Source organism: Phodopus roborovskii, unplaced genomic scaffold (genome assembly GCF_943737965.1).
Source record: "Phodopus roborovskii unplaced genomic scaffold, PHOROB, whole genome shotgun sequence".
NCBI lineage: Eukaryota > Metazoa > Chordata > Mammalia > Rodentia > Cricetidae > Phodopus > Phodopus roborovskii.
The window spans coordinates 17,109,133-17,226,341 of NW_026126448.1; the positions used below are offsets into that span (position 1 = coordinate 17,109,133).

The 117,209-nt window shown below is 48.5% G+C and overlaps 4 protein-coding genes and 1 long non-coding RNA gene across 8 annotated transcripts; 4 read left to right on the forward strand and 1 right to left on the reverse strand.

Moving 5' to 3' along the window:
• The first annotated feature begins 38,634 nt into the window (after positions 1–38,634).
• Rnf19b (ring finger protein 19B) lies at positions 38,635–64,045 on the forward strand. Of its 4 annotated transcripts, none has more exons than XM_051188868.1 (10): positions 38,635–39,409; positions 51,176–51,381; positions 52,901–53,045; positions 55,049–55,211; positions 55,654–55,768; positions 57,920–58,060; positions 59,260–59,467; positions 61,912–62,043; positions 62,724–63,218; positions 63,946–64,045. In XM_051188868.1, the coding sequence occupies exons 1-9, from the start codon at positions 38,793–38,795 to the stop codon at positions 63,187–63,189; spliced, it is 2,193 nt and encodes a 730-aa protein (XP_051044825.1). In that variant the 5' UTR covers positions 38,635–38,792; the 3' UTR covers positions 63,190–63,218; positions 63,946–64,045. The 4 variants fall into 4 exon arrangements, with proteins under 4 accessions (XP_051044825.1, XP_051044826.1, XP_051044824.1 ...); XM_051188869.1 differs by having other exon boundaries at positions 63,925–64,017; XM_051188867.1 differs by lacking the exon at positions 63,946–64,045 and having other exon boundaries at positions 62,724–63,531.
• Positions 64,046–64,569: 524 nt separating this feature from the next.
• Positions 64,570–66,916, forward strand: LOC127225047 (uncharacterized). The gene is made up of 2 exons (XR_007834764.1): positions 64,570–64,680; positions 66,642–66,916. It is a non-coding gene; the product is annotated as an uncharacterized LOC127225047 (long non-coding RNA).
• A 16,386-nt stretch (positions 66,917–83,302) lies between these two features.
• Tmem54 (transmembrane protein 54) lies at positions 83,303–89,442 on the forward strand. The gene is made up of 6 exons (XM_051188872.1): positions 83,303–83,473; positions 86,005–86,198; positions 88,208–88,267; positions 88,367–88,555; positions 88,647–88,781; positions 89,147–89,442. The coding sequence occupies exons 1-6, from the start codon at positions 83,458–83,460 to the stop codon at positions 89,219–89,221; spliced, it is 669 nt and encodes a 222-aa protein (XP_051044829.1). The 5' UTR covers positions 83,303–83,457; the 3' UTR covers positions 89,222–89,442.
• Positions 89,443–89,910: 468 nt separating this feature from the next.
• Positions 89,911–98,933, reverse strand: Hpca (hippocalcin). Its single transcript, XM_051188873.1, has 5 exons — positions 98,690–98,933; positions 98,315–98,400; positions 95,631–96,029; positions 90,455–90,560; positions 89,911–90,344 (listed from the first exon to the last, which is right to left on the reverse strand). Exons 1-5 carry the CDS (start codon positions 98,907–98,909, stop codon positions 90,247–90,249), a joined length of 909 nt encoding a protein of 302 aa, XP_051044830.1. The 5' UTR covers positions 98,910–98,933; the 3' UTR covers positions 89,911–90,246.
• Positions 98,934–111,648: 12,715 nt separating this feature from the next.
• Fndc5 (fibronectin type III domain containing 5) lies at positions 111,649–116,754 on the forward strand. The gene is made up of 6 exons (XM_051188874.1): positions 111,649–112,130; positions 113,576–113,691; positions 114,288–114,486; positions 114,807–114,896; positions 116,099–116,232; positions 116,577–116,754. Exons 1-6 carry the CDS (start codon positions 111,950–111,952, stop codon positions 116,580–116,582), a joined length of 726 nt encoding a protein of 241 aa, XP_051044831.1. The 5' UTR covers positions 111,649–111,949; the 3' UTR covers positions 116,583–116,754.
• The last annotated feature ends 455 nt before the right edge of the window (positions 116,755–117,209 follow it).

Consider the following 117,209-nt stretch of genomic DNA (forward strand, 5'->3'; position numbering starts at 1 on the left):
GTGTTTCAAGACAGGGTTTCTCTGTGTAGCCCTGGCTGTCCTGGAACTCACTATGAAGACTAAACTGGCCTCGAACTCAGAGATCCACCTGCCCCTGCCTCCCAAGTGCTGAGATTAAAGGCATGCACCACCATCTCAGTGCATCCCACTAAGTAAGGATCGGGGATTTAAAGTTACCCTCAGCTATTGAGTTTGAGACCAGCCTGAGTAACATAAGATCTAACCTAAAAATAAATAAAGGTTTAAAAAGGTCAGACACTTACTGATCATCATAAAGGTTTTAAAAGCAATTCTCCAGATTAAAGAGATAGCTCAGCGAATGCCTTTGTGGGATCTGTAAGGCCCCGCCCAAGTCCTATCTCCAGGGCCCAGGTTAAAAAGCTGGGCTTGGTGATATGCCGTTGTAACCCCAGTGCTGGGAGGAGAAAAGGACAAGTTGCTGGGGCTGGAGAGCCACGCTGCCTTGCTGCATTGGTGAGGTGTGAGGCCCAGGTCCCAGAGAGACACTGTTTCACACAAGGGGAGGGAGCTGGACAGGGTACTCTTGGCCGTTCTTGCAGCTTTTGCAGAGGACTCAAATTTGGTGTCTAGCACCTACTTCCGGTGGCTCAGAACTGCCTGGAACTCCCCCTCTGGGGCCTCCAACATTCTCATGTACCTACCCACACAGACACAGCACATGTACTTTAAAATTGTTTTTAAAAAGGTGTCCCTGGGAAGACGCACCTGTGGCTAACCCTTAACCTCCACAGGCATGTGCACACACGTGCACACAACACAAACTAAACAAAAATCTTTGTTATGTAATTTACCATCTGTCGCAGACAAGCAGGTTTATACTCTCTGTGGAGAGACAGAGTGCTTTATGCTAAGAAATCTTAGCTAGCCAGACAGAGGCAGGCAGATCTCTGAGTTCGAGGCCAGCCTAGTCCACAGAGCGAGTTCCAGGACAGCCAAGACTGCATAGTAAGGCCCTGTGTCAAATAAATAAACAAATTTGGCTAAGTGTTTGACACTGTGGGTCCTAGAGCTTCTCTGGCATTTCAGAGTTAATCATCGTTTTCATGTCTATAATTGTCAAGGCTGAGGTGTTGGTGCCATTTTGAATAATATATGGTACAATGTGACAGAAGTATTTAGGACCATTTCAGAAACTACTGAAAATTCTTTAGCATGAGGCTGTCAAAATGCCTCAGTGAGCAGAGAAACTTAAAGCATCCCTGACAACCTGAGTCTGAACCATGGATCGATCCCACAGGGCAGCAGGAGAGAACAAATTCATGTCGCTGGCCTCCACTCACTGACCTGCTCTCACACCAGATCAATGTAAAGATGTTTAAAGGAAAACGTCCAGCACAATATAATCCAAAAATAAACTAATCTGATATTTACATGCCAAGGACCAAGGAGTGACAATAGGAAAATACTGTCTTTGTTTTCTGTAGTTAACCCAGTATATTAATGTGAGAACAGAAAGACATCCAGTAAACCCAGCAGTTTGTCACATGCCATAGCCTGGGATCTGAGCTGAGGTGTCTAGGATTGAGTCACATGGCTTAGTGGATTGTGCCAGCTAAGTGCACACATTCAGAAACAGGCTGTAGTGACAGGTGGCGTAACCCAGGTGGACACTGCCAGAAACACCACACCAGAGCCATTAACCTTGCGGTCATTTAGAAACTTCTTCCTCGCCTCATTTTGCATAAACCCCACACTCAGTTTTGCTTTTCTCGCAATTGAAGATGCTGTGCCTCTAAAGACTTGGGCTTAGAGCTAGGAAGTCTTCGTGTTCCTTGACTCTGGTTCCCATTCCAACAAATGAGAAACACTTTGTTTCCTGTTTCCTTTTTTTTTTTTTTTTTTTTTTTTTTTTTTTTTTTTTGCCCTGCTTGTGAACTAACTCTGAGTGAAGCAAAGCTGCCATGCTTTACTCTGCCAGCCAGGGTTACCCCATTCTGGTCTCAGTGTGCATTTGTGGGGCCAGAGGAAATCTGCCTTGAGTCCATTTTAGAAGAAAAGCCAAACATATAAGGAAAGGCTAATTGTGAGGTGTGGGATGTAAGAGGCTCCATGCAGAAGAGTGGAGATTACAGCAGAGGGCACGGTAGAGGAAGTACAGGGATGTTCTGATCTAGTGTGTCAAAGCTAGAGTTTGGGGGAAATCTGTACATGATTGGAAATAGTATTTTTTTTCAAAGAAGATACAAGGAAACAAAAGTTTCCACCTCATGAATAATGCAGAAGATGGCAGTTGATGAGATGACCCCTGAGTTCTTACCATGGGCCTTTCTAACTCCCCCAAAATTTCAGTTTGTGCTTTGACCCTGAATCATCCAGTCTTTGCTCTGGGACTGGAGTCTTATTAGCTGTGTTCCATGCCCAGAAAGTTTCTATCTTGGGGAAGACAGCCTCTAAAGTTCAGGGAATTCACTATGCAGCGGGGACCATGGTGCCCATCGTGATAGCATTGATATAAATTAAAGAGTAGTAGCTACCAGTCAGTGGTCCCTTCTCCGACCTGGGGGCATTCACCAAGGGGGTATTCCATCATTTCATTTCCCTACTGCATTCTCCACCTTTTATGGAAAACCACTAAACTTCTGGATTCTCCTGGACTGCTAGCTGTGCCCCTGGGTGGATGGGGATCCATTCCATTCCTGGGGATGCTGACTTGAATCTAGTGGCAAGAAGAATGTGGACCTGACATGGCGGCCAGCCAGATAGGGATAGCTTTGACAGGAGAGCCAGACATGCATTAGTTGATGAGAGAACCAGAGCTGATGCTAAAAGTATCGCTCAGGCTGGCTGCACCTGCTCATATATCACAAACCCACTGCCGGGGCTGCCTGTCCGACTGCCCTGCTTGAAGCCACTCGAGCTAAGACAGAAAACTAGGGAGGGGCTGCACTAGGCAAGAAAAATCCCTTGAGAGAACTGGCTGCCTCCTATCTGAGAATCTTTGAAAATTGCCCTGTAATAGGGGAGGTGATTGAGGGGATCCAGCGCCTGTATTCTAAGGAAATAAGTGAGTTTGTGCCAAAAGCTCGTCTAGCAGGATAAGGAGGGGAAACAACCTAAGTTTCCAACAGCAGGGGAGAATGGCTGATTCATTGTGGGACAGGATGGTATATTATTATGAAATAATTCCTTCAGAACAGAAAAATCTCGTGATAAGCTACTGGACAAGTAAACAAGTTCTAAAACAATGCAGAGTGGGATTTGGGGTCCCCACCCCCTTCGGTGTTTAGTTAGTTGCTCATAGTCTAAGCTGACTTGAACTCAATACAAAGCTGAAAATGACCTTGAATTCTTGGTCCTCTTGGCTCCACCTTTCAAATGCTGAGCTCGTATTCGTGCCTCACCATGCCCATCATGGGGTTATTTTTAAAACTGAACTTTCTGGACTGCATCTTAACGTTTACAGAAAAGCTCCAAAGATAGTGTGGAGTTTCTGTCTACTGTGTTTCCGCTAATGTCAACTATGGCATCCTTTCCCCGGTTTCCACTGATGGATGGCCTTTTTGCTGTTCTGGCATTCAACTTTTTTTCCCACATTACATCATTACATTTAACTTTTTAGTGAATGATGCCCGTAGTGTGTGTGTGTGTGTGTGTGTGTGTGTGTCCTTCCACTGTTTGTTCCAGGGATCAAAATCAGGTTGCTCGTCTTGACTGGCGACAGTGCTTTTAAAGATTGAGAGACGGAGCCATTTCATAGCCCAACATTTTTGTTTTTTTTTTTTTTTTTTCAAGTTTGTGTATCAGGCTGTGGATGCTCCTAAGTTGACATCAAGTCCTAGATTGAATACCTAGCCCCATATAAACTGGTGTGTTTATATGTGAAGGAAAGGCAGGGGGCTCAGAACACCAAGGTCATCCTCCACTGTGTTGTGGGGTAGAGGCCAGCCTGAGCTATATGAGATCCTGTCTCAAAAGAAAAAGAAAGTTTGCATAGAAAAGTATTTGGAATGGTTGAAAATAATTAACTATATAATCAGAGCTGTATAATGGTACTAACGATGTTTAATTTTTAAATTTTTTGTGTGTTCTAATTTTTCTGTTTATCATGTCACATACTTTAAAATGATGACAAAAAAAAGTCTTCAAACTAGTTAGTGCCCTCTGATTGTCTCTTGTGTGCCTGTGCTGTGATCATTTGTTCCTTTGTCCTTAAGACAGAGCTCAAGAAGACGGACCGTGTCTGGTCCATCCCTGTCTGGATCACCCACCACAGGACCAGACACAGAGGAAGTACTTGGTCTCGGAACTCTTCTTCTGTGAGGAAACTGCAGGCTTGTGCTTCCTGTTCAGTGACCCAAGAAAAAAATGGGAGTCTAGTCCCAGGACTAACCCGTGCCTGTCACTGAATGGATGACACTAAGTAGCTGGGATGGGAATTGTGTTAGTTGGCTAGGTTGACTGACCGGGCCTTTAGGTGGTTTCCCAAAGAGAAGTCAGGGTCCTGCCATCCAGAGAAGGGGAGCTGATGGTAAGCAGGTCAAACAGCATCAGAGACTGCCCCGAGGTCCCTAGCATCTGCATAGAACCTGGCGTATCGTGGGGACCCAGTTATTTAAGCAAACAAATGCTCATGCTAGTAAGTGAGACAAGTCCTTTTCCAGGTAGTACTTGAGTCAGGACACTTTGTACTGCAAATGATAGAAAAAGTGGCCAACACAAAAACATGTTTGTTGGTTCCAGGCTAGTAGAGCCTGGGAGTCAGACATGATTTGGTCAGCATTCTATTTCTGTAGCTTTTGTGGTGCCACGGAAGTTCCAAGCATCCCATCTACACTTCACACCATCTAAAGTCTAAAAGGGAGTAGACCGGAATCCTAGAATTCCCAGCAAAAGCTCTAAGATTCGGTGAGGACTGGGTAAGACCACATCTCTCCCTCTAAGTCTGCCAGTAGAGGCAGGGGTTGTTTGTTGGATTCGTCTAGATCCTATGTTTCATCTTTAGACCTGGAGGTGAGAGGAGAGCCAGCTTCCCTCAAACTGTTTGGGTTCCTGTAAGGGACTCTTGAGTCTGAGAAAGGGAGAAGACAGTGTGTGGCCTGGGAAACAGGAATCTGGCTCAATTGAAACCAGAATTGTGCTAGGCAGTGGTGGTGCACATCTTTAGTCCCAGCACACAGGAGGCAGAGGTAGGTGGATCTGTGAATTCAAGGCCAGCCTGGTCTACAGAGTGAGTTCCCGGACAGCCAAAGCTACAGAGAAACCCTGTCTCAGAAAAAAACCAAACCAAACAATTGTATGGTGTAGACGTGGGCTGCAGGATTGAGAGCAGTGCTGAGGGGAGCTGCAGGGAGGAGGAGAGACTGCTAAAATCTGTCAGGGGGTGTGGGCAGCAGAGCAGAGCGGAGAGGGGTGGAAAGCAGGGAAGAGCATCCCTCCATGAGGTGCCAGCAGCACATAGAACTCTGTGAAGTACCCCAGTTGGTGCTTACACCTGCGAGGTGTGTGTCCCCATCCTCCTCCTCTACAGAAACAACTCAGGGTGCTTGAAGGCTGAACTTAGACCTTGGTTCAAGCTTGTCTAGCACTGAAACCTGCATCAAGCCAGGGTGTGGTGAGTGAGGTATGTAGTAATGTGTGCGCTAGAGAAGTGAGCGCCTCAGACGGTAGAGGTGGTGAAGAATGTGTGTTAAATGATTTAATTCTCTCTATGAGACAAGCATTACTCCCATCTTACAGACAATAGAGGCATACACAAGTAACTCACAGAGCTAGTGAGTGATGGCACTGAATTTTTTGCCCCCACGCAGCCCCCCCTTGTCCCTACTGTGCTGTGTGAGCTGTCATCATCACATGTTCCATCCAGGGCTTCTTTCGTGTGTTTTTGAGACTGCTGCCTGAGCTTAATCAGGCTCTAATCGAGTTATGCTTGGGAGGCCAGCCCTAGAGCTCTTAGTCCAGAGATGCTGTCCCAGGCCCTGCATCTGAGCTGCCCCCATGGGGAAGTGGCCTGGCTGCTTCTCCAGAATGCTGACAGAACAACCTTTGACAGGGTCAGGCAGAGCCTCATGCTGCTGTTGGCTGAGCGCCCAGCCAGAGGGACTGAGCCAGCATGGAGTGAGCAGCTGCAGGGCCTGGGCCCCTGGGGCTTCCAAGCACCCTTCCTTAATGCCTGGATGCTGTTCACTGCTGTCACAGCCAAAGCCATGGATCAAGCATCAGGACCCTTTGGTTCCAGACTTGGTTGGTACCTGAGGTACTGTATGGTCTGAGGTAATCTGTGTGTCCTTCAGTGGGTACTAGTCTCCTGGACATTAAGAGAATATTACCATAATCAGTTGGCCATGGAAGGCACCACAGGATAGTTGCCCCTCCTAGAAACCCAGACACCAGTCTTGTTTAGAATCACTTCTGGTGCCAGGTGCTGCTGGGCATTGGAGAGGCTGAGTTGATTTCTGCCTTCAGGTAGCTCCTGATGTAGGTAGAGGAGAGTTAGCCCAGGATGGTTAAGTTTGGTACCACACAGAAGATGTTCCAGGCTGCAGGACTCAGGGAGGGAGGACACCCGAGCTGAAGAACATGGAGCCGTCTGTATGTTGCATTTTCCAGGCACAGAAGGGATATGTATGCATTGTTGGTGGAACAGCCTTTGCAAAGGCCTGAGGACAGGAAAGACTAAGTCTTGAGGAAAGGGTGGGCACCAAGCATCAGATAGCAAGGCTCAGGGGGCAGCGAGGCGTGAGTTGAGCTGTAACTGAGGCCTCCAGGGCTAGAAAGATGAGGAAGGAGGACTCTGGAGTCTCAGCTGGGCCCACACACATCTTCCTCTCTTCCCTGCAGGCCAGAGGCTGAGCTCTGCCATCTTACTCAGGGCACTGCACCTATAATCACATGTGATGATCTTCACAGAGCAGCCTGTTCATCCTAACCCTCACCTACCATCTTCTGGGGTTCCCAGGCACATAAGAAAGAAGCAGCCAGGATACAAGGAGCCCATCGGGTGGAAGAGAAATATTAAGTGTGTGTTGGTCTCTGAGTCATGAGTGCCGCTGGGAGCCTGAGTCTGGCTGGGGGACAGGCTAACACATGACTGTTCCAGTAAAGTTTACAATTAATTTTTGATCAAAGCAGCAAGGCCTGGAGTGTTATCGAGTGCAAGTTAAATTCTCTGAGGTCATCTGATCTGCAAGGGAGACCTGAGGCCAACACTCTGGCCTTTCTTGCCTTTACCTCAGGCCTGGTGCCTGCCAGGGCCCTTCCATTGGAATCTCCCATCATTCAAGTTCAAAATTCAAGTAATTTTCCCCTTTGGTCTTGTACCCCAGAGAGGTGGGGTCCACTCCATATTTCCAGGCCAACTGAAACCTGGCAAATATGAGTGATGTGTCATGTACACAGTCATGACTGAGACAAGAACCCATGTCTCATAGCCTGCTGAGGTCATGGAAGAGAATTACTCTTCCCAGTCTTGCCTGGACCATCACACAAACCCAAGGAGCTTTCCTAGAAAACAGTCTTCCCAGGGAGCTATGAAAATTCCCGAACTAAGTTTGACTTGGGGACCATCCTGTCCTGAGTCTGAGAGTGCCCACACAGGCCCTTCTGCTGTGCACTCTGCCTTCTTCCTGCAGCCCAGACAGACACTCAGACCGTGGTTCTTCTTGCCCTGACTAAAGTGGAGCAGTGTAAGCCCCACACTACACAGGACCTGCCTCTCCTTTGATCACCCTGGGGGCAGGCGGGTGCCATCCTCAGAGCCCCGAAGCAGTGGGTGACTTCAAGTCCTTGCCTCTGGACTCCCATGCTCTGAAGTGGGAAATGCTGTGTTTGTGCCCTAAGGGGTTCAGTCCCACGTAAGGACGAGACACTGGGAAAGAAGCACCCGACCACGGGTCTGGCAAGAAAGGCTTACAGAAGACCCAAGGGAGGATGTTCCCACACTAGCATTACTGTTCAGCAGGACAGTCAAGTCAAAGCCCTTGGGTATCTCCGGGGATACTTTTGCAGTGTCCACATAGTGTCCTCAGCCCCTCTCATTCTCAGATCACTCATCCCTCAATTATCTTGTATGTCCCACATTGACCCAGGGCTACCTATTGAAACTGCCCGAGGCCACACTGAGAGGGACACATCTGGAACCATATCTGTCCCCTTGTGCCCGCCCCAGACCTGACCCTTTTCTGCACCTTCGTCAGTCTGCCCTTGCCCTACGCCAGGCCAGCGGTCCCAACCTGTAGCAGCTCAGGCTGAACCAGCCCAGTGCGGTCCCAGAGGGTGGCTTTCTGAAAGGGGTGTATCCAGGGATGTAGAGCTAACTGAACCCTTTTATCCTGCCTCTGCTTCCTTCAAGTGGCTGAATTTGAAACTATGGATCTCAAAATGCTTCTCTTTAAAAAAAAAAATTGTTTTTTGAATCTAGGCAGTGGTGGCACATGCCTTTAATCCCAGCACTTGGTAGGTAGAGGCAGACAGGTTTCTATGAATTCGAGGCCATCCAGGTCTACACAGCAAGGTTTAGAACAGGCTCCAAAGTTAAACAGAAACCCTGCCTTGAAAAACAAAATAAAAAACAGACAAAAAAATTTTGAGCCAGGTGGTGGTGGCACGGGCCCTTGATCCCAGCACTTGGGAGCAAAGCAGGTGGATCTCTGTGAATTTGAGGACAGCCTGGTCTACAGAGTGAGTTCCAGGACAGTCAGGGCTATGCAGAGAAACCCTGTCTTGGAAAAAAATTTGAGATTTATTTTTATGTGCTTTGCCTGTGTTTCAGTGCAGAATGTGCAGTACCTGTAGGAGCCAGAAGAGGGAGTCAGATCCCCTTGGAACTGGAGTTACATGTGGTTGTGACCATCATGTGGGTGTTGGGAATCAAACCTGAGTCCTCTAGAAGAACAGTTGGTGCTCTTAACCACTGAGTTATCATTCCAGTCCTGAAACTGCTTCTTTTTGAAGATTTTTTTTTTCAAGACAGGATTTCTCTGTGTAGCTTTAACTGCCCTGGAACTCAATTTATATAGACCAGCCTAACCCTGAACTCAGAGAGCCATCTGCCTCTGCCCTCTCCCCTTTCCCCTTTCCCCTCTGCCCTCTGCCCTCTACCTCTGCCTCCCCAGTGCTGGGATTAAAGGTGTGCGCCACCACTGCCTGACTCTTACCTTTATTTTTAATTGTGTGTATGTTTGTCTGTGCATATGTGCACATGAGTTCAGGTATCTTGGGCCTCAAACCACCCTGGGTCTAGAATTGCAGGTGCTGGGAACTGAAGTACACACTCCTAAAGCTGAGCTGTCTCTCCAGCTCCTAAACACTTCTTAAGGTGAAAAAAAAATGTTTATCCACCAGCACAAGGAAGGAGAGTTGTACTCAAGGGGTACATACAAGCATGGGTGCTTTGGAGCCAGGATTTTGAAGGGCTTACAGGTTTGTGGGAAGTAAATACACAGCCCCACAAAGATCAATGTGGCATGAATAATACAACAGCCAATAGGTGCATTAGGAATTCTGAAGGTCAGGCAGCTCATGAGGAGTCAGGGAGAATCCTAAGAGGAACATACAATGGAGACTGGCCCTGAGGGATGCAGAGAGCTCACCAACCAGCCAGAAGGGAACAGGTGCATTTCAAGATAGTAAACTAAAAAACAAAACGAGCCCCATGCCTTTAGTCCCAGCTCTCAGGAGGCAGAGGTAGGTAGATCTCTGTGAATTTGAGGCCAGCCTGATCTACAGTAATTCCAGGACAGCAAAGACTATTACATAGAAAAATCCTATTCCCCAAAAACAAACAAACAAAACAACAACAAAAATCCCACAAAACAAGTGTATACAACTATATCCTGCTGTTAAATGTTAGTTTTTGAAAAGAGTCTCACAATGTGTCCCTGGCTGGCCTGGAACTCACTACGTAGATCAGGCTGGTCTCAAACTCACAGAAATCCCCCTGCCTCTGCCTCCTGAGTGCTGGGATTAGATGCACTTACCACCATGCCCAGCCACATTCAGCTTTACAAAAGGGGTGTGATATGTTTTATTTTGTAAAGAAGGGGCATGTTTGTGCCACAGGGTATGTGTGGAAACAGAGGACAGCTTATAGGAATTGGTTCTCTCCTTTCAAGTAGGTTCCAGGGACTGAACTCAGGTCAAGTTTGGTGGTGAGGGCCTTCACTCATGAAGCCATCTCTGCGGCCCAGAAATAGTTTATACAGAGGGAGTGGTGTGATGGGTCAATGACTCTTGCTTGGCAAAGCTGACCAGCAGGGCAGAGAAGACCACGAAGTGCTTGCAAAAATGATTTGGGGACAGGCAAGATGACTCAGCAGGTTAAGGCACTAGAGACAAGCCTGAGAGCCTGAGTTCCACCCCTGGGACCCACATAGTCGAAGCGACTACTGACTTCTGCAGGGTGTACTCTGACCCACACATGCATGCGTATACACAGGCACACAGAATAAACTAGAATATAACTTAGAATATTTTGTATGACTTGGAATTTACTAAGTAATAGGAATCTTAAAGCAGAAAGGTGCACTTATACTAGTAATTATTTCTGTTTTAAACAAATTCAAAGTAGAGGCCCGGAGGCTGAAGGCGTAGCCCAGCCGTAGAGCATTTGCCTTGTGTGCACAAGGCTCTACATTCACTCCTCAGCACCACCAAAAACAAAGCAAAACAGAGGCTCGGATGAGCAAGCACATTGTCCCAAGTCTCCATAAATGTCTGGGGGACAGAACCAATAGCATCTCTCTGTAATCACAGGCCATGGAGGACCTAAGACCAGCAAGCTGAGTGGGGAAGCTGGAGAGACCCAGGAAAGCCAATGCAGTTGGAGTCTGCAGTTACCTGGACACCCAGTGGTTGACATGTGACACTGCCAAGTGGCTGAAACTCACCCTCACAGCCCACATCTACAAAGTAGCAGAGCTGGACATTAAACCCCGGCTGCCCTTCGCTGGGGTGGAAGGTCCTCCTTTCTGCCCCCAACTCCAGGGCTGAGCCAGCTAGAGAGAAGCAGTCAGTCACCAGCCAGTGTGGGCTGTGGGCCAGTCAGATAACTCTGGAAGGCTCAGGCAAAGAGGAGGTCCCCCGCAGCCTTTCTGCTTTAGGCAAGAGTCCACAAAAGACTTAGCACCCTGATGGGAGGAGAGACAAGGAGACACCCCCCCATACACACCTGGCCCTTGGCAGGAATGGAGCTCCCTCATCAGTCAGGAATCCTCCTTGCCTCTGTCTTCCTTCCCTACTAATACCTGGTCCGGCTCTCCTCTGCCTCATTAATAGTCCTTACTATAAAAGACCTACTCTCTAATGTATACATGGAGTGAAAAGGCAAGTTGGCCTACTTTGAGTTCTGTTGCTATGATGGGACACTGACCAAGAGCATTAACGGGGACAGGAGTTTGTCTTATGAGTTATAGCCCACCATCAAGGGAAGCCAGGGTAGGAACCTGCAGGCAAGAACTGAAGCAACAACTGTGGTGGGACCCAGCGTTGGTGGCGCATGCCTTTAATCCCAGCACTGGGGAGGCAGAGGCAGAGGCAGACAGAGACAGGAGTTCGAGTCCAGTCTGGTCTACAGAGTAAGGTCCAGGACAGCCAGGGCTACACAGAGAAACCCTATCTCAAAAAAAACAAAAAGAAAAGAAATAATTTTCCCTTTCCAGATGACTCTAACTTATGTCAAGTTGACAAAAAAAAAAAAAAAAAAACAAAAAAAACAAAAACCCTCACCAACTTCACACCTAACTCATTATTACTAAACAATAATCTTCACTTTCTTGTTTGTTTCTAGGATGTCGTGGTAATACCACAATATAAAACATGTTATAACTTTAAAAGTCCCACAGTATTTAAAAATTTCAACCCTTTAAAAGTTCACTGTCAGTTTAAATGTGTTATATGTGTGTCTGCCTGTCTCCTGAGACCGGGTTTCATCTCATTACGTAACCCTAGTATTCACTATGTAGACCAGGCTGACCTCTAACTCACAGAGATCCACCTGCCTCTACTTCCTGAGTACTGGGACTAAAGGTGTGCCCCACCGCACCTGGCTAAATCCAAAGCCCCTTTACTGAGAGCTCCGGTAAATTCCAAAAGAAGTCACATACTTGCTTATTTCCAAAGGGAAGAACCAAGGCACAGTTGCCATCACAGCACAGCAAAACCAAAAGTCAACACTATAAAAAGCTCAGTGTCTGAAGTCTCAGACTCACTCATAATCTTCTGGGCTCCAAAATGGCTTGCTAGCCTAGTTCCACCCCTACTACCCACAGCACACAGCTGATCTTTCAGGGAGGACTGTGGTGTCATTCGGCATCTCGAGCTGGAAAAGCCCCCGATTGCTCAGAGATTAATGGGCTCAAGCTAATTCTACTTCACACCTGCTCCTGTCCTTGGTGGTTCCTGCCTGGTCCCGTTATCTGCGATATGCTGTGGTCTCCACTGCGACAGAAGCTGAACTCTCACTGGTGGCCTCTCCTGGGCCCTCACAGGGTCAGTCTCAGCTCTTCTCCAGGACCCAAGACCCACCGCTCCCATGCTGACAACTAGTACCACATTGTGGATTTTTACTCATTATCAAGTTTAGCTATCAGCATGAGACACAGCCTTGGGCCCCTCTGGACCACATCCTTTTGGATAGACACAGCCTTGGGCCCCTCTGGACCACATCCTTTTGGATACTGAGCCTAAGGAAATAATTCCTAGAAGATTTTTGTTTCAATGATGCTGGTCTTTTGGTAATCACAGCTGTTTTCTTCAGCCCCAGCTAACCAGCATCCATTGCCACAGCAAAGCAAAGGTTTCACTTCAATAGAGCTGGCCTCTTGTTAATCATGCCTTTTTTTTTTTTTTTTTCAGCCCCAGATGATCAGAAACTACTGATTCTTAACTCAAAACATCACATGAATAGATAGATGATGGTAAGAGTGTTTAAGGGACCCTGAGGCTTCACAAAGCAGACCTCCATCTGCTTTGCCCTCAGCTTTCCTGTCATCCAAGCTCCCACTAAGCAGCCCAGTAAACTCCAAGCACTCACTGACTTTTCCAACTCAAGATTCCAAATGCTACCACAATTGTCCCTAACACACCGTCAGGTCTGTCACAGCAGCACCACATGATCTTGGTCCCAGTCTTCATTCTGGTTGGCTTTCTGTTGCTGTGATAAAGACTGTCACCCAAAGCAAGTTGGGGAAAGAAAGAGATTGCTTAGCTTACAGGTTACAGCCCATCCCCAAGGGTAACCCACGACAGGAACTGAATGGAGTCCATGGAGGAATGATGCTTACTGGCTTGCTCCCCGTGGATCACTCAGCTGGTTCTTTTAATACAACACCTTCCCAGGGCTGGCACTGCCCCTGCTGGCCCTCCCACTCCAATCATTAATCAAGAAAATTGCTCCACAGACTCGCCTACCGGCCAGTCTGATGGAGGCATTTTCTCCATTAAGGTTCCTCTTTTCAGATGACTCCAGCTTGTGTCAAATTGACCATAAGTAAGTAAATAAATAGCAGCACACAGGTTCAGATCTGTGGTTATTTCACCCATTCCCTACCAACCTGAGACCCCTAAGAACAAAGATGCCCACTTGTGTGTCTCCATTGTGGGCACAGGGCTGAGCACAGAGGCGTGTGACCAGTGAATCATGTCCTGAGGTGTCCCTCAAAGCCTGAGGTACATGAGAGGGACGCCAAGGGCTTCTCAGAGATCCGTATGTTCGTGGCTTGGGGTTTGTGGACATGTGGGTAGAGAGAGAAGTTGCTGAAGACCCTCCAAGTTACACTCTGGTTCCTTGTATGTGATCTCATGAACGAAGGTCTGGAGACAAGAGCGGCAGTGAGTCTGAGGAAGGTTCTTGGCAGGCTTAGCGGGAAGAACTGAACAGAAGTGGAAGCTGAGTGGAACTGGGTGGCTTTTGATCCTGTGGGACAATAGAGAACCACTGAAGGCGTCGTCACCGGCCCTCTGGGAGAGAACTTTTACAGCCTCTTCCAGTAGCATCTTGGAAGCCATCTACATCCCTGGGTTCTTGCTGTGTGGGGAGACATGGGGTTAACCCATGCATTGGTGTCCGCTTTATTTCTCCCCCCACTTTTTTCTTTTTACAAGGTTTATGTTTGTAGTCCAAGTTAGACTCCCTGTCATCCTCCTGCCTCAGCCTCCCAAGTGCTGGGGTCTCAGGCCTGGATCCTCACGTCTGGCTATGTCTACTTTCCTGTTCAAAATACTTTTATGCTTATCACCCATTTAAAATCTACTGACCCCAAGAGTAGGAAGGGGTGAGTCACCTATTGGACAATCAGAGACAGGAAGACCAGAGAGATGAATGGCTTGCCATGGTCACATCTCAAAAGCTGATCGGAGGGCCTGAGGCCCTTGGTGCACACACTTTCACAGAGAGGAGGAAAGGGGCCCAAATGGGAACGGCCCTACTTAGCTGATGAGGAAGTACACACAGAAGGTCCTCTAAGCCTCAGTGAGCATCCACAGTGCTTTTCCATCTCCAAGCAGGACTGTCCAGCAGCCCAGCATTTACAAAATAGCTTGCCTTAGCCACAGTATCTTGGGCTCAAGACTATGCCACTTCTGAGCACCTGCCACTCTCCAGAAAGGGAAGGACTTCCCATGACACCCAGCAAACCAGGAGCTAACTGCCAAAGGCCATTTCCCCCTGATCATACCTCGGAGCAGCAGAGCAGAGGCTTGCCTGATAGCGCCAGTCTCCGAATGCAAAGCTGCTCTGGGAGGGGCAGGTTCTGTGGCCAAACATGGCAAGTGGCTGGTGTGAGGCTTCACCAGATCAGATGTGTCATTGCTCCCTAAGTGAAACCCAGGGTGAACACCAGGTACTTTCTCATGGGGGTGGGGTGGCTGCAGTGTCTGCCTCCACACCCCACTGTGAGAGCACAGCAGGAGTTAGGGGTTTTCCACCAAGGTCCTAGCAGAGTTGCTCCATCATTCTGTCTGACCACAACCACTTCCCTTTCCTGAAAACTCCCTCCTGCAAGCCTTGACACCAACCAGGCTTTCAGCCTAGGAGAGTCCCCTTGCACTGGCTTGTTAGCAGTGGCCAAGCCAGGCTCCAGAATGTCACAGAAGGTCCTCCCATCTGGCTACAAGCTGCAGGATGGAGGGTGGAGGAAAGGGCTGGGTCTGAAGCCACTAGCCTCTCCTAGGGTGAAAACTCCTTGTTCCCATCCTGTAACACAGCTCCTAAGCAGAGACCTTAGTCCCCAGGGGATGGGAGCAGTTGTCATCCCTGGTCATTTTATAGATAAGGAAGCTGAAGACAGATGGAGCCCAACTTAGGGGAACCCCATTTTCCTCACTAAGCTCCTGGTTTCTCTGAAGAGCTTACTCGGTTAGCTTAAAATAGTCCTGAGCATTGAGTTGTTTTGCTTTTGCTTTTGGAGATTTTTTTAGAGGTTGCCTGGGAGAAAGCAAAGATGCTATCTAAGCAATCAAAAAGAGGAAGAGACGCCTCCTCCACCCCTGAGTGTTTCCAGGTCCAGAAACAGAAGAGACCACACAGAAAGCCAGCAAGACAAACGTCTGGGTCGGAGCCTGCAGAAAGCGCCTGTCAGACTTGGACCCACTCAGGCTGCAGCCTCTCATCCCCAAGGCCTCTCAGTTTTCAGGCTAGCTGAGCTAGGGCCCTACCAGAGGTCACAAGTAGGGCTACAGACCATGAGAACTGCCTTCCAAAGTACCAGTCCACAACTGATTCAGTCAGCTGTCAGGCTTGAGGGGGATTGGGGGGGGGCTGCCCCGCAAACTCCGGCTGTTTCCACTCACCCAGACCCATTTTGCCCCACCTGCCCCCTATGTGCTATTCTTCCCAGGCTTTGGGAGGCCAAGTCTCCAGGCACCCTGGCCAGGAAGAGCTAGGTCTACCCATCTCCGTTATCAGAGAGCCTGGTCTGCACACTTGACAAAGCCTGCAGTGGGCGGTGGATCCCTCTTTCCTAGTAGTGGATCTAGTGAGTGGCACCTACTGGTCCTGACCCAGCCAGCCATTCACACATTCAGTCTCCCGAGCGTTATTCCTTTCTTCAACAACTCCTTCTCCAATGCTCACAGCACACTCTCAGGTCACACACTCCCTGCTAGACACTGGAGGCATAGCAATAGACAAGGTGGGGTGTGGTCCCTGTCCCGGGCGAGCTTAAAGTAGCCAGGCAAAGAGCAGTTAGGGACCGATGATGTTTAGCACACAGACAGACAACGGCAGCTGCAAGACAGAGGGAGTGAGAAGAGCCAGGGTAGCAAGATCCAGAACAGGACCCAGGAGGTGACCTCCCACCTGATTAGAAAGAGAGCAGCAGTTGGCCAGGTGACAAGTTCTTAAGAGAAACAGCCCCACACTGAGCTCTCTACAGACCTTTACTGGAATTAAGCCACAAGCTTTATTTCTATCTTTACCACAGTTCTGGGAAATATCGATTGTCACACCCATTACACAGATGACCAAACTGAGGTTCCAAGACACTAAATGGATTGTGATGTAACCGGTAAGTGGAGAAGTCAGAATTAAAGCCACATTTGCAGAAACGGGAAGAGGGGGGTGGGGTGAGTCTCCATTGATATACGGGTGTACATTTGAATTATATCCACAGACATTAGAATTTGAAATTATTCTTATATTACACTGGTTTTATGTTCTCCCACAAAAAGCAAAAAGAAAAATTTCAAAGGTCAGTTTTGTTTGAGGAGTTTTTGCTTTTAAATCAGAAAAAAAACAATTTTAGTGTCTGTTGCTAGTTAGATTTTCCTTTGTGTTTTCCTAGCTTACTGTAATAAGCAGAGGGGTTTTTTGTTTGTTTGTTTTTTCTTTGTTTATTTGTTTTGTTGTTGCTGTTGCTTTTGGTATTTTTGAGACAAGGCCCAGGCTAATCTCAAACCCAATACCTTCCTGCCTCCCTTTCCTGAATGCCCAGGTTCTAGGTGAACCTCACTGTACCTCGCAGCACAGATCAGTTTTATAATTGGAAAGTGGTGTTATTTTTAAGAAGTAAGTCCTGCACGTCACAGAAGGACAGGGTGACCCAATCCCCCAGAGCAGCTGCAGTTCCTGAGAAAAAGGCCCTGGGTTTTGGTTGACCGGAGTGAGTCAGCGGGGTGAAGCGTTGCCAAAATACCGGGGCAAACAGATGCGGTTCCTCAGAGGGGCCACCTCCCTGCAGCTGGGACTGGCCAGACTTCACTTCAGTTTCAGTGTGCAGGGAAGCAGCTGCCTTAGGGCTGAGCAGAACTCAGCACAGCTGAGAGGCTGGGACTAGAGACCTCAGGGAGAGCTGTATAGTTGGGATGCAGGTATGACCAGCTTTACCTGGAATTTAACCTACCCAGGTCCCTATTGCTAGGACTATGCAAGGAGAGGCTGGTTCAGTAAAAGGCAGCTATGTGGGCAACTGCTTCTATTAGCAATCTGAACGTTAGAGTATTTGCAAGACATGGAGAGGAAGGGACTCACTGAACTCACTCAACTCCACAGAAAGTGTACTAAAATGATAGCAGCAAACACCCGTGGTAGCAGGGCGATTCTTCTGTCTCCTCGTTATTGTGTACCAGCCTCTATGCTCAGCACAGGGCCAGAGTTCTCTGGAAGGTGTGTTGTAACAGGGATTGCAGAGCTGCATGCCCAGCCTCTGATTCAGGGCGTCGGGGTGGGGCGAATTCCCAGATGACGTTAATACTGTAGTCCTGGACCAAGCTTGGAAAAGCACCATCTACTTTATCTTTGCATTTATCACGACCACGTTATGACAAGTTCCGCTAGCATCCCCACTTCACAGGTGAGCAAACAGAACACAGCCATCCGCCGAGGCCCTTCATAGCGGGCAAATTACTGTTTACAGCTACCAAGTTGGTACCCAGGTCTTCCTGACTCTGAGTTAAACCTTAACAAAAACAGTCCCTCCCCCCATTTGTTGGCAAATAGAAATTAAAATTGTTTAGTAACAACAAAGCTATAAGTTTCCTCTCTAAAATATAAGATAAGAATAAACAGTGTGATACTTGGAAGAGGTTGAGAAGGAATTACCAGCACAGGGACCAGATCATAATCCCCAGTGCCTGCAAAGGCTGCCTTAGACTGCAAAGGAGGTTTTATAGACACAATAAAGAATGTTAAAATGAGGTGACCATCTTGAATCATTATGTGAGCAAGCCTTAAGTCCTTTGAGACAAGGTCAGAGGATGCTATTGCTGACTTTGAAGATGGACAAGAGGACCACAAGCCAAAGAAAACATCATTGCATGCTGGAAAAGTCCAAGAAAGGGACTCTCCCCTGGAGACTCCAGGAGCCATGAGCCCTGCCACACCTTTATTCTAAACACTGGAGTGCAAGATCCGTTTCACCCTTCGGAACTGAGGGACAAAGGAAGGACTTTGGATAGAGAGGGACAGGTGGGACACATAGGAAAGTCGCAGTTTATAAAAGTAAAAGGGGAAACCCTGTAGCATCCGTGCTACCATCTGCGCCAGGACTTCAACACTTTGATAACTGGACCTTGGTAGTCAACCTCAGGAGAAGGAAGTATCCAGATAAGGGAATGGACTTTGGCGGGTAGCTTTAGGAACGTACTCTAATGGTGTTTTAGCAAGGCAGAGGGATTCGGGGAGATGGGCAAGGCCTGCCAGAGACACAAGCTTGAGTAGGCTAGTGTCCCTTCAGTGGGGGTAGGGGTGGGATCGCAGGGAGGTGAGCCATGGATTGCAGGTAAGGACAGTGTGCAGAGTCTTTCACCTGTGTGGTTCTGGTCAGTGAGGTGAAAAGACCATTGTCATTCTAGATGGCAGAAAGACCTCCAGAGGTGTAGCTCAGTGGTAGCATCTCCTTGGCACTCAAAGGTCGTGGGTATGACCCCCAGTAACCACCACACCACACCCCCCAAAGAAAGGAAAGATACTGTTAGCACTGCAGTGTTTTTGTTTTTGTTTTCCAAGGCACTATTTCTCTGTGTAACAGCGCTGGCTGTCCTGGAACTCACCATGTAGACCAGACTGGCTTGGAACTCACAGAGATCCTCCTGCCTCTGCCTCCCGAGTGCTGGATCAAAGGCATGCACCACAACTGCTTGGCTCTGTTTTTGTTTATGACATGCTCAAATCTAAGAAGCAATGAAGGGGCTGAAAAATAAATAAATAAATAAATAAATAAATAAATAAATAAATAAATAAATAAAAGGCTGTCCCATATTATCTGGACACGGAAATCTTTCTTCAAAAAAGAGAAGTCACTCTAGAGGATAAGAACACTGGCTGCTCTTCCAGAGGACCTGGGTTCAATTCCCAGCACCCACATGGCAGCTCTCTCTCTCTCTCTCTCTCTCTCTTCTCAGGTTTTGCTTGTGGGTGTCTATTCATCCTGTGAGACTTTTGCTGAGGAGACATAAACAGAAAAGTCTATTTAACCCAGTTAGGGCACCAATGCCAAATCAAAGTACTTGTTCTCAACATTCCCAATACTTGGGGCCCTTTAATACAGTTCCTCATTTTGTAACCCCCCAACCATAAAATTATTTTGTTGCTACTTCATAACTGTAGTTTTGTTACTGTCTGATATGCAGGATATCTGATATGCAACCTCCAAAAGAGTTGTGAGCCAAGTTTAAGAACCACTGGACCAACAGATTATCCCATCCAAGCCTAGTCTAGTGAATCAGTGCCCAGCATCATACCTGACATCACTGCAAAGCCCAGTCCTCCATGAGTGATAGTTCAGAGAAGGGCGAAGCCCTGTGGCTCTCTGCTTCTGGCACAAACCTCCCAAGTGCTGAGATTACCGGAGTACAGAAGCTTGCTTGGTTTATGTGGTTCTGGGAATGAAACCCAGACATCACACATGCTTGGCAAGCACTCTAGCAGTGTAACTGCAACCCCAGCCCTGTTTTATAATCTTGAGTAGCAACTTTGTGAGTCCTGTAGACTTCAGGAACTTCCCAAACCACAGTAAGTTTCCTTTACTTCCTAAGCCTTGAGTCTCCTTCCTCAACTCCTGGAGAGAAAGTTTAGATTTGAAGGAGAGAGCTACACAGCAGTTTCATTGTTTTTCTTTTGTTTTATTTATTTATTTATTTATTTATTTATTTATTTATTTATTTTTAGATAACCCACACTGTCCTGGAACTTTGTAGATCAGACTGGCCTCAAACACACAGAGATCTGCCTTCCAAGTGCTGGGATTAAAGGCATGTGCTATCACCATCACCACCATCCAGCTTATTTGTTTAAGACAGAATCTAGATATGTAGCTTAGGCTGGTCTTGAACTCACTCTGTAGCATAGGCTGGCCTGGATTTTGTGATCTTCCTGCTTTAGCCTTTCAAATGCTGGTGTGACAGTCATCCATCACCATTCCTGGCCTCCAATCAGCTTTTCTACAAAGTATCCGTCATTTTAACAAACATAGGAAGATTAGTTGGAGGTCAGCAGGGTGAAGTTAAAGTCTAACCCCACTGTGTGGGTCTCTGATGTGAGTGTGTTACAGGCAAGAAAGAGCCAGAGCCATGAGAATCAATGGTGGGGAAACCTGGATGCTCACAGAGGCCTTCCCGGAGTAAATGGTATGGGACTTCCATGGAGACAGGTGGCCATTAGCCAACCAAGACAACTGACGGAGAGAACGTTCTGGGCATACATGTCAACCCAGCCCAGTAGTTGTTGGTAAGTCCAATAAAGTGACAACCCCCCCCCCAGCCGCCTTGCTGCCTAGAGGGATGCTGGGATTCTGTCCAAAACCTGGGGACCTCTGGGAGATTATTGTACATCCTTTACATCATCTGGTTTCCTAAGAATTTCTCAGGATGAGACTTCTTATTCACCCAGCACCTGGGACACTTTCTGTTTTCTGGAACTGTGTGAGGAGGCTGTGGAGAGTGGGCCTAGAATTTTTCTGGAATTGGTTTGCTGTGTGACAGTGGACCAGTCACCTCTCTCTAGGCCTTGATTTGTCCCTCTGAAAAGTAACAGCTGAGGACAAGTTGAGTCATTCCAGGACCTTGGGGAGGCAGCACCTTATAGCACCCTGATTGTGAGTTCAAATCCTACCCCCAGCATTGACAGGAGCATGGGCCATCATTTCTCTGGTCTCAGGCTCTCCTTACTCATGGGTGGCCTCTGCCTCGTATGGAGATTAAGTGAGATCATAGACATAAAGCACTTGGTGCTGTGCCAGACCCAGCAAATGGCAGCTGCTGTCATTCTATTTTGTAATGGACGTGACATGGAATGTGCCAGTGCTGCTGACTCAGGGTTTGCAGTGAGTGCAAGCTCTGCGAACAGCAAAGGAAGGTCCCGATGGGAATCCAGGGGCACACCCAAGGCTGGGAGCCTCTGTCTTGGCAGAAGCCAAGGAAACTCTCTGGGAAGCCTGCTTGGTGGATGGCAGCTGTAGGTATAAAGACAATCCCCAGATGCTGTCCTACAAAAGTGGGCCTGGAGTGGCTAGAACTAGTTCGGGGTGACCAAAGAAATATCCTTCACCCTCAGCTGGTGGAATCAGAGTGATCATCGGAGCAAAATAAAGGGGACAACATAGTCTATTCCCATATCAATCTAATTTTAAGCACCTGGTGTCTATTCATTGCACAGCTTATGTAGTCGGGAGATGTGAAGCTGTGGCCCAGAGAGAGGCAGGAACTAGCTGGAGATCACACAGCAGGTCAGAATGTAGGTCTCCCAGGCACAGACCCACTGATCTGTCAGAATGAGGCAGCCTCTTTTAATTGCATCAAGTCAGTGAATGGGACATCATTCCCAGGCTGCCACAGATGTTTCCTATTGCAGCATTTCATGGGAATCTGGCCACCCAGTAATATTGGGCTCAATGCTTCCAGGGAAAATGACTCCAGTTCAAGGGAGGAGTGTTGGTTGCACTGGAGTAAATGATGCAAGGAAGGTATGGTCAGGTCCTCTGGGGCCTACAACCCCTCCAGGCAGCCAGAGCCAGCTCTTTCTGGCTTAGAGACCGGACTCACACAGTCCCTCCACAGGTAGGACTGGCTTCATCACAGACAACAGCAAGAAGTGAGAGAACTCTCCCAGGCCTGTTTGGTTACCACTGGGAGAGCAATTGGGAGTCACCTGGGCCTGAGCCCTCATTCATTGGCTGTGTGACCTTGGTCATGTCCCTCTGCCTCTTAGCTGGTTTCCTCGTCTATAAAATAAAAAGTTATCTACTTCTCAGGTCTGCATAGAATTGTTGAGATAATAAATTGCAAACTACCAGACACAGAAATAAACACTTGATTTTCTTACCTTATTCTTTTTTGAGTATGGGTATTTTGTCTGCATGTATAGCTGCATGCCACTAGCATTCCTGGTGCCCATGGTGGCCAGAAGAGAGCACTGAATTCCTTGGAGCTGTGTTACAGATGGTTATAAGCCACCATGTGGATGGTGAGGACTGAACCTGGGTCCTCTGAAATAGCAACCAGTGTTTTTAACTGTTGAACAAGCTCTCCAGTTCCAACACTCAGTATTACTGTTTGCATTGGCCATCGGGCTTAGGAAGTAACTCAGAGGCAGAGTACTTGCCAGCCTTCTCCATTCCAAACAACAGGCTCCACCATAGGTTACCTAACAAAAAAGGACAAAAGGGACAGGCAGGAAAACTGTACAGCCAAGAACAACATCCCAAGAGAGCTACCCGGATGCAGATCTTGAAGTCTCCAGCTGCCAGCACGCACCAAGGATATTCTACAGGCACATAGTTACCATGATGACCTTTGCCCTTCCCTTTTTACTTTTAGGATGGTATAGGATGATGGAAGTAGAGTGCTGGCTCCTGTGGCTAGGCCAAATAGGGAAAACGCATGTAAGCAAGGCATAGCTAAGGCTTCTTAGAGCTTGTCAGTGTACAGATCTGGAAAGTGATGCTGAGCAATTTCCCTAATTTTGCGGAGGTCACACAGCTGATTAGCAGTGGCGCCTGTCTGGTACTATAGTGATGTTCTTACCTACTTCCTGCCCCTCTCTCCCATGTCCTGATCTACATTGGTGTGTGGAAAGATTCTGCAGAGAATCAGTCCACGACAGAAGAGTTCTGATGCCTAGACAGAGGGGCATGCTTCATTTTCCCCTTCCTAATGTTGGGAATTGAACCTGGGGCCTTGTACATGCTAGCCAAGTGCTCTTACTGCTGAGCTGTCTTTCCAGCCCCCAGAACTTTTAGTTCTTAATTCATCCTACCGTCAGCTTTTCCTGAAGCCCTTTCATTTTCTAATACTATTTATGTATTTTTTTAATGCCCATGGTTTATCTGCTTCCCCTCAAGCTCTGAGAGAGCAGGTGCTCCTGTGCTCACTGCAAGAGGGTAGCCAGCCACAACAAGAGAGCAGGAGTGTTTGTTAAATGAATATGAAGAGCTGCTCTGAGGTCACACAGTAGGCAAGTGGCATAGCTATGACTTGGATCCAGTGTTATTTGGCTCCAGAGCTACAGAACCTTCTTTCTAGGACCATAGCAAAGCTTGGATGAGTCCCCAGGTCAGTCACATGGCATACCACCTGGTAGAAGGTTGGTGTGCTAGAGCATCAAGTAATATCGAGTTGTTATTAATGGGGGCTTTTTGTCCTCCTGATTTCATTTTTCTATACTACTTAATGATGCAGCTTTCTAGGCTGGAGTAAGTCTTCAAGGTTGACTTGGCAGGTGCACTGACATGGCCCTCAGGTAGGAAGCATGCTGGTGTGATAGCAAAGGTAGCAGACAGCCAACCCTCCCAGACAGACAGGCCAAACCCTCCCAGACAGACAGCCAACCCTCCCAGACAGACAGCCAACCCCTCCCAGACAGACAGGCCAAACCCTTCCAGACAGACAGGCCAACCCCTCCCAGACAGACAGGCCAAACCCTCCCAGACAGACAGCCAACCCTCCCAGACAGACAGCCAACCCCTCCCAGACAGACAGCCAACCCTCCCAGACAGACAGGCCAACCCCTCCCAGACAGACAGCCAACCCTCCCAGACAGACAGCCAACCCCTCCCAGACAGACAGGCCAACCCCTACCAGATATCCAACCCCTCCTAGACAGACAGGCCAACCCCTACCAAACAGACAGCCAATCCTTACCAGACAAACAGGCCAACCCCTACCAGACAGACAGCCAATCCCTATCAAACAGACAACCAATCCCTACCAGACATCCAACCCCTCCCAGACAGACAGCCAACCCCTCCCAAACAGACAGGCCAACCCCTCTAGACAGACAGTCAACCCCTCCCAGACAGACAGGCCAACCCCTACCAGGCAGACAGGCCAACCCCTCCCAGACAGACAGGCCAACCCCTACCAGGCAGACAGACCAAGGACAACCCCTACCAGAGAAACAGGCCAACTTCTACCAGTCAAACAGCCAATTCTGACCAGACAGACAAGCCAAGCTCTACCAGACAGACGGCAAACCCCTTCCAGGCATAGGCCACACAAACCTGATCTTCTACACTACCCTGCCAACTTGACAACTGACCTGAAATTGTTCACCCACAGGGGCTGTCAACACCGTTTTCCTGTCTTTTGAGAAAGGGGAAATCCACCCAATAGCTTGCCATTGAGTCACTAGTCCTGTGAAGGAAGCCTCAGGAATCCACAGAGGTAGCTGAGAGGAGAGCTATCTGAGGAGAGGAGAGAGACCTGGATTCTAGAAGAAACATTAGCTAACTCAGCTACTTTGACTTGACTATATAAAACAAGTCCCCTCCCCAACTTTACTATACTTATCTGGAAAATGGGACACTATTCTTTCCTTTGCTGGGCTGGAGGGGCTTGGAATGATTGTGGAGTCTAGAGATTAAAGTTCAAAGACTTGAAGTCACTCACACCTGGATTCAAACATTGACACATTGCTTTCCAGCTGTGTGTTGCTGGGAGAGTAACAGAAACTTCCTGAGTCTGGGTTTCTTGATCTATAAAGTAGATAACTTGATTTCTCAGCTGCAGACTATCAGCTAATCTTCTAGGCTGGTTTGGAAGATTAACTAAGACTTGCCCACCACGAGGCAACCAAGCCTTGCCACGAGGCAAGTTGGCTCGTAATGATTTCTCAGAAATAGGGACCAGTTCTCATCCTTTGATGCCCTCCCTTCTCCTTGGCCCTGTGGCTGCTTCTAACAGACACACCCTACATCAATGTAGCCACAAATAATTGTTATAATAGAGAATGATTTTATTTTTACTTTTGTTGTTGTTGTTGGCAGTGCTGGAGACTGAACTCTGTCACTAAACCACAACTCTAGCCCCACCTTAACTAGTGACAAAATAAGTTAGTTCATGGTAGGAAAAAAAATCAAAGCAAAGAAGTAAAACAGCAAATGATTACACATAACCTTACCACACAGAGGTAAAGCTCTACTGACAGTGAGGTTGATGTTCCTGGATTTCCAGAAGTAAGAGCTGCAGGTCTGCTGGGCTTTGGGGCAGAGACAGAGTCTCAAGGACCACTATATCCCAGATGCAATGGCTGGACCATCTGTGCATGCTAAAAGGATGAAAAAGACAGTTCAGAACACACAGAGAGACAGACAGACAGAGACATAGACAGAGAGAGACAGAGAGACAATGACAGACTGACTTTTGCTTGGTTCCAGATGCAATGCTGCCTTATACTCCCAGACATAAGGGGTGAGAATGTGTTTCCAGCTCACTTTAGGGAACTAAGAATGGAAAGGCATCTACAGAAAGAAAATTTCTAGGCCAGAGCAATGGCCCAGGGCTGGGGTAACTGTGCTCAGTGGTAGAACACTTGAACACAGCACATTGGACCAGCCCAGGTCCTGGTTCAATCCCCAGTGCCACATTAATTAATTATCAGTTAATTAAGCAAGACAGGAGTTTGCTTCTCTCACGCCTGAATTTATCCCAGTAAAGAGCTTGTCAAGCTGAATGTCAAGGTCCATTGAGTCGTCTGCCTCCCCAGCAAACAAGAACCATCTTCCAGAGTCTGGCCATGTCTCCTCTGCTCCTGAGAAGGGGTCTGCCACTTAAAGAGTTCTGGTGAATGAAGAGAAGGCAGAAGAAGCTGAGTTGTGGAGAACAGGGTAAAGAGGGTTTTAAAGTTACTTCCAGACACTGCCACTCTGTACCTGTGCTCAACTTGGGGAGGTCACATCAAGCCCCATCTCTAACCCAGTTTTCTCTCTTATACAATGAAGACTATCTGCTTTGCAGAGGATTTTGAGTTTGGGTGTTTATTTATTTAGAGACAGTCTCTCAGTGTGTGACCCAGACTGGCCTCAAAGTGACTGGCAATCCTCCTGTCTGGAGTGCTGGGGGCTTGGAGGTATGCTCCACCACACCCAGCTCCGTGCATGTTAGACAAGTGCTCCTCTGCTGAACCACAGCCCGGTCCGCCATTCATTCTTTATTGGTGGAACATCTACTATGGTCTGTTGATCTCGTTTTATTTGCAACTTTGCTAGGCAGGGCTGGAATTATAGCTCACTGGTAGAGCATTGGGCATGCCCCTGGGCCTTAATTCTTCATCTGTGAAGTGGAGGCTATGATAATAGTATTTTCCTCATATAACAATTATGGGGGAGTAGATAATGTATATAAAGCATTTAGTACAGTGTATTACACAACTAAGTAGGAACTCAGTAAATTGTAGCCAATACTTTGTAGGCATCAGCCAGTCTCATGATCCCTTATGACCTTCTAGAGGCAGGATGTCGGTGGCACACGACTTTAATCCAGCACTCAGGAGGCCGAGCCAGGTGTATCTCTAAATTCAAGACCAAGCTGGTCTTCAGAGTAAGTTCCAGGACAGCTAGGACTGTTTCATAGAAAAACCCTGTCTCAAGCCCTCCCACCCACAAAAAAAGACCTCCTAGGGACTCCTACAAATTCCTGGGAGTCAGGAATTATCAGTATTACCTGTCCTGGTCTAGCCCCTGCTTGTTCAACCTGTGGACCAGCACTACAACAAAACGCAGCACCGCTCAGCTCTGCAGCCATTTCCACGAACTCCCTACTCAAGGCAGCCCCTTGGTATAGTAAGGTGTTTCTAAAGAGTTCCAGGCTAGACAGGGACACCACAGCTCAGGGTGAGCTGATAACCCTGTGCTCCCCAAACAGATGCAGCTGCCTCTTTTGTTGTTGTGTTGTTTGTTTGAGTTATGTTTTGTTTTTAATGTTGTTTTGAGACAGGGTTTTTGTAGTCCTGGCTGTCTCAGAACTCACTCTGTAGACCAGGTTGGCTTTGAACTATCAGAGATCCCGGCCTACCTCTGCCTCCTGAGTGCTGGGATTAAAAAAGTGACTTTGTTTTGCTTTTGAAGTGAGTTCTTACTATGAAGCCCAGGCTAGCCTAGACCTCATTGTGTGGCTTACAGAGGCCTTACACTTGTGACTGTCCTCTTGTTTCTGTGTCTCAAGTGCTAGGATTAGAGAAGTCCACCACCTTGCTCAGCTGACCTGGGCCTCTTCTATAAACTACATTTATTAATGTGTGTGAGAGAGGAGGAGGGAGGGAGAACAAGCAAGCGTGTGTGTGTGTGTGTGTGTGTGTGTGTGTGTGTGTGTGTGTGTAGGTCAGAGGACAGCTTGCAGGAGTCAGTTCTCTCCTTCCCCCATGTGGGTCCTAGAGATGGAACTCAGGTCATTAGACTTGGCGGCAAGTGCCTTAACTTACTGAGCCATCTCATTGACCCCTCTAGACCTCTTGATCTTCTTGTCTCAGCTTCCTGAGTGCTGGGGTTGTAGGTGTGTGCCACCACCCCCAGCTCACAGATGGCTGCTATTTCCACTGACACAGTTGCGAGATCTCAGTCATGGGACATCTCCTGGTAGCTCCTGACAATAGACATGCTTGTTCTGTCTCTCCAGTCACCCTTCCAAGCATCACACCATTGAAGGGTTGGGAAGGTGAAGGGTTAGCATCCCCTCCTATCTCCCTACCATCACATGTATGCATAGTGGTCCTGCTCTATCATTCACATAGACCCCTCAAGAATGCACATACCCCATCATTCATGGCAGATGCCCTCGGCAGACTTCCTGTTGCCCACCACTCCCCCATTTCCCAAATCTACCTCCTCCAGATACTAGCAGATTATCTGAGCCCCACCTCTCCTTACTGGCAAATCTCGCTCATAATATCTAAAGCCGTTTTGGGAGCACATCCAAGCCCACACCATCCTCTTTGTGGACTCCACAGCATCTGCCTCTCAGAGATTCAAGGCCGTACCCTCACCTTAAACGGTATTTTTCCAATGAGAATTAACCTCTTCCCAAAAGTGGAGGTCACACTACTGAGGGTGGGTAGCACCTAGTCCTCAAGAGTGTTTTTAAAACCTAAACCCTGAAAGATTCCAAATAAGATAGATCATGGAACGTGACTTCCTTTTTTCCCCTCAGAAAATCCGGCATTACAGAACCCACACTTCTTCCCAAGAGGCTTGTTGCTGGTGTGGAGGGGGGCCGTGTCCCAGCCCTTCAAGCAGATTTTTTTTTTTTTTTTAATGCTTCTGCACACTGCCATATTTATCCCCTCTCCTCGAATCTTGCAGGCTTTCAAATATGTGGCCTTTGCCTAGAGGCATTTTAGGGTCCATTCCCACCTTCTGTTATCTTATTAATTTAGGTCTGAAATTTCCCAGGCTGTGGGCAGTATTCAAATGTTGGCTGTACCTGGAGCAGCAAGGCAATCCAGAGGATTGGGGTCTCCAACAGGAAGAGCTAACAGGGTTGGAGCCGGCATTCAAGGCCAACTTAGTGTTTCCTCTTACTCGGTTTTACCCTATTTATTTTTGCACTCCTAGGGAATGAACCCAGGGCCTCTACCACAGAAATACACCCCTAGTCTCTGTAGGGGTTTAAACCAAGAGCTATGCGAATTAGGAACGCTGCAGGGAAGCTCTGCCCACACTCCCTCTCATAGAGAAGCTGGAGTAGTGAATGGTCCAGGAGGACCCGGGATGCTGCAGCCAACCTGCCTGTGCCAGAGGCGGTGGGAATGGCTAGGAGGGCTGCAGAGAAACGATTTTGAGGCATCCCTGCCAAAAAGTGGGTACGCTTCGCTTGACCTTGGCGGAAAACACTGCGGGCATTGCGGCTACAATTCGCTGGTTCTCCCCCTCCCTTCCTCTCCGATGCAGAGGACTGCGGAGGAATCCCAGCCTGGCGGGAGTGCCCACCCACGCGACTGCGGCACGCGAGGGGCGGGGGCGGGAGGGGGGGGTTTGGCGGGGATGCCGGTCTTCCCTGGAAGGCCCTGAAGGGAGGTGAGGAGAAGCTGATCACGTGCCACCGCCACCAGGCGCAGCGGGATTGGAGGGTCTGGCTGCCAGGGAGCCAGGATAACCCAAGTCCCCCTCCCCTCGTGGACCCGCAGGGCGCACTGGCCCTGCCCTTCTGGGAAGGGCGGGAATCCTCCCACTAGGGATGTAACCCGTGGTCGGTCCCGAAGTGCTTTGTCCCCACAGTCTAGGACTCTGGGAACTAATTCATCGCTTCCCCTTTCCTTCCCAGCTCTTTTTCTTCCCACCTGCCCGCAGGTCTGTGGAGCCTGCCTGGAGACCAGCTTTATTTGGGCTAGCTGAGCACGTTTCTCCTGATTTACCATAATTTTCGGTTTAGGTCAATTCAGTTTAACTCAGACCAGAGAGGGTGCGGAATACCAAAGAGTTTTGCACACCTCAAGCCCCACACAGCCAAATCAACCCTCATCACCCTATCCTCTCTTGAGTCCCAAGAAGAAACAGGAGAGCTATCTCCACTGTGAAATCTGTGAGATTAAATTTATTACTAAATATTCAGTTCTCGTTTTTATTCAACGCATTAAATATTTAAGCCACTATCCCCCCCCCTTTGCATTTATTCGGACTTGTAATTAGGGTTATTTGTGGTGGTGTTGCTGAACGGGATGTAAATCCCAATAAATGGTGTGTGTGGGTGGGGGTGTGTCTCGTTTATTTCATCTTTGAAACAGCAATACACTATGAGGTTAAATTCTCTCTCTCTCTCTTTCTCTCTCTCCCTTCCCCCTCTCTCTTTTTCTCTCTCCCTCTCCTCTCTCTCTCTCTCTCTCTCTCTCTCTCTCTCTCTGTAATAATGAATCAACGGGTTGGTAGAGTAAAAAAGAGAAAGAGCAGGGCCAGCTTAGAATATAAAGGCACCTACTGCGAAGCTTGACACAAAAGCTTGACCACCTGTGTCGGATTTTAGATTCTCCGGACCACGTAATGGAAGGAGGGAACTGACTTCCCAGAATCGTCCTCAGACCTCCGCGTGCACACCGTGGCATGCAAGCATTCACAAGCACGCCAAATAAATGAGGAAAAAGCAAGCAATTGTGGTGAGACACCCTGGGTTCAGTACACACACACACACACACACACCCTGTAGACAAGCAAAAATCTGCTAAGTATAAAGCCTAAGGAAAGGACTAGATAGATGGTTACCACTTATTAAACATTTTGTGTTACACCAAGGACTGGGTTCGGAAGTCTCCTGGGTGTGGAGAAAGTGCAGGAGTGGAACTGACTGATGATGAGAGGCTGCCCTAACAGGCAAATAGCACCTCAGAAGTCACCTCTGCCTGGGGAGGTGCTCCCAGACTTTCAGGGTAAAACATCTTCCCTGGGCAGATCCCGTGACTCTCAGACGAAGCTTGAAGCTTCCGTTGCTTTCTCTACTCTTGCAGATTGATGGAAACTTCTCCAGCAGAAGAACAGATTTCCAAAGCTATTTCTGGGTGCAGCTTCTCAGAATAGCCATCTCAAAATATGGCAAGGGAATATATTTAGGAAAGGTGTAATCTGGGGACTTCCACGACACACAGTAGGTGTGTAATAAATGTTAATTGAACACATGGCTGGATGAATAGATAGCAACTAGTGTGCTGGGGAGGCCACAGATTTCATAATAAAACACAACATTTCTTTTCTAACTTAAAGGGATCACCTATCCACCAAATACACTCTGAGCCTTCTCTTTGAGTAAGACTCCAGTTCTCCTCCTCCTCTTCTCCCCTCCCCCTTGGTTTTTCAAGACAGGGTTTCTCTGTGTAGCCCTGGCTGTTCTGGAACTCACTCTGTAGACCTCAAACTGGAAGAGATCCACCTGCCTCTACCTGAGTGCTGGGATTATAGGTGTGCATTATCGCCACCCGACTTGTTTTTGTTTTGTTTTGTTTGTAAGCCTCCATTCGCACAGTCCCTTTTCATTTCAGAGTAGCACACATCCTAAGTCTAGACAATGGGACCCCAACGCTGGAAGAATTAAGAATAGAAGAGACCAGAATTTAGATATCTAGGTTCCTGGGCTGGTTTTGTCTCCTGGTTATGTTGTCCATGGTCTCCAGCTCCCTGAGACTCCATCTTCCTTCTGGAAAAATGACGGCAATGCCAGGTCACAGGGCTACCTGGAAATATGATGACAGGGTTGGGAGTACCCAGTGCCACTCTTGCAGAGATGGTGAATGGAGCTGGGTAACCACACCTACCAGTTTCTCTGCAGCAAAACAATGAATACCTGTTAAACACAATTCTTAGCACTCCTTTTATTCTCCAAAGTGTCCTGGTTTAGGCAGTAGATTGGTAAGAACAGTGACACTAGTTATCTGTATTGTGCGCTGGGATACGGAGGAAAGAAGTCTGATTGGTGTAGAAGGCTTTCTTGTACCACCAGCTCCCAAATCATGACATGGAGATATTATTAGTTATGAATATTCAGCCTTATCTTATGCTTGTCACATTAGCTCTTATAACTTCATTTAACTTATTTCTCTTCATCTACGTTTTTCCTCAGGGCTTTTTACCTTTCTTTAGTTTTGTCTGTCCTACTTTCCTGTTTCCTCCATGTCTGTCTGGATGGCCCAGGGCATTTCCCTCTTTCTCCTTGTTCTCTTCTCCCGTCTAAATTCTTACTCCTACTTATTCTCTCAGCCCACCAGCCCTGCCTATCCCTCTACTGTGTAGCTATCGGCCCTTCAGCTTTTTATTAGACCAGTCAGATAGGTGCCTTAGGCAGGCAAAGTAACACATCCTTACATTGTTAAACAAATGCAGCATAAACAATGTGACATATCTTTACATAGTTAAAGTAATATTCCACAACAGACTGGAGAAATAATAGTGAGAATGAGCCTGGCAGTGTTCAAGGGATTACGTCAAGAACAGAGGGCTAGGAAGGGCTTAACAACTGCGGGACCAGCAAGGCAGTTCTAGGAAATAAACAACACAAAGAGCCAGGGGTCATGGAAGGAGATGAGGATTATACAGGGAAGACCAGTTGAGGAAGTGAGGATAAATTCCAGGCCATAGACCTAATGAGGCCTGAACAAGGACAGGGCCTATAAACCCAGGGAAGTGAGGAACTGGACACAAGAATCACAGAAGAGATCAAAAGCAGGAGAGTTTCCAGGTGGATGAGAGACCATTTGCTAGACATGGAGAGTAGGGAGAGTACAGGAGACCCAGCAGACAGGAGGTGAGCCAGGCCAGGCAAACTAAGCATTCATCACCCCGATCAGAGAAAAGGCAAGGCTCACAGTGTGGAGAGGTCATTGGTGCATTGGTGCAGCCAGAGGAAGGAGCTGACTGCCTGATCAGTGCTCAGGTAACATCTGATTCATCTGGTTAAAATGAGTGTTCACAGGCCTGGAGAGATGGCTCTCCAGCACTTTCTGCTCTTGTGGAGGACCAGGGTTCAATTCTGGTACTCACACAGTAACTCAAAACTGTCTGTAACTCCAATCTGTAACCAGTCCCAGGGGATATGACACTCCCTTCTGGCTCCCATGGGCACCAGGTACATATGGTACATATGCATACATGCAGACAAATATCCATACACATAAACAAAAACTAAATAAATCTTAATATATATATATATAAGAATAAAATGAGCTTTCATGGACAAGCTTTGTTCTGTACATCTACAACCTCAGAACTTGAGAACCTGAAGCAAAAGAATTCAGGATTTAAAGTCAGTATGGATTACACAGAAGGTTCAAGTTCAGCCTGAGCTATAACAGTGAGATCCTGTTGCAAAAGAAACAAACAAAAAACAATGGCTGGACTAGAGCATTGACCTGGCATGATGAATAAGGCCCTGGGCTTGATTCCCAGCAATACACAAATATAAATAAATAAATAAATAAATAAGCATAAAATAAAGGTTAGCTTTCAGAGCAGTTTTGAAAGGCAAGAGACTGCTCAAAATCAAAGCCTCTGGTAAGAAAAGAGCCATCTGTAATAGTCCAAAAGTGACAGTTCGGTTCCAAGGTCAGTGGACACAAGTGTGTCAGTTGCTTTATCTACAGACTCTTTTTACTATACAAATTCTAAAACCCGGCAACCAGTGAGCTCTTTCATTGTGCCAAACTGGCAAATCTGCATTTACACACCAGGATATTGTCCACATGAGTCATGGACTATGTTGGACAGTGGTCTGGACAAACAAGGTGAACAGACAGGCCAGAGAGGAACCTGGTTGTTTTAAAATAGGAGTTTGTGATCCTCTAGGGGGCACAAGGGCAGCGGAATCAGCCAAAGGGTTACTTTCCAAGAGGTGTTTCTCTGGGATGGGAGAGAGAGTATCTGGAATGGAGTCTGTGCCTGATGGGTGGTAACGGTTGTCCCTAAGGTCTGTGAACTGGCTTTAATCACCAATAGTGATGCTAGCCCAATGTGCAGCCTTGGTGATGGTGATGGCTCTAGGGGCTTCTGAACCTTGCTTGGTCCCACTCATCCTCAGTGGCCAAGATCCCAAGAGATCAAAAGACAGAATTCCTACCCAGAGTTAGGGCTTGGCACAGCTGGCCTCTGTCCAGCCACTAATGGACATCTAAAACTCTAATATTAGCCATGTGTGGTGGTGCACCCATTACTCAAGAGGCAGAGACAGGTGGATTTTCGTGAGTTTGAGGCTGACCTGATCTACATGGCAAGTTCCAGGCCAGTTAAAGCTACATAGACCCTGTCTCAAAAAATAAAATAAAACCGAAATTCCAATGCCCCTTAATGTTACACAGTTGACAGAGTCTCTGGATACTGCAGATTGGAGCATGTGTTGGTTGGTCTTAAGTTCACTCCAACTTCTTTGTATGTACAACTTTTTTTTGTTTTGTTTTCTTTTTTGAGACAGGGTTTATCTGTATTGCTTTGAAGCCTGTCCTGGAACTAGCTCTATGTAGTGAGATAGTCCTTCTGTAGCACTGACCACGCCCATTGGGGGGTGGAGCCATGGGCGGAAGTGACCTGTGGAAGGAGGTCCGAGGGGGCCAGGAAGGCTCTCTCTTTCTGGCCTGACTCGGACAGGAGAGGATCGGGTTGAATTTCCTGGTGTTCATCTGTCTAGGTTGTAAGTTATTTCTCCCTGAATAAACATCTATTCGGCCTATTTGTTTATCCTGATCCTTATTTACCGCGATAGCTCTATAGACCAGGCTGGACTCAAACTCACAGAGATCCGCCTGCCTCTACCTCCCAAGTGCTAGGACTAAAGGCGTGCGCCACCAATGCTCAGCACGACTGCTCTTGATCCAGACATTGCTACAGTCTAGCTGCCCAGCAGAATAAAGGCTGTGCTCTTTCTTCAGCCTGGCATTCTAGACTTCTGGTAGCCTGGCCCTAACCTATCTCTGGTGAATATTTCGTATTCTATGTGTTTACTGGTCCTTCCTTTAAAATATTATTTTATGTGCATGGGTGCTTTGTCTATAAGTGCCACATACGTACAGTGCCTGAGGAAGGGAGAAGAGGGCTTTGGGTCCCCTGGAACTGAAGATACAGAGGACTGTGAGCCACCATGTGGGGGCTGGCAATCAAACCTCTAGAAGACCAGACTCTTAACTTCTGAGCCATCTCTCCAGTTCCCTTTTATGATAGCTCAGCTCTTTCCTTTGGAGAACCGTCCTTCCTCTTACTGATCGTATGGTGCAGGCTGACAGTGCTAACTTAAGTCTGAGGTAAATCAACTTAAAAGATGAAGGCTTATTTTGGCTCACAGACTCAGAGGTTTCCTTCCAAGACTGGTCCAGCTGCTTTAGGGTGTATGGTGAGGTAGTGAGAGCATATGCAAAGAGAGATGCATGGTGATATGGTTACGTAACAATGTGGAAGCCAGATGTCACTCACTGAATGTTATTCTTGACATTGACTAAAATGGAGGTTTTATGTTAAAAAAAAAAAACAATAACAACAAAGAAGCAACTGACATGGAAGGAAGCAACGATGAATGATGAATGCAGGAGCCGGATGCATTCCTGGGTGCAGCTGGTCCACAGTGGTCCTTGGGCCAAGCTATTGTGGTATCGATGGCTCACAGGGTTACTTGAGCCAAAAATCTCTCTTCGGACCTCCACTCACTTGTGCCAGGCTTCTGTTCCTGGCACCTGATGGAGCCACAATACAGAACTTTCCATTCAAGCCTCTCTGTCATATCCTTTCAAATATTCTTTCCAGTTACACCCTGCTGCTCATGCTTCCTTGGCCTGAGCATGCCTTTGCCTTCCCACTACGTGCTTCTTTCTGGCTTCCTCATTTTGGAATTTTCCTTTCCTCCCCTAACAAGCTTGCCCACTCTGACTGACACCTTGCTATGAGAGCTCTTCTTCGTGAAGTCCATCCTGCCCCCGAGAAAAGCCTGCCATCCCCTCCACTGGCCTGTCCTCACCTTTGTGTGTATGTGCCTTCATCGCCTAGTGCTCCAGTGCTCTCCCTTCTCAGCCGTAACCCTCAGAAAGCTTCGTGCTTCATCTCTACCATGACTCCAGCTTTTGGCAGAGAGCTGTGCAAAGGAAGTATAATGAGTATTGACTGAGTGAGTGAGAGTCTTTTCCTCCTTCATGCCATCTCCCTGAGTCACAACCCGGTTACTAAAGATGAGAAAGAGAAGGAAAAGTGGGAGGAACCTGCCTTGTTCTGTTCAACATTGATGATTCAGTAGAGAAAAGCCTTGGGAAACGGGGCCACTGCAAAGCCCAGTGGCATTTACAAGAGGTCTGTTTTCTGCTAAAGCCCTGAGACCGACTCTGTTTGGGAATCTGTGCCCAAGATGAGCGGACATTTGGGTTTTCCAACAAGCTAGAATTCTTTTCAATCTTTCTCCTTTCTCTCTCTCTCTTTCTCCTTCTTTCCTTTCTTTCGTTCCTTCCTTCCCTTCTTCCTTCGTTTTCCTTCCTTCCTTGCTTGCTTGCTTTAATAAAGTCTCATGTAGCCCAGGCTAGCCTCTGGGACCCTACTGCTGGAATTACAGGCATGCACCACCACATGCCAGAGAGCAAACTGGAATCTGAGAGCAGTTCCTGTCAGTTGTACAGAGAGACAGACCTCAGGGCATCTGGCTGGAATTGGGGTTCCCTGCCCTTTGGCACAATCTGACAAAGAAACAGGCAATCCTCTTCCTCACCCTCCTCTTAGAAGGATGAGAGTTGAGAATAGTCAAAAATGAGTGGAGAGAGCTGTGGCCGAAAGAATATTATCTACTACACAGCCGACCTTTCCCTTACCTGTTCCAGTCTCTGTTGCAGTTGGACTGCACCTGTGTGGCCAGTTCTGGTTAGCAGTCTGGGAGTGGAAGCTGTTGTTTAGTTGTTGATGAGCAGCCTCCAGCCCTCTTTGTCATTGGGGCAATCTGAACATCTGCTCTTGAGATGAGGGAATTCAGGAAGCTGTTTGTGGTGGTACACAACTTTAATCCCAGCTCCTGACAGGCTGAGGCAGGAGGAACTCTATTAGTTTGGGGCCAGCCTGATCTATATAGTAAGTTCCAGAACAGCCAAACGTTGCCACATGGGCCCTGTCTCAAAAACAAAACAAGTAATTTTTTAAAAGGTAACTTACCTTGGAGAATACCTTGACTCATAGCAAATATATTAATTTTCTCATTGCTCTGAAAAATACTTGGCAGAAGCAGCAAGGAGGAGAAAGGGCTTATTTTGGCACAGTTTGAGTGTATAGATAGACTATCATGGTGGAGATGGCATGGTGGCTGGAAGTCCTTATAACGTATCTGTAGTCAGAAGGCAGAGGGAGAGAGGATGCTGGTGGGGATTCAGCTACTTTCTCCCGTGTGTTCAGCTTCAGGACTCCCAGCCATGGGATGGTGCCACCTACACTCAGGGTGGATCCTCCCTGCTCATCTCAGCTATACAGAAAGCACTGTTATAGATACAACCAGAGATGTGTTTCTGTGGTGACTTTAAATGGAACCAAATTGATACTGAAGATTAACTGCCACAACAGGTTTTACACAGGTGGGGAAAATACACCCATGGGAAGCCACTGAACTATCTGGAGTTTTTATCACCACAGCAGAGCCTAGCCTGTCCTGAGCATCACACAGGCACAAATTGTTGTTTTAGTTATCCCGTATCAAATTTCTTTCCTACTGGATTAACCCTTAATACTGAGCCTTGATACCCATAATACCTCATATAGGACTCCTTGTTATTGCCAAACCCAGTAGTCATTTCTCTGTTCTTATCTTTCTTGATTTCTCAGCATTTGTCACAATTGTCAACTGTAAACAATTTATCTTGGCATCTATGACATCAGACCTGCTTGGTTTTCCTCTTAGGTCACCAGACCCTGATTTTCAGTTTTCATTACTGAACATTTTTTCCAATGGGTTTTGTTGTTGTGTTGTTTTTAATCTCGAAAGTTTGAAGATCTGGGGACCTGGTTTTTAAATAATGGCCAAGAAAAAGACTGCTTATTATGTACGCTCAAGTATTTGTTATTTCATTATGCCATTCTCCTCTCTCTGAGGCATGCTAGGCAAGTACATTACTACTGAGCCCTCGTCCTACCACTGCTTATTAATAACAAAGGCACTATTTTTATCTCTTAAAAAGGAAAGAAACAGATGTGTCAAGATGACTGTTTTGACCAATGAGATTTAAGCAAAATATGCAGAGCTTCCAAACCTGTCTTCTTAAAAGAAAAAAGACATTTTCCTTCCCACTGTTTGGAATATGGAACCAGGATGGGGTGACCTTAAGACTGAAGCCTGAACTGTCAATGTTTGGACATACTTTCCATGGAAAGAAAATTTTCTGTTGTAACCCTCCATCCCCTTTTATTTCTTTAATTTGCAACCAAAATCTAATCCTGACATGTTTTTGTTGCTGTTGAAGGTGTTTGCCTGTCTCTCATTACCAAACCTGAGGGTTTGGGGAAGGGGAAAGGACAAAAAACTGCCAGTCCTCTTTCTATCAACAGTGGATAATCAGAGTACCTGGAAGATAGAATGGGAGATAGAGTTTAGGAGTAGTTGGCAGAAAACAGCAATTGACAGATTAAGAACTTTGGGTTTTATTCCACGCGTCCCTCGCAGTCAGGGGAATCTGTCTGTCTTACCTAGCGGTGCCTCTCACTCTGTAGATGTTCATTGAATGACTATATTCCCTACCCCTTAATGGCTAGCCTCAACAGATGTGTTGGACTGTGGGCTCGTGGGAATCAGCACCGGATCAACGCTCGTCTTCTTTTCACAGATGAACTGAAGACTCCCCACCAGGAAAGAGCACCCAGCCCACCGGGTCCCAGACGTGGAATGGAGGGTGGAGCCTGTGCAATATGGCTGCGCCAGACCGCCTGACAGCAGGAGGCGGGGCTTCACCGCAGCCCGCAGGCCCCGCCCTCCCAGCCCCGCCCAACTCCTCTCGCGGGGCCGCGCGGGTTGTGAGGTGTCTGAGGCCGGCGCCTGCGCAGTGGGCCGCGGCGCGCGGGGCGGAGGCTTTATAACCACTTCGTAGCGGCTGGTCGGCTTCTGTCTCCGGGAGGGCTGCCGAGGCGGCGGCGGCGGCGGCGGCCGGGGCGCCGGCTGGGGGGCCGCTGAGGCGGGAGCTGCGGCGGCGCTGGGCGCCCCTGGCCCCTCAGCCTCTGCCGGCCATGGGCTCCGAGAAGGACTCCGAGTCGCCGCGCTCCACCTCGCTCCATGCGGCCGCCCCCGACCCTAAGTGCCGCAGCGGCGGCCGGCGCCGGCGCCTCACCTTCCACAGCGTCTTCTCCGCCTCGGCCCGCGGTCGCCGCGCCCGGACCAAGCCTCAGGCCGAGCCGCCGCCCCCGGCCGCGCCGCCGCCTCCCGCCCCGGCCCCGGCTGAGGCCCAGGCCCCGCCGATGGAGGCGCTGCCCGCCGAGCCCGCTGTCGAGGCTGAGGCGGAGGCCGCGGCTGCGGGGCCGGAGGAGGACGAGGCGGCCGAGGGCGGCGGCGCGGAGGAGGTGGAGTGTCCGCTGTGCCTGGTGCGCCTGCCGCCCGAGCGGGCCCCGCGCCTCCTCAGCTGCCCGCACCGCTCGTGCCGGGACTGCCTCCGCCACTACCTGCGCCTGGAGATCAGCGAGAGCCGCGTGCCCATCAGCTGCCCCGAGTGCAGCGAGCGTCTCAACCCACACGACATCCGTCTGCTGCTGGCCGACCCGCCGCTCATGCACAAGTACGAAGAGTTCATGCTGCGCCGGTACCTGGCCTCGGACCCCGACTGCCGCTGGTGTCCGGCCCCTGACTGCGGGTGAGCGCGGGGGCGTGGCCGCGGGGGGCTGTCCCGGGTGCAGCGGGTGTCACCTCCCCGCTTGAGGGAGGAAAGGAGGATACCTAGCAAGAGGGAGAGGAGGGATGGTCGTGAGAAACCGACCCTAGGATCAGCCCGCAACCGGAGCGGTCGCACTCAGCACCCTATGCCTACTTAAGAGTTTGAGGTGGTGGCTGAGCGGTTAGAGAAGGGAACTGTCCATTAAGTCAGGAGACCAAGGGTGAGCAGGGGCTTTTTGTTTTGTTCTTGCCAGTTTTTTTTTTTTTGGGGGGGGGGAGGTGTCTCGTAATGAAAGTGGAGGGATATTTATTAAAGGCGAGAGAATGAAAACGCTCTACCGAAGGGGCAGCGCTTCCGAGGGGTGTGTCCATCTGGCTGGGGCGCACTTCGCAGCATTGCAGAAGGCGTGTTCTTCCTGACAACCGCTGCTGAAAGTTGAGATGTAGATGAGAGAAGGCAGCTCACTAACAGAGCTCTAGGGGCACCCTGAGCACTGAGTACTGTGCCAAACTATCGGCAGGCACAGTTAAGAATTGTGATTCTTAACGTGCTGCCTAGGCCAGGATGAGTGGAAGCAGACGCTTTGTCCAGGAAAATCAACGGGGCACTGAGATGGTGACTACCCAGAGTTGATTCGTTGGAGAAAATGTGTTTGCCTACCCTCTCAGTTGATCTGTATGACAGCCGTTTTAATGCCCTATGTATTCTTAATTTCAAAGGTCAGTGCGTTAATATCATATACTCTGTCTGCAGACCAGTAATCCCCGATTTCCCTATCTGAAGCGTTCAGCGGAGGTTCTCCACCCCCTTTCTTAAAAGATCTGGTTGTCACTATCATTCCAATCTATTAATGACCAAATACAGCCAAGAAGGGACTCTTCTGTGTGATGGGGAGTCAGACTGCCATTACCTGCTCTGTGACCTTGGACAGATTAATTACATTCTTGTGTGTTATGTTTTGGGGGCAGAAGATTCTCCTCACAGCGCCTAGTGTAATGCTAGTAAAAAGCTGTGTGAACCCTTGCTTCAAAGGAGATAAAAGCTTTAATTGTAGCCTGTGTGTCAAGGCTGAGTTGAGGTTTCCATGATGCTGCCATTTGTCTCCCTTCAAAAAGAAGCTGTTTGGGGTGTCAGAGAGTGCCAGACTTGTTAAGAAGTAGGTGTATTTAACCTCACCAAGTTTCTAAATTACTCAGAGTTCCTTGGAAATGTGGTCAAAGGTACCTAGATCGCTTTCACTTTCTGTTCAGTGAGTACTAGGAAAGGCCTTACAAGCTCATGAAAGGGTGTCTGGTGGCCTTACTGGCTTTGGAGAGGTTAATGTATAGAATATTCAGGTTTTGCTGATACTATTGGTCAATTTTCTGAAAGCTCTCCCTGATTAATTGCCTAATAGTGTGTTAACTCCTTTTTTAGAGATGAGAGTTTATTTGAATTTTAACAATGAAATGTGACTTCCCTTATCATCTTTTTGGGAAAGCTCCCCAATTTGTTTTGTCTTTTAATGTAAATCTGTGTCTTTACTCACATCAATATAGATGAGTAGAAATGAATATGAAAGCTTGGTGGCAAATCCAAACAAACCACTAGTGATTTTTTAAAGTTATTAAAGGGTTAAACCGTTTTCTTAATTTAGCAAGATTGGGGTAGGTTCATCCAGAGGATATGTGTGTGGGGGGGGAGGTGTGCCTTTGTTTTTGTTTTGGGTTTTGGTTTTTTTTGTTGGTTTTTTTTTCCTTTTTTTTTTTTTTTTTTTTTTTTTTTTTTGAGATTCTGTCAGTTTTTGTTTCAATTAGTTAGAATGTAAAAATCCTGTGCACACCGTTGTATGTGTACCTGTGTGTTTAAAGAAAGTAAAGTTTAGGGAAAAAAAACAAACCCGAATCTGTGTACCTGTGCTGGGCTTGCATATTTTGATCTTCACAATGTGAGGTTGATGTGATACAGTTTTACAAATGGGAAAACTGGTATTTAGAGAAATTAAATAATTTTTTTCAGGGTCGTTACAACAAACTGGTAGGCAGTGAAACAAACCAGTGTTGGAATACTTCCAAAGCAACATTTCTTCAACTCAAGTATTAGCTTGTCATCACAATCCGAACTTTGGGGACCACCACTGCTTGGACATGTTGTAGGAACAACAATGAAAGAGTGAGGGATGCTAGACTCTAGCTTCTCTTCTGATTCCTGTTAATAGTCTTAACTGCTTTATTTTTCTTATCTGATAGAGGCCTAATCCTTTCTTAAGAATTAAGAGGCTTAATTAAGTAGTGTTTATAAAGTGACTGAAATATTCAATTTAAGGTGGTTAGATATACAGAGCCCCTTTAGAATTCGGTTACTTTCCAAATAATTGTCTGAGTTCCCTATGGACAGTTGTTCTGCTACCTCTTTTTAATGCCAGAAGAAAAATAGCTTTTGTGGTGTGTGTGAAGACCAGAGGTCAATTTAGGGTGGCCAGAGAGCCTCAGAGTGCTACCTCTTCCTGCCTCCCCAGGGCTGAACTCCAAGACTGTGCTGCCACTTTGGACTCACTCTGTAGACCAGGCTGGCCTCAAGCTCCCAGAGATCTAGCAGTGTCTTTCTCCTGAGTGTTGGCCCTCCATGCCTAGATTCAGCCTCTTGTTATGCTTTGTTGATGACCTTGAGCTCCATCTAACCCACCTGCCTCTGCCTGCTCAGTGGTAGGGCTACAGTCCTGAACCACGGCACTGATTTTATAAGTGCTCGGATTGAATCTGTGCTCTGTGCATGTCAAGCAAGTTTTCTGCCTGCTGAGTTATATTCCTAGTCCTCATTTGGTTTTTCAGACAGTATTGCTACTTAGCCAAGTCTGTCTCAAACTCTTGATCCTCCTGTCTAGGCCTCCCCAGTACTGGATAACATCTGAGCACTACCATGTATGGATTTTTTTTTCTTTTCTTTTTTTAAATTAAACTGTCCTATTCTGGGTCTCGCAAAAATCGTGTGTAAGCATTAGAAAAGTGCCCCTAAACCTCATTTATCTGTTCGTATACCTGACCACGTTTACTGCCCACGTATCACTCTTGACAGCCAAATTGGCCAAATTTCCCATGTATGTATGTGAACATGCTTCAGGCTAAGGGGTTATATAAGTGACCTCAGAGTTATGATTGCTTTACCATGACTAAGTTAATGAGAACACCATAAATTAAGAGATCTGTTCTTTTATATATATACATTTATAGAACAGAAAGTGTTCTCCTACTTCTTTTATCACATGACTTTATCATCTAGAGAACCAATTTCAATGGGAAAGGGTATACATTATTATTTGGTATACCAAATACTGTAGTAACAAGTGTAATTTTAAAAATATACCTTTCAAGTGAGATAAAATTAGCTTAAAATGTAAGTAGCTTGCATTTTTGTAGTTCTTTGTAGTGAGTCTTCAAAGTATTATCTCAATGAAACAGTAATCTCACTTTAGCCACATACAGATAGATGGTGGTAAGTGTACTTTGTAAAGGAGAAACTTGTTCAAGGAAGTTTAAATGTGGCTTAATGCTTCCTAGCTAGTAAGTGGTGCAGTTGATCTGTTACACTTTTGAGTCACTGCCTAAGTGTGTCCTTTCAGAATCCCACAAGTGATGTAATGTATTGTTTTCCTCTCAGCTCTTCTGTTGTCCATCTTTAATTTTCAGAATCTTTGAGAGACTGAGGGCTGAGTAGAGTAGGCAACAGAATTCCCCATCATACAGGGGCAGGTCCTCAGAACAGAAATACTATGACTCTCTTGACCTAAATTCTGTTGCAGGTCCAGGCTTCAGCCTCTCATTGCTGCAGAGTTCTACTTCTCACTGGTCCCAGCAGATAGCATATCAGCTATTGGCCTTCCCACACTACTGGCCTGACCCATCTTATAAACAGGAAGCCTCTGTTCACACACATACACACACACACACACACACACACACACACACACACACACACACAGAATTATTTTATATATAGTACATTTGTAAAAGAGGAACAAGCTCCCTGGATGAGAGATTTCACATTCAGTAAAGGATTTTTCTTTTGTTTGTTTGAGACAGGGTCTCGCCCTACATCCCTGCTGACTCAAACTTTCAGTAGCCCTCTCTTCTCTGCCTCCTGAGCTCTGAGGCTACAAGTATACACCATCATGTCTAACCAGGCCTTTTCCTTTCTGAAGCCTTCCTCAATCTTTCCCCACTGATTTTTTTTTTTTTTTTTTTTTTAATGCTGGATACTGAACTTAGAGTTTCAGTACATGCTAGACAAACATTTCTACCACTGAGCTACATCCCTATAGCCCTCAACTTTTTCTCTTAATCTGGCCCCTTCCTGTTCTATAGCTTTTGCCTGAGTCTTCCTCAGCCTCCATGTGTACTCACCTTCCAGCTCAGTAATACTTCTTTCCCCACTTGCCAAAGTACTCATTCTAAAGTGCTTAAAAATGTTCACTGATTACATGACCTATAAGATAATGTTCTGAATGTAAAATCACTTATTTGCCTGACATGATAACACATGCCTGGAATTCCAGCACCCCAGAGGCAGAGACAGGAGGATTGCTTCACATTTAAGTAGATAAAGCATTTGAAACCGGAGTGCTATGAGCAGTAAATGGAGGTATAAAACTCAAGGCACTGTCCTGAGATTGGAGTCTGGTCAATTAACATATTATAGCAAGTTCCAGGCTAGCCAAAAACTACATGGGAAGACCCTGTGAAAAATAAAACTTCACCTATTTAATCTGTCCTTATCTTAAGCTTCTTTATAGTTTCCAACCTTCTAGTCATCTTGGGTTTTGTTGTTGTTTTGTTTGTTTGTTTGTTTGTTTTACTTTGAAATAGAGTCTCCATAGGTATTCTAGCCCACAATGACCTCAGACATAAGACCCAAGTGTTTGCAAACCAGACTGGCCTCCAACTCACTATGAAGCTCATAATGAACGAATTCCTGATGCTAGATGCATTACATTGTATGCCACCACATCAAGTATTTACTATAAATCTTGCCATTGCTTTCCAAACTCAGTACCAAGGATCATAGCCCCCAACCAGCCATGGTATCTTTAAGGCTTAACTCACCATTTTCTAAGCTCCTTTAACCATTAACTATTCTGGCTTGCCTTCTATTAGGATCTCAGTGAGTCTTTTACTCAAAGTGGATTAAGAACCTGCTCCTATGGAGTAGAAGATCCATATTCTAGATATTTGTTCAATTCTTTCTTTTTCTTTTTCTTTTTTCCCCTTAGATAGGGTTTCTCTGTATTGCTTTGGAACCTGTCCTGGAACTAGTTCTGTAGACCAGGCTAGCTTTGAACTTAACAGAGATCCGACTGCCTCTGCCTCCCAAGTGCTGGGACTAAAGGTGTACACCACCAACACCTGGCTTCAATTCCACTTCTGAAGCCTTCCATTAGGTTTCCGAAGAGTGGGGTAGGTAGGTGAGTTTTGATGAGAGGGGTAAAGAGATGAGCAGTATAGTTCTTATAGCAGCAGAGTGGAGGGAAGGTGGGAAAGACAGGCAGGCGCGGAACCCCGGGGAGTGTGAGTATTACAGGAAAGGCTTAGACATGGCCTTTTTTTTTTTTTTTACAGGGAATTTGAACTTATAGAGAAGATAAACAATTGACAGAGGAATTATGGCTATAACAGAATAAATACCAAGGGAACCCCAAATACCAACTATAAAAGCATTAAGTTTTTCATAAAACTGTCAGGAAAGACCTTGGAGAGAAGGTTATATTTGATCACAATTTTTGAGAATATGAGTAGAAATGCATACCTGACAGATAAAGGTGGATAAAACATTTAAAACCTGAGAGCAATAGCAATATGTAGAGGTGTAAAAACACAAGACAGCATCCTGAGATTGAAGTCTGGCTCACTTAGCTTCTATCTACATTATTGGGATCATGAATATAAAAAATAGACTAGATCCAAGTTAATAGACACAGCAAAGCTGTACAAGTTGAAGACTCGGGGGTGAGGTTTCCTTGCTGTAACTGTTGTTTTGGTTTGGTTTATTTTGCCTTATTTTTCTCCTTCCCCCTCCATCCCTCCTCTACCCCACTCCTGTCCCCAAGAACAAAGACCCAACCCAGGGCCTTGGACTTCCTAGGAAAGGCCTCTACCACTGAACTAAATCCTCAACCAATTTGTTTGGGATTGGGTTTTTTGTTTGTTTTTACTTTTTACTTATTATTATTATTTAGTTAGTTTAATTTTTTCTTTTCAAGACAGGATTTCTCAGTGTAACAGTCCTGACCTCACATGTGCTATACATAAAAAGTGCCCTACCTCTTAGCCACACCCCTTTCCTCCAGCCCTCCTCTTCTTTCCCTTTCTAGATGTGACCTTAAGTGGATATCTCACACTGGTCTTAAATTCATGATCCTCTGATCTCATTGTTCTGAGTGTTAGGTTTACAGGTATCTGCTATTCATGCTGTTTCTTTTTTCTTTTTTTGTTAAAAGAATTTAAGCAAAAAGCAACCCCAGGATGGACTACCTTCTAGAATGAACTGTGAATTGGTACAAGGAGTAGGGAGTCCAGATATAGAGGCCTTTACAGTTGTCTGGCTTAGGGATGGGTATGAAATAAGACAAGAAAAAGGAAATAGTAGGGATATGGCTTTTCTATTCCCTTTTATTTTTATTTATTTATGTGTATGGGTGTCTTACCTGCATGTGTATATGTTCACCAAGTGCATGTTTGGTGTCTGTGGAGGTCAGAAGAGGACATCAGATTCCTTAGAACTGGAGTTACATTTGGTTGTAAGCCACCATATGAGTGCTGGAAATCAAGCCAGGGTCCTCTGCAAGTGCTCTTAACCACTGAGCCGTCTCTCTAACCCCATGTCTGCCTCCTTTAAAGAACCCCAGAGTCCATTTATAAATGGATAATCTTGTTAGCTTCTAAGACACATTTCTTTAACTGATGGGAGTTTGTTGAGGTGTAATATAATTTATATTAGTGGGATTTTTTTTTTCAGGGCTGAAATTAAGATAGCCTACTACACTATGACGTTTCTGAAGATTTACCTTAAGTTGTATGAACTTGGAGGAGCACATTCTGTGCTTGAGGCAGCATATAATTTATTATATCCTACTTTAAGCTTCTAATTAACTTGAATGCTTGGTTAAACAACAGAGTAGGAGAGAAGGAACAACATGGTTAGGGCAAGTTGAATGTCATAAATGAGGTTTTATTAGCTAGGGAAATTTTCCCTTATTTAGAAGCTTTATCCTTAAGATGAATGTATATAAAATGGAGAAGTAAGTTATAGTGCATCATATATAAAAACCAAGCATACATGACTAAGATGAAAAGGTGGCTAGTGATGGCTAGAAGAAGAGCCAGAATGCCCTGGGGAAAGCTAACAAACCAAAGCAAAAGAGGGTCATTATCATGTGCCCACCACAGGTATGCTGTGTGGTAGGAGAGGTAGACAACATGTGCCACCATCTGTCTGGAGAGGTTTAAAGAGGAAATGACATTTGAGCTGGGTTGGCTTTTTGTTGTTGGTGGTATAAGACAGGGTTTATCTGTGTAGCCTTAGCTGTCCTGAAATTCACCATGTAGAGCAGGCTGGCCTCCAACTCAGATCTGCCTGCCTCAGCCTCTTGAGTGCTGGAATTAAAGGCTTGCTCTAACATGCTTGGCTTGAGCTAGTTATTAAATGGCATTTATCAGAAAGAAGAGAGGAAAAGACATTGCTGGGCAGAAAGAAAAGAGTGGACAAAGGCGGTATGTGACATAGCTTTCAGTACAAGGTTATAAATGCATTTTTAGAATAATGAGTTATACTTGAAGTCAGTCAGCCGGTTCCTCTACTTCCATTAGAGGAACAGAAGCTGAGGCTTGGAGATGTTTAAGTTCATCCATGTCATGCAGTATGAATCAGCACAGAGTAGGTGCTCTAAGACAAAAATTCCAAGTCTTGTGCCCTGAGTAACTCTGTGTCATAGTGATAGACTGCCATAGAGTCATCAGTATTTGGGGTTATGTGACTTTCTTGGAACCAAATTCCACTCCTAAAATTGGCTTCTTGTTTGCAGTGCCAGTCTATGACCTCTGTATGCAATACTTCATTGTCGTTCCTTGAAAATTTGAGCACTATCTGCTCACTGCCTGGTGAAAAGATGCCAAATCTGCCAAAACAAAGAAAAACAGGGTCATATGAAGTCTGAGACTGCAGCAGATACCTTTTTCTTTTTGAAACAGAGTTTCTGTGTGTAACCCTTGCTTTCTCTGTGTAGCTGTAAGGAGTAAGGTTTTCTGCCCGCTGGCCTGCCCGCCATCGGTCTTGTCCCGCTGTCGCACCAGCCCCAATTAATACACCCAGACTCTGTATTTGATATAATGCTGTTGGCCAGTTACTTGTTTCTTATCGGCTAGCTCTGTCTTAAGTATTAACCCATTTCTGTTAATCTAATATTTCCACGTGCTTTCATCTTACCGGAGAGCCGGCTGGCGTCCTGCTCTCTCCAGACTCTCCATCTTGACTCCTCCTTACTACTTCCTCTTTCCTCCTTGTTTCCTAGTCCCTCCTATCTTCCTTTCCTATGGGCCAACAGTGCTTTATTCATTAACCAGTATGAGAAACATTTACAGAATGACATCTCCCATCAGTGTACCCTTTGCTATCCTGGAACTGTAGACCAGGCTAGCCTTGAACTCAGAAGTCTGCGTACCTCTGCCAAGTACTGGGATTGGATTAAAGGAATGCATCACCACCACCAACACCACCACCACCACCAGGCAGCAGATATTTTTATGCCCTGGTCTTAGAGACGTGGAACAGGCAGAGAACAAAACATCCCATGCCCAGGTTTGACAGTGAAGGAACAGAAATGAATTAAAAATACTGACTAGAATTAATGCCAAGTTTTTACATTAAAAAGAAAAGGAAAAGAAATTTTAGGGCTGGTTGATATAGCTCAGTGGTAGAACATGAATTTACAAAGTTCAATTCCCAGCACCCTTACACATACACAGTATAATAATCACTTGAAGTAGGGATAGGTTATGAAGTGTTTAAGACCTCCCCAGTGGTACTTTACTTAATTTGTATCTTTAGAACTTGAGTTACTATATATTTAGGGACCATCTATCTGAACCTTTCCATTTAACACAAAATAGCAAACAAGACACTTTTTTTCTAAGACACATTGTTTAGTAGCTGCTAGCTGAGGTAAGTTTGCTCAGAACTCCTACAGAGTATGAATCTTTGTAGTCACACAGTGACCTAGTCTCACTTTGTTCTTTCTGAAAGAATTAAGCCTATCATGTCACAGGAGATAAGTACATTGTCAATTATATCTGAAGCATAATTTTCAAATCAACCTGAGAATTTAATGAATATCTTGCATATATTAATAAGCAAGAAAACTATAGAATAAATTAGGAAAAGCTTGCTAGCATTTATAAAAGTTGTTTGAGGTCTTTGGATATTAGAGAAAAATGTAAACTACAGGACAACAAGGTATAGTTGGCAGTACATATGTGGTCATTGGTGTGTTTGAAAATTGTGTTTGTGGGCTGGTGAGATGGTCAGATCTCAGATGGTTAAAATCTGACTGCTCTTCCAGAGGACCTGAGTGTAATTCCCAGCACCCACACCAGGTGGATCACACCTGTCTACAGCTCCCAACTACTGGGGATCTGACACTTCTCACCTCCCGCAGGCAGGTACCTGCCTTTGTGTGCACATACCCACACATGTACACATAATTAGAAATAAAACAAATCCTTTCTGTAAAACTGTTTGTTTCAACAGGGCAGTGGTGACATGCATCTTTGATTCCAGCACATGCACCTTTAATTCCAATACTTGGGAGGCAAAGGCAGACAGATCTCTGGGTTTGATGCCAGCCTCGGACAATCTACAGAGCAAGTTCCAGTACAGCCAGGACTACAGAGAGAAACTCTGTCTCAAAATACCAAAAATCAACAATAAAAACCTGTGTCGGTTCTCTGCATTACTTTTTATAGTGCCTGGGATCAAACTCAGGGTCTTGCACATACTAGGCAAATGTTCTGCTGAGCTACTTTCAACCTTTAATTTTATTTTAAGCAAATGTCCACTTGTAAGGGCAATCTAAGAATTTCCTTGACATTATTAAGAATTAGAGGCTGGGTGGTGGTGGCGGCGGCGGCGGCGGTGGCGGCACCACACTCCTTTAGTCCCAGAACTTAAGAGGCAGAGGCAGGTGGGTCTCAGTGGGTTCAAGGCCAGCCTTGTATACAAAAGTGAGTTTCAGGCCAGCCACAACTGTTAAACAGAAAAAACCCTGTCTCAAAGAAAAAAAAAAAAAAAAAAAAAAAAAAAACTAACTAGTAGTTTTAAATATATTGTATTATTTATGAGGAACTGATTCTTAACCAATAAATAGGAATTACAAGAATGGTTGATGCTAGCACTGATAAATTTTAAAGAGTATATTTTTAACTGTATGAGTAGAGAAAAAGGAAAACGTGACTATGTTGTGTTGGTAAAAGATTAGTAGTATTAATGTTTTAGAAGCTGTCAAGAAAGAAGACATTAGGAAGTTGGAGAGCTGGCTCAGTGGTTGGTTAGGAGCATAGGCTCCTTTTCCAAAGGATCCAGGTTCATTTTCCAGCACCCACATGGCAGCATGTAACCGTCCATAACTCCAGTTCCAGGGCATCTTATGCACTCTTTTGACTTCCATGGACATCAGGCATGTACATGGTACACATGCATATATGTAGACAAAAACACTCACACCCATAAAAATAAATCTTTCTAACAAGATAAGAAGAGGAGGGAGGGGAAAATAAAAGAAAGACAATAGAAAGTACTAAACTAAATTGGAAAAAGAGGAAAAGGAAAACTAAAAGCGAGGAGCTGAAGGGATGGCTCAGTGGTTAAGAATATGTTTTGCTCTTGCACGGGACCCAAGTTCAGTTCCTGCATCTTTGTTGAGTAGTTCACAACTGCCTAGAATTCCAGTTGCAGAGAATCCAATGCCTCTTTTGGTCTCTGGGCACTGCACTAATATGCATATACCTACACAGAGACACACAGCATACATGCAATTAAATAAAAATAAATCATAGGGCTGTAAGGGTGGCTTAGTACTTAAGAGAACTTGTTTTGCAGGTTCAGTTTCCAGCACCCTCATTGGTGAACCATCTGTAACTTCATGCACTAGACACACATTTGGTGCACATATATAACTTTGCAGTCAAACCTTCATACACATAAAATAAAAATGAGCTTTCAAGAGGTAAAGATGACTGTTAAGTCTGTAGAGAGCTATTTGAAGCTGTGAACAGGCCAGGTCCACTATGGATCTTAAAATGGAAGCACATACTTTAGTTACTGCTGTAGCTCCTTATTTTACAACCATTCTGTATTTTCATGTAAATAAATCTGGGTTTCTCCAAATATAGCAAACCATTAAAAAGAAATTGTTGTATACCTTATTATTTATGAAACTGGCTGTGGTAAAGTGCTCCTGAGGTAGCTTAAACTGATTATGATTGAGTAAATAAATGCTCGGAATTCAGGCTGAGTATATGCCCTTCTGTTTTCAGGAAGTAACGTATTTTTTTTTACAAGATGGGTAGGTACAGTTAGTCTACTTGTATGTGTGTGTTTCTGTCTGTCTGTCTGGTCTTTGCATCATATATGGTGGTACCAAACAGTGGAGGCTCTGATGAAAAATTCCCATGTTTGTCAGCTCAGTCTTACCCTACTGTTGTCTCTTGTGTCCTTCCCCAGTTATGCTGTTATTGCCTATGGCTGTGCCAGCTGCCCAAAGCTAACCTGTGAGAGGGAAGGCTGCCAGACTGAGTTCTGCTACCACTGCAAGCAGATATGGCATCCAAACCAGACCTGCGATATGGCCCGTCAGCAGAGGGCTCAGACTTTACGAGTTCGGACCAAGCACACTTCAGGTCTCAGCTATGGGCAAGAATCTGGACCAGGTATAAGTTGGCATTATTTCATTGTCTCCTTATTTGGTATCTGTAGTTTAAGTCTAAAACTAAAAGAGATTGTCTTACTATATACTCGTGTATCTTTGAGATCAGAGAACAGAAAATACTTGGTTCTTCTGAATAGCCGAGACCTCAGACATTTCCTGACTTGGTTACACGTTTAATGATACCTCTGCCATGTTGCTTCTTGTTGACCCTGATAGGTAATCTTAGCTATGTATAATTGGAATACAACAAAATGGAATTTTCAAGTTGCTGTCTTATTATTTGTCTCAGCTTGGAGGACACTTTTTTTTTTTCATAAGGGACAAAGAAATGTTCTATTAGTGTTAAGCCTGTCCTGCTTGTCATCTAGTTTGAAGTGCATCACAGCTGTTTGAAGTATGACATAGATACAAGAAAAGAAAATAAATACTAATTTAGGTTAATGATTAGCCTGAAAGAGGAAATGTCATAGTCACTTTCCACTTTGACTATTAAAAGCAATCTTTAAAATGTCAGCATCTTTTAGATGTACTTTCTCTTAACTGATGTCATCTGGACAAGATAAGAGGAGACAAATTATGTCATTTGCATTTTCCTAGCACAATATAATCTCTGAAATTGTCATTTTGAAAGAATGGTTTGTAAATGCCTGTGAAAATTACCAGGTGCATTCTATATAGATACTCAATTGGTTTTCAATTTTTTGTTTTGTTTTGTTTGTTTGTTTGTTTGTTTGTTTGTTTTTTGAGACAGGGTTTCTCTGTGTAGCTTTGGCTGTCCTGGAACTCACTCTGTAGACAAGGCTGGCTTTGAACTCACAGAAATCTGCCTGGCTCTGCCTCCCAAGTGCTGGGATTAAAGGTATGCACCACCCAGCTTGGTTTTCAATTTTTAAATTTAAAATGTCATGGGGAGGGATTGTAAACTGTTAACAGCAAAAGTTAGCTTCCTAAAGAACCATTGTTAACTTAAAGCTTACCAGGCTGCAGAATTTTCTTGCTATAATGGCCTGATTTTACTCTGTCAGCTAATGGTGGAAATTCCATTTGCCTGTGAACCAACCATCAGTCTGTTTAGGAGTGAGTCCTTACCCACTGTGACTCTAGTGCTGTGATGCCAGTTATTGGAATAAGCAGCTTTATTTTATGAAAGTATCTGAGTCTGGGTGCAGCTCACTTAATGCAAGCACTAAGCACTGAGATGGATCCCCAGTGCCATAGAAGTCAGTCATAGTGGCACATGCCTGTAATCCCAGCACTTGGAAGGTAAAGGCAGAGGGATCATAAGTTTAAAATCTTCCTCAGCAATTTCAAGCCAGCCCAGATATGTAAGACCCTGTCCCCAAAACAAACACAAGAGTTCTGGATACAGCCAGCCTTCCAGTAAAGTGTTGTACAATTTGGAATCTTCAGACAGATCTCTTGTCTGCCTTGTCCTCATTTTTTAATACACTCTTAGAAGTAATAAAGTCAGGCTAGATGTAACTGGGGTGTTTTTCTCCATCTTTCCCTTCCCTACTTAGCAGATGACATCAAGCCATGCCCACGATGTAGTGCTTACATTATCAAGATGAATGATGGAAGCTGTAATCACATGACCTGTGCAGTGTGTGGCTGTGAATTCTGCTGGCTTTGCATGAAAGAGATCTCCGACTTGCATTACCTCAGGTAAGATGGGACATGTATCCATTGCTTTTGTCATCCTATTCACTTGCTCATTTAGGGAAAAAGGTACCAAAGAGACATAGTTATGTCATTTACAGAAAAAGGAAACTGTAGAAAGTTCCTTTAAAGCATGCCTCTGGTGCTTTCTCCAGCAGCCTTGGGTGACTGTCTTCATTACCTTACTTTCTCACCTGCTGCATGACTTTTAAGGCTTTCCACAGTCTGGTTTTAAGAGTACCTTTCCAGTCATGCTGTTCAGATAATCTGAGCTTGCTGTTCACTGTGTCTCTTGCCTCCAGGTTTGTTCATGTTACCTTATTGGCCACAGTTACTTTCTGATCACTTCATCCTCCTTATTTCACCCTTAATCTCAGCTTGTTCAAGTCTTGATGGGTTTTTTGGGGTTTAATCTTTTTTACTAAAGTTATTTCTTTTGTGTGGGGATGCACTTGTGTGTACCATACCATACATGTAGAGGTCTGAGGACAACTTGTCAGTTCTTTTCATCCATTCTGTGAATTCCAAGGATTGAGCTTAAGTCATCAATCTTGGAAGCAAGAGCCTTTACCTACTGAGCTGTCTTGCCACTCCTACCCTCCCCACCCACCCCCTCCTTTTTTGAGACAGGGTCTCACTATGTAGCTCTGTCCCAGAACTCCCTATATGCAGGCCAGGACTCACACTCACAGAGATCTGCCTGCTTCTGCCTCCTTGTTTAGTGTGCACTGCCAAAGGAATAGCCTTGGTTTGGTTTTTGAAATGGGTTGGCTGATTTTTGTCTTGAACTTGACATCCCACTGCTTCAGCTTCCTCAGTAGACATGTGTCAATAGGCTTGGTTTGCAAAGTTCTTACTTATCCTCGAAAGGCAACTTAAATGCAACGTCATCCATCAGCCTTCCCATTTCTGCTGCACTCTTCACTGCCATTCCTTTATCTCTTTTTGCTGTTAAGAGCTGCTTTACAACAACGCTTTTTGCTGTAGTGTTGCTGCTACTTGATACCTCATGGACATGTCTAATCTCATTAACTGTGATCTTTTTATAGTTCCTTCCATGTAGTAAGTTTCTAAAGAATTGAGTGGATATTACATTATTACCCTAAAGGAGCTAACATTTCTGTAGCATTCGCTGTGAAATGAGACACCTCATTTCCAGTTTGGTGAAAATTAGAAGGCTTATATATAGCAGTCATTGACTAGAGACACAGGACTGAAGTAAGACAGGATTTCCACTTTTTACATTGTTAGCCTTATCAAGTAGAGAAGGTAGCACAAAGGGAACGAGGTAGAAGAATCAGACAGAGGAGGGCTAAGGGCCAAAGTAGCCATACTTAGAGTAACAAACTCATAGAAAGGGCATGATAAGTTGCTAAATCTTGCCCCCAAGAACCTGGTTTATATCTGTTAGGTATGGTGGGTGATGTGCCATGAAATTACAGAGTCTGTGTTAGAAGCTGCAGGATACCATACATTGGGTGAGTGCCACGTGCACAAGCTGTGCAGGATCTCAAGTAGTGCCTGCCAGTCAGGGTAATGTTATCAGTGTTGTAAGGCAATGTATTATGGAAGACACAGCAGAGAAGAAAGAAAAGAAATTTCAATTTTGGAGGTCTACCTTTACCAAGAAACCCACAAAGCCCAGAACTCTTTATCCTTTGCTCCCCCTTATCTAATAGATGTGTTTTCTGTTGTCTTCTGTCAGTTAATCAATGATTCACTGTTATTGAAAAGATGTGCCAGGCATTGGTGTCACATGCCTTTAATTCCAGCACTCAAGAGGCAGAGCCAGGTGGATCTCTATGAGTTTGAGGCTAGCCTGGTCTACAGAGTGAGTTCCAGAACAGGCTCCAAAGCTACACAAAGAAACCCTGTCTTGAGAGTAAAAAAAAAAAAAAGGAAGGAAGGAAGAAGAAAAAGAAAAGATGGTTGTTGTTCTTATCAAACCCTCTGGTGACAGTAGCTGTGTTTGTGATACTGACAGTAACTTCAGCATGTTTGCCCTATAGTCCCTCTGGCTGTACATTCTGGGGCAAGAAGCCATGGAGCCGGAAGAAGAAGATTCTTTGGCAGTTGGGCACATTGATCGGTGCTCCAGTGGGGATCTCGCTCATTGCTGGAATTGCAATTCCTGCCATGGTCATTGGCATTCCTGTTTACGTTGGGAGGAAGGTAAACCATGTCTTTCTCTACCTGCTCCAATGTTGACTTTGTTGGCAATAGTTTAAAGGAAAAGGGAAGGAGCTTATGCTTCAGGGCTGTGTGAAAACCAGCTCATTTGTAGATAAAAATAACTTTAATTTCTTAAATGGATTTTTATAAACCCCCATGAGATCTGAAAGTTCTTATTAACATCCTGGGCCTGGTTTGTCTCAGTGACTTAAGGTGAAATGCTTACTTTCATTCCCCTGAGCTACTTTATCTTTTCTTGGATTAGCTTTTCCTGCATTCATTTCTATTTTCCAGGTCTGGGTTAGGTTGAAATTTGAGAAAGATCCCTCTTTGGGTGTAGGGTACGTTTTAATATAACTTGCAAATGAACATTTGTCCTTTTTAACCCTGGCAAACTACTGATGTCCTAACCTGCTGACCTGGATTTCCTTTTTATTCTTAGATTCACAGCAGATATGAGGGAAGGAAAACCTCCAAGCACAAGAGGAATTTGGCCATCACAGGAGGAGTGACTTTATCAGTCATTGCATCCCCAGTGATTGCTGCTGTTAGCGTTGGTAAGCTAATGGGGCCTCCAGCTCCTCTATTAGCTTACTGTAGCACATCAGCCAGCTGGCCAGGGCCCTTATTGTGGAGACATTTTTTTTGTGTGTTCATGTATGCAGTGTCAGGGCAGGGGCACTTGTGTGAGTGCAGGAATGCTGATGGAAGCCTCAGGTGCCATTCTCAGGAGCCATCTACCTAGTTTTTGAGATAGGGCAGGGTCTCTTATAGGCCAGGAGCTTGCCACATCGGGTAGGCTGGCTGACAAGCCCCAGGAAGCCATCTGTGCCTGTCTCTCCAGCACCAGATTGTAGCTATGCACCACCACTTTTGTCTTTTTGCCATGGAATTGAACTTGTGTCTTCATGCTTGCAAATAAGCACTTTACTAACTGAGCCATCTTCCCAACCTGGAAATTAAATCTTAATAGACACTGTTACTATGGTGACTCCTCACTGCATTGCATTATCAGGGTGTGTCTTAGAGTAGGGCCTAGAGCTTAGTGTAGCACATACAAAGGGTGCATTAACAAAAATTAAAAACCAAATTTTTACTTTTCATTTACTTTTCATCCTTTTCTTCTGCTTATTTGTTACAGGACTCACAAAAAAAAAAATCACTTTTATTTTCTATTAATGCCTCATAATATTTTGGGGGGGGGTGGTATGAGTTTATTTTAGAAAAACCTGGTCTGGCATCCTGCAATCCTAGCACTCAGGAGCTGAAAGAGGAAAGATCAAGAGTTCAAAGCCACCCTCACCTCCCTCAGCATGTTCAAGACCAAACTGAGCTACATGAGACCCTTTCTCAAGCAAAAAATTAAAAAAGAAAAAATGATTTGTAGCTAGCATTTCATGAGTTTTATCATTTGTCAGCAGTGGTTCTGAGTGTCTCACATGTGAATCTTTTTAACCTTCACAAGAGCCACAAAGACAACATAATTAAAGATAATTAAAGTGCAGCCTATACAAGTGGAGCCAAGTTGAGTCACTGGGACATGAATCTAAGCAGTCTGTTTGTTTGTTTGTTTGTTTGTTTGTTTAAGATTTGTTTTTATATGTATTGTATTTTGTCTGTGTAGCATGTATGTCTATAGCCAGGCCATGGTGGTACATGCTTTTAATCCCAGCACTTGGGAGGCAGAAGCATGTAGATCTCTATGAGTCTGAGGCCAGTGTGGTCTACAAAGTGAGTTCCAGACAACCAGGACTGTCACACAAACAATATCTTTGGGGGGGGGTAGAAGAGACATGTATGTCTATGTGAAGGTGTCAGATCCCCTATAACTGAGTTATAGTTACAAGCTGACATGTAGGTGTTGGGAATTGAACCTGGGTTCTCTGGAAGAGCATCCTGTGCTCTTAACTGCTAGGCCATCTCTCCAGCCCTGAATTCAGGCAGTTTTACTTTGTAGCAGGTAACAACTGAGCTACTCTGCCACACATAGCAGTGTGATTGAAGAATTAGTCTGAAGGATCCTTAACCCCCATTATCACTCATTCATCCAGTGTTGTCTGTGTATGTGCCCAGTGCCCCCTGAGGACAGACAATGTCATCACATCCCCTGGAACTGGAGTTAGATTGTAAACTGCCATGTAGGTGCTGGGAATCTCTGGAAGAACCAGTGCTCTTAACCATTATGCCGCTGTCTCTCCAACCTTCAGTGTTAATTCTTGATTGGTTCTCAGTTTAGCACTTCAGCAATGAAGGATGTGTTATAAAAGCAACACAACAGTTCACATGTTGGATTTTACACGTATATTCTCTTTATTCCTGGGGAGCTCTGTGGTCAGACAGCCAATGAATTGAAGCCAAGACATCTAGACCTTTGTGACTATTTTTTGTTTTGTTTGATGGGTTTCTTTTTGTTTTTGTTTTTCAAGACAGGGTTTCTCTGTGGCTTTGGAACCTGTCCTGGAACTAGCTCTTGTAGACCAGGCTGGTCTCGAACTCATAAAAGTCTGCCTGCCTCTGCCTCCTGAGTGCTAGGATGTTAGGTGTGCATCGCCACTGCCCAGCAACCTTTGTGACTCTTAAGTCTGCTCTTGTGTTATACCAGCAGCCTCTTGAGATGCCCACTTTTTGTCTTGTACTCAGTCTGGGAGGGAAAATCGGGGCAATTGGAGCCTACCGACCTGCTGACATGTTTCCATCTCTTTCCCCAGGTATTGGTGTCCCCATTATGCTGGCATATGTCTATGGGGTTGTACCCATTTCTCTCTGTCGTGGAGGAGGCTGTGGAGTTAGCACAGCCAATGGAAAGGGGGTGAAAATTGAGTTTGATGAAGATGATGGTCCAATCACAGGTAAAGAAAGGAATTTTGTTTCCATTTGAATTTATGTATCAAAAAATAAAAGTCAGTAGAATTTAGCACGTTTTTATGGAGAGATTATCATTGGATTTCTTTAGATAATGAACTATGTGGGGGGTAAAGTATTTTTAGCCATTCATTTCTTGGTTCCAGAATTATTAGGTTAATTCCTCTGGCAGTTGCCTGAGTGTGGTAGGTATGAGGCAGTGGGACTTGAAGTAACTGAGTTTGCTAGTGGTGATAAGAAAGTCTGGCATCTGCAGCGTGCTGTCATTTTCTGAGGACTTTGCACAGTTTTTATCTTGCTTGATTTTTACAACAGCACTGTGAAGAGAGAGGGCCAGGGCTGTTACCCCATCTCAGTAGGAACTTCTTTAAGCTTGTATTTATTAGCAAGAGCTTCTGCAGTCCTGAGATGAGGGCTGGTCTTGTGACTCCTCTAAATACTGTTTCTTTACCTACAGAGATCACCAGAGGTCTCTGAAGCTTCGTACTAGAAGCATACAAGAACTAATCATAAAGGGCCTAAAAACACTTGCGTACAGTCTTAGCACTGAAGAAGCTGAGTCAGAGGATGTCATGAGTTCAAGGCCAGTCTGGGCTAAGCAGTAAATTCCAGGACCACCCCAGCTGTAGAATGAGACTATGTCTGCAAAAGGAGGGTGGGGGGAGGGGGAACCACAGTGAGGCAGGACTAAGTTAAAAGTAACTACACTGCAGTGGAAATAGTAGTGGTCTTGTAGTTAAAATTTGGTATGGTACAAGTGATCTTGAATAATCATTTAACTTTAAATTCTTTCTTTTATTTTTTTTAATTGACTTTTTAAGACGATTTCTCTAGCTGTCCTGGAACTCACTCTGTAGACCATTCTGGCTTTGAACTCAGATCCACCTGCCTCTGCCTCCCGAGTACTAGGACTAAAAGCATGTGCCACCACTGTCTGACATTTCTTTCCTCAAATAAAAATTATTTCCTCATCTAAAATAAGGGCTGCTAATCCCTAATTATTGGAAGGATTAAATACAAATGTTAACAGTCTGATATGTGGTATCTACTTGTTGTTTGTCAAGTAAATATTATAGTACTTGTCAGTGTGGAAACCCTCCACTCTGGAGAGTCATTGCAGGAAAATGCCTCCCAGACTTTGTGGTTCTTTGTTTCTCAAATGGAAATGTGTGGTTTCTCCCCACAGTGGCAGATGCCTGGCGGGCCCTCAAGAACCCCAGCATAGGGGAGAGCAGCATCGAAGGCCTGACTAGTGTGCTGAGCACCAGTGGGAGCCCTACAGATGGACTCAGTGTTATGCAAGGCCCTTACAGTGAAACAGCCAGCTTTGCTGCCCTTTCTGGGGGCACACTGAGTAGTGGCATTCTCTCCAGCGGCAAGGGAAAGTACAGCAGGTAAGGAGACAAGTGGTCTGCGACAAGCAGTTGGAATTATAAATAAGAAAGCACACATTGAGTCATTTCTCTATAGCAGGGAAGTCCCACTTTGATTTAATGATCAGTGATATTTTTCTTCTACAAAGGTCACAATTTTTTTACATGATAGTGTCATCCACTTAAAGAATAATGTTGACTTTAGACCTCTCACTGCTTCATTAGGTTGCCTGCTCTAGGAAGCAGGAAGAGCAGAAGGCACTTGCCGGCTTGTCGTGGTTTTATGCTGTATCACATTGACTCTCTGGAACTGTACTCTTTCTGACCTTTCTGTTCCCACTGGATAGAGTGTGAAGATCAAGTCTGTAAATTTGTTTTAAGAATACATAAACTGGTACTGAGATGGGTGAGAGGTTAAGGGCACTGACTGCTTTTCAAGAAGACCTGGGTTTAATTCCCAGCACCCACATGGCAGCTCACAACTCTTACAACTGTCTATAACTACAGTTCCAGGAGATCGGACACCTTCACACCAATGCACATAAAACAAATTTAAATAAATTATTTTTTAAAAAAAAGAATACATAAAGCTTTGTCAATAAAAATAACTTACAACTTGATTTACTTGGCATTTTGCTGTTGAGGCCTACCATAATGCCATATGTATTCAGAGATGTGTAACTGGCATTGGACCGAAGCAGTTAGAGTTCTGTGGGGAAAGAGTGGCCTTGTGGAGCACCACAGGGCAGGAGGTAAGGAAGGACTTGTCTCCAGGCACCTGGAGGGCCTCCAGCTGGGAAAAGGATGGTACTGTGACTCATTTTGGCAGAAAGAACCAAAGTGACTGGCAGCAGCCTCTACTGGTTCCAGTGCAGTATAGAGAACACAGGGGAGGCTGTGGGAAGCCCCCAGAGAGGACAGACTGCCTTTCCAGATCCTGAGCCGCTTGTCCTGGAAGTTTAGACTGAGACCAGATGGCCAGTTGGCTGTGGAAAAAAATGCAAGTGACAGATGGCAAGTGGACTACATCCTTCACCTTGGTGTCCTTCATTCACCTAGGAGGGAGCCTCTTAAAAATAGATTTTTGGAGCATATTTCCAGAATTAATAACTTAGAATCTCCTGGGGTTAAACCTAAGGGTGGTCTATGTTTAGAAAAGTCTCCCCAGATGATTCTAGTGTAGCCAGTGGCATGAACCAGCCTCTGGCAGGCATGAAGTAGGTGGCCTGGTGGGCTCTGAGAAAGGGTGTGCCCAGTGAGTGATCTGTGGCTGAAGCTGGAGCAGGGGCCCGAGTGCACCCCACACACATTGCCCTCATTTTCCTAGGCCTCAGTCCATTCTTGAAGGACATCTAAGGCTGAGTGCTAGTGCAGAGAGACAGGCAGCAGCATGGAGGCTGCTGACCTAGCTGCATCTTGTGACTAGTGTCCCTTGTTAGGAGCTCCTGCCCCCACATGCTAGAGTATTCACTACTGTGTTCTCTTAAAGCCAACTCCCCCTGAATGAGCTACAGACATAGTTGGAGCGTGACTTGCTGAGACTGCAGTGCAGCCGGCAGCTGGTGCATCCTGTGAAAGCCTTTCCTTTATGGGATGTGAATGAGTCAGATGGGCCTGACTGGGAAACCCATTATGAGGAAATAGTGAAGTGCAGAAGAAAATGGTGTTGAGCCAGAAAGGAAGCAGTTAGGGGCTCCCAGCTTTGAAACACCATTGGGAAAGTGCCGTTGACAAGGAGGGAAGAGGTTGGCACCTATGCCCTTCATTATTACAGCCTGGAGGTAACTTGATTAGTAAATGTTTTAAGTTCTTCCTGTTATGTCCAGGGTAGGAAGGGCAAAGTGTGAATGAGGTGTGATCTCTTCCTTCCTGACATAGAGAAGTGGAGAGAGGTGTGTAAGCTGATACAGAAGGTTGGGCACTTAGCTGAGGTGTCGGTTGCTGGAAAAGAATGAGAGGAAATGGTAGTCTTTTGTTGCTAAATACCTAGCATAGGTTTTGTAGGCAGAGGAAGGGGAGTTTTTGAGAGAGGGTATGGTATTCACAGAGCCACAGAAGTATAAAAGCAAACTTGGAAAGGTTGTGATGTTGGACTTAAACAATAAGAAAAAGAACCTGAGGAGTTGCAGATCAGGAAGGCCACAGGTGCCTGTTGGCAGGAAAGGAGCTAAAATTAGTTAGAGGGTTTGAGGATGGTCGGGTCTTTGCCTGCATTGACACTGCTCTGAAAGGTTGCTTGACTGTGACTTAGGTTAGTGGTGATTATTTAGTTAAGGACCTGAAGTTAAACAGTAGCAGTGGGGACAGAAAGGAGGGGATGATTCCAGTTGATGTGTAAGAGAGGAACTATGTAGGCATGGAGGTCATCTCAGCTCTCAGGAGAATAATGGGAGAGATGTGCGCCAGAAAGCAGACTCCAGAACACCCAGGTCTCATATTAACATCAACGTCCCCTCTTTACACAGGTTAGAAGTCCAAGCCGATGTCCAAAAGGAAATTTTCCCCAAAGACACAGCCAGTCTTGGTGCAATTAGTGACAACGCAAGCACTCGCGCTATGGCTGGTTCCATAATCAGTTCCTACAACCCACAGGACAGGTATGTGAACGGTCAGCCCAGGACACTAGGTCTTCACAGTTCATGTCCTCATCTGAGGGCCCCGTGAGTCATCTAGTGGAGATGTGGTGTGCTGGTGAATCCATTGAACCCTTTGTGGTGCTGGAGTGCTGAGCATCTCTTGATTGTTAGCACTTGACTCTTAGAGACTCTCTCCTTCCTTCCCTCCCTCCCTGTTTCTCTTTCCACCTCTTCCCTCTCTTTTTTTCTAGCAGTCTTCACAACTAAGAGCTGGATTGATGTTGGCTGGTGCTTAAGCCTAGGGCTTCTGTTGCCCTTTGTGGGATGTTTCCCATAGTCTCTTTGGCTTTCATTTGGAATGTTGTGTATGACCTGGTGTGGTTGAGGTCCTCCGTACTGCAAGGGGAATGGCTTCTTCTGATTGTGGCACAGTCATAGAAAGCTGCCAAGTTGCCTTCACATCCACATTTGGAGGAAGATAAGATGAGGCCCTTAGTTGAATTCTGGAAGATCTTTTTAGATATTTTAAGGAAGTTTTAAGGAGTGCATGAGTGTGCATGCATGTGTTTGTGTGTGTAGAAAAGGGAAAAGTGAACTCTGGTCCACTTTGACCCATCTCGTCTAACAATTTTAGTCAGAAACCAGAAACTATTTTATGAGCAGTTATGTCTGACTCAGCACAATGACTTTTGTTCCCACAGAGAGTGCAACAATATGGAAATCCAAGTGGACATTGAAGCCAAACCAAGTCACTATCAGTTGGTGAGTGGGAGTAGCACAGAGGATTCTCTGCATGTCCATGCACAGATGGCAGAGAATGAAGAAGAGGGTAATGGCGGTGCTGATGTTAGTGTTGGTGGCAGCGAAGAAGATCCCCCTTGCAAACACCAAAGCTGTGAACAGAAAGACTGCCTGGCCAGCAAGGCTTGGGACATCAGCCTGGCCCAGCCAGAAAGCATCCGCAGTGACCTAGAGAGCTCTGACACACAGTCGGATGATGTGCCAGACATCACTTCAGATGAGTGCGGCTCCCCTCGTTCCCATGCTGCAGCCTGTCCCTCCACCCCCAGAGCCCATGGTGCACCGAGCCCAAGTGCCCACAGGAACCTCGCTGCTCCAGCAGAGGGCCAGACTGTCTTGAAGCCAGAAGAGGATGAAGTGGAGTGAAGGCTGCTGCTCTGAGAAGCACACTTGTTGTAACTGCATCTTTTGGAATCTTTTTGGGGGGAGGGTTGGGGATTTATGTATTTTGTTTCAAAGATTCTCTGGTCAGGGTTCCCCCCAGGGAAGTTCTGAGAAATTTGCAATTTCTTACCAGATAAAAAGTGAAATTTTTGCCTCTAATATCCCTCCCCTTACCCCCTTGTTTTTAGTTTTAATTTATTGGTTAAACTGATGTTGGCAATCTGTGAGGTGTGTCAAAGAATGTACATATGTATGTGTGTATATTGTATGTATGCTAACATATTATTGATGACACATTTTAATAAAGATTTCTGTGGTAATTCACCTCATTTTACTGTCCTTGGCTTGGGTAGTCCTGCAGAGCCAAGTGTTTATTGAAGAGTAGTCTGTCTTTGACAGCTGCTAAACCTGAGGGGTTTTTTTTAACCCCAGGGGAAAGGGTTCTATTCATCCAACTTCGGTGACAGGAAGAAAAGCCAGGCTTGCTTGATACTGTGTTAGTCAGGCTGGAGTGCCTGCCTGGCTGCTGGAGAGGGAGAATGGGATGAACCTTGCTGGCCCTCTAGAGGCAGCTTGCAGTTTTCCTCTTAGAGCCTTACTCAGCGTACTTTATAGTCACTGTTAGGCTTTAGGGGTGGCAGTGTCTGTGGAGAGGGCTACACGTTAGGGAACAGAGAGTATTCTTTCTTTTCTTTCCCAACTGGGGCTCAAACCCAGGGCCTTGTACGTGCTGTGCAGGTTGCTCTACCCCTGAGCTGCATCCCAGCCCCAGGAGCAGATCCTTGCTGAAGAAGAGATGCGACTGCATGATCACCAGGCACAGCATAGGTGTTGGCCGTGCTCTCAGGTACACACTCCCTGCTGCCAAAGCCATGCTCGATTCTGCAGTCTAGTTTAAGGAAGACTAAGAAATAAGGCCTCTAGTGAAAGGAGAAAGGAGGCGTGCCACCAAAATCTCTGAATCTAATTTTACCTAACCTTAGACAGTCTATCAGAATTGAGCTTCTAGTACTAGGAATCTGGGCACACGGTCAAGAATAAGGTGCTTGGGCTGGGTGGAGGTGTAGTTAAGTGGAAGAATGCTTGCCTAGCACATGTAAAGGCCCAGGGTTCAATGCCTAGCACCATAAAGTAATAGTAATGGTAACAGTGTCTTTAGGGATGAAAGCCTGTGCAAAGAATTGCAGGGAACAGGATCAAGAGATTCAATGCAAGGGTCAAGATCTGCAACAATACTGTTGTGGCCGTGTCAGGCAGCTACTTTCTCACACCCCCACTTTGCCCAGTCCTTAAGCAGTGATTAGGCAGTTTGTCTCTCAACTTTGAGGGCCAAGCTGCCTTCTGTTTCCATTTGCAGGTGCATGCTGGCCTGCGCAGTAAAGGAAGAGGCATCTAGACAACAGCCACTGTGGAAGATCAGACCTCAGGAAGTGCCACCTGGGAACAGGAAATGCCAATGGACTATGCATCTCAGTAAGAAAGTGTCCTAGAGAGTGTCCCTGTGTGACTAAGGGAACCTGTGGGGAAAGGCAGGCAGGCGGGAGACCCCTGGGATGCAAATAATCGTCCAGAAACACTTACCTTGATGTTGGTGGCCAACGCCTTTAATCCCAGCACTCAGGAGGCAGAGGCAGGCGGATCTCTGTGAGTTCCAGGCCATCCTGGTCTACCGAGCTAGGACAGGCTCCAAAGCGACACAGAGAAGCCCTGTCTCAGAAAACCAAAAAAAGAAAAAGAAAAAGAAAAGAAAGAAAGAAAGAGAAAGAAAACACTTAAGTTGGATAAAGTCAAAGGCAGTCTGTGAGAGTGCAGTCTAGAACCAAACCTGTAGCCTGTACCTGAGCTGACCTAATGCTATGGAACTGAGCAGGGCAGCTTACTCCCCCTTGTCTGTTTCTCTAAGCCTGGTTCTGGGTTCACAGGGTTAAGATGCTATGCTGAAAATGCTTTGGTAAAGGCCCATGTTGATAACAAGGAGCAATGCCAAAGAGAGTCTGGATGTCTTCTAAAAAAGGAAGCCTGGAGCCTAAGTCTCAGAAAAGGGGTGGCTCATTTGAGGCTGGAAGGCTTTAACAACTGAGACGGCTCGTTAGCACCATCTGGTGGAAGAAATGAATAATGCAGTGGGAAAGTGCAGAAACTACCTCCTTCAGTATTCATTCCCTGAAATGCCAGACACTGGAGGTGTGGAATGTAGCAATGAGGAAGGCACACAGTTTGTCCCCACGGAGCTTACACTGCGGTGAAGGAAGACATGCTACCTCAATGAGGCTAGGTATGCTCCTGGGAGAGAGGCAGACAGGACTGCTTTTGATAGGCAGTATATTCGCTTTCCATCACTTCAACAAAACACCTGAGATTTTCACTTAATAAAGAGACATACCCAGCCAGGAATTGGTGGCATACACCTTTAGTCCCAGCATTCAGGAGGCACATGCAAGTGGATCTCTGCGAGTTCAAGGCCAGCCTGGTCTACAGAGCTAGTTCTAGGACAGTCTCCAAAGCAATATAGAGAAACCCTGTCTTGAAAAAACAAAACAAACAAACAAAAAAAAAAAAAGTAATACCCATGATCCTGTGGCTCCATTGCTTTTGGACCTGCAGTGAGACAGAACATCATGGGGGTGGGGGCCACATGGTAGAGGAAGCTGCTTACCTCAGGGCAGCCAGGGCTCACAAAGAAATACCACCACCACAGCTAGGGACCAAGCTTTCAACAGACATCCCAAGCCCAAACTACGGTAGGGAGTATAATCCTCTGGTATCAAAGGCCTGAATGGAGAAATGGGGCCGGGGAACCATGACTGAAGACAGAGTTCAACACAGTGTCTATGGCTGGAACACCACGGGGTGAGGTCGAGTCAGGGAGCAGAGCTGGTTAAAAGGCAAGATTGTACGGTGCATCAGCACAGTTTGGGAGGAGTAGCACTCCAGTGCTGTGGGTGTGCACAACCAGCTTTCACGAGGGGGGAGGGCGAGTATGGTCCCCTGAGGATAGATAGAGGTTTTGGGCTTGGTGGATGAGTACCTGTCCCTTGTACTACAGAGACCAGCAAGCAGAGAACTTCGTGCCATGACTTCCTTGAAGCCGGAGCTCTGCATGTAACTCCCCTTGCCAGTGAGATGCCCAAACACAGTATAGACAGTGATAGGAAGGCTTTAACTTCTTCAGCTAATGCTCCTGCAAGATCATCACACCTCAGACTGCTGCTCAGTGGCGCTCCACTGGTGTGGAAGGGCACCGCCAGCCCTAGGTAGCAGTTTGTGGTGTTCCTCAAATCCAGGTGGTGGTGGGTATAGCAGTTCCCACGAGTGTGAGGATAATTGTGGGCCCTCCTGAGGTACAGTCTCCAGCCTCCAAAGCTTTCCAGCTGTACTTATAATTGGTGGTTTGGGAGCCTTTCCCCCCATAACTTATTTTGTTGTTGTTCCAGAAGTGATGACAGGCACAAAGCTTAGCTCCGTCGTGACTAAGTTGGGTTTGAAGGAAATGAAGATGTCGTAGCTTTGAAATATGGTCAACTCCAGGCACGTGACACACAGTCTTTGAAAAGAAAGATCAAGCGTCTGCAGTGACAGGCCACCTCCTAAGGAATAGGGTCCGACGACAGTGAGAAAATGAAGGGCTCTGGGCATGCATGGTAGAGCCCTAAATTTTTTCCCATGTAGCCACGAGGCTGAAGTACCAGAAATAAAACGGGGTCATGCCTGGTCTCCTGTGTGATAGGGCATGGGACTGTGAAATGAGAATTGGGGATATTCACTCGGCTTTGAATAACTCCTGTCAGCCCACTCTCTCCACATAGCTCCTCACACCAGCAGAAGCAGCATTCCTGACCATCTTGTGTGGAGGTCCTGGGGTTGTCGACTTGAAAGAGAATGCCCACTGTTGTCCCCAGCTACGTCCCTCATCACTCCCACATCCACGGCTGGGGCCAGGGGGCTCTGCCTCTGGAAGGTGCATCAGTTGGGACTGAGAGATTGAAGGACAGTAACACTGACAGTGGTTTTCAGCTGAAACCTGGGGAATGTGTGGATTTGATTCCAAAGGTGTAGGTGTGGGGCTAAGACAAGAGAAGGGAAATTTTGTTCGTTTTGGTTGATTGGTTAGTGTGGACAAAGGAACACTCGGATCCAGGCTGCTTACCAGCTTGGACAACTAAGAACAGCTTTCAGCTGGCTGATTGGATAAATCTTTTTTTTTTGTTTTTTTTTTTTTTTGTTTTGTTTTGTTTTGTCTTTCAAGACAGGGTTTCTCTGTGTAACAGTCCTAGAACTCACTTTGTAGACCAGGCTGGCCTTGAACTCAGAGATCCACCCGCCTCTGCCTCCTGAAGTCTGGGATTAAAGGTCAGCACCACCACACTGGCTTTTTTTTTTTCTTCCTTTTTTGAGAGCTGTTTTATAGTCCAAACTCACTATGTAGCCAAGGATGACCTTGAACTTATTTTTATGTTTTTTTCCTGCTTTTTGAGCTTATTTTAAAAATCAAAGTTTATTTTAGCGAGCAGAAAGATTTTTTAATTATTTATTTGATTCTTCAAGACAGGGTTTCCCTATGTAACAGTCCTGTCTGTCCTGGAACTCACTCTGTAGACCAGGCTAGGCTCAAACTCAGAGATCCACCTGCCTCTGCCTCCTGAGTGCTGGGGTCAAAGACATGCACCACCATACCCCAGCTGCAAAAGGACTTTTAGCAGTGAGAAAACAAAAGAAAGTACTCAGTTGGGGAGAAACTAAGTTCAGCAGCACCTGACCTTAAAGCCACGATGCCCCTGCCTGTGTCTCCTCAGGCCTGCTGGAATTACAGAGAGCACTGCCATGCTGGAGTGGACCCCAGGCCTCCATCATGCCGGATCAGGACTCTACCAAGGAAGCCAAAGCCGGGCCTGAAGCCACTAAGGGCTGAGACCACTAAGATGAAAGCCCTGATATGGGCAGGCATGGTGGGACGATGAAGTGACAGGGGCTAAGGATTATTCTGCCGGGGGAAAAAAACCTAAAAATCCTATTTGATTTATATAAACAAAACAAAGAACCCAAGATCTAGCAATGAGAGACCTGTCTGGAGCCATCAAAATGGGGAGCTGTGGTCCTGGGTCTCCGGAGCAGAGCAAGCACCCAGAACACCATCAGAGCCACAGTAGACATCCAGTTCTCCAGAAAGATCTTAAGCCTCTGCTCTGGGCTCCTGCACTTAGGGAGGTGGAAATGCTAGGCCGTGAGGGATTACTTGGAGACTGTCCCCAAGATAGCACAAATCACAAGGGATTTAAAAGCATTTTGTGGTCTACTCATTAGAACAGATTTTGGAGGTGTAACAGATTGAACTGTCTCCCAACCACTACCTCAAAATGTGGCCATATTTGGAAGCAGGGTACTCAAGAGTATAAGATGCCCCCATTAACCTAACATGGCAGAGGCCTGTCTAATAAAAATGAGGAGCTGGAGATGTGGCTCAGGGACAGAACATGTGTGTGATGTACAGGGCCTGGCTTTGATCCCCAGCATCACACAGGGAAGAGATGTGTGCATAGATTGAGCATAGATGAGAGGTGGTGGTGAATTGGGAGCCAGGGAAGCAGAAGACTGCAAAACCCTTGATTTCTAAAAGCAAGGAACAGATCCCTCCCCCCTTCTAGCCACAGAAGCTTCTAGCACACATCTAAGGCTGCCAGCACCCAGACCAAAACAGCCAACTCCTGCTGTAAAACCATACAACTTTAGCACTTTGTCAAAGGTTAAGAGAAGGAACTTGGGCCTGGGTCTAGCTCACATTTCTACTGTGTGGTCCTCTCCCAGCTCCTGAAGACTCAAAAGCTACCAACTCACAGGATGGAAGCTATTATGATTAAAACAGTGAAGGAAACTCCTGAATTGCCTTTCCCCAAACAAATCCAAGCCCAAAGCATTGCAGGATGGGGAGGATTCTCATGTAAACCAGACTGGCTTCAAACTTCCTGAGGATGGACTTAAACTTCTGATCCTTCTGTCTCCTCCTCCTCCGTGCAGGAATTACAGATGTGTGCTACCATGCCTGCTATCCATGTGCTGGGAACTGGACACAGGGCTTCATGCCTGCTAGATCAGTGGTTCTCAACTCTCCTAATGCTTCGACCCTTTAATACAGTTCCTCAAGTTGTGGTAACCTCCAAAACCATAAAATTATTTTCATTGCTACTTCATAATTAATTTTGCTACTGTTATGAATTGTAAATATCTGATGTATGGGATATCTGATATGCAGCCCCAGTAAAAAGGGTCCTTTGATCCACAAAGGGGTTGTGACCTATGGGTTGAGAGTTGCTGTGCTAGACACTCTGCCAACTGAGCTACATCTCCAGCAGTTCAGGACTCATGGAACTTGTTTCTATGGCCCATGTAGGACTTGGCTACATTCAGCTGTTATTGAGCATGTAACCTTCCTGCCCTGGAGCCCATAGCCACACAATGGGGTGTGAACACTGATCTGCAGTTTGAGGCTTCCCCCAGCCTGAGGAGCAGAGAACAAGCTGAGTCCACCTGTCAGGCCAACAGTGCACCCCTCTGTCCTGCATTCCTGCATCTAGGTCGCCTGGCCTCTTCAGCTCTGCTGAAGTCTAGTCCACACCCACACATCCAGAAACACCACTCCTCAGAGCTCTGGCCTCATAGGAAGTAGCTGGCATCTAGGGACAAAACAGGTTCTAGAGGACAGGGGACAGAATCAGGAAATTAAGGGAATCTCTGAACCTGTTGTTGTTTTAACGCCTGGCACGTAGCAGCACCAGCTCTAAAAGTGAAAGATGAGTTCTCTGTCCTGCCCCTCCATTCCCCGCCACTCCCCCTCCACTGAGTGCTCAGTGAGCTCCATATACATCTGGTTATGCTGCAGTGACTTGTTTTATGGGTGCTGGGAACTAAACTCAGGACCCCGGAAGAGCAGCCAGTTCTGTTTCATTTTGTTGAGATGGGGCTGTCCTGGAACTCACAGAGATCCACCTGCCTCTGTCTCCCCAGTGCTGGGATTAAAGGCATGGGCCACCCTGCCTGGCTCTCCTGCTCTGGGTGCTGTTTCTTTTCTCATCAGAATATAGAGTCCTGGAGCTGCTCACTGGATATGAGCATGGTAAAGGAACGTGCTGGGCCCCTAATCACTCGCAAAGCATTGGCTTCTTTTCCCTGTGAGCATGGTACTTGTTTCAAGCTACTATTTGTACCTGGGCAAACACTGGAATATGTTGAGCTGGGAATTTGAGGGCCTGTTTAGACTCCTCTTCCACTGAACTAGTAGCTTGCTGGAGTGACTGGTCCTGATCATCCAGGAGAATAACGCCGTGGCTGCAACTGGTCAGTGTGATGGGAAGAGGTGGGACTGGGAAACACAGGCGTGACTAGGAGGAAGTGCTCTGAGAGGCTGAGGAGATAGCTTAGTGGGTAAAGTGCTTGCATTCAATCAAGAAGACCAAACTTCAAATCCTCAGCACCCAGGTAAAAGCCAAACATGATTGGACAGTGGTGGTGCACACCTTTAATCCCAACATTTGGGAGGCAGAGGCAGGTGGATCTCTGAATTTGACGACAGCCTGGTCTACAGAGTGAGTTCCAGGACAGCCAGGACTACCACACAGAGAAACCCTGTCTTGAAAAACCAATAATTAATAAATAATAGCCAAACATAGCGCTGTAGGTCTGTAACCTCATCTCAGGGAAGAGGAGACAGGAATATTTCTGGAACGCACTGGTCAGACAGTTTAGACAAATCAATGATCTTAAGGATCAGGGAAGAAACCCTTTCTGTTTCAAAAAAAATAAGGTAGAAGTCAGCAACAGAGGGAGACACCACATTGACATCTGGCCTCTGAATACACACACATACACAAACAGGTACATGCACAGGCACGCAGGCAAACATTCCGAAAGCTAGGCCATGGAAAGCCCATTTGCTTTAGGAGTGGAGAGTGGGATACAGGTCACCTGACAGTGTCTTCCAGCTGAGCTGCTGGCTGGGAACAGGTAGATGCTGTGACAGGGAGAAAAGAGGGTGGGTATGAGCAACTGACTCATGCCAAGCCCAGAAACGAGGGCTCCGGGGTGCTTTGTTTCCTTCCTTGCTATGTTCTGTATTTATTTATAGTTATCAACCTGTTTCTCGCCACCCCCTCACATTTCCCCTGACATTGTTAAGTGTGTCACTGTAAGCTGACAATTCAGCCTCTAGGTCACAGGTTGTCAAAATACAGTTATGCCCAGGCTGGAACGAATATCACTGGAGATACATGACTGATGGGATCCAGATCTTGACTCAGCCAAATATTGGGCTGCTATGGATGTAGTCAGTCGGCTTTTAGCATCCACACAAACATTCCTTCATTTCGGGGTTAGACACTTTTCCCTGGCTCCTATGCATCCAGGATCTGCCTACAAATCGGATCTACTAACTGCATCCATGCAAATGTGGGAAGAGGGAGTGAGACAAGGCCATCTCTCAGATGTGTGGCAGCCATGGACCACTGCAGCTGCATTTCCGTGTTGGCTCGTGAGCACTGAGGGCTGTGATCTCGGTGTTCTAGTATGCAATCACCCACTTCCTGGAAGTAGCAGCAGCAGTTGCAGTCAGAGTGGTGTGTGCATGTGTGCACACGTGTGTGCCTGTGCATGTGTTTTCCCGTTTTCTTTGCTGTTGATGGGGACTGAATCCAGAGCCTTCTGAACACTAAGCAAATTCTTCACCGATGTACCGCACCAAAGCTCTAACCGGCTTGCCGCTAAACTCCCTGACTTCACAAACCAGTTGAAATTAGATTTTTTCTGGAAAGATTTCAGTGGAAGAACCGGGATGAAGTTTATGATCTCTTGCCAACCACCACCAGCTTCAGTTTTCTTGGCTGCAGGACTCGGCTCTGTAACTAAGATTATGTCCAGCCCCAGCAGCACCTGCCCACCCCAAGCTAATCACATGCTCGATTCAGGGCTTCAGGGACAAAACACAGCCCCCCCCCCCCGGCCACATTTTGCAGAATCACTTTCAGGCTATGCCTACAAGATGCGTATGAAACACATCACAGGGCCCTAAGAAGTCCCACGGCCAGCCGTGAAAAGAGCAGGCTCAGTTCTCAAATTCCACCACACGGCACTCTCTTCCCACTCTGACAGGGCTGATTGCCTTGAGGCTTCGTGGGTGCAGAACGAACGTCCATAAAGGTGCTGGCATTGGGTGGTTGAGTTCTGAAGCCCGAGTTGTGGACGCACAGAAACTGGCAGTCACAGAAGGACCAGGAGCTCAGGAAAGTCGCTCCCCCACCCCGCCCCCATCGAGCCTATGCGGGAGATGCCACTTAGCTTCACAGGTCTGCGCATGTGCAGCAGGTGAAGCTGCCTCTGCACCTAGACTCCGCCCTCTGCGTTGCCTTGCTTCAGGTACTGAGTCATTCCAAGCTTAATCTGTTTGCTGCAGCTAGCTGTAACAGAGGGCCTGACTTAGAAAAATCTACAAAAACGAGATTTGTTTCTTAGCCTTCTAAAGGTCGGGACGTCCGTGGCTAAGTAGCGTGTGTGTGTGTGTGTGTGTGTGTGTGTGTGTGTAAGGCAAGGTCTCTCGCTCCTCTCTTTCACTAGGTAGCCCAGGGTAGCCTTGACCTCGCTCTACAGCCAAGGATGACTCTGAACTCTTGATCCTCTTGCCGCTGTCTCCCAAATGCTGAGATTACAACGCCACCACACCCAGTCTGTGTATCAGTGGAGATCCAACCCAGACCTTCGTTCTTGCTAGGCAAGGACTCTACAAGTGAGCCATATCCCCAGACCAAAGCAAAGGTGTCCTTTCTGTATTGTCTCACGGTAGAAGGTAGACCGCACAGGGAGCACGATGGTGACTTCATGTGAATGTATGTGTATGTGTGCGTGTGCATGTGTGTGAGGGAGAGAGGGAGAGGAAGAGAAAGCAAGAGAATCAGATTAAGTTTAGAACATGTATGGGGTTTTGTGCTTTGGTTTTTCGAGACAGGGTTTCTCTGTGCAGCCTCTGGCTATCTTGGAACTCACTCTGTAGGCCAGGCTGGCCTCTAATACAGTGTTTGGGAGAGACACATTCAAACCATAGCACAGGCCCTGTGCCAAGGCACAGAAATTGCTGCCCAGACAATGTCACCGAGATCTTTCACAAAAACATGGCACCCAGAAACCCTCAGTGTCAACAAGAGACCACCAGTTTTCCTTTCTCTCAGGCCTTAATGGAGGCGGTGGGGGGAGGGGAGCAGCCAGTGACCAAGGTGTGTGTGTGTGGGGAGGAGGTGAGCCAGTGACGAAGGGGGGTCAGTGACTAAGGTGGGGGGCGGTGACTAAGGTGGGGGACGGTGACTAAGGTGGGGGACGGTGACAAAGGGGGGACAGTGACAAAGGTGGGGGGAGCAGCCACTGAGGGTAAAAAACCAGAACAGCATCATGGAAGCCAAGTGGGCAAGGGCTCCAGCAGGGCAGCTCATCAGCTGGCAAGGGAGTCAGGTCAGGCTGAGGCTGCCTTGGCTGTGAGAGTTTCAAAGAGCAATTGCGGGAGAGGAGCTGACTTCCTTGTGCTGAGGTGTGAGTGGGAGGTGGGGGGGGAGACAGCCGCTCTCTGCTCAGACTTTTAATGGAAAAGACTTAAACAGTACAGAGAGAGCACGAGATCTGTGGGTCTTTGGTCCTGAGAAGATAGAGAGGTGATTAGGTAGAGGGGTGGGCTATGGTCTCCTCCCTGCTCTGCTTGGAAGGGAGGAGAGGGCAACTAAAAATCTAATTGATTGGCTGAGAAAATGCAAAATTCCTGGTATAGAGTGGAGGGTGGAGTGGGCCATAGCCTCGCCTTCTTTCTCTCACTGTGCAGGTTCTGGTCTCTTTGGCCACATGTAATATTACTCTGGGAACTTGAAGGCTAAAGAATACAGCTTGGGGGTAGTGAGATGGATCAGCAGGTAAAGGGGCTTGCCACCAAACCTGAGGACCTGAGAGTTCAAGGTCCAGGACCTACATGATGGAAGGAGAGAGCCAACTCCTGCAAGTTGTCCTCTGACCTCTATACATGAGCTGAGGCACAAGTACACAACACACACACACACACACACACACACACACACACACACTGTAAAAAACAAAACAAAAAAAAATACTCTATAAAGAACAAAACTAGAGCAATTAACAGAAACGGTGACTTTTTGGGAATTCCAAGAAAATACAAACTGCTTTCTGCTGAGGTTTCTAAGCAGAAAAGACAGAGACAGAGCAAGGGTTTCCCAGAGCCACCAGGTAGACAGTGGCTGCCTCGGCTTAAAGGTAGCAGGGGCCGAGGGTGTGACTCAGCGGTAGGGTGTGTTTCCCTTGCATCCACACTAGCCATTCCCAGCACTGCAAAAGGTGTAAGAATGTAGGGACCGGACGGCAGGGCTGAGAAACAGAGAGACAGCAAAAGGCCGAGACATCATTTAGACAAAAATTACATTTATTTATTTTGCCTTGTTTGTATATGTGTGTGGACACTTGTGTGTTGTGGCATGCATGAGTGTGGAGGTCAGAGGACATATTGAAGGGGTCCATTGACTCTTCCACCATGTGGGTCCCAGGGTCATACCCAGGTCGTTAAGTTTGGTGGCATATACCTTCACCCACCTGGTGACAAGTTCCTTTGCCCACTGAACCATCTCACTGGCCCAGACATCACTGAACCACCCCTACATGGACAACATCAAATGACATGGGGTTTAGAGAGGGGATTTTTCTAATGGTGTTTGTTTGTTTGTTTGGATTTTCTTGTAGTGCTGGGTTAGGGTCCACAGCCTTACCTGTTTGAATAAAGAAGAAAGTCAACTGGAAATGTGTATGCTTGAAGGGCATCATCCCCCTTTGTCTGTACCTCTGTCTTCATGCCAGCCAATCCTCATTGTCTTGAGGATGCTTTTATAAGACACTGGAAAGTCTGAGTCTCCAACACTGCTCTGGCTACTCTGGAGCTTCTGCATTTCTGTATAAAATGTAGGATCTGCTTGTCAGTGTGTATTGTACTGACACATGGGTCAGTCTGGACAGAGCAGCCAACCTAACAACAGCAAGCATTTCAGGCTTCAGTCCTCAACCTCTCATACCTTTCCATTTCCTAAGTCTTTCTTAATTTTTTCTTTTTTGATTTTTCAAGATAGGTTTTCTCTGTGTGCCCCTGGCTGTACTGGAACTTGCTCTGTAGACCAGACTGGCCTTGAACTCACAGAAACCCACCTGCCTCTGCCTTCCAGATGCTAAGACTAAAAGTGTGCTTGACCATGCCTGGCAAGTCTTCCTTAATTTTTAAAAGATTTATGTTTATTGTTTTGATTGTATGAGGGGTGTGTGTGTGTGTGTGTGTGTGTGTGTGTGTGTGTGTGTGTTTGTGTGTGCATGTAAGTGCAGTACCTAAAGAGGCCAGAAGAGGGCGTCATATCCTGTGGGACTGGAGTTACAGATGATTGTGAGCTACAGTATAGGTGCTGAGACTCAATCCTGGATTCTCTGGAAGAGAGCAGCCAGTGCTTTTAACAGCTGAGCCATCCCTCCAGCCCAGCCCTCCCCAAACTTCTTTTATGGTACTGGTTTTAAGCAGAAGAATGGCTTTATTTGTTTGTTTATAGATTGAGACAGAATCTTCCTATGCAGTCTAGACTGTCCTGGAATGTTCAGTCCTCCTGCTTTGGTCTCCTGCAAGCTGGGAGTATAGGAATGTAGTACCATGCCTGACTTTGATTTCTACTTTAAGGGGGATAACTCAGAAGTGTGGGAAAGTGATTGGAGGCCGCCTAGGGATGCTGCGTGAGCAAGGCTAGCAGCATCAGAGACACAGAAGGCCCTTGTTACAGAGACACAATGTAAGCCAGCAGGAGCTGGTGAGTGACTTTCAGAGAAGAGTAGAGTTTTCCCGATCTCCCGGGCTTTTTCCTGGGGACACATGATGCCACCACATGAGACAGAACACCCAGGAGAACAATGTTGGGGAGATAAAGAGATCAGATGGGATACCCACATGGCATGGTAAGGTCAGTGGATATGCAATTACAGCTCAGAGATCAGGGGTTTGACAGTCATCAAATAAAAAGGAAACAAATGCACCAAAGAAGAGGAACAATCAAGGGAGCAGGAGGAAGAGTGGAGGAAACGGAAGGAAGAGTGGAGGAAGCAGAAGGAAGAGTGGAGGAAGCAGAAGGAAGAGTGGAGGAAGTGGAAGGAAGAGTGGAGGAAGTGGAAGGAAGAGTGGAGGAAGTGGAAGGAAGAGTGGAGGAAGCGGAAGGAAGAGTGGAGGAAGCAGAAGGAAGAGTGGAGGAAGCGGAAGGAAGAGTGGAGGAAGCGGAAGGAAGAGTGGAGGAAGTGGAAGGAAGAGTGGAGGAAGTGGAAGGAAGAGTGGAGGAAGCGGAAGGAAGAGTGGAGGAAGTGGAAGGAAGAGTGGAGGAAGTGGAAGGAAGAGTGGAGGAAGTGGAAGGAAGAGTGGAGGAAGCAGGAGGAAGAGTGGAGGAAATGGAAGGAAGAGTGGAGGAAGTGGAAGGAAGAATGGAGGAAGTGGAAGGAAGAGTGGAGGAAGCAGGAGGAAGAGTGGAGGAAGTGGAAGGAAGAATGGAGGAAGTGGAAGGAAGAGTGGAGGAAGTGGAAGGAAGAGTGGAGGAAGCAGGAGGAAGAGTGGAGGAAGCAGGAGGAAGAGTGGAGGAAACGGAAGGAAGAGTGGAGGAAGCAGGAGGAAGAGTGGAGGAAGCAGGAGGAAGAGTGGAGGAAACGGAAGGAAGAGTGGAGGAAGCAGGAGGAACACGGAAGTGGAGGAACATGAGCATTTAAGACCTAGCTAAGGACAGAGAGTGGGGAGGAGCCTGAGAAGGAACCAAGAGAGCTGGGCGCCCCAGGAAGAGATGCGGGGCGGGAGTGCAGGGGCTATGACCAATGGCCATGAGCAGGGACCCAAGTGGATTGGCGTGGATTTGGCAGCGGGGGGGGGGGGGGTCACTGGTGATAGTGGCTGAAGCCACTCTGCTGTGCCTGAGGAGGAGCTGGAGGAGCATGGAAGGAGTCAGGAACAGAAGGCATTAGAAGAACAGTGTGTGGGGCTGCAGTAATGGCTCAGTGGTTAAGAGCATCCACTGTTCTCCCAGAGGACCCAAGTTCAATCCTCAGCACCCACATGGCAGCTCACAACTGTCTGTAACTCTAAGATCTGACACCCTCACACAGAAATGCAGGCAAAAACAGCAATGCACATAAATAAAGATAAAAAATAATAATGGTTAAAAAAAAAAAGAACAGTGTACTAATCCTACCGGTGGAGAATAAGACCATCACTGCAATTTAAAGCCAAATTTGAAGCAAGCTGTAATTAAACACTGGCCAGGTGGCTGGGCTCTGGCCAGGTCCACACCCAGGTTCCTGGGAAATGGCCCACAATCAAGTATGGCAAGTATGGTTTTTCTTAAAAAGAAAAACCCATAATTCATTGCATTTCCCATTGGGTCCAATCAGGGGCAAGCATATATCCTGACACATTTCCTGCCTACATACCTCCCATCCACATGTGTGTGATCAAGCATGTCTGGTGCAGATGGGTCAAACACACTTATTTAGGAGAATGAAAACATGTGGCTTCTTATCTCCCATAAACAACAGCCTCCAGCACTTCAGGAACTATCTTTCCTTGGGTAAGGGGCTTGCAGATCAGAGACATTTTTGTTTTGTGGATCTCTAAGGCATAGTAATTAAAACTTAAAATATAACTTGGGATCTCACAAGTGCTTCCTGAATTTCATTGTGCATGCAAATCTCATGTCCCACATAACAAGTCTTCCTCTGTCCCACCAGCCAGCTCCCAAATAATGATGCAGAGACTTATGTTAATTATGAAAGCTCAGCCTTAGCTTAGGCTTGTTTCTAAGTAGATCTTATAGCTTAAATAAACCCATTTCTATGGATCTATGTGCTGCTATGTGGCTTGTGGCTTTTATTTCTCCTCTGCATGTCCTGCTTCCTTTGCATGCAGGTGGCAACTCTACTTCCTTCTTCCCCTAGTCCTCTCTGTCCCAGAAGCTCCCCCCAACCTCTTCCTGCCCAGCCATTGACCATTCAGCTCTTTATTAAACCAATCACAGTGACTCGTCTTCACACAGTGTAAAGGAATTTTTCACAACAGTCCCAAGTTTCCCTGCAAAACTCCTAGCATGTCCCACCTCACTGGGACAGCTAAGCTGGCCTTCAGATGCCAGGCACACACACCTTCACATACACATGTACACACACACACACACACACACACACACACACACACTTTGGCTGGGTTTATTGCGGTAAATAAGGATCAGGATAAACAAATAGGCCGAATAGATGTTTATTCAGGGAGAAATAACTTACAACCTAGACAGATGAACACCAGGAAATTCAACCCGATCCTCTCCTGTCCGAGTCACGCCAGAAAAAGAGAGCGCCTTCCAGGCCCCCTCCGACCACCTTCCACAGGTCACCACCGCCCATCGCTCCACCCCCCCAATGGGCGTGGTCAGTGCTACAGAAGGACTACCTCACTACAATTCCCCTTTTAGTCTAAAGAAAAGATTTAGGCTTAATACAAAACTATATACAAAACAGTGAATAACAAGTGTGCTCTAAGAAAAGGAAAATCGAGAACAAAATGACCTACATATCTAGTCCTAGGGTGAGGGCATAATGGAGTTTACAATAGAGTTGTCCTAAGCTGGAAAACGTAAGTCTAGTACCTAATATATCTAACTAGGAAGAGAGAATAATAGTTGTGATAGTTTAATCTTCAACCTCATCAAGACCTGAGAAGGAAATTAACAATACTAGAGTAGACAGGAAATGCGGATGGACAACTTCCAAAAGGTGCAGCAAGGACAGAAACAGCAAGCCACCTGAACAGTCACCCTAGGTCTCACAGCGACGTTGGTACACCCAGATTTGGCTAAGGCCAAGAGAACTTGACAGACCACAACAACAGCAGGGAAATAGAATGGCTGTCTTACCCTGACTTGGCAAGGTCAAGCAGTCTTCTATATTTGTCTCCTGCAAGCACATAGGACTGCATGTCCAAATCAGTGGTCAAGGTGGGGGCAATTCTATGCCCAACAGGCCATTAGCTGAGGCGAGATTGAACTCCAGCAGGAGCAACAACAGTGTCCAACATATTTTCGGGAAAGTGCACGGTGCTGTCAGGAGCAACAGTGTCTCATGTCAATGGAGTACTAATATTAAAACATTTAAATGCCATGTTCTGCATGTCTATGAAGTGATTGAAGATTAAGCATCTATATCTGACTAATCTCATAGGTACAGGAAATGTGAGTGAAGATGATCTGTAATACTCGGGAGCTTAGCTAAAAAGACTGATTAAAACTTTCCTGAGTAAAGCAGGAACAGGGGTTTACTTATTTTGGTATTTTAAGATAAGGTTTCTCTGTGTAGTCCTAGCTGTCCTCAGATTCACTGAGATCCACCTGCCTCTGCTTCCCAAGTGCTGGGATTAAAGGCGTGTGCCACCACAGCCTGGCATGTTTATTTATTTGTATGTGTTTAAAGGACAATTTTCAGAAATCAGTCCTTGTTGCCATGTGCATCCTGCAGGGTCACACTCGACTCTAGTGGCAGAGCCTCTATTCAGCTGGGCATAGTGACACACACTTTTAATCTCTGACTTAGAAGGAAGAGGCAGGTGGATCTCTGTGAGTTTGAGGCTAGCCTGGTCTACAGAGTGGGTTCCAGGACAGCCAGGGCTTCATAGTGAGAGCTTTTCTCAAAAAAAAAAAAAAAAAAAAAAAAAAAAAAAAAAAATCCTTTGCCCTCTCTGGCCAGCCCCATTTTTAAATTTTTTATTACATCTCCTTATTTATTTGTGTATGTTTATATGTATACATATCACTTGATACACGTGTGGAGGTCAGAGGACAGCCTGTGGAGCTAATTCTCTCCTTTTTTCACCATGTGGGTCTCAGGATCAGCCTCAGGTCACCAGGGTTGGCAGCAGGTGCCTTTACCCACTGGGCCATCCCAACACTTCTTACATCCATGTGTACACATGCACAAAATAGAACGTGGTGTGGTAGTGTGTAGTGAAGTGTGTTGTTTAAACGGAGAAAGTGTGGACTGCGGGTTTGTGATGGTTAATGATGATTGTCACCAGAGACCAGTGTCTAAATGTGCTTGTAAGTGGTTCCCTGGGTGGGGTTAAACCTAGCCTAAATGTAGTGATACCATTCCATGGGCTGGGTCCAGGAGCACTTCCTGTCTGTGGATGCAACATGACCAGCTGCCTCAAGCTTCTGTTCCTAGAACTGCCTTACCATGCTGGGCTGTGCCTGCTGTGAGCCAATAAAAGCCCGTTCTCCTTTAAGTTGTAAAGTAGTTTGTCCCTGAAATAACACAAGTCACCAATACAGCTGTTAAAGTGAGGAGGGATTGCACATGGATCCACCTCCCCAGCAGAACAGCCACTGGGAAGTCACATCCTGGAAACACTCCAGTGCAAATCCACAGGGCCACACCTTGTACAATGTTCCAGGAAGAGAGCCTCAATCCTTGGTTGTGGGATATTTTGATCACACTCTGACATTCCCGAGACTGCCTGATACAGTTATCCCTTCAATCGAGGGGGAGGGGCAGCAACTAGCTGGTGGAATTAGCCATAGAGAAGCCAGCAATTTGGATAGAGAAGACACACAGGAAGAAAGGGGCAGGGAAGAGTTTGGGCTTCCTCTTCTCAGTACTGGGATGAGGGAAAAGACATGTCTCTTGTGGTGTCTCTGACCAAGAAACAAGGTCAGCTAGCTGCTACTCAGCCTCTCTCTGAGCTAGCAGATTTTCACCCCAGCCTTTGACTTGTGAGTTTTATTGATAAATTGAATGATAGAGATTTAATTTAAGCCTACATATCACGGCCACAGCAGAGCCAGGGCACAGGGACTGGAAGCTCTAGCCTTAGTGGCCCTTGGGGCACTGACAGAGGGGCTGTGGGGTGGCAGACAATAGCTAAACTATCAGTAGATTCATGTGCAGCCACTAAGCCGATGGGAAAAACATGACTCCATGTGTATACCTGGCCTGGATTCAGTCTTTTGCGCCTCTCAAGTCGTTAATTTCTTAGAAATGACCAAGTCTGAAAGACACATTACTGTCCCGTTTGACCAGGAAACTGAGGCCCCAAGAATGACAGCGACCCAATAGAAGACCACAGTTAAGTTGGTGAGAGGTTAAGACACTAAAGTTCTGGCCTGGAGGACTTTTGTCTTTTTTTATTTTTATTTATTTTTTCCTGAATGTAAGGCAATGTGTGGAGGCAAGGGTCACACGTTGCTGGGACAGTGAACTTTAGTCACCAGCAGCAGAACTGGTGATAAACTTGGATGATAGCTGGAAACTTACAGCCTAGTGAAGCATGTGGGGCCACAGTTTCTCCAGTGCAGACGCCCCAGGTCTGGGCAGTTTTGTGGGCTCTGGCTCTCTTCATCCTCCAGTCTGGGCTCAGAAGTGAGGAGCTGCCTTGCAGGCCAGCCTGGAGTCAAGCCTCAGCTCTGACTGTGCTGTATGTAGGGAGACTATGGGAGAGCCCTTTACTCTTCTGGCCCTGTCTTTTCTGTAAGACTGAGTGATGATCATTAACTCTGTTGTTCCAGGACACAAAGAAACCATGTATGCATCTGATAACAAAGAAGTTTAAATTATTTGTTTTCATGTGTATGTACGTACATGTGCTTCCTCATGCATACAGTGTCCTCCAACTCCAGAAAAGGACATCAGATCCTCTAAAGCTAGAGTTACAGATGGCTGTGATCTGCCAAGTAGGTGCTGGGGATTAACCCCAGGTCCTCTGCAAGAGCAGCAAGTGCTGTTAGCTACTGAGACATCTCTCCAACCCCCAGCAAAGACGCTTAGGAGGCCCAGTCCCTAACCCAATTCCAGAAGTTCCAGCTGGAATGAAGCAAGGGCCATGCCCATCCTGGCACTTGATGTAACCCAAAGCCAGGGGCTCAATGACAGCGAAAATCAGCAAAGCTCCTACCATGTGTCCTATTGTTTCTACAGTTAACCCACAAGAGACACCCTTACATTTAAAAATATTTACAGATTTGTGTTTATTATTTTATGAGAGTTTTGCCTGCATGTACATCTGTGCACCACATTCGTGTCTGGTGCCCGAGAAGGTGGTGAGCTCTCATGTTGGTGCTGGGAATCAAACCTGGCTTCTTTGCAACAAGTGCTCTTAACCACTTAGTCAACCTGGCCTACATAGTGAGTTCAAGGACAGTCAGGGCTATACAATAAGACCCTGGTGTGTGTGTGTGGGTGTGTGTGTGTGTGTGTGTGTGTGTGTGTGATTTATCTGGTTTTTCACATTCACCTGTATGTTGTCTGTGTTATAGTATGTCACTTGCCCCAGTGGAGGTCAGAGCACAACTTTCAGGGGTCCTATGGATGGAACTCAGGTCATCAGGCTAATGGCAAGTGACCTTACTGGCTGAGCCATCTCATTGGTCCCTGCAATTTCTTTCTTTTCTTTTCTTTTTTAACTGTTTTTCCTTATATCAGGGGACAAGAATTGTTATCATTGGTTTTCCAAGAAGAAAACAAGGACATCTACACACACACACACACACACACACAAACACACACACACACACACACACACACACACACACACACACAACCACTACCACTTACTTGCTCAACGTGGACGACAAGACTGAGACCCCGGGCTTTCTTTGCAGGGAAAGGAAGCCCCAGGAAGGAAAGGTGATTGGTCTGAAATCACACTGTAGATTAATAGCAGACCCTGGTCCTCCAGACAGTGCTTTCAACACCCACAGATGCCCGCTTACTCCCAGCTTTCATCCTGGGGGACTTTTCGCCTGGATGCCCCCTTCCCCGGTCTCAATGATCGCTGTGGACACCCTTACATCACCACCCTCAAGCACGGGCAATGGCGACCTCTTGAAGCCTCGATTTCCATCGATGGAATGGGCGTGCGAGGGAGACTGAGGGCGACTTGGCGCCGGGCACCTGGCTCCGCGGCAGGGGCGGGGCTGTGACTCAGCCGCACAGTCTCGGGGTCGCCCAGCCGGTCAGACCGGCCTCGGCAGCGCGCGCGGGGCGCCGGGCTGGGCGGCTCAAGCGGTGCAAGGGAAGGAGGCCGCCGGGTGCCTGCTCCGGCGGGAAGAGGAGCGCAGGCCGTGGGTGAGCAGGATGGGAGCGAGACCCCTCTGACGCCGGCTGAGGCCACTGGCTGAGAGCGACATGTGTCTGCGCATCGGTGAGCTGGGGCTCAAGGGAGGCCCATTCCTGGGGGGACCCAACCCGAAGCCAGGCCGCCTGCTCCATCCCTCCCTGCCTCTCGTCCGAGCCTGAGGCAGGTCACTTCACTCTCAGCCCCAGTTTCCCCAGAAGCAAGATGGCAGTGGGGTGACAAGTGGCTAGGTTTTATTTGCTTTTTAGGTGCGGGCTAGGCAAGTGCTTTGCGGTGGAGCTAAACACCAGCCCCAAAGCACAAAGACAGCGAAGTTACTTAGGGCTTAACCTGGAACTCACTCTCGCTTTGAACTCTGAATCCTCCAGCCTCAACTTCCTGTGTAGCTCGGTCTCCAGGTTTGTGCCACTGAGGCCCAGCTCTGAGTAAGGGGCGTTTTGATGTGGCCGGTGGCACCTTCACCTCTTGGCTCTATTTTCCTTTCTAATTGATGAAACCAGGCTCCAGGGCCCGCAGATGGGAGAAGGGATGCTGGAGGTTGGAGATCTAGGGATCCGGGGACCAGGGCCTCGTGTCCTTAGCCTTACCAAGGGTCCCATTCCCATAGCCTCCTCTCACCTGACCAGACTGCCGGAATGGCCAGTCAGCCAGGATCACCGGATCACCCACAGAGTAGACTGATGCGCCCCTCCCCCACTCCATGGGCAAACTCTGCTGTTTGGGGTCTAAGGAGTCCCCACTCTTCACGTACAAACCCAGTTTCTCCTTGGTAAAATGGGGACAGTGGCAGCTGCCTCTTGCTTGACCAGGATGAAATTGGCTGCTGGTAATGAAGGCTTAGCGCTATTGCCAGCCACATTGCCCACTGCTCCCAGCATGGGAACTGAGAAATAAAGCCTACAACTGCCCTAGGGTGTTCTGACCAGTGCTGAGGCACAACCCCGGCCCCATGTGTGACCAAAGCCTTGGTCCAGAGATGTTTCTGTTTGTGAGTATCTGGGTTGCTCCTGGCTGATGGGTGGGTGGATGGGATGGGAGGATGGGCTGGGACTTCAGGTCCCTGTATCAAGGCTGTAATCCTCTTCCTGTTTGGCCAGCTGTTCATCTTCGTGCTTTCCCAGCCCCTGTTCTGTCCTCTGCTGCTATGCCAACTTCACAGCCTGCAAGCTCTAGGGGAGAGAGCCCACCTGACTTTATGCATGGAGAACCCAGGGCCCAGAGGGGAGGAGGGCCTGGTACCTCTGTAACTGGCTAGACAGGCTCCTCCTTTTTCCCCAAAACTGCCTCTGTGTGTGTGTGGGGGGGGTGCTACTGAGTTTAATTAGGAGTACGAGGAGGCTTTTTACTGGAACAGTGGCTACACCACTGAATATATATATATATATATATATATATATATATATATATATATATCAGAGTCTCACTCTGTAACCTAAGTTAGCCCTGAATTGACAGCAATCCTCCTGCCTCAGTCTCCTGAATACAGGGATTATGAGCCACTGATCCTGGCTGCCTGCAATTGCCCAGAGACCGTCTAGCTTAGTGACCCCCCATTTCTTTTTTCCTTCTGCAGAAGAGGTCACATACAGGGAGCAGAGCCAAACCTCTCTGCCACACACGGGGAACTGAGGTTTAGTAGGGATCCCAAAGCCAGAGCCATTGGGAGCAGCAAAAGGAGGAAGGGCTCTGCTTAGTTGGCAGATCGACCAGTTTCACAGAGCTGTTCACCCTGAGGGGACCTGAGGGTCTAAGCAGCCATGTCCTTGAGGCAAGGCTAACAGCAACCGGGGATGCTGTTGTAGAGAGCCACTCAGAAGAGAGAAGGGGAGCTTCCTGCTCTTCAGATGTGGTAGGACTCAGCACTTGGCCACTCAGAAATTGTATTTGTTGCCAGCCTCCCTTCTGGTCCCAGCCTAAGGGTCCCCAGGAACTTTCCCATGGGACTTGTCCACACTGAGAGACAAGGTCTCTCTTCCTCTTCTGGAGAGAAGTGGAGTCTGACAGCTGTCAGCAGGTTTTGTTTAGCAGCTATGTGTTAAGTGCATATGTGTGCCAGTCCCCATCTCCTAGACTGCCTACTGAGCAAAGCATGACTCCTGTCCAGTGCACCGTGGGCTCCTCGAGGCCCAGATGCTCCTGTCCAGTGCACCGTGGGCTCCTCGAGGCCCAGATGCTCCTGTCCAGTGCACCGTGGGCTCCTCGAGGCCCAGATGCTCCTGTCCAGTGCACCGTGGGCTCCTCGAGGCCCAGATGCTCCTGTCCAGTGCACCGTGGGCTCCTTGAGGCTCGGACACTACTTACTGGGCTTGTAGGTACCCTAGTGCACAGTACAAAGCAGACCCTCAAAAGATGTCTATACATGGGACAGATGGATGAATGAATGAATGATTCAGTGAGAAAATCATGCTAGATCCCTGAGGTCATAATTCACTCGTTAGCAGGGATAGCTTTGTATGCCACCTGTGTGCTTTTCCAACCTTAGAATCCAAGAACTTTCCAAGACCAACTGTGAAACTCTTAGAGACACCCAAAGCCTGGGTTTTGTCCTCTGGAGCAGGAAGAGCCAGCCTCACTGTGACCCTGACGTGTCCCCACAGGTGGCCTGAACGTGGGTGAGTTCCGGAAGGTGCTGATGAAGACAGGCCTGGTGCTGGTGGTACTGGGTCATGTGAGCTTCATCGCAGCCGCTGTGCTCCACGGTACCATGCTGCGCTTCGTGGCTGCCGCCAGTGATGCTGTGGTTCTACAGTACTGTGTGGTGGACATCCTCTCCGTCACCTCTGCCATTGTGGTATGGCTTGGCTGGGAGAGTCCCAAGCACTAACCCTAGGAACCATCTACCAATTGTGCAGGCATTCAAACTTTCTCTGCCTCGGTTTTGTCATCTGTAAAATGGGAATGGTGAGAGTGTCCCCCAGACGGCAGAGGTTCCTAGTGGGTATCTGAGGTCATCCGCAGAAGGTATTTGCCTTGGGGCCTGGCACACGGCTAGTGTGACAAATGTTTACAGCATGGTGGTTCAGAAGGAATGAACACCAGCCTCACTAGGGAGGGCCCAAAGGGTTTCAGGGAAGTGGAGATCTCTGAGCTGGGCATTAATGGAGGGGTAAGAGTTCCCAATGAACTGTAATTATCAACCCAGGTATGTGGCATGCTGAGGCTAGCAGGCAGCAAAGCATGCCATGGTGGCATTCCATATTCAGACTGGCAGGTGCAAATGCGTGGAGCTGGGAATGGCTGGGATCTGCTCTGGAGAGCTGAGCCAAACAGGCAGTTCAGCGCTAGGATGGACCTACGTGAACTGCCTGATAAGCAGCAGCCATGTGATACCTGGATGCCTGCCCGTTTGATGAACAACTAAATGAAAGAGCCTAGTATACTTAGGTTTATAAAACTCTTCTCTGCATGCCTGCTAAGGCAACTGTAGGCTTGGGGATAACCTGCTGAGTCCTGGCTAAGGTGTTTCTCTCTGTGTGTGCTGGTCTCTACCTACAAAATGAACCTCAGACAGCCTGCTGGCCCCCGGGTGCGGTGACCCAGGCTCTGACCTTTAGATGCACCAGCAGGATGAATGCTGTACTATGTCCCAAACGTTATCTGTTGCTCAGCAGCCAAATGAGGAAGAAAGACACGGAAGGTGGCCAGCCCAGGGTCAGGAGGCTCTGAACTGAACCTCTTCAACTTTGCTTTCCTTTCCCCAGTAAATCCTCATCACTTTTAGCTGCCCATGCCTGGGGGCGTTCACCCCACTTCCTGTAAGCTCATCATGCAGGGAAGGACTGAGCCCAGAGAAGTTGAGGCACTTTGTTGTGGTTTGCACAGTGAATTAACGCTACCACTACACATGTCCGTTACAGAGAGTGAACCTAAGAAGCTAGATAGGCTAAATGGAGCTAGTGATCTGGCAGGGAGGGGGGGAGGGGACAGGACAGCCACTGGGCTCAAAGGTGCCTGGGAGATTCTGTCTCTGGGGGTCGAGGGGCAATAAGATGTGTGTTCTTGGAGAGGATACTCTGTGGATAACAGCTATGATTGGGTGCCCATATCCAGTGTGATGAGGGAAGACAAAGGCCCAGGGTAGACTAGAGAGGGCCACAAACAGGTCATTAAGAGCCTGGGATAACATTAGATACTCCTAGGGGTTTCTTTGCCTTTTGTGGTACTCAGGGATTAAACCTGGACTTCAGGCATGCTAGACAAGCATTCTATTCCCAAACTCCACCCTCAGCCCCCTCTTAGAGATTCTGAGTTCTGTTCATAACGTGTCCTGTCTGTCTAAGATGGGGCTTCACTGAGACGGTGACCCTGGGGCTGGCCACCCTCCGTGCCTTCCTCGTATGGCTGCTGAGCAACTCACTACACTTAGCCACATAGTCCTGACTGAACTGGGATCATAGGCACACATGTCACTAGGCCTGATTTCTGGTTTAATATCATTTTGGGTTTCGTTCCTTGTTAGTGGAATACATTTCTTCCAAAGTCTTTTCCATGCCAAAAAGAAATAGCATGTGTATCCCATGGCCTTGCCCCTAGCGTGTGCCCGCAAACAGGATGCATAGGACCCTGTTACAGGAGACACAGCTTTAGGCAGTGTGGAGCCCTGGAAGGTTGTAGGCAGTGAGAGGTGATCAGGAGGCAAAGCCCCCATGAAGTCAGAGTTACTGAGGCTGTAGCCCAGCACAGGGTTGGGAGTGGGGGTTGCAGGAATGAGGAAGACATTGGTGGATCTTTACCCACGCGTGGGTCTGACCCCGTGAGCTGCATCACAGGCTTTGCAGCTGACTCACACTCCCCCCACAGGTCATCATTGCAGGAATTGCAGCTGTTGTCTTGTCACGATACCTCTGCAGCACCCCCTTGGTATGTGGCCCTTCCTTGGATGGGACTGTGGGCTGGGTCAGCAGCCCCATTGTGGCCAGCCAAGCATGATATCCACTGACCAGTGCTCTCCGTACCTAGCGCTGGACCGTGTTTAGCTTGAGTGTGGCCTGTGCATTTCTTTCTCTGACCTGCGCCCTTGGACTCCTGGCCTCCATCGCAGTGACTTTTGCCACCCAGGGCCGGGCACTACTGGCAGCCTGTACTTTTGAGAGCCATGAACTCCCAACACTGGCGCCTGACTGTCCCTTTGATCCTACTCGAATTTACGTGAGTGCCTCGGCCTTGAGATGGGGCTGGGAAGGGCTGTTGAAATCTACCTGCATCCTGTCCCTAAGTAGATGCTTGTGGTACCCTGCAGAGCTCTAGCCTGTGCCTCTGGGCCATCTCGCTCATGTTCTGTGTGGCGGAGAGTGTGTCTGCCATGCGCTGTGCCCAGCTCGTGCATCGGCTGCTGGAACTGAAGCCCTGGTGGGGGAAGAGCTGCCACCACACGGTGAGTTCCCTCCATAGTCCTGGGAAGTCCCTGTTGGGATCCCTGCCTGGTCAGCCCCACCCACCTCTGATAACTGGGGCAAAAGTTTGCTCACCACCACAGAAGGGCTCCAAAGTCCAGAGAAGCCAGATCTACCATCTAAGCTACACAGCTGTGTCTGGCTCTCCCATTCTTGAGGGGGAGTAAGAATTTTGGGTGCCAAACAGGAGACACTCAGGGGCCTGGTCTGTCTTCAGTGAGTGATAATAATGTCCTCTCCCATACCCCAGAAGCCTCTAGTCCTCCCTGCCTCCAGTTTGAGAATGTCCTAGCGATAGAGACCTCAGTCCAGACCCAGTGAAACAAGCAGGTTTCTGTGTCTGCAGATGCAAATGAGTCCAGAGCCCCTGGATGGCCATGACCTACTAAGCTGCGCCAGCTCTGTGCAGCTGACCATCTGACACCTCCATAGGGCTATGGCTACTGAGGTATGTGACCAAGCCCGCACTGACCATGGAGCCATGGAAGCCGAGATGGATCCAGGACTCCCAGAGCAGTCCCAAGAAGGCTCAATGGACCCTGGGGACCTGGGAGAGGGCTTTGAAGGCCCTCCCTGGCCACCCAGCACTCTGCACTGAAACAAGACTTTATTTTGAAGATAATAAAAAGAACAGAGATGCTCCATGTGCCGCATGCAGAGGGAGATGAGGGCTTTGCCAGGGGCTTGTGCCTTCTTTCCCACACAGAATGCTGTGGAGGGACCCTACCTGTGCGCACGCGCATACGCGTGTGTGCGTGCGTGTGTGTGTGTGTGTGTGCGTGTGTGTGTGCACGCGCGTGTGTGTACAAAGGCGCGCACTCGCATGTGCTCGTGAGTGGATGAAGGAAGGTGAAATACAGAGGGGTTAAATCTGTGGTCATCCAAATGCTAAGAGGCAGGCTGAGTTTGGGGACCCCCAGTTGGAATCCTGGGAGATCTGTTTTATCGTAGCCTCCAGCCAGCAAGAGCTGGGACAGGAAGTATTCTTCTGCTGGGAAGTAGATCAGGGAACTTCCCCAAAGCCCCAAGAATCACTCCTGTCTCCCCCACCAAACCAAAACATTCTTCACCTGGGCACCTCCCTATCTCCCTCCAGGCTGAGGGCCACCCGAGGGGGAGCTCTCCCTGCCCCCGCGTTGTGGAAGGGTCTCGGGGCTGTGGGTGGGTGGAAGGTGATCCAGCTGTCTGAATAAAGAATACAGAATAGGGACAGACCAACCAGAGGGTCATCTTGGTCCCACTAAGGGAGACTCTGTCTCTAGGGCCATGGGTGCTAACGGCTGTCTTGCTTAGCCCTTTCCTGGCAGGGTTTGCTTCTCCAGAGGCCCCCCACAGTGCAGACCCCAAAAAGGGGTCCCCAGTCTGGCCCCAGCCTGGATAGACACGAAGGAGAGGAAGCGGAGGGCCGGTGAAGGCAGGGAGGCTGCGAGCTGGTTCCTCCCCAGTTCAGAACTGGGAGGCGCTGCTGGGGTCGCACTGCAGCAGGCGCACGATCGAAGGGTCGCTTTTGGCCCCACGAATGAACTCTTCCAGTGACAGCTTGCCTGTGGGGTGAAGGGAGGACTATTGGCGAGGAGAAGGTAGCCATGAAACCAGGCAGGTGGTGTAGGAGAGGAAGGGAGGGAGGCCGCCCACCCCCATCCGGGACACTCACCGTCGTTGTTCGTGTCCATTTGGCGGAAGATTTTCTCAGTCCTCTTTTCCGGGGTCGATTCGTCCTCAGGCATCTTCATCACGGACGAAACCATCTTGTAAATGGCCTAGGAGGGGTGGGGGTCAGGAGGGGAGAGGGCATCAGGGAATGAAAAGAGCCGCCTTAAGGCTCCATCCCTATCTCTGTCTCTATAAACATCTCATGGTCATGCTCCTCTGACCATGGAGGAGGGAAGGAAAGTCTGGAAAAAGGCTTTCTAGAAGAGGGGTAACTGAAGAGTACCCTGCCTGGGGCAGGTCCCTTGGAGGGCCAGGTGAGAATTGCTGATAGAGATGATGAACAAAGACACTGCAACTTGCAAACTCCAGGCGAATGCCAAGAATTTGGGGTGCACAGAGTCAAGTGATGTTGGAGGACATTGAAGCCTAGATAGCAAAGTGCCTCGAATGACAAGGTATGTTTGGGGATAAGAGTTGAGCTAGAGCTCTCGCTTAGTGACCGACAGGGGGCGCTAAGCTGAGGGAAGAGGGCACTGGCCTGCGCTGTGGTCTGTGGCCCGCAGGGGGCGCAGAATGTCAATGCAAGCTGGGACCCAGAAGGGGCGGGAACATTATGCAAACGATTGCAAATGAGCACCTGCCACCGGGCCAGGGACAGCCTGAGCTCTGCTGGGCTGAGGGCGGAAGCTGCCACGTGTAGGTGCTCCAGAGGCAACACGAAGGAGAGTTTCTGAGCTAAATGTACAGAGCACGTAGAGCTCGGCCTGTGGGATGGGCTGTGTTTCTGCTCCCTGAAGTTCAAAGGCCAGACTAGTCACCTCAAACTTCCAACATTTTCACAATGGCACCTCCTCTAAGAAACGTTCTTTCTTCCCCATGCTATATCCCTCCCCACCCCCTTCGTGTCCAGCTTCGTCTCTACACTACGCCTTCCTAGCCTCTTTCCTTCAGATTTGTCCCACACACTGCCTCTGAACGCTCTTTCCAAATACAACTCTCCACTACCATGTCCCCAAACCAGCAGGCCACCCCCTCGCTTCCCGCACACACAGACCTCCCTCTAGGCCCACGGTGCACCAGCTCCTTAAGGGTGCTGCCTCCCACTCTTCCTTGGGGTTCGGTTTACAATGCTCCCCTAGCAAGAGCATCTGTGAATCAGCCAGGGTCAGGGCACATCAGCTGCACAGAGTCTGCTGGGCCCTTGCTTAGCGGACACCTCTCAGGAAGTAATTAATTCCCTAGAGGGTTATGCCTGCTTCCCACCATTCAGATAAGAGCAGTAGCCCCTGCTACTTCTAAGATTCCCAAATCCCAGTGCGGTGCCTTGGCACATGGCAGGGAACTCCCTGTTTAAAGGCCATTGTTGCCTCCCACCACCCTCTGGACCAAGTCCAAACCATTTGCTTTTGGCATTCAAGATACTTCCCAAACTGTCTAATGCTGGCCTTGACACCGCCAGGCCTTGCTGGAGGGACAATTCTGCCACAACTGAACACTCCTGGGCTTTTCAGATGCCCTGGCATTTACAGACTCTGCCTAGAATAATATAACTACCATTCATTTCTCATGCAAGCACTATGTGCCAGGTTCTATGTTCAGGGATTTTATTCTGGCTTGCTTTCTCTCTCTCCCTCTCCCTCCCTCCCTCTCTCTCTCTCTTCCTTCTTTCCTTCCTTTCCTTCTTTCTTTCTTCCTCCTTCTTCCTTTTCGTTTTGGTTTGGTTTGTGAGGCAGGATTTCTCTGCATAGTCCTGGCTGTCCTGGAACTCACTCTGTAGACCAGGTGATGTGTCCCCTACCTCTGCCTTCCCAGTGCTGGGACCAAATGAGTACACCACAGTACCTGACACACATGCAGGATTTCTAAACTGTACGTCAGCCCAGGAAAGCAGGTATCAAATCTCCCTTTTTCTTGATAGGAAACCAAGGTTTGGGAAGGGAATTGATGGGAGGCAATAGATCGGGCCTGCTCCCTCTTAGTTGTTAGAAAGATGCTTGGGCAGTTTGTAGTGATGGACAGCAGGAGCTCTGGAGTGACATCCTGGTCCATTCTGCACTTGCTGTGTACCCTTGGACAAGAATTTAGCCTCTCCGAACCTCAGTTTCCATCTGTAAAATGGAGTACTGTGTCTATCTTATCAGGATTGTGTGTACCAGTGGTTCTCAACTTTCCTAATGCCATGGTCCTTTAATACAATTCCTCACGTTGTGGTGGCCTCCCTACCACACAATTATTTTTGTTGCTACTTTATAACTCTAATTTTACTACTGTTGTGAATTGTAATGTAAATCTCTGTGTTTTCTGATGAAAAGTTCACTCAGAACTGCCCCCCCACAAGGGTTGAGACCCACAGGTTGAGAACCCCTGCTCTAGAGGATTAAATGGGATAGAAAACTAGAACAGTGATTGGCTGGAGTGAGAGACCACTAAACAGCAGCTTATATTGTCACCATGCATCCACTGTGACCTCTGTTTTTTCAGTCCCCAGGACTCCTGGATGTTACTTGTCTATACGTGTCACTGGCCTCATCAGTGTGGATGGTGCCTTAGTCTTTTCCATCAGGGTGGGAGCCCCAAGAAGCACACTGCCTCTTCCCTCCCACCATGCCACCAGCCAGTATAGGACTGGGATGGGACAATGACTGAGCAGTGACTTAGAGAATGGTCATTCTCCTTGTGACAATCCTTCTAATTAATTAATTAGATTAGATTAATTAGATTAAGTCTAGATTGCTCGCTCAGAGTTTCACCGGAGCCTACTTGTCATTAATCAGGCCCTGGGGTTCTCAGAGCTCTGTCTGCAATAGCTGTCTGGAGCCTCCAGACTGCCATAGAGGAAGTCGGGGTCTAGAGGGCAAAAGCTGGTGAAAACAGGATCCAGGGGTCCTTAAGAAATTGGTGAGCTTAACCACTGCACTGGGCATGGTGACTTCAGCAGAGCTGAGATTTACCAGTGTACAAGTGGGAAAACATGAGCATCTCTCTGAATTTATAGGTACCCAGCAGATCCCTAAACTATCCTCCACCACTATCTTGACCCTTCCAGCAGGGACCCCAAGAGTTCCCCATCATTCTGCCTCCAAAGAGGAGTTCATGGTTCACAGGCTTCTGGGACAAAAGCTGAGGCAACAAGCTCCTGGCATAGAGAACATATCGTTTGCCAAGGCAGCCATTCCACTCAAGCTGGAGGCTGAGATCCACATCTCCAGTAAGAGGGGTGCCAGTGGGTCAGATAAGTTAGAGCAGACATCAGCAGAGGTGCTGGAAGGGAAGGATGCAGAGATGCAGGAAGGGGCCTCATGCAAAGCTGTGTGGCAGCACTTCTCAAGGCATATCTTGAGGATGCTTACAAGGCCAGTGCACATGACGTATGGAGAAGGAATAAGGGACAGTCACTAACATTTGCTGAGTACCTACAAAGCCCCAGATGGAGTTGCCATCCCCCTTGATCTCTGTGGGAGTTTTGAGAAGTAGGGGCTTGACCCTCACATACATCATCACACACTGGTGGCAAGGAACAGGGTGGATAAAATAGAATCATAGCACTGGGCATCCTCAATGTTGAACAGCAGTGATTGGCTTTTTCAAAATAAGTCTAGTGTGCTTCATACTTAAATTTGTACTAAGAAAAGACATGCATGACAGGTCTCTAAATCGCTCTGTGCAATCAGCATCACTGTCCCTGCTCCAGTTTTACAGATGAGCAACCTAAGAGCTAACGCCAGCCCAGAATCAGAAGCCTCGTCTCCTGCACAGAAGCTCAGAGCCTTCACAAAAGGCATCTTGGAGAGGTGGCTGGGCTGGGCTCAGTCCCGCTTCTACATGTCAAGAAAGCCATTCTACCTGCCTGAGACTTGTGGGGCTACCTTAAGGATGCCCTCAGCTCGGGGGTCTGAGTGCCTCATGCAGTACTGGCTTGGGTGGTGCTTCCTTCAATTAGTCAGGAGACGGCTGGGTATCCAGATGGCATGTGAACATTAGAGCCAGGTGGCCCACTCACAGGCTGTGAGGTCCCCAGCAAGTGCCTTCTTCCACAGCATGTTTCCTCCTTAGTAAATGAGGGTCAATGAAACAGTGCTCGTGGGCTGGGGATGAGGCTCAGAGGGAGAGGACTCCCTGACAAGCACAAGTTTGATCTGAGCACTGAAAACAGATGAATGGATGAATGGATGAATGAATGAATGGGCATAGCTGGGTGTGGAACATAACTGGGCAAAGAGACACATATCTATAAGCCTGACCATGAGTTCAAAGTCAGTCTGAGCTACATAGAGAGACTTGTCTCCAACCAAATCAAACCAAGCCAAATATAATTTGTCTAAAGCAGAAATAGCAAGATGGGAAAGACAAAGCAAGATGGGGAACTATTTCAGAATAACAAAGATGGTCATAGTGGCACACCTTTAGTCCCAGCCCTCGGGATGCAAAGGCAGGCAGATGTCTGTGAGTTGGAGAGCATCCTGGGCCATAAAGCAAGTTCCAAAGCAGCCAGAGCTATCTAGTGACTAATAAAATTCAATGCAGGACCCCAGATCAAGACCAATAAATAAATAAATAAATAAATAAATAAATAAATAAATAAATAAATGAAAAGCTACTGATGACACTCTGAAGAAAGTGAGCAGTACCATAGGATCTGCATATGACAATGGCATTTTTTCTATGTTAAATGTCTTGACTTGGATAACCATGCTATGGGTTATGTAAGAGAATGCCTTATTATTCTTAGGAAATACATCCTTTACCTGAGGGGAGGGGTAAAGGGTCAATGCTGAGAACCCAAAAGCATGATATGCAGGCAGAGATAAAGCAATACCGGGAAATGCTAGCTGGTGAATGTAGCTAAGGATACAATAGGAACTTCCTTGGCTTTTCATTTTTTCCTTTGTTGTTGTTAGGTTAGTAGGGGAGGAAACAGGGTTTCCTATTGTCCAGGCTGGCCTCAAATTCATTTGGTAACCGAGGCTGGCTTTGAACTCCTGACCCTCCTGCCTCTAGCTCCACAGCAGTTTTAGCTTTCAGCTTTTCTTTAAATGGAAAAGCATTTCCTTCTAAAGGATTTTGTGAATGGGATGGGAAGAAGAGCCCCTGTCACCACTTGCAGACCAGGTGTGTTGAGAGGTTAAAAAGGGTGTTCTGAGCCCACGACTGAGAAGCCAGAGTCGGTGACGGCCCACCTGCACAATCTCCAGCATTTCCTCCCTGCTGATGTAGCCATTGCCATCCAGGTCGTACATGCTGAAGGCCCACATGAGCTTCTGCTCCAGGCGGCCACGCGAGGTCACGCTCAGAGCAATGATGAACTCCCGGAAGTCGATGGTGCCATCGCTGTTGGTGTCAAAAGTGCGGAAGACATGCTCGGCGAACTTGGAGGCATCGCCGTAGGGGAAGAAGTTGGCGTAGATCTTCTTGAACTCATCCACGTTGAGGATGCCAGTGGGGCAGTCCTTGAGGAAGCCCTTGTACCACTCCTGCAGCTCTAGCTCCGAGAACTCCGTGTTCTCCCGCAGATCCTGCAGCATCTCCGGCCTCAGCTTGCTGTTCTGCTTGCCCATGGCAGACGAGCCAAGTCCCACCTGAGTCCCCCCAAAGGAGGTGAAGGGACAGAGAGCAACGGTTTTGTCCTTTTGGTCACTTGACACCACTACAGAAGGGCCCTTAGACATAAGACATCCCAGATTCGTTTGACCCAGGAAGAGAGAGGTGGGCCCCTGATCACACAGCCTGCACCCTGCTCTGCGGCCTGCTTGTCTGGAGAGCGGACCGGAGGAAGAGGAAGGGGTTAGTTCACACTCACTGATGCCCTCCTGGCACTGCTCTCAAGTGCACATTTTCGCCCCTCCCAAGGAGACATCTGAGGATCAGCTCCATTTTCCACGAGACAGGAGGCTCAGGAAATTGAGATGATCTGCTTCAGGTCACAAGGCCACTAGAGGGTAGAGCTGACCCCAAGGTTTCCTAGAGGGTGCATAGCTTCTGAGCCCTCTTTTGTACCTGCTGCTCTCTCATGGTTTCCCAGATACCTGCTGACCCCGCAAAGCTCCTGCAGCATAGACACTGTCAGGTTCTTTTCCTGTACTCAACAAGAGGCACTAACCTGGACCCCAGAGTCAGATCACCCGAGTTCAAATCCCAGCTCTCCCTCTTACCAGCTATGTGCCTTGGACAATTTCCTTAAACTCTCTGTCTCAATTGCAGAGTGGGTTTAATAACAGTACTTACTTTGTAGGGGTATTGAGGGAATTAAATTAGTTAATCCTTGTGAGCACGCAGAAGCAGAACCATGGTTGAGTAGGCAAGTGCTACATACATGTTAAATGAGTAAAAATGATTTACATGTACCCAGGCTCCACAAGAGTCAGGCATGACATGCAAGTGCATGTCCCCAGCACACACAATGCCATACAGATCACTAGATGCACTCCTTAGGTTCTATGTCACTCTCCTACCATCCTACACCATACATGGGTCTCCAAGCCACCACATACAACAATCACGCTGACCCACAACTCACACGCACTGACACATGGCACCACGCGCAACTCCCATACACTGTGCATCAAGACACACCAGCCCACAACCCCACATGTCTCACACATGCCATCACACGCCAACTCGAATGCTGACACCTCTCACATGGCCAGCTGCACGTGGGACCTTCAGGGACCCTTCTCATTTGTCTCTCTATACTCAGGTGCTGCCAGGTCCCAGGAGAGGGAGCTGCAACCCTTCCAGACCCGCTAAGGACTCTTTTTCATGGAAAGCCCTTCCCTGCCCACCCAAACCTCCCTCAACACTCACCTTTTATCTGGTTTGAAAGGTCCCCTCAGGGCAGGGACTAAAGTGTGAGGCTGAGGACAAGCCGTTTGGGTGGATGGGGTAGCCAGGCAGTCCTAGACACAAATGTAGGGGCATGTGCAAAAGTGGCTCCTGAGGTTGGAGATACAATTAAGACAAGATAAAGAGGGCTCTTTGTGCATGAAGGTACATGAAGCTCTGTGCACATGTGTGTGGGTACATGTGGAATGCGTGTGCTCACACATGATGTGGATCCTGGGTTCTGCACCGCATCTGTCTCACTATGCGTCTCTATGCATGTCTGCACGTGAATTCTATATGCGTGTTGAGAGGTTATGCACCTGTCACAAAGAGAATAATGTACTCGGGATCGTGAGGAAACCTGTGTCTGTCCTCAGCAATGTGTCATGTATGTTCCTGTAAGTTGGTGCCCCCCCTTCTAGATCAGCATCTTCTGCCCCAGGCTGAAGCGCCACAGAACAAGTGTGTGGGAAGGGACTTAGGAAATGCGCAGGGTTGAGCAGGGGAGCATGTCCCTTACTCCCCTCCTCAAGGTCCAAGGAACTGGGTCAGCGGGGCGGGGGCAGAGCGATGCGCTGGGCAGAAGCGCTTCTCCAGGTGCCCCTTCCTCCCGGCCACCCTCGGCACTGCCTTTGCCAGCTGGTAGAAGGGTCTCTTTTCTCCTCAAAGACCCTCGGTGCCCAAAATAGGAGGAACCTCACAGCTCGATTCGAGAAACCCGCCCTGGCATCCCCTCCAAGCCTCCCCCGGCTCCGGCCCTGAGCCCCCGCCTACATCCTTCCCGCACTCGGTGCGAGGTCCCTCCTGGAGGGGGCGCCCGGGACGGACGGCGCGCGACTCCTGGGAGCCGGCCACTCGGCGGTCAGGACCCTGGAGAGCGCCGCGCGATCCCCCCGGGCAGCCCCCGGCTGGCGGCGCCACGGGTGGGAGGGATCCCACGAGGGACCGGGAGGAGCGGGCTGGGGAGTCCTGGACGTGGGTTCCTGGCTCCGGGGCTGCCCTCCCCGTATCCCCGGCCCCGGCCGGAGCTGCCCCCACTCACCCAGCGACGCCGAGACACCGACTGCGCAGGGAAGGCGGCGCTGCTGCGGCGCGCGGCGGCAGAGGCGGCCGGAGGGGCGGGCGGGACTGTGAGGGAGACGCCCCGCAGCGTTGGCCCGGAGCCCCTCCCCTGGGGGGGTCCCCACCAGCTGCTAAGCTCCGCCCCCGCCCCCGCCCGGGAGAGGGAACGGGACGTCCTCACTGCCCCGGCCCCCCCTCTCTCGGGAGCACCCCGCCGTGGGAAGAAGATCGGGACCCCCAGTTCTGCAAGTCGACTCGGGAAGACCAAGGAGGGAGGTGGATCAGTGTCCAGGGACCGCTCTCCTAAGCCGGGAACAATTCGGGGCAGCGCCACCCGCTTCCTCCCCACCCCTACCTGGGCGCGGGGCGGCCTGTCGCTCCGAGGGCGGGACCCGATAGGCACCCTCACTGCCCCCGCGCCTCAACTCCGGAGCCAGCTGAGCTGGGGGCTCTTTGGAGAGGCGGGAGCGCCCCTTCCACAGCTTCGAGGTCTTCCAGGGGCCAGACACGCCCCCCCTGCCTACCTCCGCCTCAGAGAGCACGCCCCCTCTCCAGCCTACTACTCCGGATGCCATGCCCCACCCCCTCTAAAAATTAGTCCCACCTACCTCCTACCATCAATGTACCTCGTTCTTTTCAGTACCCCTCCATGCAAGGCATCCTCTCCTCCCCCAGCCTTTCCGGGTGCAGGCCTATGACCTGAGAATGCAGAAATACGTCTCCACCTGGGGCGGGGGGGGGGGGTGGGGAGAGGGTGATTTCTGAGGTGGGTAGGCCTCTGGTCTACATTCAGGACAGCTGCTCTTTAGAGACCCTGACTGGGTCACAGCTCCTCTTGTCTGTACAGGAGGCTGCACCCTCCCTCCTCCAGCCCTGGTAACAATCCCTACAGCTTAAATTCTGTCGTCTCTCCATATCTAGGATGTGGGCATTCTTGTGTTCTGCAATGAAGGGTTAAACGCTTGTTCCAGTGTCTAACAGCTAGTGAGTGGATTGAATTCAGGGCCTCTCATTCATCCGTTTCAAAAATATTTGTCAAGCATTGCTTCTGCACGCCACACTGTTCCAGACAGTCGGGTTGCAGTCATGCAGAGGAGACAATGATAGAACATGCATAGTGTTAGATAAGCAATTTGAAGAAAGCTTGAGGCAGTGGCAAATCCAGAGCAATGGGCACTTCAGACTGCATTCCAGGTGAGACCAGGAGTCTTTGTTGTGTTGAATAGAGTGGGTTTGACATCCATGCAACAACTCACTGGAGCGTTATCCCAAGAAAAAAGTGGTACAGTGAACCTGGCTTCTGAACCTCCTTAGAAGGTGGAGTTGACAGCATTTGTCACTTCCTGGACAGCTCTTCCCAAAGTGTTCTCTCTACCTGCAGCTCAGATCGTTCTGGCTATCCATGACACCAAACAAAGCTCCCCTCTAGGCGTCTAGGCCTCTCAGGCTGCCAGTCTAGCCTTCGCCTCTTGTACTCGGAGGAAAAGAGGGGGTGTACATTGACAGAGCTGGAGAGCCAGACCCCGATGGAATAGGGACAGCTGGGCCCTTGGGAACACCGGCTCCACTGTGTGCCTTGGCTCCTGTGTTGGGACCCCCGGTGGAGGCGTTGAGAGACGCCAGATGAACGTGGGTGGTTCCCAGCTGCCTCCTTCAGGAAGACCTGCAGGCTGGTGAGAGTAAAGACTGCTTAGCCCCCACCCCAGACCCCTCCAACGACAGCCTCCCTCCCCTGGTGGGTCCAGAAGGACAGCCATGCTTGGGACATGGAAAGGAGCCAAGCCCAGAATCATCCCCTCTGCCCCCTACCATTCCTTTCCCTTCTCTCCTGCCTGAAGCTGGAGTCTCCCAGCATGGCTTGGTCTCTCTTCTCCATGCTTGGGTAGAAGGTCTCAGTGTGCCCTTATTTCCTCTAAACTGACTCAGCACAGGCACAGGTTCAGTGGGCTCCCATGCTTTTCTTGTTTGGGAGAGTGATTCTGGAACCTTCCCTCAGCACCCTTGTCTGCATCCTGCCTCCACAGTGGTGTGCTTCCGAGGGTGAGACTGAGTCCCCTCATCCAGGGCGTCTGCTTTCTTTGCCCATTTCTACATGTCACTGAGTGCCTCTCACAGTGGAGTCAGAGCCTCCTGGACACGTAGGCTGCTCACATCAGCCACTCTACCTTCCCAAGAGCCACCGAGGCACAGGAAAGGCTCCTGAGCCAAAGAGGAGGCCTAGGGGTTCCCCACATTATAAGACCCAAGTGCCCTTCAGAACAGTTCAGAAAAGACAGCAGACAGCTGGGTGGTGGTGGCACACGCCTTTAATCCCAGCACTCGGGAGGCAGAGGCAAGAGGATCTCTGCAAGTTCAAGGCCTTCCTGGTCTACAAAGTGAGTTCCAGGACAGCAAGAACTGTTCCACAGAGAAACAGTGTCTCAGAGAGAGAGAGACAGAGACAGAGAGAGGAAGAAGGAAGGAAGGAAGGAAGGAAGGAAGGAGGAAAGGAAGTAAAGGCAGCAGAAGGATCACTCCTTGGGAACCCTGGTCCCTCATTTCTGCCCCTTGCTGACCGAGTTTGGGCAGGTGACATGACAGACAGCTGAGTCACCAGTGTCCCCAGGTCCTTGGGTTTGCCTTATTTGAAGGCTTGCTGTGTGCATGCTCAGGTTCTTTCTGCTGATGCCCCGACCCCTCTCACTGAGAAGGAGGTGTCCAAGAGGGAAAGAGAACCAGAGCCTGGAGTAGAAGTGGGGGCAGGAGAGACCGACAGGTCATGGCAACAGGCGGTCCATGGAAGGAGGAGCATGTCTCCAGAGCAGAGAAGTGAGACTTCAGAAACCAAGAAGGCTATCTTATTCTACCACACTGCCAGGACATCACGTATCTCCTCCATACCTGCTGTGTGCAGCGCCCTACCTAGACCAGCACATCTCACAATCCACGGTCCTGACGATCTCTAATGTTGCCCCCATTTCACAGAGGTGGAAACTGAGGCTCATGGAGTTGAAATCTCCTCCTTGAGGTACATCATTTAAACCCAACTCTGTGTGAGTCTGGAGGCCTGTCAGTGTAGTGGGAAGGTCTGGCCCTTCTCAAGCCCACTCAGAAGACTGACCCAACCCCCATCCCAGGTCTTTTGGGTCCCCAACGATTTGGAAAGCCCTGATGAAAGCAGATGGTGGGGACAGATGGAGGGGAAAGCATCTCGGGGGCTGAGTTACACAAACAAACATTGATAAAGTGATTAAAACCTCAAGCCACCCCTTTCCAGAAAACCCTGCCCACCCAGCTTAGAGCACAGGGAACTGTGACATGAGGTTCCGGGGGGATGGAGGGGTTGGGTCTCCCAGATGCCCTGGGTCTCAACCTCATTAATCCTAGTCCTGCCAGCTTCACTTGGTGCCAGGGACCACCCCCGGACTGGAGCCCAGGGTGGCAGTGCTTCAGAGGGCACAGCCCAGGAGGGGGCGGGGCAGGCCTGGCAGTTCCCCAGGGAGCTGGCCATGAGGAGGGGATGGCTGGGGAGGAGTGGGAAATCCAGCGCTCTGGGGCTGCAGGCCTGGAATCAGGACCAGCAGGGTGGGGGTGGGCATGCCGGATCTGGGGTCTCTCTGGGGAAGCCTCACTTGCCATGGGGGTGGGGCTCAGTCTACCCAGGTCACCCAGCTGCCCACTGAGCAAACTGAATCCTGGGCCTCTATCAGCTTAGTTTGGTTCTTTCCTCCGTGAGGGAGACAGCATCAGCGTCAGCCCTGGAAAGGTAGCTGTGAAGGCGAGGAGCAGCCACACGTGATGCCTAGGTGCCCTGCGCATGGCACAAGCACCTATGTACCTGCACAGAGTACCAAGATAGCAAGAGGCTGGGGCTGGCTGGTACAGCAGCCCTCTACAGAGCAGAGATTTGGGCCTGAACATTCTACTGCAACAACCTGTAGTTGTTGGGCTTAACAGTAGAGGCTGTGCGGACCCCCAAGAAAAACAGAGTTCCTGGGTCAAGGCAGCTGAAGCCAGTTTGGGGGGTGGGGCGATGCTAGCATTACCTCTTTAGACCTGCATTCAAATCCTGCATTGGCCCTTTTCCTAGTGACAGAAAGCTGGCAAAAAATAGTCCTCTGACCTTCTGGTTCCTTCTCTGTGAAACCAACATTTCCAGCTGCTTCCTGGACTCGCTCCCAGAAGCCCACAGACACCCCCGACTCAAGCCAGCCAGCAACCAGCTCATCGCTTTCCACCTCCAGCTCGCCAGGTCTCTGGGTCCTTCTCCGCCCCCAGCAAGCAAGCCTGAGACCCCGCCGTGTCCACCAGCCTCCCTCTGGCTGATCTTGTGTCTGCTGCCTCCTCAGGTCTAGTCCATTCTACAGAAGTGGGCAGGGTCTCTGCTTGCCTCTCAGACCTTCTCACAGCTCCCCCTACTGGGATCAGTTTCTCCAAGTCTGATTTAGCCCTCACTGCTAAATAACCTTCCAGGGGACAGGGACATCTGAGGCTCACACACCCACACCCTCCCACCCACCTTTGTAACTCCTTGCCAGTTCAGAACCTCTGTACCACATGACCAGCCCACCCCCCCAAAATGAAGGAGTCCCTGGCCCTCTCCCAGCCCTAATCTCTGCACATGGGATTGGATGTAGATGGGGGTGGCTGAAGTGACTCTGGCAGCTGGGGACTCATCCTAGCCAGCTCTTGTCCAATACAATAATTGCTCTTCCCTCTGCCACTGTGGGGGGGGGGGAACTACTCTTAGCCAGAGTGTGACAGTCCTTTGCCTGAGGTCACTCAGCTGGGCCAGCTGTCCCCCAGTCACAGCTTCAGATAGGGATCTGAAGAGATAGGATCAGGGCTGACTCAGAGGTTAAGAGCAATGATTGTTCTTCCAGAGGTCCTGAGTTCAATTCCCAGCAACTACATGGTGGCTCACAGCCACCTATAACGAGATTTGGTGCCCTCTTCTGGTGTGCAGGGATACATGGAGGCAGAAGGTTGTGTACATAATAAACAAGTCTAAAAAAAAAACAAACAAAAAACACCGGGATTATTCTTCATTCATGGCCTGGGAACTCCATCTCCCATCCTTTGCGGCTGTCTGCTCTGTCTCCCGCCAGCTCCCCACTGTCTTCCTGGGGACACAGCAAAGGCAATAGTCACTTACAGAAGTAGGGTAGAGACGGGAAGCTGCGTCCTCTAATTTTTTTTCTTGAGGCAGGCTCTCACTTTGTTAGTGAATTCATTGTAACCTCTTGCCTCAGCCTCTTAAGCCCTGGGATTATAAGCATGTGGTACCATTCCCAGCCTTTCCACCTCTGTAACGACACACATTTCTGTAGGAATGATTGACAGCCTGTGTGCAGAGCAAGGGAGATCTCAGTCAAGATAGGAGGAATCAAGCGCTGTTATAATTCCAAGACAGGGCTCATTATGTAGCTCTGGCTGTCCTGGAACTCACTATGGAGACCAGGCTGGATTCAAATTCACAGGGATCTCAAGTGCTGGAATTGAAGGTGTGTACCACCATGCCCAGTTAAGGTGCTGTGGGGTTGTTGTTGTTTTGTTTAAGTTTTAAAATGTATGTTGTGTATGTGTGTGATGTGTGTGGTGTGTGTGTGTGTGTGGTGTGTGTGTGTGTACAGATGCATATGGGTCAGTGCACATGTGGAAATGTGGGGGGACCACTTTGTGAGCCTGGGCTTGTCCCCTTCTACCAGGAATTATCATCAGGCTTGCACAACAATCAATTTACCTGCTGAGTCACCTCATTAGCTGGAGTCAAGACTCTACAGAGTATGATGTGCATGTCTGTAATCCCAGCACTCCAGAGCTGCAGGCAAGGGAGTCAAGATTATCCTCAGCTACGTAGTGAGTTCTAGCCCAGCTGAGATACATGAGACCTTGCCTCAAACACAGTTAAGATTATGGCTGGGGGGATGTGGTTCAATGGTGGCATGTTTGACTAATATACCCAAGATCCTAGGTTCAATCCCCAGCTCTGGGGAGGTCAGGGCATCAAGCTCTTCCCCCTCCCCACCTTTAAAAGTCAAGGTTTTGAAGAGAAAGCCCTTCCTGGACTAGAGACTGCCTCCCAACCAACAGCTCTACCTTGGGGCCTGGCCAATCGGAATGCTAGTTCCAGTATTGATGCCCCAGGTGACCATCTTCCTGGCCAGCTTCTCACAATCCAAGAACATGTTTGAAACCCACCCCCACCCCACTGCCCTGGGGACAGACTCTGTGGAGGAGCATCAATGCCTCCCAGGGGCTCTGCTCACTACAGAACAATCCCATTTCTAGAGTCTTGAGGCACCTGCAAGACGCTGTGGGGAGGGATGCACATGAGGGGCTGCTAGGTGACACTCCAGACCTAGGGTTGACCACACAGGCTAGAGGATGGTGTCCCAGAGAGGGGACAGTGCACACACTCTTCTAGGCTTGCTTCTGCAGCCGCCCACTAGCCTCTCCAATTTTAGAGAATTGGAAACTGAGGCACAAACAGGTCAAGTTCTGTGCCTGAGATTTGCTTAAAGTCTGTCAGATCCGAGGTGACCACTAGCTCGGCCTCTAGGAGCCAGTGAACCAGGTTTCCTGAAAGGAATGAGGGTCTCCCCGGAACTCCAGAGGTACCCAGAGCCCCAGACCCCCAACTCAGGCATCCCCCAATCTGTGTCTCTGTAGGGGAAAACCCAGCCAGCTCTCAATCCTAGCACCTCAAACTCTCTGGAGGCAGGCCTGGGATTGCCTCCTGTTTCCATAGTAACGGCGAACAGAGGGCCTCCTGCAACAGTGTGGGGATACCACAGATACCAGTACCTGCAAGTCCACACGTGCCCTGGGAATCCTTGGGATGTGGCAGCCTCTAGCGCATGTCCATGCACGTGCATGCCTTTGCACAGCATGCATACCCAGGGCTGGGAACGCATGCTCCTGCATAAACACATGAACACTCTTGCATATACAGACACTTACACGGTGACCCAGGACTTTGCCTGCTCACCCACAAACGGGATGGGAGATCATCCTGGTGGGTGTGACCCACTCCCACAGCCACCACAGCCCGTCCTGCTGCAGAGAAGTCTTGGGAATGTAGGCTTCCACTTTTTCAACAGCCACTGCAACACATTTACTGACCACGTGTTGGGGACTGCATATGGCATCTCCTGTAGTCCTCACAACACCATGAGGAGGGGATGGGGGAGCCAGATAAGGAAACAGTCTCAGAGAGGCAAAGTAATTTGCCTGTGGTCACAGTACTGGACTGACTGCATCACAGTTTAAGCATAGGACTGTTGGGCTGCAAGCATTTGGGTTCTTTCACTCATCAGCAGACTCCTCATTGTCAGAGCCAGGAGTACTTATCTTGATACACACACACACACACCACGCATGCACGCACGCACGCACACGCACACACACCACACGGTGGTAGGGATGGGGATGTTACAGTCAGAGGCAGGACAACAGAGGAGACTTTCCAATCAAGACATCAGCAATAATGAGCTCGGGGCTACTTCTGTGGCCTTTGGCTGTTCCTGGAATGAAGGAATGAGGGAGGCAGGGGTCTCATGGGGCTCTCCTTCTAGAAATGGAACAGCAAACACAAGACCTTCTGTGGAGCCACCTGGGGTCACTAGTTGTCCCTGATTATTGTCACCTCATGAAATCCAAGGCAATATCTAACCCCCTGCACTGCTGTGTACGTATTCACAGCTACCGGAGACTGGACACCCAGACAGTTATAGATCAGGCACTTTTGGATGACATAACTGGGACTAGGATGTATGTAGCTTTGTATCAGAGCACCTGACCCGTGTTATGCAGGTACAAGAAATTGGGTTCAGTTCCCGGCAGCACAAATAACAACAATAAGCATGCGGGGTGGGGGCGTGCCTGTTATCTCAGTACGTGATAGCTTCCATATGGTCAGCCTTTAATTCACACTGAAGCCTCACAGAACTGCCTGAGGCCATGGATGGGCCATGGATGTGGTCATCAAGGCTTGGTGACTTATTCACAAGACCATCCCTGGTGCTGGCGGCTGAGGCTTTGGGTTCCCTGAGAACTGCCATCCTGGGTGGTAGCCATCGGCTTCATCTGGAGCTCTTGGTCTCTTGGGGTTTCCTGTTTAGGAAAATGGGGATTAATTATGACCGGAGTGGTCGCCCTCTGCTGGCCATGTCCTGGCTCTGCAGAGCCATCTTCCTTTCTGGGGGAGGCCCTAAGAATAGGCATTGTGAGAGAGAAGTCAGGGTTCCTGGAACCTCCGGTCTTCACTCTGTGTGGCCTTACGCTGTCAGTGAAAACAGGTGTTGAGGTGACCCAGCAAGATAGAAGCTGAGCTGAGAAGTGAGCCCAAGGGCACTGTGCTCATCCGTGTTGAGAACGGGGTCTTCCCATGAACCACCACCTCAGCCCTCCAGCCCCCTAAAGGAACGGGGTCTTCCCATGAACCGCCACCTCAGCCCTCCAGCCCCCTAAAGGGTCTCTGGTCCCACACTCTTGAGAGATGCCGGTGACCATGGTGTTTAGCCCAGAAACTATCTCCCGGGGCAAACTTAGAGCTGATGTCTGAGGCACAGGGCAGGCCGGGGCAGGCTTTGTGAGCCTTGGGTAAGATGGCCAACCTCTCAGAGCACTGTGAAATGGACCAGAATGAAGAATTGAAGAGATTGGGAGAGTGGGGGGCGATGCCTTCACCTAATTACAAGGCTCTTCTTCCCTCTCCTCCTCTGCCTCTCCCTCTTCATCCCTACCATCAGCTCCCCATTCTGGAGTAAATGTGCTTTTCAAGAGGCTGCATTGGAGGCTCAGAGAACCGGAGTGACTGGCCCAGGTCACCCAGCCAGGGATTCCTGGTTTCTGAATCTGGATTGTGACAGCGGAGCCCCGCCCAGATGCCTGTCCCTCCTCCACACCCCCTCATCTCTCCTTTGAGTCTCCTTCTACAAAAAGGAAAAAGGTCTTGGCTACTTCTCCATTTGTCCCTGTCAACTCTCAGATCAATACCATCATTTCTGGCTCAGTCGCGACACCAGCCTCCTGGCCTCTTCACAGGTCTCCTGGTCCCAACCCTGTTTTCCTTGGTCTGCCAGCAGCAGGTAACAGGATCCTTTTAAAATGTAAATCCACCACACCACAGCTCTACTTTGTGAAGCTTCCCATTGCAAGTGGACCAATGGAACCTTCCCCCACACCCTGGGGGCCCAGCTGCCCTCACTTCCTTCCACTTTTGCCAGTAAAACTCTGGTCTTTCTGCTTCTTTCAGTTTCCTGAACATGTTAGACATACTCCTGCCCCAGGACCTTTGCACTTGCTGTCCTGCCGCCGGAGTACTACTGTGATGTGATATACCACCTGCTTCCTGTCCTTCAGTGCTTGGCTCAGGTCCCACCCCTCAGGCCACTCTACCTAGCCCTACTCATTCGGCCACCTCAGCACACTATTTCACCTTTCTCGTAGACCCTGTCAATCTCATGAGGCCAGGCTTGCCTCAAACTCACTATATAGCCAAGGATGATCTTAAACTCTCGAACCTGATGCTTCTACCTCCCTAGTGCTGAGATTGTTAAATGTTGACAATCACGCCCAGTGATTGGCCTCAGTGTACACTGAGGACTAAGCCCAGGCCTCTTGTGTGCTAGGCAGATGCTCTACCAACAGAGCTACATGTCCAGCCCAGCCTCGGAAGGTGTCTCTGTGTGTGTCTATGTGCATGTGCCTGTGCATGTCTCTGTGTGTGCCTGTGTGTGTGTGTGTGTGTGTGTGTATGTCTGTGAGAACCTATGTGTCTGTCTGTCTGTCTGTGTCTGTATGTGTCTGTGGTGTGCATAGGTGGTTTGTCTACCTGTATGTCTGTGCACCATGTGCATGCCTTGTGCCTGAGAAGACCAGAGAGGGCATTGGATCCCCTGGAACAGGAGTTACAGACAGTTGTGAGATGCCATGGGGTGCTGGGAACGGAACTTGGATCCTCTGGAAGAGCAGCCAGTGCTCTTAACTGCTGGACCTCTCTCCTGACCCAGTAACACTTGCTCACGTTTGTCTCACTGAGATGTGAGACCTGTGGAGAGCTTGCCTTGTGCACAGTAAGTGTTGAATGAATGAAGCTAACATAGGTAACCCCATCTTCTTTTGCAAGCTGCTCAGAACAGTCATTCATATCTAGTCTTGTTTTGTTTCCTCCTGGTTTTAGTCCAGGGCCGGTAACTCCCCTGCCTCTCATGAGGTGCACACTGTTTTCCCCTCCCTCCTCTCCATACATACACCCTGTGCTCTCACTTTCTTACCCCTCCCCACCTTTCCCCCTCCTTACTCCTCTAGTCCCCAGCTGGCTCTCAGTGCTCAGTAGGTACAGGCATTGCCTCCTCCTGGTAGCCCTCCCTGCTTACTTCCCAGTAAAGCCTGTCATCTGCCCCTGAAGATCGAGTGCCCTCTGTCTGAAAGCACAGTTCTCTTAGTGCTCTGAGAACATCTTCCTCCTCCCTGATCATGGGAGCTGCTCAAGGACCAGAACCAATCTGGCTCATCACTGGGTCCCAGTACCCAGCTCCGACAGGCTTGACTTGGCGTAGGACCTTAGAAAACATGAGTCTGGACTAGCAGCGGAGGACATAGAGATTAGACAAGGCAGACTGTGCCTCCTGGCTGTACAGCCCACAGCCAACCATTTTCTCCCGTTGAGTGTCAGTTTCTTTATCTATAACATGGGTGTGATGTTCTTGGCTGTCAGCATTGTGAGGATTTTGGAACATGAGAAACGTTGGTGAGTGCTGGGTCCCTGAGCTTTGCCACTGTCCCGGTGAGCACCCAGCCCTTGTGTCCTCTGTAGAAGAATGCCCTGGAGCCCTATCCTAAAAGGTCCTTAGCGGTAAAGGTGTGGGGAGTGACAGGCATTCCAGGTAAGGCATTCCAAGCAAGGATTTTAGACACAGCTCCATAGTTCATTGCCTGTGTGGTCCCAGGCAAGCCAGCAGCTTCGAGTGGAGTTCTTACTTATTGTACCCCAAAGCAATCTCCTGCCTTCTCCTGAGTCTCCCTGTGAGGGTCTAAAAGTTGGGGAGTCCCTAAGTGTCTGACTGTCTTCAGAGTCACGCACATAGAGAAAGAGGGATGCAACCAGGGAAGACAGTTTTCCTCTCCAGACCCTCCCCTTTCCCAGTCCAGCTCATATGTTTGTGCGTTCTTCCTGAGTGTTGTCTGGAACGGGGTACATAACAGGTGCTCAATAAATAAGTGGTGGATGGATGGATTTGTTCTGGACAGTGAACAAACGTTACTGATTTCCTACTGTATTAGTAGCCTTGGCGCTGTGCTAAGGCAGGGACCGGATGGTGTATATAAAGCAAGCAATGCTGACCAACCCCTTCCCAGGCTCCCTCAGGCACCTCTGGGTACCTTCAGTTCCTACTGCCCTTAACCAACTCCTTCTGGGTGCTTAGATTCCAAGCCAGGGCTTCCTCTAGAACTGAGATGATGCCCAAGTCCTTCATAAATCCTGGGAAGGCTACACTGCACGGCCATAACTCTTTAAATTCTTCAAGTTTGCCATGCTCCCTCCACCAGCGACCATCGGCCTTTGCTCCTCGCTCCCAGACAGTGAACGCTGGCTGCCCTATCCCCCTCCTAATGCCCTACATCAGGCTTGGCAGGGGGGTTCCCCAGAACGACCAGCAGGTGGCGTGGAGGCTCCCCTCTCCCCATCATTGGACTATAGGCCACCCAGACCCTCTCCCTCCTTTATCCTCAGCCAGGATAAAACTGGATCCTATGACCTTTATCTGACCCCTCTTTCCTGTGGCTGCTGCAATGGCTAGTAGAGGAGACTCCGGGTTGTTCCTGCAGGGCCCCTGGTAATCTGGGGAAGGTCCCTGGGGGTTAAACTGCAGTTGGTGGGGTGGGGCTGGTAGGGCGGGGCAAGGCAGCAGCTGCCAAAAGAGAAAGAGAAAACCAGAAGGGGTCGGTCCCTGGCTGGGCTACTATCCCAGGCAGGTCCAAGTCCCAACAAGGTCCCAGCCGAGGCTTATCCCCAAGACCGGGTACGTGGCCAAGGAAACGATGGCTCTGGGAGTGGGGGGTCAGCCTGCCCATCATGGCAGGCCTAGGGGTACAGAGGGCTGGACAGTTGTGTTGGAAAGCTCAGCAGAACCCCCTCCCACCTCACTTCCCAGGGGTCTAGGTCCTTGGGGGGGTGGCGTTAGTAGAGGAGTGTTCTGTGGCTTCTTTTGTTTCTTGGTGGGGTTTGCACCAAGTTGTTAGGCCTCTATCTGTGCGCCTCTGTTTCTTAATGGAAAGCCTGAGGGTAGGATGGAAGGCCGTGAAGGTCTTTGTTCACCCTCTTTGGGAAGAGATCTCTGGAAAACCTATGACAAAGCTGTGTCCCACCCACAACCCAAGGGTGAACTTTCAGATGGGAGGGGGATGTTGTTATGACAGAATATGGCCCTTTGTGTCAGGAGGCCAAAGGACTCTGGTCTAGCCTCTGATTGGGGCTTGGGTTAAAGAATGTCACAAGCTGCAGGTTGGGGGCTTTCTGTTGTTCCGTAGCAATTCTCCTTAGAGAAAGGATAGTGGGGGGGGGGGGGAAGGGGTCCTCTCTATCTCTAAGACCATCAAAGGAGCAGACAGAAGGGTGTGTGAGATCAGCATGGCATGTGGTTGTTCCCAAGGCAGTGAAGAAAGGGTTATCAAAGTGCATTAATTAGCCGAAGCTATCTGCCACATCTCCCAGCTCCTAGCACTTTAGAGCCATTAGCTAAATCAATGCTCAGAATGGGCATAGTGGTCCCCAAAGCCTCTGAAAACCACAGCCTCCACCCCTCTGTTCTGGAAGAAGCATGGTTCCAGATTGTTCTTTTAATAATCTAGAATGTGAGCAGTTTTAGAGAGAGATTGGTGCGAAGTCACTCCGGGTAGAGAGTCCGTTGAGTCAAGCAGAGAGAACCTTGGGTTCAGATCGTGACTGTGGAGGGTCCGTGCACAAAACAACTATCCAAATTGCAGTGTCCATCTACATGGAATGCCCACAGCGGAGTGAGAACGAAGTCCCAAATCCAAGCAAGGCCTGCAGAGTATCTGCGTCTAGCAGATGTTCACAGTGCTCTCGAGGGGATTAAAAATAGAAAAAGACTGGCCTGTGGTCTTAGCTATACCTCCAGGGAGCCAAAGGAGACCCTCCTCAGCCTCAATGGGCACATTGAGACCCTCCCCAGAGTTACCCTGTCCGCACCCTACTTACACCCTCAGTGTGTGTGTGTGTGTGTGTGCGTGCGCGCCCGTGCTCGCGCGCCTGGGGTGTGGGCTGGAGTGAGAGGTGGGGCACAGATGGGCATCTCCCAAGCACTTTGTCCTCCCTCTCCCCTGGGGAAGGGCCGGGCTGGGTCAGGACTGGGGCTGGGACTGACTGTGGCGCGGCGCTGCGGCTCCTTGCACCGGCCAGAAAGCGGGAGCCGCGGATCCCCGAAGCCCTTGGTTTTCCGGGCACCGACTGAGTGGGGATCGGGGACAGGAGTGGGGGCGCCCTCGGTCCTAACCCCGCCCCCGCTCTCTCCCCGCAGCGGGGGCGCCCCGCCCCCTGGGCGCCCGACGTGGACGCGGCCGCTGCCGCCGCTGCCGCCGCGCGGGAGTCGCTGTCCGCGGAGCAGATATGCAGGCGGCGCGGGGCGGCGCGGGGCGGCCGGGCCGGGAGGGCCGCAGGCTGGAGTGCGAGCGGGAGCGGCCGCCGGGTGCAGGAGCCGCCATGCCCCCCGGGCCGCCGTGCGCCTGGCCGCCCCGCGCCGCGCTCCGCCTGTGGCTGGGCTGCGTCTGCTTCGCGCTGGTGCAGGCGGGTAAGGGGGCCCGGGGCGGGGGACGGGCGGAGTGGGGGCAGCCTCCCCTCCCACGTTGCCACTGGGGAGTTCTCGGTTCCCTTCCTGCTCCCTGAGGACCTCTTGTGTCACCTGCTTCCTACTCTCTAGCCAGATCTCAGCGCCTCTGAACCTTCTTGACCCCTAGACCTGTCCTTCAGCCACTAACCCTCTTCCCTGGGTTTTAGAGTCTTGTGTCTCCTGATCCCTTCAGGCCATCCTCTAACTCTGGGTCTTTGCCTCAGTCACCTTTTCTGGCCCTGGGAGCAGCTGAGGACACCAGTGCTCCACCTTGGGCCTCCCTCTGTGTCCCCAAAGACCTCTCTCACGGACCCACAGGCAGACGCACCTCTCTGTACAGGAGCGACCATGAAGAGAACTGCAGTGGGGAGAGGGGGCTAAGCCTGCTACAATCAGTGTCTGGCTCACCCCATGGGGCCCTGCCTCCCCAAATCACCCCGATCTGTCCCTCCCAGCGGCTTCTGCCGCCTCAGTCTCCAACCATCTCTTTCCTTGCCCTGCTTCTGTGTCCGTGTCTGTCTCTAATGCTCCACTTGTCTGCTCTCTGGTTCTGTGACCGCAGCCACCTGTCTGTGTCCTTCTGTCCCTTTCCATCTACATGTCTGGCATAATCCTAGGGCCTTGAGTTCACTCATCTAAGTGGGATGGGGTTACTGCTCAGGCCCAGGGCTTCCAATCAGAACACCTGCGCTCTTGAGAGACACAGCCCTCGTGTGACTCTCCTCTCCTCTTCCAGAAGGTCCTTCATTCCTGTCCTATTCCCTCATTGTTTTCCCACTTTCTCTCGGAAATTTCCCCCATTCATCTTCTTCCTTCACCCAGAAGGCCTTGTCGTATCTTGGTGACTCTCCACTGAGCAGCCGTGTCCTGAGTGCCCCTAACTTCCTCCATCCCTGTCACTTGGGGTCCCATGGACTATGAAGAGACTCACATAGACCCTTGCCCTTAGGAGCACTCTGCCCAGCTCACCACAATTCGGGGTTGCCTCTGTCCCATGCCAGGGCTCAGCCCCTCCTGGCTCTTCATCCTGGGGTCTGTCTCCCTCCCTCAAGGTCGTTCACTTGATAGTGTGCTCTATAGAAAGAGCACTAATCGGCTTCTGCAACTCCGTTCAGCTATCCCCCACCTCCAAACCTCACCATTCATCCACTAGATCTTGCTCCGTTCAGGTCCAGGCCTATCAGTTTTACCTAAGGACCCTTGGTTTGGCCAGTCTATGGCAAGCATGAATTTCCCTGTCAGTCTCCAGGAGCCTGAGGCCCCTCAGCCACTGAGGGACTGAGAGCCATGTGGCCCAGCTGATGCCTTGGAGTCCCTTTCCCTCTCCACATAGCACATCTCATTTAGAGTGGGCCTGGGCCTCAGAGCAGGGCATGCTCAGGCTCAGGCGCCTCCCTGCCCTGCAGACAGCCCCTCGGCCCCCGTGAATGTCACCGTCAGGCACCTCAAGGCCAACTCTGCAGTGGTCAGCTGGGATGTCCTGGAGGATGAGGTTGTCATCGGGTTTGCCATCTCTCAGCAGGTAACCCTTGAGGGTGCTTGGAGGGAGAGGGCATATCAACATGGTGACAGAAAACCAGATGCATATGGTGTAGAATGCCTGTAATCCCACAACTCAGGAGGCACGGAAGAAGGATTGAAAGTTCAAGGCCAGCCAGGCAACACAGCAAGACCCTTGTCTTAAAAAAAAAAAGGAGAAAAAAAAAAAAAAGTGTCTGTCCAGGACAGAGGGTGATGGTAGGGAAACAGAAAACAGAAAAGGAAAAGAAACACAGGACGAGATATGGGTGACAAGTTGTACATTTGGCTTAGAATTGTGGTCACAGAAGGTCCATAGTCAGTGGAGACGCATTCAGGAGATCTGGGCTGGGACATGGGAATCCAGAAAATGGGTCTGACTGCAGACACAGAGGAGTTTAGGACACCCTGGCATCCTCAGTAGCTGTGTGGCCTTGGGTAGCATCCCAACCTCTCTCAGCCTGTTTCCTTAGCTATGGCAAAAATGATGCCCAAGGTGACAGGATGATGATGCACATGAAAAGGACATGTCACCGCAGGGGGTGGGCAGAAGAGGGTTGGTGCCTGCACACTGACATACCAAGCCCTGCCCCCCTTTAGAAGAAGGATGTGCGGATGCTACGCTTCATTCAGGAAGTGAACACAACCACCCGATCATGTGCTCTCTGGGACCTGGAGGAGGACACAGAATACATCGTGCACGTGCAGGCCATCTCCATTCAGGGCCAGAGCCCAGCTAGTGAGCCTCTGCTCTTCAAGACCCCACGGGAGGCAGAGAAGATGGCCTCTAAGAATAAAGGCAAGCAAGCACGGCGGGGGAGGGTGTGTGTGTGTGTGTGTGTGTGTGTGTGTGTGTGCTAGAGTCCCATGGTAAGGGCAGCTGAGCAGAGCAGGAGGGGAACAAAATAGCTCAAAAGACATGTGAGGAGGTTTGCTTTAGTCTCCCAACAGGAGACTGGTGTGTAAACTTCCTCCTTTGGGAGGAGCAGCCTTCACGATGCTCCTGGAACTCTTTACGTTGGGTGTCTTGGTATTGGTTGAGGCACTTCTGGTGGCCTTAGCCCTGGAGGAATGGCTGGGGAGGCAAGGAGCCCAGGACTAGCTACTCTCTCCCCACAGATGAGGTGACCATGAAGGAGATGGGGAGGAACCAGCAGCTGCGAACAGGCGAGGTGCTGATCATCGTCGTAGTCCTCTTCATGTGGGCAGGTGAGTCAGGCTTCCAGAGCCTTCTTCACCGACCCTTGAGGAACCGAGGACCCCAACCAGCCATCACCAAGGGTGAGGGGCTTGGAGATGTCTAGGAGGGGGTGAAACTCCTAAATCCTGTCTTTGGCAGCTCTGAGAGCTAAATCTGACTCCTTCTCTAGTCCCCTGTACCCAAACACAAAATAGTTAGTACGATTTTGTAAGCCTTGGGTGTGCTTGCCTTTTTCCTTGAAGACGTGATCCAGCCTCCTATGGTGGCCATGTTCACAGTCAGTGTACCTTTTGGCTCACAGACTGACTTAGGGTAGTGCAGCTTGTGAGAGTGGGTGAATGTTGGGAATAAAGGGTAGAGAGGTTGAGGGCTGGAGTCTTTTGAGGGATTTAAATACCATACTCAAGCCTGATTACCATGGTGGTGGAGGGAAGAGTGTTGGGGAAGCATTTAGGGGGTGTTTCTTATACACATAGGAAAACAGGTCCTTGAGAAAAGGCAGGAAGGTGAGGGTTAGACAAAAGAGGAGGTTTGAATATGGTACATTATTAGGCTTGGCACAGACAGTGTTTACATAATCACAATGCTATAAACAGAAATTTAACCCAAAACTTGTGGTGAAAGTCTGTTAGGATGTTGGAGAGGGAAATAGCAGTTGTTGGGCTATGCTGGGAAGTTGAGAGCTATTTGAGATGGATCAAGAACAATATAGAGGCAGAATGGGGACCATTTCTTCAACGGGAGTTAGTGTGAATACTATCCACATGTTACTAGGTCAATAGTAGACAGTAAGCAGGTTCTGTGTATCACGTCCTGCCATACCGACACGTGACCTTGAGTTACTGACACTCTCACCAGTATGTTCCCTTGTGCCCTGGAGTGAATAATAATAGGTTGGAGTTGTAAGGATCAAGAGAGACTGAATATGTCAGTGCACACAGCACAGGGCCTGGCACAGACTCAGCAAACATCTTTATCGGTCCCGTGGTAGCTGTCAGAGGTTTAGACAGGGTAACAGGGAGACATGATCAGATCCATGCTGCGGGAGGGCCAGCCTGGCAGCATGAAAGGAATGGCTAGTGGCCGGGTAGGTGGGAAAAGGAGCCAGTGGCCGGAAGGAGGTTGTGGCAGCATAGAGGCCATGTGGAGAGGGATGGGGCAGGAGAGAACTCAGACCCAGGCCTCTGACTGCTCCTGCCTGTCTCCCCAGGCGTTATAGCCCTCTTCTGCCGCCAGTATGACATCATCAAGGACAATGAGCCCAATAACAACAAGGAAAAAACCAAGAGTGCGTCAGAAACCAGCACACCAGAGCACCAGGGTGGAGGGCTCCTCCGCAGCAAGGTGAGGGCAACACCTGGGCTTCGTGGGTGGTCCCGTGCCTTAAACATTTGTAGTCCCTAGACTGCAGAAGGGGTCAGCTCAGGGCCTGGCATGGCAGCAGCTAGGCAAAGCCAAGCTTGGCTGCTGCCTGTGTGACACAGGGGACACTGCAAATTGATTTTGGATCCTCGCCTTTTGCAGGGTGCCAAGGGCCAGTGGTGTTTTGTTTTGTTTTGGTTTTTGTAAAGACAGCCAATGGGAACAGCAGAGTTCCTGGTTCATGTGGAGGGACAGCATGTGTAGGGGTGATGCACCTGGGGTGGTGTTTTTCATCTCTCCCTTTATTTCCTCGTTTATGAAAACAGATATGAAGCCTTTCCAGTGCTTGCTCTGAGCAGCTCAGAAGACAGTAGAGAATGTGAGAGGACCTCACTGTTCTGACAATGACTATCTGACAAACATCTTGCCCTCTCTGCGTCTCCTCCCCCGTCCATCCTCTCCTATCATCGGGCTTTACTATCTTCTCTCTTGGCTTCTTTCTGATGTCTTGTCCTGAAGCCTCTTATTAACCCCTAACTCCAGGAGCATCTCCACAATGTCAGTGCTGAGGCTGTTCTCAGAGAGAACTGGAGAATGTGAGAACCAGCCAGAGGGATGTCTTTGCTGGGGTAGACTGGGTGCCGGAGTTCTCGGCCTGGCCACTCATCTTGATTGTGTGTGAAAGGGCAGAGACTTCCAGGAAAGGCCATTCTTTTCTCCCTGGGAGGGACAAGAGCCTGGCGTTTAGGCTGCAGCCCTGCTGGCCCTTCCGTCTTCTGCCGTTTTCCATCTTGCAAGAAGTCTATTCAACCAGTTCTGCCACTTCTCTTGTTTGTTCCCTTCCCAGTTTCCAAACAAGCCCTCAGTGAACATCATCAAAGAGTGGCTGGCCCCATCTGCAGGGGAAGGGTTTCGTTCTCTTGGTCCCTGCATCCTTCCTGGGCACAGGGTGAAAGCTG

Coding starts and splice junctions, on each gene's coding strand:
- Rnf19b (XM_051188868.1), top strand. CDS start 38,793: ATGGGCTCCGAGAAGGACTCCGAGTCGCCGCGCTCCACCTCGCTCCAT. Junction 55,769..57,919: donor GATTGCTGCTGTTAGCGTTG/GTAAGCTAATGG, acceptor CTCTTTCCCCAG/GTATTGGTGTCCCCATTATG. Junction 58,061..59,259: donor AGATGATGGTCCAATCACAG/GTAAAGAAAGGA, acceptor TTCTCCCCACAG/TGGCAGATGCCTGGCGGGCC.
- Tmem54 (XM_051188872.1), top strand. Junction 88,556..88,646: donor TTGATCCTACTCGAATTTAC/GTGAGTGCCTCG, acceptor GGTACCCTGCAG/AGCTCTAGCCTGTGCCTCTG. Junction 88,782..89,146: donor GGAAGAGCTGCCACCACACG/GTGAGTTCCCTC, acceptor CTGTGTCTGCAG/ATGCAAATGAGTCCAGAGCC.
- Hpca (XM_051188873.1), bottom strand. CDS start 98,909: ATGGCATCCGGAGTAGTAGGCTGGAGAGGGGGCGTGCTCTCTGAGGCG. Junction 96,030..98,314: donor CGGTGTCTCGGCGTCGCTGG/GTGAGTGGGGGC, acceptor GGGGGGACTCAG/GTGGGACTTGGCTCGTCTGC. Junction 90,561..95,630: donor AAATGCTGGAGATTGTGCAG/GTGGGCCGTCAC, acceptor CACCCCTCCTAG/GCCATTTACAAGATGGTTTC.
- Fndc5 (XM_051188874.1), top strand. CDS start 111,950: ATGCAGGCGGCGCGGGGCGGCGCGGGGCGGCCGGGCCGGGAGGGCCGC. Junction 113,692..114,287: donor GGTTTGCCATCTCTCAGCAG/GTAACCCTTGAG, acceptor GCCCCCCTTTAG/AAGAAGGATGTGCGGATGCT. Junction 114,487..114,806: donor GATGGCCTCTAAGAATAAAG/GCAAGCAAGCAC, acceptor CTCTCCCCACAG/ATGAGGTGACCATGAAGGAG.